This window comes from Acomys minous, assembly GCF_964271855.1.
Source record: "Acomys minous genome assembly, chromosome: 13".
NCBI lineage: Eukaryota > Metazoa > Chordata > Mammalia > Rodentia > Muridae > Acomys > Acomys minous.
In genome coordinates this window covers 79,769,080-79,912,543 of record NC_140495.1, presented here as the reverse complement: position 1 = coordinate 79,912,543, position 143,464 = coordinate 79,769,080, and the positions used below count along the sequence as shown (strand labels likewise).

General features: G+C 42.6%; 4 protein-coding genes and 1 long non-coding RNA gene across 11 annotated transcripts in view; 4 read left to right on the top strand and 1 right to left on the bottom strand.

Annotated features, from left to right (window-relative positions):
- BEND6 (BEN domain containing 6) overlaps positions 1 to 11,460 on the top strand; it is a 56,222-nt gene extending 44,762 nt beyond the window's left edge. Inside the window, exon 7 of the mRNA XM_084754663.1 lies at positions 10,039 to 11,460. The gene's annotated coding sequence lies outside the window, so the exon portion shown is untranslated. The remainder of the gene's footprint in view (positions 1 to 10,038) is intronic.
- Positions 11,461 to 33,191: 21,731 nt separating this feature from the next.
- LOC311580262 lies at positions 33,192 to 36,548 on the top strand. The gene is made up of 4 exons (XR_014773412.1): positions 33,192 to 33,263; positions 33,309 to 34,037; positions 34,460 to 35,401; positions 36,423 to 36,548. It is a non-coding gene; the product is annotated as an uncharacterized lncRNA (long non-coding RNA).
- A 3,261-nt stretch (positions 36,549 to 39,809) lies between these two features.
- Positions 39,810 to 97,801, top strand: ZNF451 (zinc finger protein 451). 3 transcript variants are annotated; one of them, XM_084754869.1, is made up of 15 exons: positions 40,493 to 40,762; positions 41,333 to 41,416; positions 50,770 to 50,850; positions 66,948 to 67,073; positions 67,869 to 67,980; positions 69,230 to 69,380; positions 70,066 to 70,192; positions 73,308 to 73,461; positions 74,067 to 74,214; positions 75,410 to 76,995; positions 80,004 to 80,144; positions 82,387 to 82,517; positions 84,838 to 85,024; positions 90,706 to 90,771; positions 97,110 to 97,801. In XM_084754869.1, the coding sequence occupies exons 1-15, from the start codon at positions 40,742 to 40,744 to the stop codon at positions 97,154 to 97,156; spliced, it is 3,162 nt and encodes a 1,053-aa protein (XP_084610995.1). In that variant the 5' UTR covers positions 40,493 to 40,741; the 3' UTR covers positions 97,157 to 97,801. The 3 variants fall into 3 exon arrangements, with proteins under 3 accessions (XP_084610997.1, XP_084610995.1, XP_084610996.1); XM_084754870.1 differs by lacking the exons at positions 40,493 to 40,762; positions 41,333 to 41,416; positions 50,770 to 50,850; positions 66,948 to 67,073; positions 67,869 to 67,980 and adding an exon at positions 67,987 to 68,738; XM_084754871.1 differs by lacking the exons at positions 66,948 to 67,073; positions 67,869 to 67,980; positions 69,230 to 69,380; ... (7 more) ...; positions 90,706 to 90,771; positions 97,110 to 97,801 and adding an exon at positions 52,609 to 63,320 and having other exon boundaries at positions 39,810 to 40,762.
- Positions 97,802 to 102,426: 4,625 nt separating this feature from the next.
- Positions 102,427 to 113,017, top strand: BAG2 (BAG cochaperone 2). Its single transcript, XM_084753505.1, has 3 exons — positions 102,427 to 102,919; positions 110,622 to 110,731; positions 111,618 to 113,017. Exons 1-3 carry the CDS (start codon positions 102,807 to 102,809, stop codon positions 112,025 to 112,027), a joined length of 633 nt encoding a protein of 210 aa, XP_084609631.1. The 5' UTR covers positions 102,427 to 102,806; the 3' UTR covers positions 112,028 to 113,017.
- A 1,835-nt stretch (positions 113,018 to 114,852) lies between these two features.
- RAB23 (RAB23, member RAS oncogene family) lies at positions 114,853 to 138,859 on the bottom strand. 5 transcript variants are annotated; one of them, XM_084753500.1, is made up of 8 exons: positions 137,433 to 138,859; positions 136,149 to 136,235; positions 134,122 to 134,341; positions 129,968 to 130,053; positions 122,721 to 122,877; positions 120,191 to 120,273; positions 119,130 to 119,222; positions 114,853 to 118,237 (listed from the first exon to the last, which is right to left on the bottom strand). In XM_084753500.1, the coding sequence occupies exons 3-8, from the start codon at positions 134,274 to 134,276 to the stop codon at positions 118,098 to 118,100; spliced, it is 714 nt and encodes a 237-aa protein (XP_084609626.1). In that variant the 5' UTR covers positions 134,277 to 134,341; positions 136,149 to 136,235; positions 137,433 to 138,859; the 3' UTR covers positions 114,853 to 118,097. The 5 variants fall into 5 exon arrangements, with proteins under 5 accessions (XP_084609626.1, XP_084609627.1, XP_084609629.1 ...); XM_084753501.1 differs by having other exon boundaries at positions 137,619 to 138,859; XM_084753503.1 differs by having other exon boundaries at positions 137,632 to 138,859.
- Positions 138,860 to 143,464: the final 4,605 nt, after the last annotated feature.

Below are 143,464 nucleotides of genomic sequence, written 5' to 3'. Positions count from 1 at the left end.
AGGTGCTACTAGGTGCCCCTGTGGGTATGAGAAGGACTGAGGAGGGATGTAAAGTTGAGAAGTGCTGAGCTCTGTCGTCAAGGTGTCTCTTTCTCAGACAGAACCTCTCAGATACTGGGTTGGGTGCTGGTAGATCTTAAAATCACTTATTATAGTTTAGTAAGGTTGTTTGTTTGTTTGTTTGTTTGTTTGTTTTCTTTCAAAAGTCAGGCATTACCCTGTGCAAATATGTGAAGTGGAATTTTGGTCGTTTCAGCTTTGCAGTGGCTCTCTGTGCTATAATTTATATTCAGTGTGCCTTCAAAGGCCCATGGGTTAGGAGCCTCGTCTCCTGCTTGCTGGTTTTGAGAGCTGTTAGGAGCTCTGGGAGTCTGGGCCTTAATGGAAGCTTTTCTGATTACTGGGGCCTTTGATGGAGACTGAGGGATGTTGATCTTTCTCTTACCTTTTCGTGCCTTCCTTCCATAAGGTGCCCCACCACACACCACAGGCCCAGGTGACCCACAACAGGGCCAATCAATCATGGACTAGAATGTCCACACCAAGAGATAAAATGGACCTTTTCTCCCCATAAAACGACTGTCCTGGATATTTGTCACAGTGTCTGAAAGCTAACTAAATACATCCTCCTCTCCACTGTTTTCATGGAAAAAATTGTGAGAAAAAAAAAAAGATATGCTTGTACTATTGATGTTTTTGTTGGCTCATGGAGTTAGGTAGAACCAACATTATAGTAAAGTTCATTTCACGTATTAAAATTTCTCCATTTTGGTTTTTTTACATGTATTTAGTGTATGAGCACACATGCACACATATGCACACACACACACACACACATGCACATGTGCCCCCATACACCCATTTACCCACCACAAAGCAGCAGTAAAGATCAGAAGACAGCTTATGGGGGCTCGTACTCATCTCCCACAGTATGGGTTCTGTGGGTTGAAGTCAGGCCATTTGGTTTGGCGGCAAGCCGAACCCACTGACTCCTCTTGCCGTCCTAGCACACCCCGCCTCCCTCTTTAACCCTCTATTTTCGTTTTAGGCTGTTCTGAGGCGAAACTCGGTCCCTGCATGTGCCAAGCATGTGCTCTACCTCCGGCTTCATCCTTGACTTGTCTTCTTTGACATCTCCTTTTCCTGTTCTCTGCCTAAACGTAGCCACCTTTTATTCAACTTTATACAGTTTTACTCACCTTCATTCCTTGTGCCTGGATTCCACATGGGATATGGAACCCTCTGTACTGCAGTAACCTATTCCACCCCCTGCCGTGGCTGTTATCACCCTCATCATTTTTGAAGGTCCTGTTCTGCTTTGTTACACAGTAAGGCCAGCTCTGGTAACAGTAAGATAAGCATCTCTCCCTAAAAATAGACCAGGAAGGAAGGAAGGAAGGATGGAAGGCCTACAGATAATAGCAGCAATGGGTTCTGTCTCTTGGCTCACACACACTAGTAGATTATCTTGAGGAGTTATAGCAAGTAAAGATATTTGGGTGTTCGTTTGTTTTTTGTTTTTCAAGACAGGGTCTCTCTGTGTAGCCTTGGCTGCCCTGGACTCCCTTTTTTTACCAGGCTGGCCTCGAACTCACAGAGATCCTCCTGCCTCTGCCTCCCTAGGGCTGGGATTAAAGGCGTGCGCCACCACGGCCAGCAAGATATTTGTCTCCCTTTTATCCATTGAGTGTTTATAACTTTCAGCAAGTATAAGCAAAACTGATCTAGAAATATTTTAATGCTCATCACTTTGGTGGCTGACACAGATGTCCGTTATGCTCTACAGTGCAAGGTGTTAAGATGGTGTTGAGTGGGGGCATTTAATGCTTTATGAAATTCTGAAATATAATAATGTGCTCCAAAAGACAGCCTTCTGAACTCACAGAGCTGGGTATATAGCACTTAGAAAAAAGGTGGTCATTATACACCACGTGCATGTCAAAATGAGACCAGGACACCCATACCCAATAATCTTGCAGTTAGGAAGATATAAAATTCATGAAGTCCCATTTACTAATTGTTGCTCCTAGTGCCTGTGCCAACAGTGTTCTGTTGTTTGCTAGAGAGTTTCAAGGCCACTCACCAATCTCTCTTCTCTCAGGTTCAGTGTGTCTGGTTTTATGTTGAGACCTTTGATCCACTTGGACTTGAGTTGTATTCAGGGTGATAAATGTGGACCTATTTGGATGCTTCTACATGCAGACATCCAGTTAGACCAGGACCATTTGTTGCAGATGCTGTCTTTTAGCCAGTGTGTATTTCTGGCTTTATCAAAATCAGGTGTCCGTAGGTGTGTGAACTGATTTCTGGTTCTTCAGTTCTATGCTATTGATCAACGTGTCTGTCTTTACGCCAACACTGTGCTCTTTTTATTACTACAGCCATGTACTAAAGACCGGGGTGGTCTTCAGTACACCTGAAGCAGTTCTTTTGTCATTTAGGATTGTTTTAGCTATCGTGTGTGTGTGTGTGTGTGTGTGTGTGTGTGTGTGTTTATATATGAAGCTGAAAATCGTTCTTTCAAGTCCTGCAAAGAATTGTGTTGGAATTTTGGTGGAGATTGCATTGAATCTGTAGATTGCTTTAGGTCAGGTGGCCATTTTCACAATATTAATCCTAGTGATCCATGAGCATGGAAGATATTTCCATCTTCTGGTATCTTCTTCAATTTCTTTTTTCAATGACTTACAGTTTTTATCATACAAGACTTTTGTAGGTTCAATTTTCGTATCAATTATATTTTATTATGAACTTATTAAACGAGCCTACCTCCGTAACAACCCGACTAACCCAAACAATCAGAAAAGGATATTTTAAAAACTCTACAATGAAACTTTTTGTTGTTGTTGTTTTGTTTTGTTTTTCAAGACAGAGTCTTTCTGTGTAGCCATGGCTGTCCTTGACTCATTTTTGTAGACCAGGCTGGCCTCGAACTCACAACGATCCACCTGCCTCTGCCTCCCGAGGGCTGGGAATGAAATCTTAAGGATATCAGTTCCTGGCGTAGTCAGCAGGATTTCAGCAGACCAGCAACTCCACCAAAGTTGCTGCTGGAACCTGGAGCAGCAGCTGAAACCCGGAGCCTCAGCTGGAGCCCAAAGCCTTGAAACTTTCCCTGGAGCAGTTCTCTTTAGGGGCCTCTTGAAGTGTAGGGATGAACAGCCAAACACCAAGTCCCAACCAAAAAGCCCCTTCTCCTGGTGTGTGTGTGTGTGTGTGTGTGTGTGTGTGTGTGTGTGTGTGTGTGTGTGTGTGTGTGTGTGTGTACACACACATCTCATACACATCTCAGTCTGTTCAAAGGTGTTTTTCACCAAGCTCCCCCACAAAGTAGTTCAACTTCTATGTGGAAAAACATCCTGCTCTCTCACATCTAAGTGGTAAACATCCTGCTCTCTTCTCCATCCCACACTTGGGATCAAAATAGAAACAGGTTCATCTCCCCTTCAGACTTTCACTCGCTTGATTAAAGTCACCCCACGATATTCTGTATTTTTATTTGTTTTTGTTTTGTTTTGTTTTGTTTTTGAGACAGGGTTTCTCTGTGTAGCCTTGGCTGTCCTGGACTAACTTTGTAAACCAGGCTGGCCTCGAACTCACAGCAATCCGCCTGCCTCTGCCTCTCGAGTGCTAGGATTAAAGGCGTGCACCACCACACGCCTTTGTGCACCCGGCTCTGTATTTTTAAAAGACTATTGTGAAAGGTATTGTTTCTCTGATTTCTTTCTCAGTCCATTTGTCATTTGTACAAAGGACAGCTACTGGTGTGTGTGTGTGTGTGTGTGTGTGTGTGTGTGTGTGTGTGTGTGTGTGTGTGTGTATTTTGGTTGGTTGATTGGTTTTTGAGACAAGGCTTCTCTGTGTAGCCCTGGATGTCCTCAAACTTGTTCTGTAGCCAAGCTGGTCTCAGACTCACAGAGATCCACCTGCCTCTGCCTCTGAAGTTCTGGGATTAAAAGAAAGTGCCACCTCCTCCTGACATGTGTGTTAATTTTATATCCTGCTACTTTACTGAAAATATTTATCATCAGGTTTTGGAGTTTCCTGGTGGAATTTTTTAGGGTCACGTAGGTATACTATCATCATCTGTGAATAAAGATATTTTGATTTTTTTTCCTTACCTATCTGTATCCTCTTGATCTTCTTCAGTTATCTTATTGCTGTAGCTAAGACTCCAGGACTATATGGAATAGGTATGGAGAGAGGAAAACCTTGCTTTGTTCCTGATTTTAGTGGAACTGCTTTGAGTTTCTCTCCATTTAAGCTGTTTTTTTGTTATGGGCTTGCTGTAAATGTCCTTTATTATGTTGGGGTATGTCCTTTGTGTCCCTAGTTCCTCCAGGACTTTTATCATGAATAGGTGCAGGATTGTGTCAAAGGCGTCTTCTGCATCTAAATGACATGTTCATGTGGGTTTTGTTTGTCAGTTTGTATCCCCTTGATAGTAGATTATGGTTTTTTATTTTGATTTATGCAGATTCATCTGCATCTCTCAGATGAAGCCTACTTGTTCATGGTGGGTGCTCTTGAATTTGGTTTGCAAGTATTTTATCAAGAATTGTGTGTCTACATTCATAAGGGAAATTGGTTTGTAATTCTCTTTTTTGTTGGGTCTTTATGTGGTTTAGGTATCAGAATATTTGTGACCTCATAAAAAGAATCAGGCAATGTTCCTTCTGTGTCTGCTTTGTGGAATAATTTGAGGAATATTGGGTTTAACTCTTCTTTTTTTATTTTTTATTAATTTATTCTTGTTACATCTCAATGGTTATCCCATCCCTTGTATCCTCCCATTCTTCCCTCCCTCCCATTTTCCCCTTATTCCCCTCCCCTATGACTGTTCCTGAGGGGGATTACCTCCCCCTGTACAAGTAGAACATTATGGTAGGCAGATTTGGGCCCAGGGGTCCCGCTCAAACTAAGGCACCAGCCAAAGACAATACAGGCGGTAAACTTTAAACCCCTACCCAGATCTAGCCAATGGGCAGAACATTCTCCACAGTAGAGTGGAGAGTGGGATATTACTTTCTCACGTACTCTGGTGCCTCACATTTGAACATATCCCCTGGAGGGGGAGACCTGGTGGCACTCAGAGGAAGGACAGCAGGTTACCAAGAAGAGACTTGATACCCTATGGGGTTAACTCTTCTTTAAAAGCCTGGTAGAATTCTGCACTAAAATGATCTGGTTCTGAGGTTTGGTTGGTTGGTTGGTTTTTGGTTTTTGGTGGGGTTTTTTTTGTTTGTTTGTTTTGTTTTGTTTTGTTTTGGTTTGGTTGGGTTGGGAGACTTTAATAACTGCTTTTATTTCCCCAGAGGTTATAGATCTGTTTAAGATGATTGTCTGATCTTGATTTAACTTTGATAGGTAGAATAGCAAAAAAATTATCCATTTCTTTTAGATTTTCAAATTTGGTGGAATATAGACTTCTAAAGTGTGTCCTTTTGATTCTCTGGATTTCCTTTGGGTTTGCTGTTATGTTCCCCCTTTTTGTCTCTAATTTTATTAATTCGGATCTTATTTCTCTATCGAAGTTCAGCTTCAACATCAACTGGGGAAAACTGAGGTGGGACGTGAATCCTGTGGCTAGCTGCCTGGTGACCCTGTAGGCTTTCTCTGAGGGCAACCTTCCAGGCCAGACTGATTGGTGCCGGCAATAGCTTCCACTGATGGCTCCTGGCAGAGCCTAGGGCTGACAGCTCCTAGTGGGGGCTAGAGCTGATGGTGGCAAACGTCTAAAAAAGAAAGGGAAAGAAGGAGAAGAAAGAGCCACGCACACACTTGGGAGGCAGAGGCAGGTGGATCTTTGTGAGTTCGAGGCCAGCCTGGTCTACAAAGCGAGTCCAGGACAGCCAAGACTACACAGAGAAACCCTGTCTTGGAAAGAAGGAAAAAAAAAGAACCACAGACACACACACACACACACACACACACACACACACACACACACACTTGATGATGAAGTAAGCCAGACTCCAGCAAACAGATTTAAACAAGCTTCTTCTATTTCTTACTTTACAGTTCATATACATACATACATACAGTTCATATACATACATACATACAGTTCATATACATACATACATACATACATACATACATACATACATACATACACACACACACACATCTTGGTGGATGGAAAAGATTCCAACCCAACCTTTTTTTTTCATTTTTTAAAATTAATTTATTCAGATTACATCTCAATTGTTATCCCCTCACTTGTATCTTCCCATTCCTCCCTCGCTCCTTCTTTCACCCTGTTCCCTTCCCTTAGGTCTGTGACAGAAGGGGACCTCCTCCCCCACCATATGGTCACAGCCTATCAAGTCTCATCTTGGTGGCCTGCTTATCCTTTCTCTGAGTGCCACCAGGCCTCCCCACCAAGGGGAAGTGGTCAAATATGCCAACCCACCCTTATACAGATACACACATCTTTGTGGATGGAAAACGATTCTAACAACTTTCTTGTTTCTCCCACAGCTTATATATCCCAGCAAGATCTTTCAAGCAGAACAAAAATCACAATGTGTTTATATTGTATTTCTCTATAAATAAATTAATACAATGAATATGCATAAGAAAATCATGTTCCCCAATACCTTCACATGATCAAATGTCTTACATATTATGGGGAGAAGCAAACATGAATAACAAGTTATTTCCAAGAGCCCACATACATTTGTACCTAAGCAATTTGTTACATATTAACAGAGTATAACCAAGCAAGGTGATTTCTCAGCCAGCTTTTCTTTACTGGCAGGCTGCAATTTGCAGTTACAAAGGATTCAATTATTTTAAGAAGCAGTCTTATAAAGACCTTAAAAGAATTACAAGTCTAAACGCCTATGTAAAAATGATCAGCCATTTCTACTTTAAGTCCTAAAGGTGCTCATCTACTCATTAATATGTTTTATTAAAGCATTTCAGGAAGCTGAGGGCAGAAAAATAGAATAAGGAAATCAGTCATCATCTTAGTCACCAGGCCAGCTTGAAAGAGTCATGTCAGCCAATGGTGCTATGGGCCACTGTTCTTGCTTTGCCAACCTCAAAGAGTCCCTAGCCTTACTAATAAGACTGGACTTTCTCTCAACTTCAATTGTCCCCTAAGATTTCCTGCATCAGGGCCAATAGCAAAAACATCTTTACCTCACTTTGCTAAACTATTTTTCCCTAAGACTTTCTACATCAGAGCCACTAACAAAAACAGCTAACCTTGTTGAACAATCTATTTTTTCCAGATTCTTCCTAAGGGTAGTGATCATTGTTAACAATCTACATCTGCAGGTTGTTTTCAGAGATGGTGGCTAAATCATTAATCTGCTCCAACAGCAATGCCTGAAAGAGATCAAGCATTGTTATTGCTTATGTCAATGATACTGCCCAGTGAGGGGCTGGAAGCTCCCTTTATAGAACTCACACAATTCACATGTTGAAGGGATTGTAAGGACCACAAAGGTAACAAGCAGAGCTGTGCTCCATAACAGCACAAAGTCCTCAGGACACGTAGTTCTCAGGGCTAGGCCTCGCCGAGGCCCACCCATCGTGGGTTTGCTAACCTGTGGGCTGTAGTCCATGAGTGCTAGAGCTGTTTTGCTGTTCCTCCTGCATGGCCCCAAACATTTCTCCACCTTTTAATTTGAATAAGGGTTTGTCAAATATATTGATTTTCTCAAATAACCAACTCTATGTGTCATTGATTCTTCTAAGTTTTTCTATTATATTGATTTCATCCCTGACTTTGACTATCTCTTGCTGTCTACTCCTCTTGGGTGTGATTCCTCCTTTTTGTCCTGGAGCTTTCAGGTGCACTGTTAAGCTGCTAGTATGAGATCTCCCCACCTTTTTAGCGTAGGCACTTAGTGCAATGACCGGGCCTCTAGATCCGCCTTCATTGTGCCCCGAAAGTTTGGGTATGTTGTGTTTTCATTTACATTCGATTCTAGAAAGCTCTAAAAAATGTTTTTGTAATTTCTGTCTTGACCCATTTTTCCATTCAGATGAGAGTTGTTCGGTTTCCGTGAGTCTGTAAGGGTTCTGTTCCATTATCACTCAGCTTTAATTCAGTGATGGTCAGATTGGATGCGGGATGTTATTTCAGTTGTCTTGTATCTGCTGAGACTTGCTTTGTGTCAGGTATATGGCCAGTTTTGGAGAAAGTTCCATGAGCTGCCGAGAAGAAGGTATATTGTTGTTTTTTTTTTTTTTGTTGGGTGAAATGTTCTGTAAGTGTCCGTTAGGTCCATTTATTTGGTTCATGTAGTCAGTTAGCTCAAGCATTTCTGTTTGGTTTTTGTCTGCGTGACCTGTTTGTTTACTAGTGTGAGAGGCATATTGAAGTCTCCTGCTCTCGCCATGTGAGGGTCAATATTGTTTCTTTTTATGAACATGGGTCCCCTTGTGTTTGGAGCACAGATGTTAAAAATTACGTTCTGGAGTCAGGCGGTGGTGGCACACGCCTTTAATCCCAGCACTGGGGAGGTGCAGGTGGGTTGATGTGAGTTCAAGGCCAGCGTGGCCTACAAAGTGAGTCTAGGACAGCCAGGGTTACACACAGAGAAACCCTGTCTCGAAAAACCAAAAAATAAAGAATTTCATTCTCTGAGTAGATCTTTCCTTTGATGAGCATGTAGTGTCCATCTCTTCTGATTAGTTTTGGCTTGAAGTCTGTTTTGTTACATATTCAAATGGCTACACCAACTTGCCTCTTGCGTTCATTTGCTTGGAATATCTTTTTCCAACCTGAACCCTGAGATAATGTCTATCCTTGACATTAAGGCATATTTCTCTTGGATGAGGAAGAAAAATGAATCCTGTTTCATATCCATTCTGTTATTCTGTGTTTGTGTGTTTGTTTGTTTGTTGAGGAATTGAGACTGTTGATATCAAGAGGTATCAGTGACCAATGGTTGTTGACTTCCTGTTGTTTATCCAAGCTATTTTAATGTCTTTTTCTTGTGCTTCAGCTATAGGATGTAATGTTCAGGCCCTGCTGCGGTAGGGTTGCTGGGCTGTAGTGGAGACATATTGTCCTGGCTGTAATTGATTGTGTTTTTACACTGGAGTTTAGGTATCTGGGTTTGGGATGCTTGTGATTCTAGGTACTGCTATCTGGTCTTGACTTTCTTGGGTGGGTGTTCTGTTCCTGGGTTTCTGTTGCTGCCCTTTCAGGTTCTTAGGAGAGTGTGGTGACTGTGGGTTGCCTGGTAAGGGAATGCTTGAGATCCCACCCGCCCGGTGTCACCTCTAGAGGCTCTGCTTAGGGACAGATGTAATCTCTTCCTGGTGCAGGAGCAGCCAGGCCCCATCCCTGAGAACTTCCAAAGGCCCCAAGCCCAGGACTTGAAACTCCGCCGACCCCACCCTCCCATCCCTCCCCACTCCCGGAAACACGGCATCCAGGAAACCCTACATAAGCTAGGAATTAGACTTGGGGTCTGGATGGAGGAGAGTAGAGATCTGCAGTTAGTCTACCCACTTCCCTGGCAGAGGCCAGCGGGTCCCCAGGGAAGGCATGAGGGAGCTGGAGGGTGACACAGAGGGGTGGAGTGGTGAGAGAACCTGTGTGATCTGCTGGAGATGGGGGAAGAGGGGAAGGGCGGCCACAGCAGATGGCCTGCTGCGGAGCTGGAGGTGAGCCTGGAGGATTGGATTTGGAGGAACGGAGGGGAAGTGAAGGTCTGAGATCACCTGCCTGCTTCCCCCTCTTCGGGGGCTCTGAATCAGGTAAACCTGGTTTGGGGAACTGCTAGCCAATAAGCACCCAATAGGCCTTACTGAGGACTATTATACAGAATTGTTGATGATTTTTTTTTTTAATGCTTGATTGGTATAGGGGGTTCATTTTACCTCGTTTTAAAATACAGCTAATAAAATTTAACCATTACAAATAAAAATTTAATATCAAATGTTTTAACTGTTTTCTGTGCTGGGATTCCTCTAAACTATGAAAGAGCTCACAAGGCATCTCAATAACAGTCATTCTTTTCTTTAATACAAGTGGGCATCTCTTTGAACCTTGCTCTTTTATTACTACAGGCATCTTAAAATAAAGCATGTTTGGTTTTATGTCAAACACTGGATTTTGCTGGAGCATCTGAGACGCGTCAAGGACTGGCTGCATGGCATCTGCAGTAGCCTTGGCTTTCCTGGAGGAGCAACAGACTGGCTGAAGAAGCTGCATGCAGAGCTCATACTAATTACTAGTGATGCATCAAACCAGAGAATGTCTGCCAAACAAGCATGCGATATGGTTCCTTTGGAAATATGCATTTTTCACAGCCCTAAATACTTCCCTGTAGAACTAAGTTAAAAATAATATCAGCTCTTATCACAGCAACAAAAACATCAGCCCTCCAGATCAGTCGCTGTCCCCCACAAACATTGTGCATTATTACTATCAGTGACTCCCCATTATGTATTTGGGGGAGAGGGGATTTGGCAAGCACATGTTTGGTAAAAATACAATTGAGATAATAGAAATACAATACAAAATACAAATACAAAAGGAATAAAGTGAGCCTAACTGATGATAACCATGCCTAGCCAACTAATGATGACTTAACATTAAAGCGACGAGGCTAGTCTGTGACCTAAAAATGTGTGAAATAGGATCATGGAAAATACAAAAACATAAAAGTCATTTCAATGTTAAACTATCCCTGCATAGTCCTAAAAGCCTAAAAGTCCATTTTTGTTTGTTAATTCGATGCTCATATTTTTATAATAGTCTCTTAGTTTATGAAGAAGACATACCTCTCAATATCCATTGCCCAAAGCATACCGGATTCAGATGTGTAATGTTAAACACATTGCCTAAAGTGCATGTAGGGCATAATATCAAGTTTGATCAGCTGTGATGCTAAACTGCTTAATTTTAACACATTTATTCCCACTGTAGCAGAAGAAAAATTAATTGAAAAAATTAGTACTTGTTTTAAAATGGCACAGAAAATGCCATTTTGTAAATCAACAAAAGAAAAAATATTTTTCAAAGACTTTTCACTTAATAAAAGATTACCTAACTACTTTGCAATGTGAAGCTATGTGCCCCCCCCCACCCCCCACCCCCCCGTCTGTCTCTCTCTCTCTCTCCCTCTCTCTCTCTCTCTCTCTCTCTCTCTCTCTCTCTGACAAAGTTTCTCTCTGTAGCCCTGGTTGTCCTGGAATAAACTCTGTAGACCAGGCTAGCCTCAATCTGAGAGATCTGCCTGCCTCTGCCTCCAAAGTGCTGGGATTAAAGGTGTGCACCACCATGCCCAGTGAAGCTGTGCTTTTTGAATGTGTAAAGTGGTGTTGAAGCTTGGAAAGGGAAAGTGCAGTGCCGTGGACCCAGGGAGTACTCTGTAAAGGTTGCTTGATATAACAATGCAGTTGTACAAAACAAATATTCTCAATGAAGTAAATTATGTAACATTTGCTACTTTCAATTAAATAAAATTTAACTCCATTGAAAACCAATGCATGCTCTTGTTGTTCTTTTTTTTTTTTTTTTCATAATGTATTATCTTCAGGGCAAAAGAAATTGTTTTTCTAGGCAGAAGACTGCTTCTTCAACACACTGAAGCACCAGCTTCCTTCCATGACACTGTGGACAACAGAGGAAACATTGAGTGACTATGTGAAGTCCTGAGTGAATGCTTGTTATTGACAAGGATCACTGCCTCAGAGCATGGGAATTGGCAAAACCTTCCTCTATCCCAGATGGGTTATTTAGGAACCATTACTGCAAACAAAACAAAACAATAAACGAAAACTAGGAACTGCAGCTTACTCTTCTCAGGTGACTGCAAACACACACACACACACACACACACACACACACACACACACACACACACTGACCCCAGCTTTTCTGTCTGTGTATCTGCCCTTTCTCCATTCCCTTTCACCCCAGTCAGGCTTGCAGGACCAACCCATGCTGGATGCAGTGATGAGTCCTTCATGCCTCAAAACCAGTACCACCTGGGAGATTCTTGCAGATTACCAAGTTTGGCTGCCAGAACAAGGCACAGTGTGTTTCTCCGTCTCCCCCAGTGGTGGCGGTAGCTGCAGCGAGGAAGTGAATTAGGAAGTTATAAACCCTGGGAAGTGAGAATGACTGTGTCTGATTTGCTAGGGCTGAAGGAGACAGGATACTCATTTGTATACCATGGTACCTTGCCTCCATAGCATGGTGCCTTTATCACCGGAAGACAATACTTAATTATCCTCTGTGTGAGAGGATGGTGTGCCAGGGTACAATTAGAGACCCATTTGTTAGAGGCTAAGATCTCAGCACAGAGTGGGGTACTTTCCGGAACTCCCTGTGACTGTTAGGAAAAGTCGGGCCTGCATTTTCTTTTCTTTCTTTTTCTTTTTCTTGGGGGGTGGGGGGGTTGTTCGAGTCAGGGTTTCTCTGTGTATCCTTGTATCCTTGGCTGTCCCAGACTCACATTGTATACCAGACTGGCCTCAAACTCATGCTGATCCACCTGCCTCTGCCTGCCGAGTGCTGGGATTAAAGGTGTGTGCCACCACCGCCCAGCAGGGCCTGCATTTTCTATGTGATGCTCCTTACAAAATTCTGGAGTCACCAGATCATGTAAGGTAAAGGGCCCTGCTGAGAAAGGGAATCCTGTTCTTCATAGTCCGAGTGCGAGGAATCAGCTGTCCAAAGAAGACCAGACTTCAATCTTAACCAGCAGAGCTCTACAGTACAGGGTTGGCCCCATTGGACCACAGCTTCTACGTACTGATACTGAGGAAATGAACTAATATTTGTGATCAGTGATGTTTGTGTCTTCTTAACCACCACTCATTTCTTAGCTCCAGCTAAGTGTTATGCCCAGACTGCGGGGGGTGGGGGGGTGGGGGGGATGGGGAGACCCCAAAGACCACTAGGAGTCTGAAGTCATATGCAAAAGCAAAGAGCCTTTATTCAAGCTCAAACTCAACTGTCCTTAGGCAGGGTTTTTATTGTGCTTACAGCAAGAAACCGGGAGTTTCCAGTTTTGCAGTTATGGGATTGGCTGACATTTAGCAAGGTTGGGTTGGCACTAGGGGATTGGTCGAACTTGACCTCAAAATGAGTGAGCAATCTATCAATAACATCTGGGTACATTAGGTACTTGATTGGTTCGAGCCTAGGGTGGTTCCTTCCTGCAGCAGTTTGTGGTTTCCCAGCAACAGAGGTGAACTTAAGGACATGTTCAAGGTGGTGCCTCCTGACAAAATGGAGTCACATTAGCTAGGGCTCTTCACTAAGCAGCATCAATCGTCCCCACAAAGCAAAGGTTTCAATTTGGTGGTTCTAGCCCTTCAATAATGTCACAAGCCAGGCCTCCATCATCCACAAGGTTCTCACTCTTATCTTCCAAGTTCCCATAGTAACCCATTTGAGCACTAGGAGGTTTTTCATCCCAAAGCTCTGAGGTCCTTCACTCCTCCCCTAAACATGGTTAGGCCCATAAGAGCAATTCTGTACTAACACAACACCAGTTTCTGTCTTAGGGTTACTACTGATGTGATAAAACACCACAACCAAAAACAACTTGAGGAGGGAAGGGTTTATGCCAGCTTCTAGCTGTAGTCCATGGTCAGAGCATGGTCCAGGAATGGAGCCATGAGACTTATGCGTGCTCGTGAGAAAACTCCAAGAAAACAAGATGGGAGACTCATAACCTCAGCTTCTTCAAACGTGGACTTGTTCTTGAAATGTGTTTTTGTGCTCCTCCCAAGGTGTAGCCCATAGGTGTGTGTTTACTTCATGTTCCTCAGTATTTCTTGCTGTGGTTATTCAATGAAATGTTTAACCCATCCTTTCTATGCCTCTGAGGAAAAACATCTTTCTGAGATGCAGCTTGTCTTTGTGATTGTCCACAGCTTGAGCCCGTGAAAACTTTACTCCTGTGAATCTTCTCAACCTTCAGCGTGTGAATTGTGTGAGGCTCCGAATAAAGCTGGCTACTGCATGAGACTTTGGTCTGCCTCATTTTATCAGCTCCATTCTCTCAGAGTATGCTTCTAGAGTAGTAAACAAGTGGCACCCAAACAGGGACCTGAGGTCGGTTACAAGATACAGCGTTGGGACCCCTACAGGAGGAGATGAGTGAGAACAGTGTCAGAAAGAAACCTGGAAAGCTTTGCCTTATGTCAGTTTTTGCGGGTTTTTTGTTTGTTTGTTTGTTTGCTTCAGAAAGGGACACAGGTATCAAAATCATCACTGTTAGGTTGTTCACTGGCTGTTTATATTTTTCCAGGAGAAGGAACTTGAGGTGAAGACGTACCGGGCAGAGTCCAAAAGAATATTGAAAAGACATGTAACAAGGGGGAAAGACACCGTTCAGTTCTGAGTCACCTGGGCATTAATTCAGACTTATTAAGATCCTTCAGGAAGATAAGAAGGACACTAATCATGAGGAAGAGATGACTAATCTCTTGAATACATATAAGCTGGATAATCAAGCTTAAAGATAGTAAAAGAAGTTTAAAAAGAAAAAAAGGAGAGTCTCCTCATTCAGGAAAGTCAGAAAGTGAGAACAGCAGCACCAACATGTACACTGGTCAGCTCCCCAGCTCCCTTACCAGCACCTCCTATAAAGAGTAGCCATTGCCCAGATCTAGCCGATGGACAGGACATTCTCCACCGTTGAGTGGAGAATGAGGTCTGACTTTCATGCAAACTCAGGTGCCCCATTTTTGACCATGTCCCTTAATGGGGAGACCTGAGGGCACTCAGAGGAAGGATAGCAGGTTACCAAGAAGAGACTTGATACCCTATGAGCATATACAGAGGGAGGAGGTCTCCCTCAGTCACCGTCATAGGGGAGGGGAGTAAGGGGGAAATGGGAGGGAGGGAGGAATGGGAGGATACAAGGGATGGGATAACAATTGAGATGTAATATGAATAAATTAATTAAAAAAAAAAAGAGTATCCATTGCCTGCAAAGGACCCAGAAGCATGGAATGAGGAAGCTGACAATCAATCTGATCTTCCATTCCTTCCACTTCCTGCTAAGGATTTAGGAGAGCCTATGAAATTGCTAAGTTTACAGTTTAGGCAAGCTAGCTTATGGCAGAGAAAAGAAACTTGTTAGCAATTTCTTTCCAGCCTTGTGAGCTGCGTTTTGGTATATCCAGGGCAATTTCAGAAAAATTAGACATGGATATAACAAAAGGTTTTTTGGTTTTTTGGTTTTTGTTTTGGAAGTGTGTGCCTCCTATGGACCTGCTGTTCCATGATGTTATAAATTTCTTTTTGGTTGGAGCAATAATGCACAATGGTTGCTGTGTGGTTTTTATATGATGATTGACACGGCTCTTGGCCCTTCCCAGTGTCTTCATTGGCAAGTGTGGCTTGCAGATGAAGCCCATGAAAGCGTTCAACAACTAGGACTGAGGGCGATCTTGGAAATGTCTCATATGAAATGCTGACAGGGACTGGTATATATGGCCATTAAGAAAACAGATCATCAGTTATATAATATCCCTGCATCTCTCCCATGTTAGGGACTTAGCTATAGCTGCTAAGAAGAAAACCGATAAGAGATCTGACTTCAGGTCTAGTTATATAAAAATTATGCAGGGACCCTCTGAGCCTTGTGCTGATTTCATAGGGAGATTCAAAGATGCTATTGAGCAACAACTAAAAGAGGAACAAATTCAAGAGTTATTATTAAAACAGCTGGATTTTGATAATGCCAATGAAGATTGCCAAGGAATAATCAGACTTCAGAGAGAGACAGGAAATTGTATGTATGGACTTTCCGAAGTTATGTAGGGACCTAGAAACACAGAGAAAATTTAGCTGCTTTTAAAACATATGCAGATGTTCAAAAGCAGATGTCAGCAAAATGTTTCAATTGCAGCTGGCCTGGCCAAATGTAAATTATCACTACAAAAATAAATTCTCAGAATCAAGGGGCTCCTGGCATATTCCCTAAATGCAAGAAAGAAAAACATTTGGCTGAGGAATGCTGATCTAAATATGATAAGGATGGCAATACATTGCCTAGCAACAATAACAATACCAGTCAACAATAGGGGATATGGGTCCAGTCCCTTCCTTTGCCCCTCCCCACCCAGAGGACCCAAAAAGAGTAACATTTGTGTCAGCTCCAGATTGTACTCAATCTATTCTTTCTTTACTCAGGGAAGTTTGGCGTCTGATATTCCTTTTCCTAAAGATGTTGCCATTTCAACCTCTAAAATATCCTTTTAAGTTACACGGGATATCGGGATCTATAGTGCCCGGGACAGTGGGCCTTTTATTGGGTCACAATAGTTTAGCCAAGAACTCAGAGTTCATACAGGACTCATTGGTAAATATTATACAGGGGGATCACAGCCATAATCGTAGTGCCTGCTGATTGGCAATTTAAAGCAGGAGGAAAAATGAAGTTATTATTATCGCCTTACACAGCACCTTCATCGAATAATGCACTTCATGAGGGAGGATTTGGCAGTATGGATAAAACTGTAGCTTTAAGCATCTTAGTGGAGGAGAATAATAAACCATTAATTGGATTTAAAAATAAGAGGAAAAACTTTTGTAGGAAAAAAACTGGTTCTGGACCCGAACTGATGCCCCCATTATAACCACAAAAGAATGGCCTGTTGTGGAGGTAAATTTAACCCTAATTGAGTTGGGAACTATGAGGTCTAATGAGATTAAACAAAGTGCTACAAAATTAACAATGCATAGGTCCAGAATGCATCCTGGAGCCTCGTATTACTCATGAGAGTGTCAACCACAAACTGCTTTGGAGATGTGTATTCCCACTGCTAATGCTATCCCTGCCTTACAAGCGTGATGGCTGATGGGGAGAATGGGATATCAGAAAAGGAACGGACTAGGAAAAGAGTTGCTAGCGATTATTAAATCTATATTTCCACAAGGACAAAAACATAAAGATGGATTAGGATTTTCACAAGGGCCATGGAAACCTATAAAAGTTACATGAAAATCTAGTGAGCCAGTCTGGACACCTCCATGGCCCCTCCATTTCTAAAGAGAAATTACAGACTCTTCACCAGGTAGTGAGAAAGCAGCTGCAGAATGGGCAAACCCATGGAATTCTCCTGGGTGTTTTTGTAATTAAGCAACCTGGTAAGTGGAGACTGTTGATTGACTTACAGGATGTCAGCGCCACCATGTGGACAACGGGAGCCTTACAGTCTGCTTTACCTATGCCCACAGCTATTCCTAGATTGGCCTTTAATAGCTTTTAGTTTTTAAAAATTGCTTTTATACTATATAGGTTGATCCTGATGGCAAGGTGCGTTTCCCTTTTCTGTTTCCTCACTCATCCATAAAGAACCTCAACTCTGTTATCAATGGGTTGCATCACCTCAAGGTGTGACAAACTGCCCTCCTCCGTGTCAATACCATCCAGGAAAGGCTTTAGAGCCTCTGAGGCTGGCCTTCCCTCAGGCTAACACTATTTGTTACACGGATGACGTTCTGTTAGCCACCTCCAAAGAAGAGCTACAATCCATACATGACATGACTTAGGATATGCTAAAAAAAAAAAAATGGGCTGATTATTGTACCTGAAAAAGTCCAAAGATCAGATACTTTGCAATATTTGGGACAACTAGTTACTAGAACAAATGTTAAACCACGCCAAAATAAAATGTCCATTAGACCAGACAATTTAAAAACACCTAGCGACATTTAGAATTTATTAGGGAGTCCTAATTGGCCGTGCCCTTCTTTAGGACTGCCTAATTATGTACTAGCCAGTCTATTTTAAGGTCTAGGAGAGACGGCACTGCATAGTCCTCACATACCATCTTGAGAGACAAGAAAAGAGCCTACCGCTATTTGACTCCAGGCTAAAAGAGACATTTGTGCACTGGGTAGATCCTTCGCTGCCTTTATTTTTTGATATCTTATTTAATTTTAATTTGTGTGTGTTGGTATGAGAGTGTGTCAGATCTTGGAGTTACAGACAGTTGTGAGCTGCCATGTGGGTGCTAGGGAATTGAACCCTGGTCCTTTGGAAGAACAGGCAGTGCTCTTAACTACTGAGCCATCTCTCCAGCCCCCTTTGCTGCCTTTAAATATACTTATTTTCTCCACTAAATTGTTTCCCCTCTAAAGGATAAACTTTTGGAATGGGTCTTTTTCCACTGTAAGGGCCAGAAAATACTAACTGCTTGCCCTTCCTGCTCAGTTAGTAAGTCAAGGGAGGACCCGATGTCAACGGGTCTATGGATTTGATCTTTGTTGTGTTCCCTTACCCTTTACTAAGAGTTGTTTTTTTTTTTTAAAGAGTGGTACAGAGCTCTATGTCTTTTCAAATTTCATTTGTGGATGGAAGGATAGGAAATCATTATCCATTTGGTAAGGTATGGGATTTCCTCTGTGCAAGCTGAATTTGCGATCACAAAAAGCATCCAACCTTCTCCCCTTCCACAGGCAAATATTCATTTCATCAGTGATCCATCTAAGGGTGTAGCAGGGCTTCGTGGTCCAGACATTCACTAAGCTACTGTTAGATCATTCCCCTTAGCCCAACAGATGGATCTGGCTGTTTTGACTTATCTATTATGGCTAATCCATAATTGTCTCGGGCTCGGCTTATGGTGCAGGAGTATTTCCAGCAACCGCTTTAATTTTATCTTCACATTCGGTCATGCTCACATTACTACAGGAACCACAACATCTGGTTAAACTCCACACACATCCTCTGATTATTACTCACCCTCTACGTTCTCTGGATTCATTGCAGAAGGAGCTAGGCAAGCTGACACAGTAGCCTGCCCTACTCGTACATCTCCAGAACAGCATCACCAGCACCTACGCACCAGGGCTGATAGACTTCGCGTACAACACCACATCCCACTTAGACAAGTGAGGCGAACTGTGCAGGAATGTCTTACCTGTGCTCCCTTACATTGTCCAAGTCGTATAGCTGGAGTCAATCCCATTAGTAAAAATACTAATGACTATGGCGACTGGGTGCCACTCATTTTGCGCGGGTCTTGGATGTTGTGTCTGCACATTTGCACTGATACATATAGAAATTTTCTCTGGTCTGTACCAGGTCCTCAGGGAATGTCTCTGCAGTGCGCTCTTCTCTTATACAAATATTTGCTGCTATGGGAATGCCTATTTCTATAAGCCCTGATAATGGACCAGCCTATAGCAGAATAAAAAATTAAGAATTTCTGTAAAGAATGGAATATTAATCATTTTATAGTCATTCCTTGTAATCCTCTGTTGGTTTTGGTTTTTTTAACGATCTTATTTTATTAGTAATTTATTAAAGGACTGTACCTCCCTTACAACCTGGCTAACCTAAACAGGAGGGCAAGGAGATTAAGGAAAACAAGAACGAAACCTTCTGGGTGTCAGTTTCATAGGGCCGCACCTCCGTCGACTGAACCTGGAGGAAACCACGGAGCTCACTGCCCGGAGCCAAATCCTCCAACTGCCATTGGACAGTAACCTCTGATCTCTCTCCCGGCAGAGTCGCCAGAGTCTGTCTTTTGTCTTGGGCTGAAACTTCCTCTCTCTGAGTCTATCTAAGATCCTTATCACTTTGGGGTTTTTGTTTGTTTGTTTTTGGTTTCTCTGTCTAACAGCTCTAGCTGCGCTGGAACTTGCTCTGTAGATCAGAGCTGGCTTTGAACTCACAGAGATCTGCCTGCCTCTGCCACCCAAGTGCTGGGATTAAAGGTGTGCGCCACCACCGCCCGGCTTCTTTTATCAGTTTGTAGAGGAAGGTCTCAGTCAGGGAAAGCCACCCAAGACTGCTTTCACCTTGGGCCCAGCCTAAGGCAAGGTTAGATTCTCTCCACAATCCTCAAGGACAGGGCATAATTAAAAGAGCACACAGAACATTGAAACAACAATTATTATTATTTTTTAATTGAAAAGAGGAAGCACCAAAGAATATTCCTGCACTTGTTAAAAAAGATTTATTTATTTATTATTATGTATACAGTGCTCTGCCTGCATGTACACCTGCACTCCAGAGGAGGGCATCAGATCTCATTATAGATGGTTGTGAGCCACCATATGGTTGCTGGGAATTGAACTCATGACCTCTGGAAGAGCAGTCAGTGCTCTTAACCTCTGAGCCATCTCTCCAGCCCCCTCCTGCACTTGCTCTTAATTTTTAAAATTTGCCTCAAAGTGATATATGTTCAAGACTATTTCTCTACAGAACATTTGGGACTGCCATTAGATATGTCTGTTTGGTTTAACCAATTTGAGATTTGGAAACCCGGCTGGCTGAAGAAAACTGGGAAGAGGTACATATGTGTCTGTTATACACCTGAATGGAATAGGAGATCTTGGTATCATGTTTGACCACGTGATACTTACCTTTCCTGTTATTTTTGCTGTTGGTCAGTCTGTGCTGTGCAAGGTCCAGCCATCAGCCAGGATAGTCTTCACTTTGATGTCTTTCTGTCCCTGACTACCAAATGCCTCTGCTGCTCACACTTGGCTTTGCTGCCTGGGTTCCCTCATCTGCTTGGGGAGTTTCCAAATTGTTCTCATGCTCTTTCTCGAAAGGATCTCCCAAATGTATTGAGAGCATGGGAAACGACCCAACGCCAAGACCCGTGTAGGCCAGTGCTTCTCAACCTTCCTAATGCTGTGACCCTTTAACACAGTTCCTCGTGTTGTGGTGACACCCGGATATAAAATAATTTTGTTGCTACGTCATAACTGTAATCCTGCTCCTGTTGTGAATTATAATGTAAATATCTGTGTTTTCCAATGGTGTTAGATGATCCTTGTGAAAAGATGTCTTGTAACTCATAGGTTGAGAATCATTGGTGTAGGCAGAGGCTCTGTGTTTGAACTTTTAAGACTTCCTAGGTTGGTCGGGTTTTGTTGTCTTGGCACAAACAAGAGTTACCTAAAGAGGGAACAACAACCGAGGATTTATTTCTACTAGACTGGCCCATAGGCATGCCTGTGTGGGATGTTCTTGATTAATTACTCACGGGACAAGGCCCCTCCCACCATGGGTGGTGCCAGTCCTGAGCTTGTAATCCTGAATTGTGTAAGAAAGCAGGCTGAGCAAGCCATAGAGGACAAAGCCAGTAGACAGCATTCTTGCAAAGCCTCTGTTTCGGGGTCCTGCCTTGGGCTTCTGCCCTGACTCCCTGAGGGGTAGATTGTGACCTCAGAGTTGTAAAATGAAATAAATTCTTTTCTCACTGAGTTGCTTTTGGTCGTGGTGTCTATCACGGCAACTGAGAGCAAACTAGAGCACTTCGTGATTACTGGTTCCCCCTGCAGGAAGAATGCAGCTGTGGGTACCAGGCAGTTTTTTAGAGCCTCAGAGTTCTATGTACTGCAGGAAAGAACAGATAGATGGCTCCAGAGTTTGCTCCTCAGTCTGACCTCAGGCTCAAAGGTATCAAACTTATGAGTTTTACAGCTGGGCGTGGTAGCACACATCTTTAACTCCAGCACTCAGGAGACAGAGGCAGGTGGATTGCTGTGAGTTCGAGGCCAGCCTGGTCTACAAAGTGAGTCCAGGACGGCCAAGGATACACAGAGAAATCCCATCTCGGAAAAAACAAAAACAAAAAACAAAAACAAACCCTTCAGAGTTTGCTCAGCCCAAGAGACCTGTTCCTGGTAACCCAGAACAGGCTATCTTTTCCTGCTCAGGTCTCTGCCAGAGATGAGCCTCTTGCTGAAAGGACTAGTTTGTCAGAGTCCGGCTCTCCTGCCTTCCACAACTCTGTACCTAGACTTTCAATCACCTACAGGCTGTGGCAGCGCACAGTGAAGTTCCCTGACATGTAAACTTGTTTCTTGTTGTTAGTGCCCCAGAGTAGCTCATCTTGTGACATTGGTTTATTCGTTTACAGTTCCATATATGCATATAATGCATTCTGGTCGCACTTTACTCTCTCACCCTCTTACTAACTCCACCAACTTTCCCCTTTCAGACCAAGTCCCAATTCCACTTTCCTGTCTTTTTGTTTTTGCTTCACGCCCTACTTGATTTCATGAGGACCACTCACATGGACATGAGTGTGACGCTACTCATTGGATGGCTCAGGGTTTTTTTTGTTTTGCTTTGTTTTGTTTTGTTTCAAGACAGGGTTTCTCTAGAAGTCCTGGCTGTCCTCGACTCGCTTTGTAGACCACGCTGCCAGGCTGGCTGCCACCGTGCCTAGCTAGGATGGCTCAGTTTTTAACCACAGATTTTTCCCTCAAGATGACCCTTGACCACTGTCCTCTGTGTTGCATAGGGTGACGACGGCCTTCTTCTCCACTGTAGTCCCAGTCATTATCTCACCAATTGTCCAGTTCCGTGTGGCTTACCTTTGGAAGCTGCTGTTCCTTGTTCCCTCACTTGGAAGCTCTTAAGCTAAGCTGCGTTTGGTTTACTGTAGTTACTGTCTTTCTTCTCCTTCATTTTTCCGACAGAGTCGTTTGTGCCTGTTAAATATAGGATCGTGCTTTCTTTGAATAGAGTTTATTTTATTTCTTCCTTCCCACTGTTATTGTTGTTGTTGTTGTTGTTGTTGTTGTTATTATTATTATTATTATTATTATTATTATTATTATTATTATTATTATAGACAGGTTTCTCTGTGTAGCCTTGGCTGTCCTGGACTCCCTTTGTAGCCCAGGCTGGCCTTGAACTCACAAAGATCCACCTGCTTCTGCCTCCCGAGTGCTGGGATTAAAGGTGTGCGCCACCACGCCTCGTGTCTTTCTTGCTCTGGCTAAGAGAACTCTATGCACTCTATGCTTTGAGAATGGGAGGAGTACATTTCTTGCCTTATTATTTTTGTTAGAGGAAATGCTTTTTGGTTTTTCTCACTTAGGGTAACATTAGCTATATGTTTGTCAGAAATGTTTTTTGGTATGTTGAGGTATGAGCTATTTGTAGCTTCTTCAGAGGAGTGTTGGACTTTGTTGGGGGATTTTCCTGCATCTTTTGAAATAATCGCTTCATTTTTGTTCATGTTTCTATTTCTAGCTGAATGGCAATTATTGGCTTCCCTATGGTCCAACATCAGCACATCCCTAGATTGAAACCAATGTGATTATGGTGTATTGTCTTTTTAATGTACTGTTTTGTTCACAAGAGTCTTATTCAGAATGTTTTTTTAAACTTATTATATTTATTTATTTAATTATTTTGTGCAGATGGAAAGTGTTGCAGGATATTTGAGCCCATTGTGAACCCTGAGATTGTCAACTGCAAAAACCTGTTTCTAGTTGTGGAGTGGCTCAGCCCTAACACACACCTTTAGCCCAAGAGTTTTCTGTCTGCTGTAAACAGGTACTTGCGGTGTGGCTCAGCCCTAACACACACCTTTAGCCCAAGAATTTTCTGTTTGCTGTAAAAAGGTACTTGCGGTGTGGCTCAGCCCTAGCACACACCTTTAATCTAAGAGGTAAATAAAGTCAACCCTAGGTCAAGAGGAGGAACAAGAAACCAGCTGACGGGGATTAAAGAGAAAGGATGGACATTGAGAGAGGGGTATTTAAGACAGCATGGAGAAGAAGAGCTTTTGGCTTTTTCTATCTGGGGCGTGAGCCAAGTAAGAAATGCTTTTTCCTCCGGGACATGAGCTGAATAGGAAGGTCAGCTGGGTGCTTTCTCTGCCTCTCTGAGCTAGTAGGCTTCCACCTCAGCATCTGGCTCCTGCGTCTTTATTGGTAAAATTGAATGATTGGGATTTTCTTTCTTTCTTTATAACATCAGGGAAGGGACCTTACAGAGCAAGTGTAGTGTGGAAGGCGGATAAACAGAAAGCTCTAGGATTAAAGGTGTGTGCTAGAGCTAAGTCACATTAAATGAGAAACAGGTTTTTACAGTTCATAATTTCAGGGTTCACAATGGGATCAAATATCCTGGAACATTTTTCTCCTGGGCTATCTCCCAGCCCTCCTATCCCATTTGCCTCTTTTTAAAAAATATTTATTATGTATACAATGTTCAGCCTGCATGTATACCTGCAGGCCAGAAGAGGGCACCAGATCTCATCATAGATAGTTATGAGCCACCCTGTGGTTGCTGGGAATTGAACTCAGGACCTCTGGATGAACAGTCAGTGCTCTTAACCTCTGAGCCATCTCTCCAGCCCCTATTTGCATCTTTTAATTGTTAAGACTGTTTGCAGTTGTGTTCATTATTGAAAGCTATGTACCAACTTATTCCTTTATTTTAGAGGTTTGCTTTAAAATGTCATTCCCTGCCCCCCTTAATTCTCATTAATCTATCCTTGCCTTCCCATTTGAACCATTCTTTCCCCACTACTGTGCTTGCCTACACTTTTGCTCTATGTGTGTGGTATTCCTTGATGTGTCTTCTGTGGTCCTGGCCTTGTGTTCCTATATGGCTTCGGTGTGTGCTTTCCATGGGAGTCATATTTTTCTTTCATTTGTAAAGGATTATTTTGATGTATATAGGGAATTTTGTTGCCGATTATTTTGTTTTAGGGTTTGAAGGTTATCTGGCCTTGAAGGGTTTCTGCTGAGACGCATACTATTGTGCCTGCTTCTTTTTGTGTTCACTCTGTAAGTTGGTGAGGTAAGCAGGCTGAACCTCCCACCGCCCCGCCCCGCTCCCCCAGCCTCCCCCCACCCCACCCCCCACCCCCACCCCGGCCTTGGCCAAGAGTGTGTTGCTAAGGTTGAGTTTCTCTTCTTTGCCTATGGGAAACTGACAGAGAGAGCTCTGCAGCCTGTGGGGCCAGGCAGGTTCCCCCTCGCTCTAGATGTGCTAGTGCAGCAAACGTCCAAAGCTAGAGGCGGCGTTTCCTGAGTGTAGCAGGGAGTGGGGAAAGCTAACTACACTAAGTTCTGAGCTGGGTGGAAGCAGTCATAAGAAACCAGCCTCTCCTGCCTGCAGATCTCAGTCAGCTTAGAGCCTGGCCCTCAGGAAACCACCCTACGGGAGGCGAGAGGCGGCAAAATTTGGATAGTCACAGTTCTTAGTCTCTTCGGAAACAGAGTGTAGGGAGGCAGCTCCGGATTCCAAGCCATCCGCTGGCCATGAGCTCACTGCTCACCACAGAAAACACCAGCGACCTGCACACCCTCCATAATGCGAGCTCTGTTGCTCAAACTTCTCAGCAAAGCTGCATCTGACCCTGCTGTCCTCCACAGCTGCCTGTTGTGGCTGTCCTCCCCCGCCCCCTCGCCCCGTCCCCCTGACAGTTTGCCTGACTTGATTGTTGGCTGTTTTGAGGTTCCCAGAATACGTTAGTGGCAAACAATAGGCTTTCTCTCAAAGCACTGCCCGGCTGCAGTACTCTGTGATCTCAGGAGTAACAAGTGAATTTCTTGAGAACAAAGCCACACACAGGATTCAAGTCTTTTGACAACCATGGCTTCCTAATATGGCTAGGAATTCCAGTCTGTTATCTCCAAGGCCGCCTGACTTATCAAACCGCTGCTGTTTCTGGTCCGATTTCCCAAGGGGAGTAGGATTTGGGCCTGCACGATACTGGCCCTCTTTGTGTCCTCTTCGTGATTCTTTGTGGGGGTAGGTAGGCCATCACCTCTCTCATGATCTCCGATGATCTTCTTTCTCAGAATATAGTCTCTCCTTTGTTAACCCGACTCTTCTCATTTGAGTCACACTAAAGAAACTTGGCGTCCACCAACTTCCTCAGAACTCCCATCATTTATGGTGGGTCTTGGATTTCTATAAAAATTTCCATTTTCAGCCGGGTGTGGTGGTGCACACCTTTAATCCCAGCACTCGGGAGGCAGAGGCAGGTGGATCCCTGTGAGTTCGAGGCCAGCCTGGTCTACAAAGTGAGTCCAGGACAGCCAAGGCTACACAGAGAAACCCTGTCACGAAAAGCAAGACAAAACAAAACAAAAAATCCCATTTTCTCTAATTTGTGTACAACCGTTTATTATTTATCCCTTAACAATAATGTTGGCAAGGGTGACATAACTGAACTTTGTTTCTTTCTGATCTTGTAATTTGAGTCTTCTGGTTTTGGATCAGTCTAGTTAAAGGTTTGTTGATTTTAAATTTTGATTTATTTTATTTTGTTGAGAACTTTATACACAGGTTCTACATCATTTTCCCCCACCCTTCCCTCCTCCAACTACTCCCCATGATCCTCCCACTCCCTTCCAAATTCATAGCCTCTTCTTTAATGCTTATTGTTAACACACACACATACATACACACACATATACATACACATACATATACACATACATGCATACATACATACACACACCCTACTGAATCCATTAGTGTTGCTCATTTGTACACGTTTGCAGAGCTGACCCCTTTGAGACTGGATTAACCTGTAGGGCAGCTCAAGCTTGCTCGTGAAGAAAACAAGTTCTCCCTTTCTTAGCAGCCATTGACTGCCTGAAGCTCTTCAGGTAATGGTGAGACCTGGGAAATTTCTCCTGACCACATTGCCATGTCAGCTTGTGCTGTTGTCATTTTATGGGTGCAGTTTTTCTGTCATGGTGAGAAGACACTATGTCGCAGCAGGCATCCTGGTCCTCTACCTCTTACAGTTTTTCCACCCCCTCTTCCATGATTTCCATGGTTGCTCTGCAGATGTTCCACCGTATGAGGAGCTCTGTACTAGTCTCCACCTGTTGTAAAACGAAGCTTCTGTGATGAGAGGTAAGAGAAACACACACGATGGCATTGGGATCACACGACTGGCATTTCTTTACTCTTTCCCTATATTCCTGCTCTATCTCCCAGTTATCTTGTTCTTTCTGTTTATTTTAGGTTTACCTTTGTTATTCAAAGAATTGGTTTGAGGTCCTTCGTGTTTCGTCACAAATATTTTATTTAAGAAAGTATTCGTGAAGTCTTCTCTGCCTCTTGGCTAGGATCAAGTGAAAGTATTCGTGGGGTATGCTTTGACATATTGGAACACGTGTGTTGTAGAGTGGCTAGCTGAAGCCAGCTCATACATTCACGGCCTTATATAGAAATGTCCATCTTTCTCTTTCAGATGCTACCATCAACTACGATGCATCACATCTCCTCATTCATCTTAAAGTATTTCTTGGACTACTCCTGCCTTTTTCTGATGTGACTGGTGTATGTGACTGATACGGTGACATTTATTGTCATTGTCCTATAGTCAGGCTTATATCTGAATTTATGGTTGTTGTTGCTATTTACAGATACGTCATGTCTTTGTTCTTCATTTCTTTCTTCCTTTCTTTTTATACTCAGGATTTTCTAATGTAGCATTTTAATTAAATGATCTTTTCACTCTTTTATTTTAAAATGTTTGCAATATGATTTGCCAAAAGAATCAGCTTCAGATTTTTTTGAGACAGAGTTTCTCTGTGTAACCTTGACTGTCCTAGACTCACTTTGTAGACCAGGCTGGCCTTGAACTCACAGCGGCCCACAGCCTCGAGAGTGCTGGGATTAAAGGCATGCACCACCACACCCAGCAAGCTTTAGATTTTTAATAGCCTATTTCCATTTGTATAAAGAACTGTTACTCAGACTGTTTCATTGCCTTTTTAAAAGTGTTACTGTTATGCATAATACACATTTACAAAACCAATAATATACTGTTGTAACAATAAACTTAATGCCAATTATTTCTTTAGCCCAATATAATTTTCTCCTAATTTTTTACTACTATTGGCAAATACATTACACATATATTACATATGTATATGTTACATGCATGTATGTGCATTGGATATGCATTTTATCAATTGGTTCTTAAATTAGCTCAGAGGAGGAAGCTATGCATTAAGCTATCATTGAAGTTATGGAGCTGGAGAGATCTCAGTGGGTAAGAGCACTTCCCCATCTTCCAGAGGACTGGAGTTCCCAGATTCTACATCACAGCTCACAACTTCCAGTAACTCCAGCTCCAGGGCATCTGGTACTATCTCCTGGTCTCTAACAGCACCTGCAAACATGTGACTGACACATTACTAAAAATAAATCTTTAAAGCCGGGCGTGGTGGCGCACGCCTGTAATCCCAGCACTTGGGAGGCAGAGGCAGGCAGATCGCTGTAAATTCGAGGCCAGCCTGGTCTACAAAGTGACTCCAGGACAGTCAAGGGTAACACAGAGAGACCTTGTCTCAAAAAACCAAAAAAATAAAATAAAATAAATAAATCTTTAAAAGATGAAAATTACATAGTTCTGTGGTAGGGATATGTTTTAGTAGGATATTCAATCCCAGGATCCACATGGTAGAAGGCAAGAACTGATTCCCACGGCTTGTCTTCAGGCCTCCATGTGTAGAACACATGTAGGCCCACACAAATAAGAAAAGAAAAATAAAATCACATAGGTACCTTTACAAGTGCTGTGGTTTTGTGTGTAGACTGAGCTGATATTCACCTTGACACTTTAACGTATACCAAGTTTGCTAGTAATGTATTGTATCTTTGTCTACATGAGAAATTTTGTATTTCTCTATGATTCCTGAAGGGGGTTTTGTCAGATGCGTGGTTTCGTTGTCATGTTTGTTTTTTGTTTGCTTTCAGTGGAGTCTCAAGCGGCCCAGGCTGGCTTTGAACTCATTTTTCCCCGCCTTCATCTCCAAAGGCTGGGATTGCTGCCATGTGCCACCATGCCTGGTTCAGGGTTTAGATATATAATTCTTATATATAAAAAAAGATGCATTTATTTTATGCATTTGAGTGTTTGTTTGCATGTGTGTATATACACTGTGTGAATGCCCAGTGTCTATGGAGACCACAAGAGCATGTCAGATCCCCTGAAACTGGAGTTACAGATGGTTAGAAACCACCGTGTGGATGCTGGGAACCAAACCCAGGCCCTCTACAAGAGCAACAAGTGCTCTCACCCCGAGGAGCCATCTCCCCAGCCCGAGACACACGATTCTTTGTTTGGCTTTTGTTTTACTTTCTAAAAACTATAAGTACGCCTATTTGTCAGGAACAAGAATGAAGTCGTGTGAGGGAAAGTCTGAGGGCTTGTGAGAAAACTACAAGACCAGAGTCTTGTGACTTGATTTTCTTGAAAATGCAGATTTGCCCTAGGAATGTGTTTTCCTGCTCCTCCCAGGTGTAGCGGATAGGAGTGAGTTTACTTGAGATTACTATCATTGCTTGCTGCAGCTGTTCAATTAAACGTTTCAGGTATCCTTTATATACCCATGGGGGAAAAGCATGCTCTTGCCAAGTAGTGCTTGTCCTTGTGATTGTACACAGCTTGAACTCATGAGAACTTTATTCATGTTATTCTTCTCAACCCACAGAGTGTAAATTGTCTGATGCTCTAAATAAAGTTGGGTACTGGGTGAGACTTCAGTCCACCTCATTCATTGGCCATTCTTCCGGGTCTCATTGCCTATAGAGAGGTAAACACATATTGTGCAGACTAACATGTTTTACTGCAATAGTTCTGTACTTGCATACATTGTGCTTTTAGCACAGCCTTCTTTCCAACCGCTTCCTTATCTCACCTCCTTCCCCCTCCAACCCCCATCTCTCCGTCTCTTGACTCCTTTATACTAGTCCCTCTACTGAATTAATTTAGTTCATTGCAATTTTTTTTTATTCTGGCTGTCACATGTCACACTTGCTTTTCTGCACCATAACGTATAGTTTCACCATTTCTTGCAAATGGCATGATTTCATTGTTCTTCCTGGCTGAATGATACTCCTCTTTAATATGTGCCACACTTCCTGCACTCACCTGTTGACGGTCACCTATGCTAATTCCATAGCTTGGTTGTTGTAAATAGTACCGCAGTAACCACTTATTTACATGCAAGCACCTTCACATATTATGACTTATTTTTTTTTATCATCTCTGAAGAGAAAAAGGATTAGAAAATAGAAAGGAATCCCACACTCATTCATTGGTAGAATTAATATTGTGAAAATGGCCATTCTACAGACACAAGACCCAGAGGGACCCAAGCTGGATCTGACTTGAAAGCCTCCTACCTGAGGATTAACTTGCATAGTACCAGGAGCTGTCATGCAAGCGTTCAAGGGAGGAAGACAACCAACAGCCCTGCAGTGCTGCATTGCCTTTCAACTAGAAAATGCCCAGCATGGCACAATAACTCAATTAACACAATAGTAGTGGCATGTCTATAAATAGACAACCAACAGTGTCTAATTAGACGTAAGGCCAGTTCAACAGTAGGGAAATAATGCTTAGTACTAGAAAGCTAGTCAACTACCTGGGAGAGTAAGGCCACAGATCTTAGAAGAGAACCTATTACTGACACTTTACTAAACCAGCACAATTCCCAACTGCATTCTAAATACTTATCCTTATACCCATAGTTAAACCTGTAAGTGTATCTCACACTCCTAATCAAAAAAGTTCTCTTTGCAACAGATGAAGGCCATTATAGAAAAAGCACTTGTCAAAAACATATAGAACAAGTGGGTTTGTATTGGCCAGTCCCAACTAAGACATCTAAAACACAACTCCTGCCCCTAAGGCTTAGGGAACATCATTGTGTGTGGGGTGGGGGGTGAGGGCAGTTGTAAGAGACAGGGATCCAGGAAACCTATGGGATTATGTCCATAGAAACAATAGGAAAGCTTCGCCCAAGCCTCACCAGCAATATGGCTGCTTAAACAAGCCGTGAAAACTCACACCACCAATAAGCATGCTAACGTGGGAGGGGAAATCTCGTGGAACCTCACCCATAGAAAAAGAGCTACCTTCAGTTAAGGAACTCTGAGTATGGGACAGACAGCTTTCTAGAAAGATGAGCCCCTTCGTTCATGATCCAATACCAAGTGGTCAGCCCTGCACTCATAGACACACAAGAAACGCTAAATGAGCTCAGCAGGTTGTATTTCTATATTTATCTGTACATGTAACAATAACAAGGAAAGAGACCATAATCTCAAGAGGGATCAAAGTGTGTGTGTGTGTGGGGGGTGTAGACAGGTGTATAGGAGGGATTAAGAGGAAGAAAGGAAAAAGGCGGAGTTAAAAATAAAATTTAAATTAAAAAAAATCATTAAAAAATTATTTGGGGAATGAAATAATGTCCAACCTGGTCTTATGGGGACCTCAGCACCATTTGGCTACAGGTCTCCATCTTCCTGTCTGACCCGTTTCAGATACATATGCTCTGGGTCCTACATGTCTACTCTGGCTCGAACATGAGCCTCTTGTGCCCCTCTGCTCTCCTCCACACTCTCTTTTCTCCTCTTTGACCCTCCTGTTCAAAACCAAATAACTGACTATCTCAGCCTTTCTTCTGAGCAGATGTCTTTTGGCTCTCTGTGTGTCTTATCTCTCTTCTGCTGATACACTTTTACTCTTCAAGGTTGCTGGAAGGCTTGTAATCTTCTTCAGCTCTTGCTGGGATTCTGCAGTCTGTAACTCCCCAAATCATGAGAAAACTCTGCAGAAAAGCCTTTTGAAAAAAATCCAAGCAACAATAAAAGGCTGTCCAGGCAACAGATATAATCTTGTAATTAATAACGTATGGCCAGGTAATCTTAATTTTGTCTGTATAGGTTACCAATGTAATTTGGACTCAATTTTATTTTAAATAATTTGAAAAAAATTTTAAGTTGTTTTTTTTTAATGATATTAAGGAAGAAAATAAAAGGGAAATAGCAAATAGGAGAACATATGAAGAAAAATTTAAGTATGGGGATATATATTTGAAAAGGAATATCACAAGGAAAGACTTCTAAAGATAAGAATTATGTGTGCCAAAATAAGGTCTTATCTTAGGGTTAAACGATTAGGTTTTTCCAAAATAGAAAAAGAAAGATGAAGGACAAATAAGGGTGCTTAAGCAGGTTGCAGAAAGTCCAAATAAGTCATATTTGTGGAGAATGAAGCTAAAGGTTATATACATATAAACATACACAATATATATGTATGTATGTATGTATGTATGTATGTATGTATATATGTGTGTGTATGTATGTGTGTATATAGATTTTTAAAATTAAAATTCCTAAAGTCCTGGGGCTTGGTAGTGCATGCTTTTAGTCCCAGCACTTGGGAGGCAGAGGCAGGTGGATCTCTGTGAGTTTGAGGCCAACCTGGTCTACAAAGTACGGAGAACAGAGAAACCCTGTCTCCAAAACCAAAACACACACGAGAAAAACCCAAAACCAAACAAGCAAAAATTCCTAAAGTCAAAATTCAGTTCACCGATATAAAAATAGCAAGGTTTACCATCCTGTACACATTGCTTCCTGGAAGCCTTAAGGTATCCTGTGAGTCAGCTCTCCAGTAGGAACCCCCGAAGAGCCAGGCTACCTACCTACCCACCAGTCTCCTACCCAACATACTGCCAAGAGACCATACAGCCTCCTGTGAACCAAACTTGAGGTAGAGATCCCCTCAGAGATGTTTAATCACCCACCAGCCACTGTCCTGCTGCCCGAGGACTGTGTACGGTCCTGTGAACCACATGCTGAGAAGAGGCTCCTAGAGCCAATAGAGTGTTCACCAGGACACCCTGCCCACATCTACCTAAGGATGCTATGGTGTCCTATGCCCCACCTCCAACCATCACTACCCACTCCCATTGTGACTCCAGGGCCTGTCACCCAAGGACCACCTTGTAGAAGTCAGGGAGCCCTCCACAGACTTCTAATGACAGAAAGCTCGTGCCTGAACTCAGAATTTACACCTATGCTTAGCTGATCCAAGAACACTTCTGAAATTCACACATCAACACAGAGCTGCCCCAAGACTGAACACTGAGTACAATTGAGATGGCCATTTAATTGACAAATAACAGGAAACAAAGATACAAACATCTACTCAAACAAGGTGAGACTAGATATCCATACCAAGGCACACCACCAACAACCCAACTCTAGATGCTTATAGGTCATATGGTTAGAACACAAATGACAAGAATAACTAAGACAGCATGTATCCTCCAACGACTAGTGACTCTTTGTAACATGCCATGAGAAAAGCAACTTAGTTGATGCACAAGACAGTGATTTCAAAATAGCAGTTCTACTTTCAAGGAACTCAGAGAGAAGGTGGGGAGGTTCCAGACTGAAGACCACAAGTCTATCAACAGTTGAATGAGATAAAGGAAGTAATTCAAGATGTGGAAAGAGATTTTTAACAAAGATACAGAATCTTTGACGATGGGCCAAACAAATACAATTCAAAATGAAAATCCAGGAAATCCAATATAAAGGTCAGAAAAGTCTCATCAATGGACTGGATCAAATGGAAGAGAAAATATCAGTTCTTGAAGGCAAGGTAGAGGAACTGGACCACCTCACCAAAAAAAAATAAAAAATTAAATCAAAAAACAAAAACAAAACACAGGACTGCAATGTACAAGAACTCTGGAACACTGTAAAACCTAAGAATCATAAGTTCTGAAGAAGAAGAAGAAGAAGAAGAAGAAGAAGAAGAAGAAGAAGAAGAAGAAGAAGAGGAGACCCAGGCTAAATACACAGAAAATATTTTCAGCAAAATTAGAAAAGAAAACTTCCCAAATTGAAGGAAAGGCACTGTCTATCAAGTTTAAAGAAGTAAACAGAACACCAAATAGACTAGACCAAAAAAGAAATTTACCACCTCACAAAATAATCAAAATGCCAATGTACAAAACAAAGAAAGGATGTTGAAAGTGTCAAGGAAGAAAGACTCCAGTCACATTTGGATGCAGGTTCTGTCAGAATAGCACCTGACTTCTTGAAGGAGACTTTCTAAACTGAAAGGGCACTGGTGTTTCCAAGTTCTTAAATGCCGGAGATAGTAGCCCAAACCATTGTACATGGCAAAACTATCAACAAGTAATTGAAGGAGGAAAAAAAAACAGATTTAAGAATGACTACTAAGCCAGCTCTACACAGGGTACTGGAAGAAATACTTCAGTCTGAACAGAAGTTTGAACACTCCTCAAGAGAGCACAGGAAATAAACAAAAATTGCAGAACAGTAATGCAAAAGAGGCATAAGAAAACACCACCACCACAACCAAAAAACAGTACAGTGGTTTGAATGAGAATTACCCCAATAGATTCATCTCTTAGAATGCTGGTACTACTGTTGGTGGAACTGTTTGAAAAGGATTAAGAGATGTGGCCTTAACTCTGGGCATGATGGCACACGCCTTTAATCCCAGCACTCTGGAGGCAGAGGCAAGTGGGTCTCTGAGTTTGGAGCCAGCCTGGTCTACAGAGTGAGTCCAGGACAGCCAAGGGCACACAGAAGAACCCTGTCTCAAAAAACCAAAGATCGGAGGAGAAAGGGAGGGAAAGAGGGAGGGAGGGAGGGAGGGAGGGAGGGAGGGAGAGAGCGGGGGAAGGGAGTGAGTCTTGTTTGAGATGTGTCACGGGGTGGGCTGCCATTCCAGTTTGCTCTCTGTCTTTTGGTTGTTGCGGCAACCTGTAAGTCCTTAGCTACTGCTCTAGGGCCATGGTTGCTTACTTTCTGCCATGACGGTCATGAATTCACCCTCTGAAACTGTAAGCAAGCCCCCCAATTAAATGCTTCTTCACCGCAATAGCAGAGTAACTAAGGCAATCAGTAATTAATACACACTGTTTGATAACCACATCCCTAAGGTTGATGTGGCTACAGAGGTGCCAGGTCTTCCAGCAGCAGTGACCAACATGGAGCCCCAGATACGGCACCATTCCCCAGGACAATCCACCAGAGACTTCATGGCAGGTGGTCTACATTGGCCCATCTCCTCCACAGAAAGGAAAACGCTTTATCCTTACTGGAGTAGATACTTTCTTCTTATGGATTTGCCTTTCCTGCCTGTAATGTTTCCGCCAAAACCATCTTCTGTGGACTTACAGAATGGCCTACCCACCATCATGGTGCTCCGCACAGCATTGCGTCTGACCAAGGAGCTCACATCACAGCAGAGAAGTGTGACAGTGGGGCCACAGCCATGGAATCCAACGTCTTACCGTGTTCCCACCACCCTGACACAGCTGGCCTGATAGAAAGATGGGATGGCCTTTTGAGGACACAGCTACAGTGCCACAGCAGCTTGGAGGCCTGAGCAGGGTTCTTCAGAAGACAATTATATACGTTGAATCCGTGTCCAATATATGGTATGGTTACTCTCATAGCCAGGATCTGTGGGTCCTCACTATTACCCTAGTGATCGATTTGGACAATTGTTGCTTTCTTTCCCACAAGCTCTGCTGGCCTACTAGGAGTTTTGGTTCCAGACGAAGAGAGCGCCTGCCAGGAGCCACAGCAAACGTTCCACTGAAATGGAAGCTCAGACTCCCTCCAGCTATGACTCTGGGTTTCTGATGCTCTTAAACCAACAGGCCAAGGAGGAGTTACCGTGCTTGAAGGGTGACTGATCCAGATTAACATGGGGAAATTGGATTGCTTCTCCACAATAGAGGCAAAAAAGATTATGTCTGGAGACCCTTTAGGGGAGTCTCTTGCTGCTACCATGTCCTGTGATTAAAGTCAATGGGAAACTACAACAGCCTAATGCAGGCAGGATGACAAAGGGCACAGACCCTTCAGGAACGCGGGTATGTGTAAGCTCAATTTTCCTAGCAACTATATTTTGTTATGAACTTATTAAATGAGCCTACCTCCCTTACAACCTGACTAACCCAAACAATAGGAAAAGGAAATTAACACAATAATGAAACCTTAAGGATATTCGTTCCAAGGAACGATTCTCCTGGCATAGTCAGCAGGACCTCAGCAGACCAGCAATCCCACCAAAGTTGCTGCAGGAACCTGGAGCAGCAGCTGGAACCTGAAGCCTCAGCTGGAGTCCAAAGCCTTGAAGCTTTCCTTGGAGCAGTTCTCTGCAGGAGCATCTCTTGAAGTGTTGATGAACAGCCAAAGCAATCCCAAGTCCTCTCTCCCAAGCCTCTTGTTTTGGGCTCTTACACACACACACACACACACATACATACATACATACACACACACACACACACACACACACACACACACACACACACACACACACACATATATATCCTCTCAGAGTCTCTACTAGGATGTTTTCAGATGGCAACATCCAAGCTCCCCCACAAAGTAGTTCGACTTCTAAGGGGATAAACATCCTGCTCTCTCACAAGTCTGTTCCCTATCCCACACTTGGGATCAACACAAAAAACCTGTTTTTCTCTCCTACATGTATGGGTCACTCCTCCAGGAAGAGAGCCAAGGCCTGGTGACAGGCTTGCTGAGGTCAGGAAATATAGAATGGGTAGTAGAGAAAAGTAGTTCTAGCAGCTAAGTTTCTGTAACCAGTCACAGTAATGAAGGACTATAATTGATATAAGTCTTCCTGTCATTTTAAGAATGTGTTCATACAGATTTGTGTTCTTTCCTTGACTTATATAATTAACATATAAGAATATTAGTAGTCATATTTAATTTTTGAGATACCAAAAGAATGCCCCTCAAGGGCTATTGCCACCTATTCTAAAATTTATAATGGGTTTGCAGTAATGTGAGGGAATGTTTGTTTAGCTAGCTGCATCACAGTGGTGTTCTGCAGTGAACAAATACTTCTGTTATTTCTACCAACAGGCTGCCATCCTCAACGTAACCAGCCTTGGTGACTCCACCAGCATACAAAGCAAGGACACTGGATCCATAAGGAGGGCTGCATTCTTTTTCAATCTGAAAAAGTTAGTAAAGAAAAAGATTTCTGGGTACTGTTGGGGGTTGGTCTGGTGCTGTGTATTCAAATACTATATATTGACCCCCAAAATCTGCTTGCCACTCAGACAGGTAAGTGCATTCTCACATACACTGGTCTTTGTTGTGTAAACCTTGCTCCCCGATATAAAGTTGGTTGGTTAATAAAAATAGCTAGAAGCCTGTAACTGGGCAGGAGAGAAGTAAGCAGAGTTTAGGTTCCCAGGCTTGGGATCAGATGGGGACCTTGAGAGGAAGCCAGTAAAAAGGAAGTTGCCATAGGGTAGTGTGGACCCTGAACACATGGCCATGAGGGCTGGCCTGATGGAACAGAGCAGCCCAGGCAGGAACAATTATGGCAAGTAACTTAGGGTGGGAATAGCAAAATAGCCTAGAGGGTTGATAGCTACCCAGTTATTGTGCCTTAAAGCTTTTATAAATCTAAAGGGTCTTTGTGTCATTTATTCAGGAACTTAACAGTCTGAATTGGGGTAGAAAACCCAAATAGACATTTAGGACATATTATTGCTATAGGGTACTTCTTCCTTATAGGATTATATTCCTTCCATTATGAGAGTTATTTTCCTCAACAGAGGTAGGTGGATCTTTGTGAGTTTGAGGCCAGCCTGGTCTACAAAGAAAGTCCAGACCAACCAAGGCTACACAGAGAAACCCTGTTTTAAAAAACAAAAAACAAACAACAACAACAACAACAAAAAGAAAAAAGAAAAGAAAAGAAAGATAGAAAGAAAGAAAAGAAAAGGATGATACTAACTAGGCAAGGAGTTAGATACAGCCTAAGCCTGGAATCTGTAACTGTGTTTCGGCAGCTTTGTCTCCTGATGTTCAGGATTTTAAACTTCTTTGAAGTCATAGTTACATTGTTCCCACTGTACCAGAGGCTGGAAGGCCAATGTACTTTTCCAACTGCCCACACATATGACCAGGGAAAGCCCTGTATCCTCAAAAGACCCTGACTCCATTTTAGCATCACTTACATTGGTTTTATTCCCAGCCTATTGTGGGCTTTTCTAGAGGATTGTGGGAAGAAATAGTGTAGCAGTGAGACTCAGTACACCATGACTTGGGAGGGGAAATATTCTCTTTACCCTATAACTATGTCACCCATCTCATAAATATTCATGAAAAAATTTTTAAAATTCTCCAATGCAGAATCTACTAGGCTGTTTTCCTTCCTTTGGGTTGGCCCATTTGATTTTTCTTTGCAATGTGTGCTTTGTTTTGGTAAATAAACTCCTGCTTAACTATTGACTGAGTTCTTTTTCTTTCAAGTAAATAAGAGTGGAGACCCTAGTAACAAAACTAATTTTCCACTCTCAGACAAGACTGGCTATAGAATCACCTGACCAAGACCTTCTTAATTCCCTCAAACAGGTTCCAAGTTTTGTCCATAATGTTTTCCTTTCTCGCTTGCCATAGCACGCTAAATAAAGCCAGCTTTGACTTAACCTTCTTCTGTTACGTAGCGTCAGAGAATGTTCTTATGCAACACAGCCCAGCTAGAAAAAAAAAATCACCATTAATATTGATGTAGGCTTTCTATTATGGACATGGTTTGTTAGGAAGTTTGGCATGGTTCTATTTATTCAATGTTTCTCATACTTTTTTGAAAAATAAATAGACAGAAATCATAGGTAAACATTTTCAACGGAGCAAAATTAATCTACAGCAGTGGTTCTCAACCTTCCTAATGCTTCGGCCTTTTATTATAGTTCCTCATGTGTGGTGACCCCAACCATAACCTTATTTCCTTGCTACTTCATAACTGTAATTTTGCTACAGTTTTGAATCATAATTTAAACATCTGATATGCAGGATATCTGATATATGTGATCTCCAAAGGGTCATGACCTACACAGGCTGAGAAGCACTGGTCAATAGCATTCCATTTGTGGAGGGTGTCACAGTTCAACCTCATCCTGATTTTGTCCCGCTGAGAGACCTGGCGCTTCTGAAGAGCTACATAATTGTCATTCACATGATGAACACCAGTCACTTTAAAAGAGGCATACTTCAGCGGGGCAGTGGTGGTGCACGCCTTTAACCGTAGCATTCAGGAGGAGGCAGAGGCAGGTGGATTGCTGTGAGTTCGAGGCCAGCCTGGTCTACAAAGTGAATCCATGGCAGCCAAGGCTGCACAGAGAAACCCTGTCTTGAAAAACCAAACCAAACCAACCAACCAACCAACCAAACAAACAAACAAACAAACAAAAAAAGCGGCATACTCCAATAGCTGACAAACTCCAAGAAATTACTGTGCTCTTCTATCTAGGATGAAACCCCATTTGGTTTTTTTTTTTTTTAAAGTAAAATGTAAGAGACTCAACCCTCAATCACTAGCCAAACATTTTTCAATGTTTTCTATTCTAAACAAATATGTGATGTAACCATAGGGTAAGTCATTGCAGCTATAGCAAACGAATGAGTGTTTTCTTGTTCTGGCCATAAATGCCTTATGTTTTCCATGAGTTTTACCTACCAATTCCTACCAGAAACCAGTTAAATGCTCTAGTGGACTTATCTTCTTACAGTCTGGCCTACACACCTGAGTTTAGAAATACTCAGTTTACATAAATACAGCTTTTGAAAAATACATAGGATGGCTCTCTGGTTCTTGGTTGGTCTGTATAAATCTCACACGTATTAGGTAGAAAGCAACAGATGCTATAAAGCACTCAGTAGTAATGCAGGTGATAACTATTAAACAGAAATTTCTATAGGTACAGGCAATTAGATGGCATCTTTGTATATAGACAGATAACACCAGGCACCACAGACTTAATTTTCTTTCTTAAATTTTTTTTTCAAAAATCTTCCTATCCACTGTTTACATATTTTTAAAAGGCTTTTTGTTCTAAGCCATTACTTGAAATAATATTAAATGCCACAGTTGTTTAGACTGATGCATGAGTCAACTTTTATTTTTATTAGTTCGGTTTTATTTTATAAGGCCTGAGGATATCTTGAAAAGGTACGTTATTAAGATGGGCGTGGTGGCACACGCCTTTAATCCCATCACTCTCGGGGAGGCAGAGGCAGAGGCAGAGGCAGAGGCAGGCGGATTGTTGTGAATTCCAGGCCAAAAAAAAAAAAAAGAAAAAAAAAAGGTTGCTTTTCTGTTTCCGTGGAATCCTGGATTCCAGCGCTATTCCTTTCTCCATCCTTTAGCAAAATTCAGTGCTTGCTAGCACTGGGAGATAGAAGATATGAGATAGCTTGAGTGCCTCACATTTTGGACTTCACCTAAACCTACCCATCCCATACATCAATCCAAAAAAGGAAAAGAAAGGGAGAAACGGAAACAAATTCGCTCTGGTCACCATCTTTTTGGCCCCAAACAAAGACCACCAAGCTTTGTTTTCAAGTAGCATGGCTACTAATGGTCTGAACGGGCTCACTGACATTACCAGGTCCGTTTTTCACTGGTCCCATTTTTGCCCACACCTCTGTGCCCCCACTCTCCAAGTAATTAACCAATCAACCCAGCTTAGCCTGAAAACAGCAAGGGAGAAACATGAAAGACTACCGGCAGCCCTGTGGGACCTAGCCTGTAATGCTTCTTTTAGTTTACGGGAGCCAAGGGCCGCCTGGAAACCTGTGGACAACAAGGAGGCCACTTTGACAGACTACCGCGAGAATTTGTGACCTCTCAGAAACGCCATATAAGTAAGCTCTTGCACCTGCCACCCTTGCCAAGATGTAAATGAGCGGATAAGGTCCTCCATTTTTTTCAATCTGCCTTGCTTGCTGGCTGCGGAGCTCTTTCCCTGTCAGTTGTTTCTCATGTTAAAGGCGGCAGCACAATGAGATTCTGCGTGGACTCAAAACTATGTCAGAACCCTCGTCACCCCCTCCCCATCTTCCCGAGCTGCAGGTGAGCGCCCAGCTCTAGGTCCACGGCAGCTTTCCCAGCCACGCGGTCCGCAGCCTCGAGGCCGGTGGGAACTACAACTCCCAGAATCCCGCGCGGGGCGGGAGCGTACAAAGCGGCGTTTGGAAGATAGCGGCTGCGAGGCCGCGCTTTGGGGTCCGGTGGCTCAGCGTCCCCGCGGCCTGAGGCGTCAGCTGCGTGGGCGCTCACGCAGGGCGGGTCGCGCGGCGCCGGCCGAGAGGGAAGTCGTGGCGGCGGCGTCGGGAACAGCAAGCGGCTGCTGCGGGAGCGTTGGTGCTGACAGGCCGTGGGAGAAATGGGAGACCCAGGGCCGGAGGTGAGTGGCGGCGGCCCGGGCCTTGGGCTCCGCCGAGCCCCGACCCTGAACGGTTTGTCTTCTCGGCTTCTGGCCTCTGATGGGCCGCGGCCTCGGGCCGGTCTGCATGGAGCCCTTAACAATGGCCGTCCGGCCGCCCCCCAGCCCCTTGGCCGCCCTAAGCTGCAGCGGCCGCAGCCTCGAGGGTGAGAACGGATTAAAGGGAAGCCGGGCCTCGTATATGTAGCCTGAAACACTGATCCCGGAGCTTTAGAGCCTGCATCCCTGCTCCTGGAGGAAGAGGAGGAGGAGGAGGAGGAGGAGGAGGAGGAGGAGGAGGAGGAGGAGGAGGGGGCGGGGAGGGGAATTGTGGCAACTCGCCTGGGAGCCTAGGTCTTCTGCAGCTCCTAAGACGCCCTTAGTAAAACCGGCCTCCTTCCGTGCAGTTCCGCGAGCCGGATTTGCGCGTGATCGTGCCGTTTTCCCTCAGGGGCTTTTGTCTTAATTCGTTCCTTTTGGGAAAAAAAAATTTTTTTTTTCCCTAGGAGCGTGTGACTGCATAGATGAGTGTGTTTTGGCTTTTGTTTATAGATAATAGAATCTGCCCCACCAGCCGGGCCTGAGGCATCTGAGTCAACAACGGATGAAAATGAAGATGACATTCAGTTTGTTAGTGTAAGTAGCGACTGGCGGTTGTCTGGAGTGAAAGAGGATGGTAAGCCATTGTGTGATTAAACCTCACCCGGAAGGCCAGGCATTCATCACTCAACAGATAGTCGTGGATGTGGAGTCGGCTGCCACACACTGGTGCGGGGGACTTTTAACCCAAGGAGTACCTGGATGTTTACCTGGAGGGAATTCCTGAACAATTGCAGTAGGCATCACAAAGTGGGTGGCCTCAAGAATTGTTAATGCGCTTAACGGCACCTCACAGACCTTTAGTTGCATGGGACACAGGACTAGTTAATGCCTCTTAGATAGGAAATAAGGGTTGAACAGAGCACAGCATCCTAGTGTGATGTGTCTTCTCACAGTTGAGGGCTCCGCTAACTTCCGAGGTCATCTTGCTACAGCACAGTACAATTGTTGGTCACAGTGAGGAGATTTATATCAACCTGGAGCAGTTGCTGTGTTATTTCTTAAGTTTATTTCTTCGAGGACAGTCGTTTTCCACCATTAAGTGCCACCTGGCAGATTCCTGGGCGCCCCCTCCCGATCTGTTGAGTCAGAAATTCAGTATGGAGCCCAGGTATTGTCATTTGGAAAACAATGCCAGACATCCTGGTCTCTTAGCACTTCATAAAGTGGTGGTTAGGGGAAGGCAAACAGCTTTGGGTGACTGTCACCTATGGTGGCTAAGTTTGTACATTGGTTCTTCTTAAAGTAGTAGCCAGCCAGAGAACGTCCCTGCTCTGTACAGGTCTCCTGAAGTGCTGTAGTTGACTGAGTTGGGTATTAAAGCTATGCGATTGATCACCTCATATGTATATGTAGAAGCTCTGGGCAACTGTGGAATAGTGGCTGTTCAAGACATCCTCCCCAGCACTGAGCCGCTGGGGCAGTCCACTTCCAGTGTGTATAGTGTTTCAGTGGGGCTGTGGGAGAGTCCCTCATGAAATTTTCTTGGTAGTTTTCCCATTGCACTCTGTCTTTTTTTTTCATTTTGTACTTTGAGGCCCTAGAGTGAGGCTTGGGGATACATTGTGTTTGTCCCTTTCTTCCTAATAGACAGAAGTATTTTGGAGAAAGGAGAAAGTTGGTACTACCCCTCCAACATACATGATGTGTTTGATAAAGGTTTTTTATGACTCCTTAAGACAAATATTTTGGATTGTTCCTGATTCACAGTGTACTGTGTAAAAACAGAATATTTATTTTGAAGTTTCATGCAAAAAATAGGAGTAACTTTTCATTATAAAATATGGTCTTTTGGGAAACTGATAGAAAGAGTAAGGTTCAAAAACAATTTCTTTTTATCTTTTATCTTGTGAAATAAAATACCATTATAGTTTGTTACTCGTTAATTCAGGAGTTAATTGATCTGAGGTTTTTTTGTTGTTGTTGTTTTTGCTCTTTTTGTTTTTGTTTTTCAAGACAGGGTTTCTCTGTAGGCTTGGCTGTCCTGGACTCACTTTGTAGACCGGCTGGCCTCGAACTCACAGCGATCCGCCTGCCTCTGCCTCCCGAGTGCTGGAATTAAAGGCATGCGCCACCACACCTGGCTATTGATCTGAGTTTTAAAAGTAAAATTAATAATAGCTTACTTTTAAAATACATTTTGAATCTTAGCACTGGGGAGGTCATGGTAGAAGGATTCTGAACTGGAAGGTAGTCTAAGCTGCTTATTTATAGGAAGTTCTAGACCTGCTGTGTGCTATATAGTAAAACCCTATTTAAAAAAACCAAAAGAACAACAGAAACCCAACACTGCTACTCCACTACAGCAAAAGCATCCAGAGACACACCCTTGAGCTATTTGTAACACAATTCTATTCCTCTGGTAGTTCTTACCTAGTAAAGATGAAAACCAAGTTTCTGCCTGAATCTACATTATAACCTCTTGATTTACTTGGTTCTGATTATTAGCTTATAATTTATAAAAAAATTATGCCATGCTTATATGTATAACACATTTGTACAAGAGTAAACTACCACTGAACTAGAGACTTTTCTGTGTCTCACAAATGTAGACTGCAACCAGAGCAGAGAATGCGGAAAGAAAGGAGAAATACAGATACTGAGATGCAAAAATGAATCCTTTTGTTAACTTTTGTTGACATATGCAGGGACCTACACAAGTCATAGGTGCCCTTGATATTTGCTAAGGTAATTTAAAAAATTTTTAAAAAGACTTATTTATTTCATGTGTGCGCCTGTCTTTCGTGTGCGTATATGTAGCACAACATGCTTGTGCCCATAGAGATCCCCTGGGAGCTAGAGTTATGGTTGGCTGTGAGCCGCAGTGAAGCACCAGGTGGTTGCTGGGAACACAGTCTAGGTTCTCTGTAAGAACAAGTGCTCTTCTCTCCAGACCTCTCCAGGCAGTACATTTTTATGAACGGTGCTTGCTGGGATGGCCTTCCCCCACATACTGTATCCAGCGGCTAGAGAGCCAACTGCGGGCACATCGTTTGGTGGTGTTCTCGCAATAACCTATTACCAGTTTTCTGTATATAAATGCTTGCCCTTCCTCACCTGCCTAAAAGCTGATTCTCTGAGGTTATCATGTTTTAAAGGAGGTCACATAGCCCTCATTTGGCCAAAGAGATGGCTTGAGCCTTGTCCTGCTGCTGATTGGTTCAGACTGGAATGTGGCTTTTTGTAGGTTAAAGTGCCAGTAGTGAGGGCAGGAAATGGAAGGCGGGACTACCTGGTATGGAGAAAGAGACTCTGGGAGGGAGAGAGGGTCTTCTCACCAGGAAAACACTAAACCTGAATTACCCAAGAGGAAGGATCCTTAACTGGGAAATTGCCTAGGTTGGACATGTCTGCAGGGCATTCCCATGACTGCTTGCTTGATGAGCCCACTCTGAGAATTCTGTCTCAAGGCAGAATAAAAAAGCTACTTTTGTGTGAGCCAGAGAGAGTGCCCTTGAACAAGGGTCAGGAAGCAGCATTCCTTCCCTTCCTGCTTTGAGGTTTCTGCCTGACTTCCCTCAGAGCTGGGCTGTGACCTGGAAGTATAAGATGAACTAAACCCTTTCCTCCCCAAGTTGGTTTTGGTTATGATATTTATCACAGTAACAGGAAAGCAAATTAGGACAGTGCCCAAATGAAGAAAGAGAATAACATAATATTAATAAGAACTTTTTGTTTCTGCCTTTTAATTACATTTTCTGTTTAGTAATATGCACCTTTATTCAACTTGTGTCTCATGTTTTCTTTTGAAATGGAGCATCTTTGAAATGTTTTTTATTTCCAAGATTTCTTGAGTTTAGTAATTGCTACCAGTATTGCTCACAGTGCCACTTTAGATATAAAGGCATACACACTGGTGGGAACCATCATAATCTTCATAATAACACATGAGATCCAGAATTTTAAAACATGGTTTCATAATTAACCTGAGCACCCAGGTTGAATATTAATATTTTTTGCTGTAATAGAAAGGATACATACAGAAAACATCATTAAAAAACAGGGTTGGAGAGATGGCTCAGCCCTTAAAGGCTAGGCTCACAACCAGAAATATAAAATAATATATTCAGTGTGTGGTGCATAACTTTGTAATGTGTATGGGTCAGAGAGCAGAAAAAGGTTGTTTGCACTCCTGGAACTAGGGTTGCACCTGGTACTGAGTCACCAACATGGGTTCTCTGGAAGAGCAGTATAAGTTCTTAACCTTTGAGCCATTTCGCCAGTTGACCAAAAGCATCTTTGGACTAGGTGTCTTAAACTACCTTTAAGTCAGTCATTAAGCAAAACAGTATTAAAGCTTATAATGTGTATTTAACATTATAAATGTTAGACCTGTATATTAGATTGAAATATATATCTAGCTTTAAGTGCCAGTGTTTTAGTGCAGCAAGATGATACAAGTTAAGAAAAAAAAATTTTTTTTGACACATGGTTCCAATAGAATTTTTTAAAAATAAAAAACAAAAAGTACTTAAAATAAATAAATGTTCCAGGGAAATTAATCTATCCTTGGAACCTACAATCCCAGCATATAAGAGGCAGCGACAGGTGGATTTCTGAGTTTGAATTCGAGGCCAGCCTGGTCTGGTCTAGGAGTAAGTTCCAGGGCAGCCAGGGCTACACAGAGAAATCCTGTCAAAAACAAAACAAAAGGTAAGTAAACAGGTGTGATGGCAAGCATCTGTAATCCTAAATTCACAGCCAACTAGAGTAGAGGAACCTGTGTAACAGCAGAAACAAGAGAGACCCTGCCTCAACAAAGGTGGAAGGTGTCCTCTGACTAACATGCCTTTAGCAGAACATGTACACAAGTGCACACACATAGCATACACATGCAACACACACACACACACACACACACACACACACACACACACACACACACACACACACCGAGAAGGCATAAGATTGTAGTTTATGGGGCTGGAGAGATGGTTCAGCGGTTAAGAGTACTGACTACTCTTCCAAAGGACCCAGGTTCAATTCTCAGCACCCACATACAGACATATATGCATGCATAACACCAATGCACATAAAATAAAAATAAATAAATTAAAAAAAAAGAAAGATTGTAGTTTATTAGTTTGGTATAGATAGTAGTTGGTTATTTGTACTGTCTTCTGGTTTTTGGGGGGGGGGTGTGATTTTTTTTTTTTTTTTTTTTTTTGTAGTAGGGATTGGCTTTAGGAGCTCCTACTTGCTAGTTGAGTGCTATATCCCCAGGTATTTTGAGTGTTTAAAATGGTATTCTGAGTAGAAAAAGAAAGGAAAGGTGTGAAATGTAAGTACAGCAGTATGTGTAATTTTGGAGATAGATGTGTTTTAAATTTCCTTTAGTTTTAAAGATGGGAGAAAGATGGACCGTGTGACACAGACCTTGAATGTGGTATATTTGAACCAGATAGTAGGCAGATGGAAACCATTTGAAAGTTTTGAACTAGGTAGTACTGCAGAAGTAGTCCTAACTTTTTTTTTCCTTGAAGTAAAACACTTGTGGGTGGTATTTTAATGTATTAACATCTTTTTCTAAATAGACTTTTAGAACTGGTATTTTAATTACAGGAATGAAAATGGTTTAACACATTAGAAGCATATATTTTAAAACTAAGAATATCACTCAGTGTTTCTAAGTGCATTCTACATGAGCCTCTGCTTCTAAATTGTAATGGCATTTTGAGTTGAATCCTTTGTTATTGGTACAAGAGGAGATAAGACTGATTTACTAGCTGGGCGCGGTGGCACACACCTTTAATCCCAGCACTCGGGAGGCAGAGGCAGTCGGATCACTGTGAGTTCGAGGCCAGCCTCGTCTACAAAGCAAGTTTAGGACAGCCAAGACTACACAGAGAAACCTTATCTTGAAAAAAAAAAAAAAGGGCTGATTTACTAATTAATAGTACAAGTTGAGATAAAATGCCTTGTAATTGAAGGACCATGTACATTTGTACTAAATACAGACATTGGTGGTTATTATAAATATTGTAGGTAGAAGATAATTCTTTTCTTCATATTTATATCATGAATATAAATATGGGGAATTAGTAACTTTCTTGATTGGGTAACATTGTGAAGTGTTTATAATATAGGCACTAGTGGGTTTTTTTGTTGTTTTGGATTTTTTGGTTTATTTTATTTTATTTTTTTATGAAGGAACATGTTAACTTGGAAAGTTAGGTAGTAAGTAACAGTTTTTAATTTTTTTGATCTACCTCTGAATTATGGGGGCTGCACAACCAATTAAGTGTATATAATTCAGTTTTATTTTCTGTAAAATAGGGTGATTTCTGTAATTGAGAGTCTGTAAAGCAGTTATGGAAGTTGAATGGTATAATTGGAAAGCTTAGTACAGAGCCTGGTATGGGGCTCAATAAATTTTATCAGTTAGAAGTGGAATAAGTGGAGTACTAAATGTTTTGGTTCCTCAAATTCAGTATGGAAAACAGAGTTTTAATTAATGATAAAAGGGAAGTTGGTCTTGATGAGTGCCTGAAATCCCAGCACTGGGGAGGTTTAGGGTAGTTATTGCTGTAAACAATAGACAGGGAATTCCTGGGCTGCTTGGGCATGGTAGGGAGTGAGATCCCATTGCAGGACAAAAACAAGCCAGGGTGTGGTGGTACACACCTGCAGTCAACACTCAGCAGGATGACTGTTACTTATCCAGTGTCTACAGTAAAAACAAGCCAGGGTGTGGTGGTACACACCTGCAGTCAACACTCAGCAGGATGACTATTGCTTATCCAGTGTCTACAGTAAAAACTAGGCAAGATGCTCTGCCTGTGTATAAATAGTTTTCTTTGGCTTGCTTATACTTTTGTTTTCTGTCTCTAATGTCTTCTGTATTAATTACTTTTTTCATTGCTGTAATCAAATATTTGACAATAAGCATCTTACAGAATGAAGGTTTTATTTTGGCTCACAACCCCATAGTAGAGAGGAAAACATGGTGACAGGAATGGAGAAACAACTGGTCATATGTTTACTGTCACCAGGCAAAGAGTGATAAAATTCCTTTTACCAGCCCATGGGGTGGTGCTGCTCCAAGTCAGGATGAGCTTTCTCAGTCCTGTCACGTAAAAACCAAAACTAATGTCCCATTCTTCTTGTATCATTCTATCACTTATAAATCAGTAAACTTTTCCTCCTGTTTTGTATTCTTTTGTCCTGGTTGTTTTTTCATTCTTTTGTCTTAATTACTATAAATCGAATAAGATTATCTTTTTAAGATTCAACAGCAGTTGCACATGAGTGAAACAGTTCAGTAGTAACATTTTGGTAGTCTTGCTTTATCTATCCTTATTTTTGGCCATCCTATGTATCTTAAACTGCATTTTCAAAAGTTTTTATAGTCTTTATATTTGGGAGACCATTTTGCCTAGGCTGGTCTTGGGAACTCTGGCCTCTGGCTCTTGAATGGTCTTTACTTCCCCTAGTACTGGGGTTGGCCCCAGGGCCTTGTGCATGTTAGGCACTCTACTACCAGGCTGCACCACCAGACCTTTGCACGCTGCTCTTTAGTCCTGCCTTGAACTTGTAACAGTTGTCCTGTATTACAGGCCTGCACTGCTCATGTCCAGTTGTTTGCCTTTAGTCAATTTTGTTTGTTTGTCTGATCTCTTGAGATAGTTCTACAGTGTTCAGCTGGCCTGCAACTACCTAAATATTGTAGCTCTGCTAGCCTAGAACTAACTATCCTACGTCTCCAGTGCTAGGATTATAGGTGTATGCCAAGACCAACTTCCATTTTCATTACTCAGGGTATGGATCCTCTGCCCCTGCGTCAGTATTTCTGGTTACCCGGGAGAGTTTGTTGGTTTACTATTTCTGTATATAGTATTAAGTTCCTAAAAGCCAGGCCTGCTGGCACACAGCTATAATTCCTATGATCCCCATACTTTGTAGGCTAAGGAGGACTGTGAATTTGAAGCCAGAATGGGCTGCATAAGTAAACATCGGGCCAGGCCTATATTTTCTAATATAGACCCTATATTAGAAAAAAAACCAAACCAACAAAGTGAAATATGATAATACATTTCAACAAGTTCCTAAGTAAGAGTGCTTGAAGAGTCCACACTATGATTACTCCAATGAGAAAAGCAGTTACTTCTTCATCTTTTCTGCTTCCTTGTTGACTGTGTGATTGGACAATGTCAGTATCAAGGGTAGGCTTTAGTCCAAAGTAGATGATGACCACGTGAGTTGTGCTATTTTTCTTTCTTTTCTTTTTTCCTCATGAACTTTCATCTTAACAGCTTGAGCAAAATCCTGGTTCCTTTCTTACATTGCATGGTCTCAGAGCTTTGCTCGCTGGTTTTGTCTTGATGTCTGGCTCACTATCCAGAAGGATGGTAGTTTCTGGTTTGTTAAGACCTAAGAGAGAAACAGACTATCTGGAAGGAGAGAACATGAACTGGGTGATCTCCTTCTGTCTCTAGTAAGCATCTTTCTCTATTATAAGAAACCTCAACATCAGTGGTGTTTTCTCCTGAATTTCTCCCCCACTTTTTGTCCCAACGTACTGGATTTTTAAATTCTGAGACAAGTTCTCAACTTCGGAGCCCAGCCTGGCTTTGACTTCTTTGCTAACCCCCACTTCTGACAACACAGGCATATACCAGTCATAGCTTAGATTTTGCAGGGGTTAGTTTTGTCCTACATTTGGCTTTTACTTGGCGCTTTCTTGGCCTTTATTACTGTATGGTTTATGTGTTCACTGCTTCATTTAGTGTTTCTCTTTCAAAAACCATTATAGACTGTACTTGTTAAGTTTACTTTGTGATCTTGGTGCTCAGTTTTTGCCCTCGTGCAGCACTAATGACTTTTCATTGGTCTGTGATCATTTCGGTTATTGAGAGTTTAGTAGTCTTCTGCCTGGGCAGCATTGGGCTGAGGTGGGGGCCTGGGGCTGGGGGTGGTGTCAGCTCTCAAACCTCACTCCCAAATGTCCATACCCATGTATTACAGGCCTGCCTGTCTAGTTGTTGACCAGGCATCTTTAAATACCACTGGTTCTTTGTGCGGTGCTGCCTTTAGTATATTTCTAGTCACTTGAATGTCTCTGATTCTGTGGTTGTTTGTTTTGGTTCTTTGGAATAAGGTTTCTCATGTATTTTTCCATTGTGCCCAGATGCTTTTAGGTGCACTTTACTCTTCTTCCCATCACCAGTGTTAGCTGGACATTCTTATGGATTTGTTCTCACTAGTGATCTTTTCCCCCCAATTTTTATAATCTTTTGTGATATTCCTATATTAATACGATATTCCTGTTCTTACACTGTTATTTATTAATTCCCTTTTGCCTATAGAGTGAGGTCTGAGCTTTTAACCCTGGCATAAAAATAGGAAGATAATTGGAGAAGAATCTGGGTTTGATGTTTTGCTCTCTTAAATTTTGAGAGTTGAAGCTAAGTTATTGGTCAAAGATCTCCATGTTTTGAGCTATATATACTGTGGTGTTCACAAACTTGGATATCTTAAACTGTTGATATTTGTCGTCTCTGAAATGCAATGGGCCCTAGTATCTGTGTTCCTAGGGGTTAGGCTCTAACTTTTAGGTGCGTTTTTTCTTTTTTAAAGATTGTGTCTCACTTTGTAGACCAAGGAAGTCTGGTATTTGCTGTGCAGTAGCCTAGCTGGTCTTGAACGTGTAGTCTTCTTGTCCCAGCTCCTCAACAGCTAAGCACTATAGGCATGTACCACCATGCCTGACTCAGTCAGCGTCTTTAAAAAATATGTACTTTGAATAGTTTACTTTTGTTTGTTGTTGTTGTTGTTGTTTTCCTGCCATTTGTATGTCTTCTCAGATCTAATCCCAACAGAAATCATTGTTTACAATGCTGGTTTGGTTTTAATGATGCTCATGATACAACCTTCCTCAATTTCTCTTATAGGAAGGACCATTAAGACCTGTTCTTGAATATATTGATCTGGTCAGCAGTGATGATGAAGAGCCTAGCACCTCTCATAGCGAAGTAAGTACATTACATTTGCCTTAATATTTTTCACTGTGTCAGTCAAGAGGCATTCTGTTTGTTTTTCTGAAGAGTGAGGAGAGCAGGAGCTCTGTGTTTAGGAGCATATTGCTCTAGGGAAAGCTCATTTCTCTCAGGACGGGCCAGCTTAGTAGTTCAAGGAGTCTGTGCTTCTAGCAGCTCTTAAACTTTCTGGAAAATAGAAACGCTGCAGAGGTAATAACTGATAAAAGGGAAACACAATAAAAACTGCCAGCTTTTTGCTTTCCCCCACCTTCCTTCTTTCCTATAACTCTCATCTTAATACCTACAGAACTGATTTTACTTGTTGAACTATGTGGCCACAGAACATTTATCTTGGGAGAAAGTGTGTGAAGATCCTTTAGGAAATGGACTGTGGGGACTTAGGGCTGATGGACGAGTCCAGTCTTCTCTCCTAGCCTTTCTCTCCTCATTCTCAGAACCAGTACCTGTGGCTTGTTACTTGTAGGCTTGACTTGTACACCAATGCCTTCCTCTGAGAGTAGAATTCCTTGAGCCGTTCGTGGCATTGTTGGCGTCCATTTGTTACTGACTTAACCCAAATTTCTGCTAATGAGCTTTTCTTGATGGATTAGAGAATTCCTGGCTCTTATGGTAGCCAGCTACCTTCTTGTTACAGGATACAGAGACCTGAGACTTGGATATATGAGCAGAATGCCTCGGTTTCAGACTCAGCCCTCACTTGTGTCTTAGCCTTAGGGGTGTGTTGCTTTATTTTAGTTTTTCAGTTCAAATGAGAGTAAGTCCTACCTCACAGGGTTGTTGTGAGGACGAAATAAAGTAATAAATATGTAAGTTCCTTAAAACTACAAACTGTAAAGCAGGAATGTACAACTGGGAGATTATGCATGGAGAGTTAATAACAATTTTTAAAGAGATTTAAAATAGCCCCAATTGGGAGAGTTTTAAAAGGGTTTGTGTTTTGTTTTGATTTGTTTTGTTTTCAGTAGGACCTTGTTCAAGTTTTCTCTGCCATCATTATCTTCCACTTACTGCCCTTCATGTATTGAATAGGTTTTTTTTTTCTTTCTTTTAATTGTTATTCCAGTAGTCTCACCACGGCATCTTACTTTAGCTTAGGATCAAGCAGCAGACTAGGGTAGCACTTCTTTGAATTGAGGTTTGTTGGTTTGTGTGGCGCATTTGTGTGAGCATGTTTGTATGGATACATGCAATTTATGTGCCAGTGACCATGTGAAGATCAGAGGCTGTCATCAAGGGTTTCCTTCACTAGTTGTCTCCTTATTTTATTTTTGAGGACCTCTCAATGAACCTGGAGCTCACTGATGGCTGGGCTGTCTGGCCAGTGAATTTTGGGATCTGCCTGTGTCCCATCTCCTCAATGCTAGAAAGGATGACAGACTTTTATGTGGGTACTAAGATCTAAACTCAGGTCCTATTTGCGCGACAAGCATTTTACATACTGAACCATCTCCCAGCCCCCAAAAGATCTTATTTTTAACCATTTTTTTTAATAGACAGAGTCCAGGATCAATGCCTATGTTTTTTTTTCTGGGGTTGAGGGTTATAAATCCTGTACATTTGACTTCTTTTATCTTTTGCCGTCCTATAGTGGATTGTTTCTGTCATTCTTATGTTATAATAATATAAAATTTGAATTCTACTTACTGGACATGCGTCTCTGCACTTGAAAGTTAACATATTAAAAGCATTTTTTTTTCTTCCTTGGTTTCCTTGTTCATGTGGATAACCCAGAGAATGCCTGAATCTAAGGTGCCATCCTCTGAGACTCATCGCCCAGAAATGTGCTCTAGCTGCAGTGTTCCTCTTCCCATTGGAGACAGCAGCTCCTCCTCTGGGAGTTGTGCCAACAGTCCACAAAGAATAGTTTCTCAACCTTCTTCTGTTGAGAACACAGTGGAGAACCAGAAAAATGATCAAAATAACTCAGATATTAATATCTCTGAAACAGAGACACCTAAATCACAAAATTATCAGACTCAGCCTTCATCATCACTTCTGGTCCCCCAAGAGTCTTTGGCTTTTTCTGAGGTCAAAGAGGATTTACCTATCACGATGTCTTCAGCTTCACAGAATGGGCAGGATGCCATCCTGTATCTCCAGACACAAGTAGCTGAGATGTCTCGAGTTATACGTGATCTGCAGTCCAGAAGTTGTTTTAGATTTCATCATTCTAGACCAAGTGAGAATTCAACAGTTCCGTGGGATATCTCCACCTCCAAGGAGGATGGTTTATCCACAGCTGAAGAAGAGGGTGATTGCAAATCTCCATCAGCTGATGACAAAGGACAACCACCTGACCCCATGCAATCTAGTTTCACAGGTCTTTTGAAGAGAATGGAACAAAGAGGTGTTATAAAGAGAGTGACATTACAGTCTGAAGCCGAAACATGTGAGGGGAAGCCTGATTGGATGACCTCTAAAAAACGTTTGGTTCCTCCGTTGCATCCACTTTTGAGAATTGCCACCACTGAAGTTTTTAAAGACCCTGCTGATTGTCACCCTTCTTCCTTCATGGGACACAGGGTATATCCTGTGGCCAAGGACACATCTCCTTTCCAGCCAAATCCACCAGCTGAGGGACCCATTATAGATGTACTAGAACATAGCAAAAGAGGAAATGGGACGTCTCCTTTAGACTCTACCTCAAAAGAAATGGAGGTCATGGGTTGCAGGTTCTACCATGCTGCTTCCATTGCAGCCCGAGCTGCTAGCTACATGGCCTATATGACTCAGTATCAACGTAAACTCTGGGAAGACATGGAAGATCTGGTCCATGACCCAGAGTTTGATCGTGGAAAGGCGAGGTGCATAATATCTGATGGCATGGATGCAGGGCTTTGGCAGCTCTGCACCACGAGGGACATAATGGACTCTGTAGTCAGAGTCATGGCCATGGCAGTGGACTATAGAAGACAGGCCTGGCTCCGACTTACATCTCTCAGTAAGAAAACCCAGGAGAAGATCCTACACTTGCCCTTTGATGGTACTTCTCTTTTTGGACAAGATGTGAATGCTGTTGTTGCAGAAGACAGTAGTATTAAAGAAAATGAATATAAGGATCACAATAAATACTATACTCAGCATCGGTACTTTTATAGTCATGATCAGAAAGCACATTATCACAACAGAGGGTACTCCAAAGGGGATTGGTACAAACCCCGGAATCACCCCTATAGGTATCGAAAAAAGGGAGACTCTCCAGAACGACATGGGTATAAAAATTAATAATCTGGATGTTTATCAGACTAGCCTTCCAAAATCCTAGTTTACCTGTTCTTCCCCAGGTTGGAGGCCATCTCAAAAAAAAAAAAAAGAAAAAAAAAGTGCATGTCCGGAATAATCACAGCTGATGTTTAATTCTAGACTTTTAGAATGAAGTATATATATAAAAGACTAAGCTTTATTGGCCAAATGGAGACTGCTCTAAGGAGTTTTGGACAGAGGTTTACCCATTATTTTGGTCCAAAATAAGTCCAGAGAAGGGTACTCAGGAAACTGAATCTTCTGGAATTAAAAGAAAATGTGTAGATTCATGCCTCAGGAAAATCTTGCTGGTAAACTGAGGACAACAGATTTTTGGATCTGGAAACAATTTGCTACTAGATCAGTGTTTACTAAGACTGAAATGTAAAACCTTCATTTTTAGGTCATCAGTGCTTCTGGAACTTGAGGCTTCTACTTGATGGGCCGTCAAATGACAGCTCTGTTACTGTCCCTATGTTAAGATGGTCACTCACCATAGTTCATACTATTATCAAGCTCTGTGCAATTTCAGAGTTAGCCATGAAGCTATGTGTCTGCTGGAATTCATTAAAAATTTTGCCAAATCCAGTTTGCTTGTAACTGGGATGACTATGTATCACAGGTCTACTTTTGGATTCAATATGGAAAGAATATTTACCTACCTGTAACGTCACTCTAGAAAAGTTAAACTATTTTCATCCTGACTCTGATGGGCTACCACACCATCACTACTCATAACGCTGCATGTGAGATAGCTTTCATTGACATCAGACCTACTAGACTCCCAAGCTCTCAAATTAACCACCTGTGAGACTCAGGCATCGAAGTCTCTCTAATGTGGGCCTTTCAATGAGATGGCCTTCTTAACCTGTCTTCTAAACAGTTGGTTCTTTTGAGCTTGATAGTGCTTTGTATTTTCAGTACAATAGAGAAATGCATCTTGGCCCTGGAAATACAGGATATTCTTTCCATCATCCAGGCATGCAAATCTGAACTCTTTAAGAGCAAGAATTCCAAACATGCCTGACAATCTGGTCTCTCTTGAAATAACAAGGGATGCCATTAGTTTAGACTTGGTTGAGAAATCCTTGAGATGTAAAATGTGACTAGGTGTTTTCAAGAACACAACTGTTCGTGGATATTTAGAGGATATACTTTTTATTGACTTCTTGAAAGGCTGGAATCAAGACTTCAATGACATATTCTTGGTTAATTGATTAATTTGTCATGTAATCCAGTCGGACTCACTCTGCTGGTAGCAGATACCTCAGCTATATTAGTGTCCCACAGTATCATCTCTTTAGTCTCAAGGCAATGGCTGTGTGATACACCAGCCCCTACGTCCTTGTCTTCACAGCATGACCTAAAGTAGAGAAAATGTCAAGTTTGAGGAGGTCTGAACACTTCACCTCCAATGTAACTTGGCAGCCAAAACTAACTTTTACAAATGTAATTCTGTGACCTCTTGGTTGTTTAAACATCTGTTTTGTTTCTTTTAAAAATTTTTTAATCTGTTTGATTGAAATGTTTTAGACATACTATTAATGGAACATAGCACTGTCTTAAGGGTTTATGTGGTTTCTTTTTCTTACGATTCTTGCATCATAGTAGTTGACATTTTTTGTGTTGTTCACTTTTCTGTTACTCATTAGAAAACTCTTCCTACTTTCTTACCCATATTTAGCACCCTACTTAATCTACATTTCTTTCTCTTGTTTGTTTTTGAGACAGGGTCTCACTACAAAGACTTGGCAGGCCTGGAACTTGATATATAGACTAGCTGGCCTTGGACCCATAGAGATCTGCTTGCCTCTGCCCCCTGAGTGCTGGAAATAAAAGCGGGCCCGGCTGCTGCTTTTCTTTTGTGCCATATAGATTGAAGGCATGAATTTCCCAACTTGGAAGGAGTACTTTGTACTGTATTGGTCTTATTTGTTTTATTTGTAGACTAAACCCGAACTAGTTTATCAAGATCATTTAGCAAATTTAACTGCCTTGTCTCTATAGTTAATATTTACTTTATTTTTCTGTACTGTCCACAAAGCTTTACCTTCACTTGCTTAGGTTTGTACCAGGGCTCTATAATGTCTGTCAGACGAACTCCAGAAAAACAACCTTTTGTAGCTTATAATGAGTGCTATACAAAGAGGTAGACTTAATTAACCCTGTAACTGTAGCAGTGTAGCTTTCTTGTGTGACATGAGTAGCCACCCAGACGTCCTTGGAGAAAGGTTGCATGTGGCTTTGTGAGGTATTTCTGACTAGTTAAGGCTGCTTCAGATTGTTCTTTTGCGTTTTGCCCTGAGTTAGATGCTACATATCACATATGATTTGTGAGATACTCTTGTTCAGAAACAAAACAAAAATAAATAGTGCTTGAAGATGCATTCTTAGAAACTGTTTTGGCATTCCCACCTAATTTATTTGTACCAATCCCTGCTTGAAATTATAGTAAACAGCAACAAAAAAGCACATAAAGTTTAGCACTTTAATAATTTTGACATTGTATAGCTCTTAGATATTTTCAAGACAGCACTACTCTCGTCTTAGATGGTTTTGTTGTTCATTAATGAAGTGAAAGTAACACTGCCTGACCACTAATTGATAAGCCCAAGCACTCCAAAGAATCCAGTTTTCTCAAAAGTGAAAAGTCTCAGGACATCACCAAATTGGTGATCAGACCTAATACAAGAATTTGGCATTTGGGTCATTTATGGACAGAGTGTGGTAGGGTGGGAACACTTGACTCAGAAAGAATAGTGGTCCAGTGTCTTTCACCTGTTTATCTCTCTTTTTAATCTGGTATACTTGAATGATGATGGTGGTGTTATAAAAGTAAAAGCTGGTACTTAGTCTTAGTAAGACAACCCCAATAGACAGCCCCAGTAGAAGATAGCATTTAGATTCAACCAGATAAATATTTAGATTGTGTCTGCCATGTGCAGAATTTCCTGTTACGCTGACTTCTGAGTGAGAATACCACTAGCTTTTTTAGACACCTTGGAATAGTTAGAAGTTTAATGATTGGGTTTTTCTCAAAAAGGACGTTTTTAGTGATCCTTTCATTCAAAATGTCATTTCTTGACTAGACATAAGATGTATTTGGAGGCAGTAAGTTTTTTTTGTAGTTACTATGTATAGAGAAATACTATTTCCATTTATTGTTATATAAAGTGCCTTTTTAAATTTCACTCTTATGTTTAAGACCTAACCTTTGACGTGGTATTTATGTGACTTCTGTACAGTGAGTTACTCTTAGTTTATCTTTATTATGTGTACAATTGCACTATTTATAAATGTACTCCTTCTGAATGCTATTGTTTTCTTTATAGCACTGTTACTAATTTCAGAAGGTTATAGAATAAATTTCCCTCTTTATTTAATTAACATCACAGAAGTTCTTTTTAGATTTTAGTGCTTAGCTCTGTTTTCTAGACATAAAATAGCTCTTTTTTTCTTTGCACGTTCTAGATTTTCTGATTGAGTCATCTGTCTCATATCTAACCTTATTCATAGCCATAGTAACACAACTTATATTTGCTAAATGGATGTGTTTACTGGGGTAGAAGAAGCAAGGACATTAAAACAGTAAAGTTGATGACACTATATATTTATAAATAGTACTCTGTGGCAGCTTCCTTATCAGTATAATTACTTTTTCCCCCGTTTTAAACTGGCAGCTTCTTTATGAGTATAATTGTGTTTATTTACTTAGCCTTCAAGATACCATTTTGAGGGCAGCATATACACTTTCAGGCTACTTTACTGCATTATACCTAAGTGACCTGACTGATAATGTCCTTAAGGGCCTGATACATCCAGGATATATACCTCTCAGGTATTGTAAGCGAGGAGGTTGAAAAGACAAAGTCCAGAATTCCCTCTCACTACAGAATTGGATACTGATAAGGGTGAACATAGAGGTTAGTAGCACATTCATCAGTTTTGAAGTTTATTGGGATTCTGCTGAAGGCTGAAATTATGGGTTAGATCTTTTTAGAAGTAGATGATTGCAATAACAAAAAACTTTTCCTTTATCGTGAGGCATATTTTGCCCCAGTCTTGCACTGTCTAGTTCCTGGTTTTGAAATTTACCCTTATGTATTCATGTTGATGGCTAGACCAATAACTGATTGTCACTGTGGATACATCTTATGCATGTCATTCACTTGGTCAGATTGCTTCTGTATGGTTTTTAGTGGACATACAAACTAGTCAGTTCTTTTCACTTAAAATTTAAAGGAGGACGTTACCAGTAAGTAAATGTTAATTACTGTATTGAATGGAAAACTTTTTTTTCATATTTAACAAGTTTTATAAACCATTAAAATGTATGGTGTTTCCCTTCCTGAATGATTGATGAGAATGCTGTTTTATTAAATTCTTTTTCTCTTATTAGTGGAGTCCCATTTTTGTACTCCTGTGTCATTATTTATTTGCCTTTATTATAATGCACTTTTATAATGCTTAGAACATTGAGATCTTACAAGTGGAGTTTGTATTCACTTCCTTTAGAATGTAGAGGTGGTCACAGTTCAGTTGTCTTGAGAGGAGCGTTAGCTAGCTGCCCCAAACATGAGTTTTCTGTCTTCCCCTCCTGGAGGCAGGGTCTTTAAAGAGTGTGGCACCATGCTGGACTTTTAGTCATGTCCTCTTGGTGAGGGTTTTTGATACTGATCTGTCTTTTCTCAGAACCTCTTTCCAAAAGGAAGTCTGGTTTTCCCCGTAATCTCTTTGATGTTGATGTTTTTAATTGTACCATTATATAATTACCAGAAATGTGTGCGCACATGAGGTATTTGCCTGTGTATGGTGAGTGGACATAGCATGTGGTGATCAGACATTAATGTCAGGTGTCTTCCTTATTTACTTTGCACTTTTTGGGGGGTAGAGTTTAAGATAGGGTCTTTTACTGAACCATGAATTCATAGAGCTGGCTGGACTGCCTAGCCAAGGAGGTCCAGGAAATTCCTACTGCATTCCCTCCTCACACCGGATTACAGATGGATGCCACTGTGCCCAGCATTTTACATGGGTACTAGGGTATTTGGGTCCTCATAATTATGTGGCAAATACTTTATTCCCCACCTCTTCCTTGCTTGTTCAAGTTTCCTTCTCCCTCTCCCCTCCTTCATCCCTCCTCTCTTCATTTTCCTTCCCAACCACCCCCTAATTTATTTCACGTTCATACGTGCTGGAAAATTACAAGTGTGAACCATTATGTCCTACTAGCCAAGCGTTTGCTGTTAATTTATATACTTAAATGCCTTTTAATTTGTATCTTTGTCATAAACATTGTGATAAGAATGTATTTAGTTTCCCCTAAAATCCTTAAAAAATACAGGGCCTGGGAATATAGCTCAGTGGGTATATATTACTTGCCTCATGTGCAGAAAGCCCCAGTGCTGCATAAACCAGTTGTGGTGGTATATGTATGCAAACCCAGCACTTAGGATGTAGGCACAGGAGGATCAAAATTTCAAGGTCATCCCTAGCTATGTATTGAGTTTATGACCCTCATGATCTACATGAGACCCTGTCTCAGAAAGAAAAAGAATCGGGAGCTAGTCCAGTCTTAGATGTGCCCCTTGACTATTAAACTTTCTGTTTATTTTTTATGGTACCAATGTAAAACTTTCTATTTATTTTTAATATCTCTTGTTTAATGGCATTTTCTGAGTTCAAATGTAATTTTCTTTTTGTTATTGTTGCTGCTGTTGGTCTTGTCTTGTTCTTTTTTGTTTTGTTGGCTTTTTTTCAGGCAGGGTTTCTCTATGTTGGTCTTGTCTTTTGATAGAGTGTCTCTGTAGTGTAGGTTGGCACTGAATTCAAGACAATTCCGCCTCACTTTTCCACGAACTGGGATTGTAGAAGTGAGCCATCATGTATTCTTCACAGATGCGTTCTGTACATAGTGTTAATGGCTCGATTTATCACCATAAGATAAGTTTATAGCATAGCTCTGATATGTTGTATTTCAAAGTTAACCAATTTTTGGGTTTTAAGGGCTTTACTAGTTTTATTAAGGGAACCATTGCAGATTGTATATTGGATTTTTTTTTTTTTTTTTTTTTTTTTTTTTTTTTTTTTTTTTTAGGTCAGAGTTCTCAGTTTTCTTTTAAAACTTTGAAGACCTCACCTTTTGTTTTCAGGTATTATAGTGTATCTATATCCTTGACTCTTCTCTTTGGCATGTGTATTGTGAGTAGTTAGATCACCTTGATCTTGAATATTTTGGGTTTAATTGTCAGCTTCCTGTCTGGGAAGAAAGGCAAGGAGAGAATGTGTATTCTGTGCATGCTAAGCATTCTTTAGCTAGACTGCCATCTCTGCAGATGTGCACATGAAACTTAATAGTCATTAAGCGATTTATTCAAAAGTGATGAGCCTCCACTTGGATACAGACTCCCTCAGGCCTTGGGTTACAAGCTGCCATGCCTTTCATGGACAAATCCTTTTCTGTTTATGGTTATACATGCACTCCTGTTACTTGGCACTCATTTCTAGTTACTTCACTTGCCAGATGAACCACAGTCTGCCTTGTTCTTCATTTGAGGTATCCTTGTTCTTACAGCACTCACGGCTTCTGTTCAACATGTACTTGTAGTCCATTCCCTCTAGCACTCATGGTTTTGGTCATAATTCTTATTGCTTGCTTTTTTTTTTTTTTTTTTTTTTGGTACCATTTTTGTTTAATGAAACAAAGGTGGAACCGTGCAAAGGATTGATTTTTAAAACACTAAAGGTTTTGACTTCAGTGTTAGCAAGTCACGTACTGTCTCAGCCTCAGTTTCCCTTCTTTAAGGTACTAGCAGGGTGTAGAGGCACACACCTTTACATGGCAGCACTGGGAGGCAGAGACAAGCTGGTTTACCCAGGACAGCCAGGGCTACATAAGAAGACTGCCAAATGAATGAAGCAGTGAACCAGTGAACCAGTGAATCAATCAATGGTGGTAACTGGAAATACTTTGAAAAAGACTGAAGTCCAATGCAGATTTAATTTTATAACTAACTTTGGTATTTTACATTCTTAGATTTACTATGAGTGGGATGATACTGGGTATAAATGGAAGTATACTTTTTAAAAAAAATTTTTTTTGAAGATTTCATATATGTAAACCATGTATCTTGATCCTATTCACCCCTACTCCCTTCTGCTTTTCTGGGCCTCCCTAAACACATCTCCCAACTTAATGGCTCTCTTTAAAAAAAAAAAAAAAAAGAAAGTCCCACAGCCTTTATTTAGTGCTGCCCGTATGTATGGGGTATGGGGTCTGTATCCACTGGGCATGGATAGCACCCTTCAGTACCCACTGTGTGCAGCAAGGACTGAGAAGTTATGGGCACAGTGAGGGGTGGGATCCTGTCTCAAAACAAAAACCAAGAGAGAACCAAATGCCAGTACATGGTAGTAACTGCTTCAGAGGCATGCCTGTGGGGATGTTGGAGTGAGAAGGCCAGCTAGAGACTTGAGAAAGCTTTTCTACCAGCTCTTTTATCTCAGCTGAGCGTTGAGGATGTTAGTGTAGTTAGTCTGCTGGAAAAACAGCCATTCATTCAGGTGGAAGAGGTTATTCAAGGGAAGGTGAGACTGCCATAAAGTGTGTCTGGCTTCAGGATTTAAAGAACAACCTTTAGGGGACAGAAATGAAGGAAGTTAACCTGCAGAAAGGCTAAGTTATGCATGAAAATGTGTTGGTTCCTATGACTCAAAGTGTTTGTGTGGACATTACCTGAAGGTTATGGAAGTAGTCCATACTTTGTCTGCTATGGAGATCTTCAACAATTTAAGCTCAGAGAAAGACCTTAGCATTGCATTTCTAGCCTGGGGCGGCTTAAACAGGGAGCTAATTCAGGACTAGTGGAAAGCACTGAAGACTAAACTATGCGGTGTTGCTACAACTGCATAGGGTCCCTTCAGCCAGCATCTTCTTTGGAGCAGCTAGATGTGGCTAGAATCTCTTAGTGAAGCTTCCAGGTAGACTTGAAAAAGATGAACTTTGCTATTGTTGTTTGGTTTTATTTTTCCAGACAGGGTTTCTCTGTGTAGCTTTGGCTATCCTGGACTCACTTTGTAGACCAGGCTGGTCTTGAATTCATAGAGATAATGCCTGCCTCTGCCTCTCAAGTGCTGAGATTACAGGCATGCACCACCACGCCTGGCTAAGAAGATGGACATTTATAAGAATGTTGTAATTGACATCTGTAGGTGTTTTGTAAGAACTGTAAACTTGGTGCTAGTGGTAATTAAGTAGCCTCCAACCACTCTTTATCAACCTCCAGTTGTTTCTCTTTCTCCTCCTCCTTCTCTTCTTCCTCCTCCTCCTCCTCCTCATCTACTATTTTCTGAGACAGGCTTTCCTGTAGCTCAGGCTACTGTATAGCTGAGGATGAGCCAGAACTTTTAATCCTCTTGCCTCCACCTCTTGAGTGCTAGGACAAGACATGAGAAACCTTGCTTGGTTAATGCTGTGCTGAAGTTCAAGCCTAGGGTTTTGTTGATGGTAAGTGAGCACCTTACCAGTTCACACATTCCAAGCCCTCTTTCCTTTATGAGACAGGGTCCACTCTATAGCCCAGGCTAACCCTCAGATCTGCTTCAGCCTCCTGAGTGGGAATCACTGGCGTGAGCCACTGTGCTCAGTCCTGCCTACTCTGCCTTTCTTGTTCTCCCTGACTTGTTTCCACCTCTTCCCTTCTTTTTCTCTGTCAGAGGTATCACAGTGGCACTCAGGGTTAAAAAGTACATTTCCTTTATCACAATTTTACATATTCAAAGTTACTTAGAAATTTCTCCTTAGATTCCAAAGTTGTATAAACTCCTGTGAGCATGCACATATGTGTTTTCTGTGCTGAGGGTCTGTCATTAGGAGAAAAAAATGTAGAAAGATACTAGCAGTGTACTCAAAAGACATGACAGGTAGAATTTTATTGAACAGATTTGGTGGTTCCAGCTTTCTCTGTGGTATAAAGTACAGAATGGGGTATATCCGCATGTTTGCTCCTTAACTTTGTTTATATAAAGCAGATAATCTGTGTACTTTGTATTTGTGAACAATAAACTGGAGTGGGAAGGCTTTGTAAAAAGGGTTTCTTGGTTTCAAAAGTACTGCTGGGGGTTGGTGAATATATATTGTACTGCATTGTGTTCATCTCCTGCTTTATCTGTATTTGATATAAAATTCTTGAGAAAACTTGCTGTCTTTCAAACCGTTTTTTTGTTTTGTTTGATGTTTGTTTGTTTTTTGTTGTTGCTAGTTTTTGGATAAGACTTGAATCATAAATTGGGCAAAGGGGGCTTCTGGTCTCCAGAACTTTGGGGTTATAAATTGCAGACCAACCTTGGAGCTTTGGAATGGTGGTGACAAAAGGCTTTGAATTTGTTAACGCATTTGTTTCAGGAATTCTTCCCAACTGCATGTGCTAGTCAGATGGTTAGTGCGTCATGCTTTTGCATTTGTCGCCTTTTGGCTTTTTTTTTTTTTTAAACTTGGGCCCCTTATATAGAAGTTAAGGGAAATGAAACTCAACCTTTACCTTAGGTCATTCTCTGTGCGCCCCTTTTACTATTCAAACTCCTACAGTCTACAAATAGTAGCTTTGTCAAAAGCCAGAAAGTGCTTTTTGAGTCCGATAGGAAAAGTGGGTTGTTGTGAGCACTTGTTTAGATGATTTTTGTTTGTTTTTGTTTTTCAAGACAGGGTTTCTGTGTAGCCTTGGCTGTCCTGGACTTGCTTTGTAGACCAGGCTGGCCTTGAACTCACATCGATCCACCTGCCTCTGCCTCCCAAGTGTTGGGATTAAGGGCGTGGGCTACCATGCCCAGCTTAGATGGTGTTTTTTACAGAATGCTTTTCTCAAGTTCTGTTACCCTGTGAAGTTGGTAGAGTAGTTACTCCATCTTACAGAGTTAACTAATTACACTAGTACTTTAGTTGGAACATGAATATTGCTTATTCATGTTTCGGTTAAAGTAATTGTAGGAAATACAAAATTTAAAACTGCTGTTAAAAATCTTCTTTGTAGAGATGAGTAATGACTTAAGAATTTAACTCATTTTTTAAATTTGTGATTTCATTCATAAAGCCCATGGTTTTCAACATCTGTTTCTAGAACTTGTCAAAGCAGACTCCTTTTTTATTTTTTGTTTTTTTTGAGACAGTTTCTCTGTGTATAGCACTGGCTGTCCTGGAACTCTGTAGACCAGGCTAGCCTTGAAGTCACATCGATCCGCCTGCCTCTGCCTCCCAAGTGCTGGGAGTAAAGGCATGTGCTACCACGCCCAGTCAGACTCACTTTGACCTTGTGTTTTCATTGAGTTAACCTTGGCAAATATTTCTGAACAACTGATTTAGCTAGTTAAGGGGCGGGTTTGGGTTCAACTTGTGAAAGTTGTATGTATACACCTAGAACCACCCCCCCCAACCCTCCAAAAAACAAGCAAACAAAAAAAGCAAATCATGGTAGCTCACACCTATAATCCTAGTATATGGTAAGTCGAGGCAGGAGCAATGTCCAGTGTAAGCCTGGACCACACAAAATGAGACTCTTGTCTCCAAAATAGAGGAGCATGGGAGCTAAAAAAAGTTCTATGTAACGTTTTAGATAGTGCCACACCAGCCTCTAATCTGTTCCTACCTCCCCACTGCTGAGATTACAGGCATGGTGCCATCACACCCGACCGAGATATTCATGCCTGTAATCCCAGCCTTTTAAGTGGCAGAGGCAGGGTGATTTCAACTTTGAGGCTAGCCTGGGCCTCAAAACTAAGGAAGAATCAAACAGGGCTTAGATGCACTGTTCTCAGCATTCAGTGTCAAGGGTGGTTCTTAATTACCAGGGGAGAGTTGGCAAATCTATGGCACTTAGTAGCTTGCTGAGCCATATAAATGCTTTTCAGAATTGAGAATGCAGTGTTCTGAGAATGAGGCATTTGTAAATAAATTTTAAGGGAACATTTATCTGTTAATCATTTATGTAGGCATTCATTAGAGATTAGTCAGGTAGAAGTTTAACTTTTTGTTTTAAGTTTAACTTCTAATAAGAATTTCTAGGCTGGGTGTGGTGGTGAACGCCTTAAATCTCAGCACTTGGGAGGCAGAGGCAGGCAGATCACTGAGTTCGAGGCCAACCTGGTTTACAAAGTGAGTCCCGAACAGCCAAGGCCACACATAGAAACCCTGATTTGGAAAAAAAAATTTTTTTTCCTGGTTATAATCAGCTTCATTTTAAACAGCTTTCTGTTACTGACAGATGAAAGTGGATACTAAGTCAGATAAGAAAATACTTTAAACATTTAGCTTTTACTTTGGTATATGGGGGCTGGAGAGATGGCTTATCCAGAGGACCATGGTTCAATTCCCAGCACCCACATGGCAATTCACAACTGTCAGCAATTCCAGTTCCAGGAGATCTGACACGCTCATACAAATATACATGCAAGCAAAACACCAATTCACGTAAAAACAAAATAAATAAAAAGATCATCAAAGAAAATTTAAAAATGCTTTGGTTATTTTTACTTCTCATATTTAAAATACAAAGTTAGTTCATATGCTTTTGGGTGTTTTCAGGAAGCACATGTGAGCTGGGCATGGTGTTTCAGTGTTGTCATCCCCCCAACTTGATAAGCTCAAATGAGTCTGTCCTGGAGCCCAAGAGTTAGAGACTTAACTTGGGGAACATAGTGGGAATCAGTCTCTTTAAAAATATGTGTTTACTAGAAAGGCACATACATAAGTACACAGAAATAATACTAATTTGTTTTAGCCAAATAGTTTTTTTTGCTTTAAAATGACCTCTGCTTCTGGGGATTGAGATCTTGTGCATGCTGGGTAAGTACTGTACAGCTGAGCTAAATCCCTAGCGCTTAGCAAATAATGTGCCTCTTCATTCTTTGCTTTTAATTTGCATGTGTTTCTATATTTAAAGGAAGATTCCTTATAAACAACATATAATTCATATAATTAGATCTTTCAAATTTTAAAAAATTTTAACATGTACTTATTTTGTGTGCATGTGTACCTGTATATATGAGTGTGTTCGTGCTCTGGTGTGAGTGTGGAGGTTACAGGACAACTTGTGTGGTCAGTTCTTTATTTCCACCATGTGGGTTCTGGGTAAAATTAGATTGTCAAGCTTGGTACCAAGAACATTTACCCACTGAGCCATCCCACGGGACGTTTTTTTTTTTAAGTGAATCTTTTAATTGGTGTATTCAGACTATTGCCATGCAGAGTGATTGACATAGTTGTGTTAATACCATATTTATCTTTTTAAAAACCTGTTTATTGGCTGCCTTCCTTTTATCTTTCTTTATGTTTATTGCCGGTGTGTTTTCTTCCCATTTGTAGCTTTAATTTAGTGGCGTATTTACATGTGTGTATGAGTGCATTTTGTTTTTACTTTATGTATATTGATGTTTTGCCTGCTTGTAGCATTCCTGATGCCTTTAGAGGTCAGAAGAGGGCATCAGATTACCTGCACCTGGAGTTCAAGTTAGTTGTGAGCCACCATGTGATACTGGGAATCAAACCAGATTCTCTGGAAAGCAGCCAGTGCTCTTAATCACTTGTAATATCTCCAGTCCCATAATTGTTTTATTTGATTTCATTTTTCCCTTGTTAGCATATCAATTACAAACTATCACACTGAAATACAAGATATACTCAGACAAAGGCAGACCCCACACACACACAAGATTGTTTAAAGAACTGACGTGTAAATTGTTCTTGAGTACAGTGACTGTTTGGTAAGGGAATGTTTATTGTCTACGGATTAATTTTGTATTAAATGGAATGAAAATTGTTTTTGTTTGTACTATAGGCGAACTTTAAACACAAAGACTATATAGACCACCAGAAAGATAAAGTTGCTTTAACATTGGCTCGCCTTGCCCGCCATGTTGAAGTGGAAAAACAACAAAAAGAAGAGAAGAACAGGGCATTCAGGGTATGTGTTTATTTTAATTGGAGTTTATTAATATAGCGAATTATTTATGATAAAGATGTAAAAAATGATAAATAGAAGCTTTGAAGAATTTGAGTGATTATTCTACCTAAAAACACAGAAAATGCCCGATGCCAAAGATGTTTGTTATCCACTCCTTTCTGAAATGTATGCCAACCCCCAGGGTCTGTGACAACAGACACTTTGTACAGCCATGTAGTAAATGCTATTGAGTGCCAAATATCAACATTTTTCATTGAAGTATTCACTAAGCTCTTTTGTATATAAAATCTTAGAAAAATTTAAGTATCTAAATTTTAAAGATGAAAATAATCCTTTATAGTTCCATCACAATATTGCCTTAATTTTGTCTAAATATTGTTTTTAGCCTTTTTGAAAACTTCTTCAGATATAGTTTATATAATTTGAGATGGCTCCTTTATTTTGTCAATATTTAACACCATTTCATGACCTCCAAATGTATGTTATCACAGCATGAAAAAATGTTTGGTCATGTTTATTGACTTGCATCAAATGTGCTATAATTTACCTACCTTCCTATTCTTGGAGATGTAAGTATGTAGCAAACTTAGAGCAAATAACTGTAGGCTCCACATCTTAGTGCAGTACATAAGACTTTATTTTGATATATGTATAATCTTTGATATAGATTTCTAGATGTGGAGTTCTTAGGATAAAGAATATTCAATATTTCTATTCATTGGTGTATCAAAAATCTTTTCATCCAAGAAACAGTAGTCATCATAAATCAACTGGATTTTTTCTTATTATATCTAGGAACAAATTGATTTTCATCATGCTCATGGCTTACAAGAATTGGAATTTATTCAAGGACATTCAGAAACAGAAGCAGCAAGACAGTGCGTGGACCAGTGGCTAAAAATGTCAGGTATTCCTTAGAGATCACATTTCAGTTTCTGAGCAGGCTTGGAAGCCTTAAGGTAGAAAGTGTGGGTTTGATTACACTACTAGTGAGCATAGATGGTAGAGAAATTTAGTGTTAATGGGATGGAGTGGTAGTCAGGTACAAGCATCAATGACCTCAGTGATCCCTGGAGTCCACATCAAAAATGCCAGCAGGTGCTTGTAGCCCCAGTGCTATGGAGACAGGCAGGAGAATCCTTGGCTCACTGGCCAGTTGGCCAGCCTACTCGTGAGTTCAGGCAATGGAGAGACCCTGCTTCCAGAAAGATGGACAGCACCCAAGAAGTGACACTTAGAGGACACCCAAGGTGGGTGGCCTCCACATGTGATGTGTGTGTGCCTGCACACACACACACACACACACACACTCACTCACTTACTCACTCATACACACTCTCACACCATTTAGTTTTAGTTATACTAGTACCGCTCTACAACAGCCTGTTTTACAGTGGCCTGTTTTGCTGTTAACTTTCTTTGGCCCCTGAGTGCTTTAGGTATTTATTAGCTATTGTGTAAAGTAGTCTCTGGAGGGGCGTGTAACTGTTAGGATTTAAAGTTAGATCTGGCAGATTTGTCTTTGCTTATTCATCAGTGCAGCCTGTGCTGATACTTTGTACTCAAGTGTTTCCATGAGACTGTTTTAAAGCTTGGCTAGCTTTTTGTTGTTGTTGCTTTCTTTGAGTTTCCTGGAAGGACCACTGTGGAACAGTTTTTCTCTAGGTAAGTAATCTGGAATTTTCAAGAGCTCGTAGCAGAACCCTACTTTTCATGTTAGTTCTGTCACAGTAATTTTCTAGATGTTAGTTCAACCAGTTGAAGTGTTTAGGTTAAAGGGAAAATAATTCAAGGGAAGCTGGGCTCTGTGGCACATGCCTGTAATCCCAGCACTCAGGCAGGTGGATCTCTGAGTTGAGGCCAGCCTGATCTACAAAGGGAGTGCAGGACAGCCAGGCCTCTGTGTAACAGATAAACCCTGTCTTGAAAAACAACAACAAAAGAATTCAAGGGAAAGGGCTTTTACAATGTATATAAAGGAGGGAACTTGATTGTGTCCCAATAGCTAATTTCCTTTAAAGTGATTTTCTAAGAAAAACTGAACACCTCTTAGCTGTAAGTAGGCCACCCGCTTGATGCTGGGCTCCATTGCTTTGTCGTTATTTTGATGTACTACCTGAAATAGTAACCTAAGAATTTATGTTATGATGACATAGGACTCAAAGCAAGTGCAGTTAATTCTGGAACAAAAAATTCATTCCGAAGTGGAGGCAGAATGCGGCGGTCTGAGAAGTCAATTTTGTGTCCTATAATGCACTGTAACAAGGAATTTGACAATGGGCACCTTCTGTTAGGACATTTAAAAAGGTAAGTAGGATACACTGATGCAGAGATTAAAGGCTAGACCTCTAGGGGTGGAGGGCGTTTTTGTTTCCTGTAGTGAGAGCAAACAGCTCTCAAAATGGTTTTGTTAAATGAAGTGTGATATATTTTTACCAGTATAGTCTCAGCTTAATATTGGAAACTCAGTTTGTTTTGTGCTATTTTGGTGTGTTACTTGTATTTATATTTGGGTTTTCTAGAAAGCTGGATAAGGTTTTAGATTGTTTTCTAGCATTATAGTGCAGATGAAATAATTGTAGAGAAAAAATAAATAAATTAAAAAAAAAAAAGAAATAGTTGTAGAGAAATCCAGCCTATAAATATGAATTGCAGAAGACAGGACTTACAGATATTTTATCTATCCTACATAGTCTAATACAGCATTCCAAAGTAACTAATATAAGTCAACATTTACAATTAAATACTCTGCTGTGGCCCATTTTATTGACTTGCTGAGCTTCTTTCTAGAAGATCATGAGAAAGCAGAGGGTTTTGTTGTTGCTGTCTCCTTGTCAGAAATCTGAAAGATGGAGAATTGGGAGTTTGGGCCTTCTAGCCATTTTTCTTCACAGATGTCTCAAGGAGAAATGCAGAAGGCGTCCTGAGCTGTGTGTGTTGGTGTAGATCAGGTTCACTGAACAGATTGATATCACTTCTTTTGGTTGTGTAGGTTTGATCACTCCCCATGTGATCCAACAATTACACTGCGTGGACCTCTCGCCAATTCCTTTGCGTGTGCGGTTTGCTATGAGCACTTTGTTACGCAACAGCAGTATAGGGATCACCTTCCCACTAAGGTAAGAGCATGTACTAAGAGTAGACATTTTTTTTTCTAGATAACTGTAGAGTTGGGATGTTTTTGTTTTTGTTTTCATGTTGCTCTTAATCTTGCAAGCAGTAATGATGCACATAAATAAAATATTTAAATAGTAAAAAAAATGACTTGGGGTACAAGGTTACTGTGGACACTTGAGATTTGTTGGTTTTTTGTGGGTTTGTTGTTGTTGTTGTTTTTGTTTTTTTTTGAGACAGGTCTCTCTGTGTTAGCCTTGGCTGTCCTGGACTCTTTGTAGACCAGGCTGGCCTCAAACTCACAGTGAACTGTACCTCCCAAGTTCAGGGATTAAAGGCATCCACCACTACGCCCGGCCTGACACTTAAGCTTAATAGATAAATTCCAGCAGTCCTAGAGAGAAATTCTTCTATGGCATTGATATTTGAAATTACCTTACTCAACGTGCTCTGTGATTTTGGTTACCTGATAGGAAATTGCATCTTCTTTTTAAAAAGGTTTTGTGTGTGTGTGTGTGTGTGTGTGTGTGTGTGTGTGTGTGTGCGCGCGCGCGCGCACATGTGTATGTACACGTACATATGCATGCCTGCATATGCTCACAGAATTCAGAGAAAAGCTTTTGGATCTCTGGACCTGGAGCTACTGGTAGTTGTGAGCTGCCCACTGTGGGTGCTGGAAATGAATTTGGGGCCTCTGTAAGAGCAAGGCATTCTCTTTTTTTATTTTAAGATTTTATTTATTTATTACATATACAGTTTTCTGCCTGCAAGTATGCCTGCAGGCCAATAGAGGACATTAGATCACATTGTAGATGGTTATGAGCCACCATGTGGTTGCTGGGAATTGAACTCAGGACCTCTGGAAGAGCAGACAGTGCTCTTAACCTCTGAGCCATCTCTCCAGTCCGCATTGCATTCTCTTAACCACTGAGCTGTCTCCACCCCTCAGATTTGATTGGTTTTCTCCTTTCAGCTTTACAAGGCTTCCAGAGTTCACACTTCTGTCTCCAGATTTGTGTGGCCAAGCACCTTTGCCCAGTGAGCCATGCACTGTCCCTTGTATGGTATCTTATTTTAATATGGCAGAAATACGATAAAAGGGGGTTTTTCTAGCTTAAGTTACTGGATATTCTAGTTTCTATTCCTTCCAATTTCTAGATGATTTCTGCAAAAATGCAATTCTTTTGTAGTAGATACAATATAATAAAATTTTATATAGAATTCCATTTTGATTCTATTGAGAATCTTTTTAACAGTTTTCACTTTGGATCTGCTTATAACCTGGAGTTGAATTTATAATGGCTTATTTACTTAAGACTCTTAAATTAGGAGAAACTTGTAGGTTGATAGTAAATGTCTATATTGTTCTGACCATGTAGTTCAGAATGTCCTCCTAAATTTTTCTTCTCTGGGGCATTAATCAAGTTAAAACACAGTCAAGGGATCTCAGGGACTCTTGAAAAGAGCACGGAACCAGAGCCAGAAGTGCAAAGCTGGCTTTAAGTCTCTGATTATGAGATGGTGGTAGCAGTGATGATAATAGAAAAACCAAAAATGATGCCTCATGGGCTTACTATAAGGGTGGTCTGCTAAACAAATTCAGAACCTCATGTGGTCTTGACATGTCCTCAGTATACATGTGAATTTCCTGTCCTTCTCTTGTCTTGTGAATTACTTTAAGAAGGTCAGTAGTAAGGTGAACATACAGCAACCACACATACCTATTCATACAAATGTACAATTTTTAATTTAATTTTAAAATAGAGGGCGCTCCAAAGGTTGGAAACATAGATGCTACAAGACTCATCTAGCCAGACGTGATCGTGCTTACCTATGTGCTCTGCATCAGTCCTGGGAGATGACAGCAAGAATATTTCTTGAGTCCCTGGGAGTTTGAGATAAGCAATGTAGTAGGACTGTGTCTCAGAAAACAAAAGTTCTACCTACTTGACTATCTAACACTGTTAAAGTACTCATAAGCAAACACTGATAGATGTTTGGGGAAATACTTCCACAATAAAGAATGAGTGAAAGAAGTAATTGCAGTAACAAGGTACTGTTAAAGGAGGAGAAAATAATGCCACTGTAAAGGATATGTATGAGAAGGTCATGGAACAACATCCACATTACCTAAAAGGTGTATAAATACATGTTCAAACTTGGCGATAGGCAGGGAGTGCAAGTTAAAATAGTCGTGGTGTGAACCTGCTTGGCTGAGAAAAACAAGAGAGATCCCTGATCGCTATTGCTGCCAGGTTCATTCAGTGCTAGGGGCACATACACTGATAGATCCTTTTTGAAAAGCAACCATACAATACCTTTCAGTGTTCAAATATGCGTGCCTTCTTGCTATATAGAGCTACTCCAAATAACATGGACAAATGGGAGTATATTTATAAGGAGTTTGACATTATTTACAATGTGGGGGAGGGTTGGACCCCAAACCACTGAAAATTAGAATGAATGGTTGACTGATTCAGAATAGATCTTCACCGTTGAGTGGTTTGCAGCCAGTAAGAAGTACAGATTCAAGGGGTGCCAGTAGAGTTTTGGAATTTGCTATTATTTATTATGGATGAAAGTTTATAAGATGATAGCATTTGACAAAACAGTAACATTCTCCTTTTTAAATTTTTCTGTATAGTTGTAAATGATTAAACAGAGAAGGTTATTGAGAAATATATATTTATAGTCATCAGTTAAATAAATCCAGAGTAGAGAGAAAAACAAAACATTAGAAAGTGTGTACTATGGGCACATTTATGTATACATGACTGTATATCAGAAATGATAAGAGTATAGGAAATAAGTGCCCTTTAGTATAGAAGAAATATGCCCATAATTTGATTTTGAGGGAAAATTTAAATTTTACCTGTGGTATCATGCTCATGGTAAAAGTTGCATAATTCATACTCAGAAAAGTCCAAAGTTGGTATGAAATTTTTCAAATAAAATGAGAAGCTTTAAAACTTAATTTTAAAAAGTGTATTAAATATTCATTTTAGCTGTAACATTGGCATGGAATTTTCCAAATAAATTGGAAATTTTAAAGTTACTTTTTTGACTGTATTAATTTATATGCTGATCTTAGCTGTGACGTGGTTCTCCCTTTTGTTTTAGGCAGCTGCAGCCGATGGACACAGCAGTGGCCTTCTTCCTCAGATTATTCAATGCTTTGCTTGTCCTCATTGCTTCCTTCTGTTCAGCACCAAGGATGAGTGCCTGAAACATATGTCTGCAAAGAATCATTTCCATCAGATCTTTAAACTGGGTGGTATGTTACTGTATTACTGATAAGTTGTCTAAATGAATTATATCTTTGCAAATGTATCATACCTTCCACAATCTTTTTCTAAGTTAGCTATGCTTATCAGTTTAGAACCATAAAAGTGAGATTGTTTTTATTTAAAGTCATAATTTTTCAAAAAGATTTATTTGTATCTGTATGCTTTAATCCCCCCCCCCCCCTTTTTTTTAAACAGGGTACTTCTTTGTATCCCTGTCTGGTGTCGAACTCACAATTATCTGTCTGCCTCTACCTCCTGAGTGCTGGTATCAGAGGCATGCGCCGCCGCCACCCAGCTATGTCTTACCTATTGGAGGGATGAAAGAAACTTGGAAAGAAAACACATATTCAGGATTGTGTTTTTTGTTACATCTGGGAGGTCTGAGAAATTGGATCTTCCTTTGTATTTAAGACTGCTTTTATGGATAAAGCACTCTTTTTGTTTAAGTATAAAAAATGGTCTCCTTTACATTATTACTACATAACTAACTTCTTTTACTTAACTGATGGATACTCAGAAAGGGAAAGTAGAAAAAGGTTGGGTTAGTCTTGGTTCAGATTACTTTGCAATTTATACTTTATTGCTCTTTCAGATAATAAGGGAACAGCTCGTCCAATATCATTTCCATCTTTTGCAAAGAAACTTTTGATCTCTCTGTGCAAAGATGTTCCATTTCAAGTTAAGTGTGTGGCCTGCCACCAGACTCTGCGTTCCCACATGGAGCTCACTGCCCATTTCAGGTTTGTGCAGGTCTAGTCTTAGGCTGTAAGGCAATCCTGCTGAGTTCTTCAGTAGTGAAAGGTTCAGAAGGTCTTTCTGTCCCATGTATCTCTCCTATAAAATAAGGTTGTATGAATCTGGCATAACGAGAGGAGTGAGAGATGTGGGGAGAGGTGTGGTTGGGAAGCATGGGGATGCAGGAGGGTAGCCAAAAGGCAAGGGGCTCTTCCACGTGAGTCCATGTGCTCAGGCTGGCCAGCCTCGCACTACCTAGTTCTTTGTGATTCTTGTTCCTTAGCAGAAGAGCAAATACAGATGGAACATTCCTGATATAAGTGAATCAGTTCTTACCAGGTAGAGCTGGGAGTTGTGGTATGTGCCTGGCACTGGGGAGACTGAGGAAGAAAGGTCACAAGTTCAAGGCCAGCATTGGTGACATTCTATCCAAAGGAGGAACAAAACAAAACAGGGCTGGAGAGATGGATCAGTGATTAAGAGCATGTTGTGCGTGCTCTTCCGGAAAGCCTGGGCTTAATTCCCAGTACCCACATGGCAACTCACAATTGTAACTCCATTCACAGGGGCTAGGTGCCTCTGAGAACATGAGACGCACAAGAAGTAACCAGACATGAAGACAAAACACCCATCCATGTTAAATACATCCATACATGCAGTTAAAGAAATCAATCAAAACAGCCACACGTGTCAAATAAATACATTCCTACAGTTAAGTAAATCAATCAAAACACCCTTACATGTTAAATAAATACATACACATAGTTAAATCAATCAGAACACTCATACATGTTAAATAAATACATACACAGAATTCAATAAACCAATCAAAATACCTTCAATGAAGCCAGAAAACAGCAAGAAAAAAGTGGAATATTGTCTGAAATTCTATAGTGTTCATTTGTGTATTTTAATGACCTTGTGAATTTAATTTGCTTCGAGGTCCTTTATCAGTGCATTTGATACTGGTTGAGGTTTTCTAAAGCTTACCTTAGTGTTTTAAATATTGATTCTACTTTTAACCCCTTGTATATAAATTAGAAAGATAAAATAGAGGGAATATAAAAGTATTTATGATGGTAGAGTAACCGCGCTACTGAAAAAAATATCTTTTATTGTTTATTTCTATTGTTATTTTAAAGTTCTTGTTACATAAGACAGAGAAAACTTACACTTTTTTATTTTTTAAATCGAAATTAGGGTTCGTTGTCGAAATGCTGGACCTGTAGCTATAGCTGAGAAAAGCATTACTCAGGTTGCAGAAGAATTCATAGTAAGAGGTTATTGTTCAGATTGCAACCAGGTCTTTGTGGATGAAACCAGCACCCAAAGGCACAAGAATTCAGGACACAAAATGACACTTGCTAACACAGTGGAAGAGGCTGTCTTACTTTATTGCCACATCAGTGAAGGGAGTAAGACTCCATGTGATTCAAATTTATTCAATCAACCAAAAATTTCATCACTTAAACGAATTATGTCCATGAAAGAGTCCAGCGCAGAGCATTGTATCATTCCTAAAAAGAAGATGAACTTAGGAGTTGAAAGCCGTGGAGGTGCACCTTGTGTGCAGAGGCAGAGCTCAACAGTTACAGCCTGGTTTTGTGAATGCAGCCGGCGGTTTCCAAGTGAAGATGCAGTAGAAAAGCATGTCTTCTCAGCAAACACAATGTGTTACAAGTGTGTAGTTTGTGGAAAGGTTTGTGAAGATTCGGGAGTCATGCGCTTACACATGAGCCGGTTTCATGGAGGGGCACATTTAAATAACTTTCTTTTTTGGTGTCGGACATGCAAAAAGGAGTTAATAAAGAAAGATGCCATCATGGCACATGTTACTGAGTTTCATAATGGGCATAGATATTTTTATGAGATGGATGAGGTAGAAGATGAGGCCTTGCCTTCCTCCTCTGTGGCGAGTCATTCGGATGCTGACAAACCACCTTCACCCATTACTGTTGTTGATCATTGCCTGACAAACAGTCCTCCGAGGGGCAGGTGGCAGTGCCGAATTTGTGAAGATATGTTTGAGTCCCAGGAATGTGTAAAGCAGCACTGCATGTCCTTGACAAGCCACCAGTTCCATCGATACAGCTGTGCCCATTGCCGGAAGACTTTCCATAAAGTAGAAACACTGTACCGACACTGCCAAGACGAGCACAACAATGAGATCAAGGTCAAGTACTTCTGTGGGCTCTGTGAACTTCTGTTCAACAAGGAAGAAGCCTTTTTGAGTCATTATAAGGAGTGCCACAGCATCGATTATGTGTTTGTATCAGAAAAAACTAAAGCCTCAATTAAAACTGAAGATGATTTTAAAATAATAGAAACCAGTAATCTGTTAAGCTGTGGTTGTCATGAGAGTTACATCTGTAAAGTCAACAGAAAGGAAGATTACGATAGATGCCTGCAAATCATGCTAGAGAAAGGTAAACTGTGGTTTCGCTGCAGATCATGTTCAGCGACAGCACAGACTTTAGCGGACATTAATACTCATGTCCATCGAGTGCACAGAAAAGAAGAAAGTCACGAGGAACAGCAGTATGTGATCAAGTGTGGCACCTGCACCAAAGCTTTTCCTAACCCCGAGAGTGCTCAGCAGCACTTCCACAGAAGGCATGGTACCTTCCAGAAACCTGATGTGACTCATGTTGGACCTGACAGAGGAAGCACGTGCACGTTTGCTGCTAGTGTCTCACATACCGAGAAACAACTGAAGCAAGTGAACTATAAGAAACATGCAGATGTGGAAAAGGGACCTGAGCGTGACATAAACTGCCAGAATATAGGTACGGCTTCACAGAGCAGGGCGAGTGTCACACTCACACTGGAACTTACATGTATGTACCCACCAGTAAAAGCTGAGTGAGTGCTGCCATCAGAAGCACCTACCGATGACTGCAGCCAGTGTGCACCTGTCACGGATCTGTGCTTGTGCTGTCTTTACATGATAGAGTAGATCTCCTGTATACAGAAAAGAGTTTTGAGAAATGGTGGTACTCTTTCTAAAAGATTTGGGAATTATTCTGAACCTTAAAAATAATACTTTTCTTAAAATATGAAGGTTCACTAAAAAACAAATTTTGTTTTCCTTTGTGTGTGACTGTGTGTGTATCTTTGTCTTGTACTTGCTAAGCACATGCTATATCACTGAGCTACATCACCAGCCCTAGATGAATCTTTTATATCTTGTTCATATTTGTTTTTTTTTTTAATTTTAAAAAAAATTGGGGCTGAAAAGATGACTCAGTGGATAAAAGCACTGACTGCTCTGCCAAGAGGGTGCTGGCCCAAGTTTCAGCACTCACTTGGCAGCTTACTCCAGTTCCAGGGGACCCAACACCTTCACACAGACAACATGATGGCAAAATACCAATACACATAAAATAAAAATATAAACATTATTTAAAAATTTAAATCTTTATTTACCTTGGTTTTGTTTTTTAAGACTAGAACTCACATACTAGCCTAGGTTGCCCTGGAGCTTACTTTGTAGCTAGGATGGTCTAGAAATTGTGCCAGGTCTTCTGCCTCCTAAGTGCTGTCATGACAGTCACAACCTGTCATGCCCAGCTAAAATAGTGACTAGGTGTAAAGCTAAAAGTGTGATTGCTTGACATGAGAGTGGGGAGCTGGGATGTGAATTCCTCTATAGTCCTTTGAACTTTGCCTCCATATGATTGGATTAAGTAAACACAATAGGTCTTTATTTAAAAGTTTAATTATTTTTAGCTAGATACAGTAAGTCGATAGACTTGAATATTAGCCTGGTGAACTGTAAAACGTAGAGTAGAAACCAAATTTTGGCTGATAGAATAAAATATCTGTAGTTCATGTTTTCTTATTAACATTATTTACGTTTATTATAAAGTAGTATTTTAGTACTATTTCAAGTAATAGTTTACAACATTTGTCACAGTCTGTCTACCTGATGTAAGGCCTCTGTACTAAGAAAAGGAGGGGCCTGCAAAGCCCTCTGCACTAGGCCCATACCTAGAGTTTCCTGAGGTTCTTGCCCCTGCTGCAGCTTCTGTTGGGCCAAGAGGTAGCCTAGGCTCAGAATTGGCTGGTGGCATGTGTGGAGGGTTAGGGTTAGGGTTAGGGTTAGGGTTAGGGTTAGGGTTACAAGGGTTAGGGTTAGGGTGGCCCTTGGGACTCTGGTTATACTTTTATTACTCACCATCAATCTATTTTTTGACAATGGTGTCTTACACTCTTAGTAAGACCATTCTCATTCTCTTGGGTTCAAGTGGCCTTCCTGTCTCAGCTTCTGTGCTATTGGACTGTAGGTGTGCACCACCACACCTAGCTATAGAGCATTGGCTTTCCACAGGTTTGCTTTGTAGGGCACATAGGTCTGATATTTAGTTTTCAGTGAGAAGGCATTAAGTCTTTCATGGCCTAGTTCTAGTTCAAAAAAGTAAAACGGTAACCACTCCATTTTATGTTCTCTTGTGCTTTTCTTTTCTCATTGCTGGAATGCATGTTTGTTGCTTTGATAGATGACTTGTAGCATCTAAATCTAAGATTTCTAAGAACCTGAAGATGTAAGATGGCTTGGAAACAGGAGAGGGTGGTAGAGATACATTGAAGAGGCCTCTGTTATTCCTAGTAGAAACCACTCATTTAAAAATACTCCAGGGCTTACGTGAATACCATTGGGTGCTCTAAGGCCTTGTTGTGGTGGAGAAGCTTGAACGTGGGCAGGGTAAGAACTGATGGCCGGGAGATGAGAGGAGAGCCTGAGAGAAGCAAGAAGGAGGCGCTAACTTGCACTGGCACCCTTGGGATCCGTCCTTGAAGCTTCCTTATTTAGGCTCCTTGGGGTGTTTATTCCTCAAGTCAGAGGGCGCTGAGAAATCAGTCTAGATTAACAAAAGCAAATTCAGCCGGGCAGTGGTGGCGCACGCCTATAATTCCAGCACTCGGGAGGCAGAGGCAGGCAGATCGCTGTGAGTTTGAGGCCAGCCTGGTCCACAAAGTGAGTCCAGGACAGCCAAGGCTACACACAGAGAGACCCTGTCTCAGAAAACCAAAAAGAAAAGAAAAGCAAATTCTTGTGACAAAAGCATTCTTGATAAGTAACCTTGAAAATTTTGTTTATGGGGTTTTATCGGGTTCCCCAGGCTGTCTTCAGACCCTGGTTTTCCTTCCTGCCTCGGCAATGTTGGGTTGAAGGCGTGTGCCCCTAACTTGTGCTTCTGCTTTATTTATTTTACACGTCCCTTTGAGCCTTCCTAGTTAGAACGTTAGGATTTCATTTGAATGTTGATACTCTGCATTCTATTAGATTATTTTATAAGTCCATGAATATTTTTCACGCACACCGAGTATGTATGGATAAAGAAATTCTGCAAGTCTTAAATTTTAAACTTCTATTTGACCTAGTACATTAATTTGTTAAAAGTAACTTTATTTTCAATAATTTAAAAAACATTTCTAATACAAATGACTCTTTAGAAAGAAAGCCTTAGCCAGTCATAGCAGTACATGCTTGTAGTCTTAGCACTTGGAGTTTGAAGGCAGAATAATCAGAAGTTCAAGGCCAGTCTTGATACCATAGTGAGTTTGAGTCCATTCTGTCTCAAATCAAAACAAAAGCACCAAGACCTTACAGTGAGGAGGTAGTTTAAGAAAGACACGATCAAGTGTGAAACATCCTAAATATTACCTGGCTTAAGTGTAAAATGCTATATAATAGGAACAGTTAACATTAGACTTGAGGGATTAGGATATTTATGAATGATTCTTACTGAATTAATGTTAATTTTTTTGTTTTGTTTTGTTTTTTTCTTAGAGGAGGAAGTTGAACTTCCAGATGTGGACTACCTGCGAACCATGACTCATATAGTCTTTGTAGATTTCGATAACTGGTCAAACTTTTTTGGACATCTACCTGGGCATCTTAATCAAGGAACGTTTATTTGGGGCTTTCAAGGTATGGTTAAGAAGGAAAGCATTAGAGGCACCTCTTCCGAGAATGGTTTATTTGGAAAGGTTCCTTTGAGCCTCCCTGAATAGAATATGAGAACACAGTTTGAGTATTATTACTCTACTGCATTACTTGTTTACATTTATTTTACTTACGTATGTTTATATGTGTGTGGAGGTCAGAGGACAATTCGTGGGATTTGATTGTCTTCCTATGTTATGTGGGTTCCAAGGATGATTCTTACTGAGGTCATCATTGTTGGTGACAAGCACATTTACCGACCGAGTTTTCTGAACGGCTGGCCCTAGATTTTGCTGTTGTTAACATATTTTTATGGTAAGTATTAGCTGTTTGTCAAACCAAAATTCATGTGTCTTGATACACATTGAAGAGAGATTCGTTCTTCAACATCTGTCATGTGTCAGGCTTTCAAAATACAAGAACATAAACTGTGAGGATTGTATCTGACTAGTTGTGTGTGTTGTTTAACATTATAAAGCTAACTTACAGTTTGCTCCAGTCTTCTAGAAAGCAGAGTTCTCTTGAGCTGTGCTCTCCTAGTTATGGGACTGTTGTGATTTTCAACATGTCATAGTTGGCCTCTTGAGTTCATTGTTGCTGTTTATGAAGAACCACTTCACTAGATACCTCTATGAACCACCGGCCAGGCCTGTGGGAAAGAATTCTCTGATTCACTGAGGTTAGTGTAGTGAGTATCTGATACAGTTCATTATCAGAGGAAATAGCATACAAAGGGAAGGATTAGCATTAAAAAATAGAAAGATACTGATCTGGATAAATTAGCCAATTCAATGTTTTATTACCTCTAGTTCTGCTGATTGCTGTATACTTCTTAATTTTTAAAAATCCTTGATACTTTCATGCAAATGTGTATATATACATACATACATACATACATACATACATACATACATACATACATGTGTTGTGTGTTTATGTGCGTGTGTGTGTGTGTGTGTGTGTGTGTGTGTGTGTAGACATTTTCACCTCCATTACTGTCTCACATTTCACTTCTACTCCCACTGAACCTTTTCTTCGCTATACGTGCTCTTTGTACTTTCATGTCTGATTTTTTGCTGGTATAAATATGGGTGGGAGGAGTGTGGGCAGTGTAATAGTGACTGACTGCCTCCGCCAGGAGCTCCTCCCCAGTCTGTTTTGGAATGCTGGCAAGCCACCCTGTGCAGGTTATCACAGCCGCTCTCAGCTCACAATCGTGGTAGTTGCGCCATGTACAGAAGATGGTGTTTGAGAGCACTCCTCCATCCACTGCCTCTTCCTTCTTTGTGCCCCCTCTTTCACTGTGTCTCTTGGGCGTTGAAGGGAGTTAGGGCTGAGCATTCAACTGTCAGTTCTCTCAGCACTTTGACTAGTCAAGAGTCTCTGATTTAACTTTCCTTACACAAGAGAAGCCTCTCGGAGGAAGACAGAGTAAGAGCAGCACTAGCGTACTAAACAGAAATATAGTGAATGCTTATGTATTGCTTCTGATCTAGTGACTTTGGCACATTTGTAAAACCCACCAAAATTTGAATTTATATAGAATGATATCACTCAAAGAATGTTAACATTGGTTTTTGTTTTGTTTTTTTACTGTACTCACTATCCATATGAACTTCCAAGAAAAGTTATTTTTTTATGTGTATGGGTGTTTTGCCTATTTGTATGTCTGCACACCACACAGTCTAGTGCTCGTGGAGACTAAAAGAGGATGTTAAACTTCCCTGGAACTAGCGTTTCAGACAGTGAGGAGCTACTGTGGGTACTGGGACTCAAACCCCAACCCCCAGTGCTCTTAACCTCAGAGACATCTCACCAGGCCCCACCCCTTGAGCTTTCACATGTGTAGACAGATAAAAGGAAGTCAGTCTCCATTCTCAAGGCTGTAAAGCAACAAGATGGTGATGCCTCTGATTGGACAGAGACAGCATCTCATAGAGCTTTGGGCTGGCCTCAGCCTGCTCTGTAGCTGAAGCTTGCCTTGAACTCCTGGTCATCCTGTCTCCACCCACGTGAGTGTGCACCACCACCTGGTTTTATGTGGTGCTGGAGGTCAAACCCAAGACTTTGTGTGTTCTAGGTGTGCACTCTAATAACTTGAGTTCTCTCACAGTGTAATTTAGGACTTTCAAGAAGGAAAATACAGGTTGTATTTTATCTCGATAAAGTTCTCAGGCTTGTTTTTCCCTGCTTGACTATCATTTTGTGTCTTTTCTAAAATTAATAGGAGGAAACACCAATTGGAAGCCTCCACTCAGCTGTCAGGTCTATAATTATTTGAACAGGATTGGATGCTTCTTTCTTCATCCTCGCTGTAGTAAAAGAAAAGATGCTGCTGATTTTGCCATATGCATGCATGTAAGTAGGTGTTATATTAAAAACCAGATGTCAATCTAGGATCCATTTGGATTTTTCCCATGTGAACTATAATGGTAGCATAAATCATTTCCGTGCTGATTTTATATAAAACTGCATCAGTTCTCCTTACTACTGTATGGTCTGACAAGGGCCCACCACATTATTTATTTACTGCTTATGTCAGTTTTCTAGTAGATCTTCATCTATATGTAGCAGACTTTTAGTTACTTATGGAATAATTAGCCAAGATGATATTTTACTTACTGTATACTAATATCCTTTTATATTTTAATATCTGAAATTGAGAGGCACTATATTAATCATTGTTGTCCTGGATAGAATTTGCATTTACATCTGCCTCTGCCAGATAAGATTGATACTAAAATGAAGGTGTAAAATATTACTGTGTTAATGTTAAGTGGCTACAAGGAAAAAATTATGGAAAAAGGAAGGTAAGCTGAGCCTATAGGGTCAAATCCACATTCATATGTGTTTGCTTTTCTGTATATACATTAGTTTGGGGAAATCAGAACGTGACGGAAATGAGGAGACTGCATAGGGCAATGCTGATAACAATGACTGCAAATAAGTTACTTACTTTCTTCTTGGGGTTTACCATATCTAACGGATCAGAAGTCAGTTGTACTACTTACATTCAGCAGATATGAACCTCACCAGTAGATAGACACATACAGGAAAAGTCAGCTGACACTACAGAATGCCATATCATGCTGCTGCCTCAAAGTCAAAGTGATGTGTTGATTTGAGTGAAATTACAAGGAAACCATGAAATCTTGTTGCTCTAAGGAGTGTTGACCCATAATTCCATCTGAGATAGAAAATGAAGTTTTGAAGTATTCTGAGGCTTACAGAATGCTGATGTAAAGGCCAAGTATGATTGTAATTAATAAGGCCTGATCTATATGATTTTATTTTTCCTTCTACTAGAGTGTGATGGGCTCTTTTGCTTGAGACTCCTGATGCTAATAAAACTGATGTTTTACATAGGGGTACTTCTAGTGGATTTAAGGGTATAATTCCTGTAGGTGGTCAGCAGCCTCCTAGCTGCTGTCCTATATGTGGGGACAAAGCTAGAGTGATAAAAGGCTCAGAAGAAACCTGTAAAGAAAAATACTTCAGATACAATAAATAAAACTATTCCATAACGAAGGCCTTTTTGTACAATAGGAGTGTGATGCCTGATAAGTTCCTTCACATCCCATTATCATTGATACATGGAGTATTTGCTAAGAGGCCTGTTGAAAATCATATTACTAGGCCAGAGGTTAAAAGTAGGGCAGGAAAAAAAAAAAAAAGTAGGGCGGAAGAAGCTCTGTTTAGGCGACATGGGCTTGGATTAACTATATGATATGCATGTGTTTGGTGGGTCATTATGTATCATCATGTAAGTAAAGGCTAACTAAGAGAGTAAATACATAGGCTTGGATCAAGACTACGGCAAGTTCAAGTGTAGTAAGACAAGAATAATAAATGTAATTGCAGCTATTGGTGGGCTGATGCTTATTATACTGGAGTAGCTCTGCCAGTTGAATGTATTAGTAGGTGGCCTGCACTGATGTTGGCTGTGAGACAGACTGTTAAGGCTATAGGTTGATAAATTAGCTGGTAGTTTCGATAATAAGTATAGGACTAGGTGAGATAGAGCAGCCCTGGGGAAGAAAATGGGCTAATGGACTTTTTATCTTATGCTGGAAGCCTAGGGTCACTGCTCCTGCTCGTAGTGGCATGGCCATGCTTAAATGTATGGAGAGTTGAGAGGTTGGTGTAAATATATATGGAAGAAGGCCTAGGAGAATTGTTAACCCAAAAAATATAATAATAAGAGAAATAATTATTAAGGATCATGTTTATCCTTTTGGAGTGTGGGTTAATATTCTATTTTATATGGGTTTGATTAATCATTGTTGAAGTGAATGAAGGCAGTTGTTAATTAAGTGAAACTACTGAGCCAGGACTCACTTTATATTAAGTCCTCTGCTTGGATGTTTTAGTATCACTTAGATAACGTGCATGAATGCTTTTGCAAACGCGTCACTTGCTCTTCAACCTCAGGAGATTCCTTCTTTTGATTGAGTCATAGAATTTACCTTCTGTCTGTTTCTCCAGTAAAGGTTTATTTGCCTTTCCTTTGAGTAGATGGCCGTTTAGGTCCCCCCCCCCCACCATGCAGGTACCTCCTTTGTGCATGTAGTTTAGCTGTAACATACTTTCCTAGATATGTGCTCATTGTGAACTAGGTGTTACTTGATTTGAAACTCGTGCAGATTTTTAACAACCTGTGCTGTTTATTCCAACTTAGGCCGGCCGTCTAGATGAGCAACTGCCCAAGCAGATTCCTTTCACCATCCTCTCGGGAGACCAAGGTTTTCTGGAGCTAGAGAACCAATTTAAGAAGACTCAGAGGCCAGCTCACATACTAAACCCTCACCACTTAGAGGGAGACATGATGTGTGCCTTGTTAAATAGCATATCTGATACTACCAAAGGTATGCAGCTGCCGTCACAGTGCAAACCACCCAAGAAGAAGAGATTCCACTGCTGAGAAAAACAATAAACTGCTGTCTGCTAGTGAACTGTTGTCTGCTTCTAAACCTTTGTGCTTTCATACGTCTATCTTTTTGGTCCTTTCTTATGTACTTACATTCTTGTTTGTTTCAGCAGGATTTCTTATAGCCAGGCTAGCCTTAAACTTCTGTCTAGTAGAGGCTGATGTAGCAGAGGCTAGCCTTGAACTCTTAATCTTCCTGTCTCTTCTTCCTCCAAGTGCTGAACTTACAGGCCTATGCCATCATGCCTGACATTATTACTTTCATTTTTTAGTGTTTCAGAGTGAGGGTAATTTACAGTAATTTTCCACAGCCTTTTAAAAATTTTAATAGATAAAATCAATATCCACTTGTCTAAAATATATATTAATGTCTTAAAACATTAAAACTCAGAATTCAGATGTTCACTTTATTTCCAGAATTGCAACTTTATCTTCAGAATTTAGAAAGCAAAGTATAGTTTGCCACCTGAGTGCATCCAAATTTGCCAGAAAACAGTGTTATTAGATAAACAAGAAAGCAAAAAATATAGCAATACCTAGAAAAGTTAAGAGAATGAGACTCTGCTCTGATGCAGTGAAGTGCTGATGAGCTATACGTCCTTGGAGGGTGGGTGTCTTCTACTTCATTGCTGTGGTTGGTAGTTTTCCAGCCTTCTCTGAGTTTGTCCATGGGTAGGTGTACTGACGTTCAATTTCACCACCCAGTACTTTAAAAAGAAAGTAGCTACAGGGATTCTAAAGTTTCTTTTTCCTAATTTCTGACATAAATATGAAAGGAGAGAATACAAGAATAGTATTTAAATGTTGTAGTAGAGAGCTGTGGTGATCCACACGTGGTGCTTCTAGCTGGTCAGAGACTGGAACAGGAGGCTAGCTGTGAGCACAGAACAGCAAGGGCTTGGGTTACAAAGTGAGACTCTGTTTCTAATATTAACAACCTCCAAAATGCTCTAATACATGAGCCCTGTCTCAAAAAAAAAAAAAGATTTGAAGTTTTTGGTGAATGGCCTCAGTGAAAGAAAACTGGCTACTTCTTCGGAGTGTTGTTGTATGCTTTAACATTCTCTGTCTCCATTTTCTTGTAATCTGTTTGAATTTCTATTTAATGAAGAGTGTTATTCTAACCAGCAATTGCAGTGGATCAATTAAATTACACAAAGTATGATTTTACTTACCCCCCCTTTTTTTTATTTTTTATTTTTAAAATGGTCTCATATCTCTTGCTTTTTTTGTATTTTAATTTTTTTTTTACATATTTTATTTAGTTTTAATCTATGTGCATTTTTTGTGTGAAAGTGTCAGATCTTGGAGTTACAGACAGTTATGAGCTGCCATGTGGGTGCTGGGAATTGAACCCGGGTCCTTTGGAAGAGCAGGCAGTGCTCTTAACCACTGAGCCATCTCTCCAGCCCCTGGTCTCTCATATCTCACATTGGCTTTCAGCTCCAGATCCTCTTGCCTCCACCTCTTAAGTGCAGGGACTAAAGGTGTGGGCCACCATGCTTAGCACTCAGCTATACTTGTGAGTCAGTAATGAGGCAGGGTGCCCTTAGAGAGGCTGAGCCAAAAAGAATTGGGACTTCATGACCACCTTCAGCTAATGTGTACACTAAAAGTCACAGTACTGATGCACTATTGTAAAGCAAAGTGAACTCTTTTATATTTATACCATGCTGCAGTTCTGAATATTAGCTTCCTATTTTGTGATTTTTATTTTTATCCACTTAATTTTTCTCTCTGGGGCTTCTTTTAAAAACAAAACCAAATCAAATAAAAAAAGTTGTATCCTCTCCTCAGCAACCTACACTTTTGCCTGTGCCACACTGGTCAACCTCATTTTTTTTTTTTCTCTGTGGTACAGTTTTGGGACTGTTTCCTGTAGGGTTTAGAATGGGAGGCCTGTTGTGAATCTGCCTGTGTTGCTGTTGTTTGGCGTGAGTGGGTCTGTGTGTGTGCACGAGGTTGGAGGTAAGAAGGGTTGAGCCCATCTCATGAGTGCTCTCTGTGGCCCTCGGAATTCATTTGAACTCACTGCTTTGTGAAGTGAAAGATTGTGCCCACAGAAGGAAGGGCACAGGCTTTGATCAAAGGCTAACTTTGTAGCTTCCTAGCTGAGTGAGCTCAGACAAGTTACTCAACCTCTTTTCTGAACATTAATCTGTATTAGATTGTAAGAATTGGGGTTTATATAAATATGTCTAGCACAATATATAAAATGCTTTAGGTGCTTAGGGAATCATACTGTTTTTATTAGTCCTGTCCAAAAAAAAAAAACCTCAAATATTGCTATCTATTGCTTTTATAGTAATAAAAGTAACAGGGATCTTCGCAGAGGAGCTGGCAGGAAGAGTGTTGGAGTGAGTGATGGTGGATGACTGTAAGGAAGCAGTGTCTTCCGGTACAGCAGGGCAGCTGCACATGTGATCATCTCACACCTGCTGTGTGGCAGACGCACAGAGCCTGCACAAGCTCAAGCCAGACCAAAGCTCAGCATGCACAAGGGAGGTCAGCATGAAGCCTCACTGGCTGAGGAGCTGTCAGCAGTTGACAGCTGCTGTGGGGGTGTTCTTATCCATAGATTTCATGGCCATTTTCTTAAGACTGTTGTTTTGGGGTAGGAGGATTCAGTAGAGCTTCTTGAGAATTGAGAATCGGTTGAAAGCTTTTTCTCAAATATAAGTGTACAGTATTACGTGAACCTTCTGGATTTTTGTCTGTATTCGAGGCTCTGCCCAGCAAACAGAATGTTCATTTTTAGGATAAAGTAGAAGTGCCTTTGCCTTCTGTTTCCGTTGCTGGGACTTGAAGCTCTCATTGCGGGTGTACTGTCTTACAACCAATATGCTATCATTTTTATAGTCAACTTGTTTAAACATTTAGGCTTCAGATACATTTAAATAGCTTCTTAATGTTTTTCAATCCCTCTCCCCTTTTTTGTATGCTGTGAGTTAGATGTATCAGATTGTAAGTCTTTAGAGGTAAGGAAGCAGTGATTTAGAAAGCTTAAATTACCAACCTGTAGTTTCTACCTTTCATCAGTATCATATGCTATGGGTGTGACTTTGTTTGGTTACAAGCCAATTCCATGAGGTAGAGGATCACCTATTGGCTCTAGCCATGTGCTTTAAGATTGAAGAGGAGATGCATTTTGCTATAGAGCAATAATGCTGCATTTTACATAAATATGTATCAAATTTTCTCTTTTTAAAACTATATAGAAATTTTTATTCTTTGTCAGAAGATAGAAATTTGTTGTGAGTGCTGGCACCTCAAAACATAAAGTAGATTTGATGATAAGCAGTCAAGAAAAGCAGTCCATATTGTAAATGCCCTAGGATCTGTGATGAGCTATTGAACTAATCTCCCTATCTTTTAGGCCCCTCAGGTTGTATGTACTTGGCCTGCAGCTCTAAGAAGTACAGTGGCAACCCTGGCCAGCTGTCCATCCACCTTACCGTTACTCTGTGTTTGGACCAGTGTCCTCTCGAGAATGAGAAGCAGTGGGAAAGACTTTGCCACAGTTAATTGCAAACGGTCTGCTATATGGACCTAAGGCTTTGTTGTATGCATTTGGTTGTGGCTTTACTTTAAATGAGTAATATTAAAGTAGTAGGTGTAATACAGACTTTGAAATCCATTTTTAAAAAGTGGATATAGCCAGGTGTGGTGGTACATGCCTTTAATCCCAGCACTTGGGAGGCAGAGGCAGGTGGATCACTGAGTTCAAGGCCAGCCTGGTCTACAAAATGAGTTCAGGATAGCCAAAATAACACAGAGAAACCCTATCTCAAAAAACAAACGAGCGAAGTGGGTATAAAACTTCACCTGTGCTGTGAACATGTAGACAATTGAAGCAGTACCGTAGCCTGTAGAACAGGCATTATGTTTTGAATTAAGTCAAAAGGCCAATCTGCCTGTTGCTTCCCTAGTCTTTATGGTACAATTAATTCTGTATAAGGGACTGAAAATAGAAGAATGTTAATGATTTTCTCAATTCTGTGGATGAGTTGATTGAGGCAAAAGAACCTGTTTTAAGTCTTGCAGCCCTGTGTAATCTGCACGTGATTCAAACTGACAGTTTTAATTTTTAGGACTTCCACGAAGAGGTGAAGCACTGGCATCGGTTTGGGCATGTTCCTTTGGCTGACCTAGACTTTGCACTGTTGGGACAGAAACCTATTAACACTTTCTTTTATATTCTTTGTAGGTCTTGGTTCATTGGCTTTTTATTTTTTTCTCTCCCTTTGTTCTTTTTAAAAATAGACTTTTACATTTATTTGCTTATATATTTACACTTGTGGAGGTTACAGAGCAGCACGCAGGAGTTGGCCCTCCTCTTTTTAAAAAATTTTTATTTAATTTATTCAGATTATATCTCAATTGTTATCCCCTCACTTGTATCATCCTGTTCCTCCCGCCTGCCCTCTTTCACCCTGTTCCTTTCCCCTAGGTCTGTGACAGAAGGGGACTTCCTCCCCCACCGTATGGTCACAGACAGCCTATCAAGTCTCATCCTGGTAGCCTGCTTATCCTTCCTCTGAGTGCCGCCAGAGCTCCCTACCAAGGGGAAGTGGTCAAATACGGGGTACCAGAGTCCATGTCTCTGTGGAGAATGGTCCCAGGAATCAAACTCAAGTAGTGAGCCTTGGTGGCATGTACTTTCAGCAGCTTAGCCATCTCACCTGATCTTTCTCTCTTTGTTTTTAATGTTTAGACTCTAGAGGCTGGATTTTGTTTTTAAAACTAAATACAATGTTTCTCTAAGACACTGCTTGAAATATTTGAAGCAGTTTGCTTAAAAACAAAATTTCTGCAATAAAAGCATATAATGAAATACAAGAACTTAATTTTTACTCATGGGCAATTGTGACCTTTTAATTTTTAGTGTTTTTCTGTGTTTTTGCAGAAGCACGTACTAATTATATTTAGTTATTTTGAGTTTGATTCAGTCTCTGATATATGATATATTCATGTGCATGTCTTCTTACATATAATAGTATGTTGATATGTTGACATATGTTCATTTAGCTGGGCTGGAGAGATGGCTCAGTGGTAAGAGCACTGTCTGCTCTTCCAGAGGTCCTGAGTTCAATTCCTAAACACCCACATGATGGCTCACAACCATCTATAATTTGATCTAATGCCTTCTTCTGGCGTGCAAGTGTATATGCAGAAAGAAAGTGATTAGCCAAATAAATAGCAAGGGCACCGATTATGCCAGAGGTGATTTTTTTTCCAATACCTGGTCTACCATAACAGTTTATAGACATCTGAGGTTCATTAGAAAGCCTGTATGGCATTGGGTAAGTTGGTGCCATGTATTGCCATTGCCAGTTAAGACTTTTTGTTACCTTTATAGAGATGAGTGCCTCTGGTTGGAAACTATAGTGACTTGGTCAGTTTTTAGTATTACTGGGTAAGCATTAACAGCAAGCCCTGCTGGGCTAACTAACAGTGGGGCACTAGGGAGTAAGCTTGGTGAGAGAAACTGAAAATACTACTGTTCAGCTAAGCATGGTGGTTCATGCCTGCGGCAGGAGAATTGGTGTGAATTTGAAGCCAAATATGAAATGTAGGACACAAATTTTTCAGAAATGTATTTGCACTTATTTCTTACAGAGTGTGACAGTGATGACAACACCGGTGTAAAAGGTACTCCCGTAAAGGAGCTCAGATCCACAGAGGGTAAGAGATCATCCTTGCCACACTTGAGTGCGTCTTGTTATCATCTTTAATTTCTTAAGCCTTACTTCAATTTTCCTCCTTTAAATTTTTTTTTTTTTTGTACATAAAATGATTGAAAAGTAAACCTGCAGGGTGGTGGTGGTACAGGCTTTTAATCCCAGCACTTGGGAGGCAGAGGCAGGTGGATCTCTGTGAGTTTGAGCTCAGCCTGTCTACAAAGAGAGTTCCAGGACAGCCAGGGCTACATAGAGAAACCCTGTGTCAAAAAGCCAAACAAACAAACAAACCCAAAACCAAACCAAAACAAAAGCGGGATGGAGGAAGGAAACCTACATGTAGAAGCCAGAACACAGTAGCACATTGCTATTTGGCCAAATCCAGTCCAATACCTAGTTGAAAGGTAGGAGCACACCTTTCTTCCTCCTTCCATGAAAAGCTCTTCCTCCCACAGGCTAGGGAGGGGCTTTGGTGTGAGTTGGCATTGTGTTACTTTTTGTCTAACCATTTTTTAGTTTTTATGTAATAGACTGCATTTTGTAATGATCGGGGAAGAATATTAAGTCGATCTTAAAAAAGATCTTAAAAAAGAATATTAAGATTGACTTAAAAAACACTTCAAGTTTCACTGACAAAGTTGGAAGTGTGTCTGTTAATAGAGGGAAAATAGTATTCATTTACCCTGCATTACAGCATTGGGTCCCTAAGGAGTTCTGTGGATGAAGCCGTCTCATTGATGTATCTCTGGTGCATGTGATGAGTCCTCAAGAGCACACTATAGATGTGTGCTGGAGGGCTTTGGGAATGGGAGCTTGGCAGTGGAATTCATTCTTTTTTCTTTTTCTTTTTAATAAACTTGAACTGTGATCTTTTTCTCTTATAGCCAAAAGTCACAGGATAACGAAGTTGGCAGAAAAATCTACAACCTAATTAGAAGCTTGCTCAACAGGCTTTCCCAGCATGATCTTTAAGGTCTAAGTCTGTGCTCAGCAGTCATAATGATGAGTTAGGCAGAGAAAGAGCTTTAGTTGAGTTTAAACAAAAAGTACCAAGCAAGTTGCTTGTCCTGGAAGATAAACACCACTGAGCAGCAGTTTAGATTTTTCTAACCTTTATTCAAAAACCTATGACTAATTCCAGGAGAATGCTAGTCAAAATTATAAGTTTTAAGTCCCCACATGTTGGGATTTTTGAGTCTTGTGAGTCTCTGGCTGCCCTGGTGAATGTGCATGTGTACATCTGGGTGTACTTGAGAACCCTCCCCAAGCTGTCAGTTTTTAATGTTTTTATGGTTCTTAGTTTAGGGAAAGAGTTAGTGTTAAAAGTCCCAGGTAACATGCTGGGGCATAGCTCAGTTGGTAGAGGAATTGCCCGTGTGCCACAGAAGAGCAGATGTGGAGGCACGTGCTCATAATGTGTCGTTGGACGGACATAAACAGGAGAGTCAGACGCTTAAGGCCAACCTTGGCTAGCTAGTGGTTTGGAAGCAACAGGCTGCATGAGATCCTGTCTCTAAAATCTAACAAGTCAGAATCCAGAAGAGGACAACCTACACTTGTCATTAGTTAGTAATGCCAGCATCATGTCCACTCCTAGAAAAGCAAAAGGTGTGACAGTGTGATTTGTTCATTTCCTGATGATGCCTTCTATACTGTATTTAACCCACAGTGATCCCTGCCAAGGAAAGGATATGATCTCCCTCCATTTTCCTCTAATTGCCTTTTTTTTCTTTTCCTCTACACCAGTTGTTAACCTTCCTAACACCATGACCCTTTAATACAGTTCTTCATGTGTGGTGACCCCCCACCATAAAATTATTTTCACTGCAACTTCATGACTGTAATTCTACTATTGTTATGAATCATAGTGTAAATATTTGTGCTTTCAGATGGTCTTAGGTGACCCCTGTGAAAGGGTTGTTTGACCCCCAAAAGGGTCATGACCCCACAGGTTGAGAACTGCTACACTATACAATAAGTAACTCAGATGTCATTTCTGGTTGATTTTCTGGTTTTTGTTTTGTTTTGTTTTGTTTTGCTGAGATGGGGTCTTATATACTGTTTAAGCAGCCTTGAACTAATAATCCTCCTGTCTCAGCCTGCCTAGCAGGCTGATATTCCAGGCTTATACCACACACACAGCTGAAGTTCTCTGGCTTTGGACAGAGCTATACAACTCTCCGTAGGAAGATGCAGCCGTACCATCCAAGGGTACTTGAAATAGTTCTGTTTGCACTTTTGTCTCTGCCAAGCTCCTTGGTGAGTTAGGGTCATGCTTATTTCTTTCCTTCATCAGAACCCAGCATAGTCTGAGCATTAACTGATTGCTGTTGAGTAGGTGAAGTTCTTAGTAAGAACATAAAAGTGTTAGTTCCACCAGGGCCTGTCTTCCTGCTACTAGATAATTGACACAACCCGTTTGAGAGAAACTTAGAAAAGTTTATGTCTCTTTCACTTTCCCAACACTGTAAATGTTTGACAAATGGGGACAGAAGACAGGATAAATTTACTTGTATCTTTGCTTTTGCTTTGTTGGGGCAAGCTGTTCCCTCCTATGATGGTTGCTTTCAGTGAACCAGTATCAAACTCTGACCACCCAGGCCAGTTAGCAGTCTATAAGCCTGTTTGTGTACTCCATCAGGGAAACTGAAGTCATCCAACATGGTGATGACATGTGCAGACACTGAATCCAGTTGTGGGCCTTAGAGGTTGTGTAGTATGGGCAAGTCCTTCACCTTCAGACTCTCTTACTTACATTCTTCTTGCTGTTGAAAATGGTACTAGAATGTTACAATGATAATTCTGGAAATCAAATTCTACTCTTCTGTTCTTCATATAAACAGACTAAGCAGTTAGTCACTACTTTTGGAAAACCTGTATTCCTTACTAAATGTGATCATTGGGTGCTTTTTGGGTTTTTTTTGGCTTATTTTTGACAGATTTTCCTGAATTCTGGGAACTAAACAAAGCCCATCTCTCCTTGTCTTTGCAGACTACTCTGTGCTAGAGCCCCTACAGCCAGGCGTGTGTCAGACCTGTAGATGAGTTAGTGGTGAGATCCCATCACATAGTGTCTAAGTTGGCCTGCTGCCCAGGCACACATGCCGTTCTAAACCTTCCTTGTGCCAGGCACTTTTGGGTGCCCTAACTCCACAGTCTCTTCCTGAGTTTTTCCTTCCAGGGTTTTGTGGTTGATTGTATGAGCAAAAACCGTATTTTGCTCCAGTCTGTGATGGGTTATTTTGTCTGGCTTACAGCACCTCCCAACTCCCCACCCCCTACTCCCACAGTGCTACCTTTTTCCTATCCAGAGAGGGTTCTAAGTTAGGGGAAATAGATGACTGGGTACCTTTTACTAGCTTTCAGGTAGTTACAGATTAAAATAGACCAGCAGTGGTCTGTAAAGTTTCCTGTGCTCTTTCTAAGATCTAGGCCCAGGATCCCATATTGAGAGCAGAGGCTGCTGTCTACTTAGGGCAACTGCCAGTCAGGGCAAAGGTGATGAGGAACAGTAAAATTCTCACAGTGCTCTCCTGTTTTTATGCTGTCATCTTTCCTTCCTCCTTATCCCATAGTCAGTTCTTACATCCTTCAAATTTCTCTCTGTGGTTTGCCCTGACAATATTAGTGTGTGTGTTGGGGGGTGGGATTGCATCACTGCATGCATGTGGCAGTCAGAGGACACCTGCAGCAATCAGTTCTCCCTACCCTGTGGACTCCAGAAGTCAAAACCCAAGCCATCAAGTGTTAAGTGCTTGTGAGCCATCATGTAGCTATTGGGAATCATGACCAGGTCCTCTGCAAGAGTAACAAAAGCTCCTAACCACTGAGCCACCTCACCAGCCTGTTTGTTTTTGAGAAGACTGCACTGTACTATTCAGGTTGATGTCCAACTCTCAAGCTCTGGTCACCCTACTATCCTGTCCTTTGGAGTACTGTGCTGCCTTTTGATTGATAAAAGACATTTTAATTCAGTTCTGCTATTGACCTCTCATGATCTTGTGAATTTTCCTTACATCATTAATATATTTTCTTGCATTGTTTCTTTTACTATTATTTATATAGTATATTAAGAAATTATTTTCCCCCCATAAGATAAAGATTGATCTCTATTTTCCTACATGCTCTATTAGTTGATTTTCCTCCATTTACTGAAAAGAGCATATGTTCCTAGGTCACCTTGGGGTGATCAGGTACCCATAATGTACAGTTGTGTCTGAGGTAGCTCTTCTCTTCTTTTGCTCTGTGTCAGTGGTATCACATCTTCAATCACTAAGTTTACTTTTAAGGCTGAATAGTCTGTGTTTTGCTAAGTGTCACAGCTTTTTTGTGTATGTTCAGTTTACTTCTTTGAGTTCATCTGGGGTACCTCACGACCCCTAGAGTAAAGCTAGAATATAACTTAATGCACAGTTTAGGCTAGCTTTTAGCATTTTAAATTGCAGACAACATAACAAACCAGCTCCTGCTAAGGAAAATGCAGCTCAGGAAAATCCTTAGAGGAGTCATAAGTGCCTGTACAGTGAGTAGGGCACATGAGAAAAGACATTGGTATAAGAAGTAGTAACAGCCAGTGGTAATCCACCCTCCTTGGTTTTAGCCTCAGTCCTAGTGGGGCATAGAGACCTGTGACCCGGTGATGCTTGCCCTGTTCACAGTTGTCTATGTCCCACCCCCTTCTCTTTTCTCTCCCTCCCTTTCCTTTCCTCTCCTTCCTTCCTTCCCCCTCTTTTGTGTGTGTGTGTGTGTGTGTGTGTGTGTGTGTGTGTGTATTGTGTGTGTATATACAGGTGTGTGTACTGTGAGTGCATATATGGAAGCCAAAGGTTAATATTCCACCTTCTTTGGCTTTTGTTGTTGTTGTTTGGGTTTTGGTTTGTTTTTGTTTTTGTTTTTTTGAGACAGGGTCTCTCTGTGTAGCCTTGGCTGTCCTAGATTCACTTTGTAGACCAGGCTGGCCTCAAACTCACAGCGATCCGCCTGCCTCTGCCTCCCAAGTACTGGGATTAAGGCATGTGCCACCATGCCTGGCTTTGTTTTTGTTTTTTGAGATAGAGTATCTCACTGACTCTGAACTGGAGCTTGCCGTTTTGGCTGCACTGTCATTCTGTCTCTGCATTCCCATTGCTGGGTCTACAAGCTCATCCCACTATGCCTGAGTTTTATATGGGCTATAGGGGGGGCATTCTCATGCGTAGGTAACAGGAACATTACCCACTGAGTCATCTTTCTCCAGTACGTTATTCTTGTTCCTGGTATATGGTATGCATTTTAAAAATATTTGCGACAGATGCCCGCATGTGCACACACAAGCATACACACTCACACTCAAACACTTACATACTTCTTAGATGCCATGTAGCTGAGAGCTTCCTTTTGCCTTGGATGCTACAAACCTAAGCTAATTTCCCCCAAGCCTTATTGAACTATAATTGACAAATAGAAAGTAAATGTAATAGTCATTTCATAGTATTTCCTTGCTGTTTCTGTCTTCCTCCCTCCTTCCCTCTTTTCGTCCTTTCACCACCTCCACCCCACTTTTTTTTTTTTTTAAATCAGAACCTCACTGTAACCTTGGCTAGCCTGGGACTTGCTGTGTAGACCATACTGACCCTAAACGCAGACATCTACTTATTTTTACAGGCTCTTTGTCATTGTGCCCCTTCCCCCTCCCCACACACACCAGGTGAGAGGAATCTCACCACCGTAGCCCTTACTGCTGGTCACACAGAGCACCTTCTGTCTCTGCCTCTCAGGTGCTTGTATTAAAGGCTATGCCACCACATGTAGACTCTAGTTCTTTAAAGTTGCGTTTTCTTTAGTGTGTGTGTGTGTGTGTGTGTGTGTGTGTGTGTGTGTGTGCGTGTGCGTGTATGCGCATGCGTGCACGCCGGAGGACAGTTTGGGGCAGTTGCTTCTGTCCTGCCATGTGGGTTCAGGGAGTTGAACTCTGATCATCAGGCTTTGTGGCAAATGCCTTTACCCTAACCTCCCTTTCCTGTCCCCAGCCATCCTGTCAACAGGCTGTTTCCATTTCTTGTATGTATCATCTTGAATCTTTTAGGAACTAAATGCTACTTGTTCAGTGATGAGGTAAGTGACATGTCAGTGCCACTAAAGTCTGCTGAGTTTCTGTATCTCTGAATGGAAATAACATACACATCTCCTGGCATACTAAATGCATGTGTAAAGTTGACTTGGGTCAGATCCAAATTCTCTCCAATGCAGTGTAAGTTCATCCTCTGCGACTCTGCTTCTTGGAAAGAAATGTGTTAATAACCTGTCACAGACAGCACACGATTAGTTGTCTGCCCTGTTTTAAAATTCTGTTTTTTAATGCAGATGTGGAATTAGAAGAAGCTATTAGAAGAAGTCTTGAGGAAATGTAATTAAAGGTGTTACCACACAGCATCAAGTGGCCTTGAAGAGACTCAGGAAAATGAATTCTTGACTTTGTTTTCTAAAGGAGACCAGAAATCTACTAGGATAAATGAATCTAAAAATGTGTTTTATTCTTTCCTATATTCATCTCGTATTTGCTTTGTATTTTGTGCTGTTGTGTAAAAATAAATGGAAGGAACAGAATACATGCCAATGGAAACATAAATCATAATAATGAGTATCACGTTTTTTCCAGCTAACTTAGAATTCATGCATTAGGTTAAAATCATTTTTTAAAAGGGAAAACATGTGTTAAGCTCTTGACTGTTGAATGTTTTCCCTATAGCATTACATCTTTAGTTTATTTGTACTGTGCAAATGACTCTTATTTTTTTAGGAATCAAAATGAATATAAATAAAAGGTGCCATTAACTCAGTTTTTTTTCTAGAAGTTCTGTTATGTGAGCCTAATGTATAATACACCTTTGAGATGATTGTTTATGATGACTGGAAGAGGGTAATGGAAACTGATCCTAGAAACAGACTAAAGTCACCAAGGTTCTGTGTGCTGTCTGCAGTTGTATGCTTGCTCTGACTAGAGTTGCACATTGCTACAATAAAAACATCTTTAAAACAACTAAAATTAAACTTTCTATCCTCTTCAGCCTTTTGTATGACTTGGAATATCAAACTATATACATAGGATTCAACTTATTTAATATTAGTCCTTTTATGTATTCATGCAAACTTTTAATTGTTTTCTATTTTTTGGAAATATACTTTTCAAGAAATAATGTTGAAAGTCTAGTTTACTCAAAAATAATCCTTAACTTTTTTTTCTTTTTGTTTTTTCTGTGTAGCCCTGGGTGTCCTGGATTTACTCTGTAGACCAAGCTGGCCTCAAATTCACAGAGATCCACCTGCCTCTGCCTCTTTGAATGCTGGGATTACAGGCGTGCACTACCGAGACTGGCTAATCCTTAACTTTGAAAAAGTTCAGTTTCATATGGACTGTCCTTATTTTAGTTATTCATTGAGTTACATCTGACATGATATATTTAGTTCTTAAGGGTTGAAGCTCCATTGTGAGTAAAAACCTTACATCAGTGGAAGAATAAGCATCTGATATTATCTAGGTATTTATCTTTCATGTTATTTGTGCAGAAGTGTCGTAGACAATTTTTAAAGTGTAATTTGTAAATATTAAAAATATTTCTACAGCTGGACCTACCTGCAACTCCAGCATTCAGAAGGTCTGAGGCAGGAGGATTATCCTATGGTGAGGACCTGTCCCCAAAACAAGAAAACAGATTTCTCAATTAGAAGCTTTTATTTTTGGTTAAGACAGAAAGATATGGCTTGAATTTTGTCCTTTCTGTGCAACACTGGTAGTTTAGTATGAAATAGAATTTCTGGCCTTTTTGATTCATACTAGAAGTCTTTTTTTTTTTTATGTCACTTTTTGAGGTGTGTATATATATATATTGGTGGTAAAGTCCTTGCCTAGGATACTTGAGGGCAGATCTTCAATCCCAGGTGCTGCTTTAAAAGCAATGCTGCTCTCCGCCTGCATGCTTCAGTTTGTCCGTCTGCTTTCTTTTTTTCCAGAATATCTTACTATGTTCCTTGGGCTGTTTTGGAGGAGCTAGAGAGCGCCTAGAATGGTCTCCAACTATCATTGTCCTCACAGCTTCCTGAAAATGGGGCCTCCAGGGGTTTGCCACCACCCTGAGCTCTGCTTAGATTTTTTTAAATAGATATTATAACTTGAGATTTTGTTACTCATATTGCAAATTCAACCAGACTGTGGTTTATTTTTATTCTTCTTTTGTGTTGTTGTTGTTGTTTTGTTTTGTTTTTTGGAAGACAAAAATATTTCATTTGTTGTTTATAATGGCTAAAAGAAAAGATTCAAACAATATAATTTCCATAACTTTTTTGTGTTCACATCTTTTAAAAAAATATTTATCTTTTTTTATTTATTCAATTTACGTCCTGGTCGTAGCTCCATCCCTCCTCACCTACATGCTCAGTCTTAGTCCTGTTTTTGTTTTTAAGATGGTGTCACTTTGCATCCCAGGGTGTTTTGACATTTTATGTTAAAGTGTCAAGCAAGGCTATAAAAGGTAGTCCTTACACTTGATCTTAAACACATTTCCAGGAGCTTGCAGCTAGGCAGATGTGGATCAAGAACCACTCACATTTTTTAAAAAAAGATTTCTTTATCATGTTACAATGTTTTGCCTGCATGTATTCCCAGTAGAAGGCACCACATCTCATTACAGATGGTTGTGAGCCACCGTATGGTTGCTGGGGATTGAACTCAGAACCTCTGGAAGAGCAGTCAGTACACTTAACCTCTAAGCCATCTCTCCAGCCCTTGTATTTTTTATTTTATGTGCATTGTTGTTTTGTCTGTGTGAGAGTGTCAGATCAGCTGTGAGCTGTGATGTATTTGCTAGGATTTGAACCTGCGTCCTCCAGAAGGGCAGTCAGTGCTCTTCACAACTGAGCCATCTCTCCAGCCCCCACTGACTAATTCTACTCACTAAATGACTTAAAATATAAAACTGCTTCATAACTTCAGTTTAGACAGCAATCATTAATAACAATTATAGATTATTATCAAGTATTTTTAATATTGATAACTTTTTTATTCCATCACTAATTCAGTTGTTCACAAACTATTATGTATCTACCAAGTGTCAGTAACTGCTTGAAGTACATGATATGTGACAATAATCATAAGTGCTTCTGTCCCGCTACTGCTCAGACATGCAGAATGGCTATGTGGATAGTATTAGGTAATAAGCAAGCACATTACTTATTAGGGACAATGTGGTAAGTGAAGAAGGGGAGGAACTAGGCTTACCTGCAGTACTGGGGATCAGAAAACCTGGTGCAGTGCACTTTTGAGCCAGCGCCTTGCTGTGTAGCTTAGGTTAGCCTCCAATTTGCGGTCCTCTTGCCTCAGCCTTCTGCTTGCTGCTTACAGATGTGCACTCACTGTGCTCAGCTCAGACGGTGTTCTTAACAACATTCAGAGGACATTTCACTGATAAGTGAACTTAAACAAAAATTTGAAGAAGGCGAAGGAATGAGTCATGCAAAAAAACATGCAAGGTGGTCCCTGACTTGTAGTTTGGTTTATAATTTTGCGAAAATCGCACACCCTCAAGAGAAACGGTGTTTGCTTTGTTTGCTCTGTGATAAGCCACTGCAGGTTTTGGCAGGTTTACGTCAGTCTTGTGTGTGTGAATGCTGTTTTGAGGGCACGCGGGAGGCAGCGTAGGTGCACGGGGAGCGGATGGGGCTCTGCAGTCATCCAGGTGAAGATGACCAGGTGATGGTGAGATTGGACAAGTCATGATGTATTGTCATGGTAGAACTGGGACTTAGTAATCTAGGATAGGACAGTGAAAGCGTCCAGGTGATTATAGTCTAGGTGCCTGAGAATTATCACACGAAGCACAGCCAAGATGAAGATGACAAAAGATTTGCAGCTGGGGCCGGGGGGGGGGGGGGGGGCGTCGCTGTAGAGATGGTTCAGATGTTAAGAGCTCCTCTGCTGTCTGCTCTTCCAGAGGTCCTGAGTTCAATTCCCAGCAACCACATGGTGGCTCATAACCATCTATAATGAGATCTGGTGCACTCTTCTGGTGTGCAGGCATACATGCAGGCAGAACACTATATATGTAAATCTTTTAAAAAATTTTGCAACCTGTATCAGGCAAGGGGGGGTGTTATTCAGGGAGCCTATACCTACTCATATAGGAACTTCCTACGCATGCTCAGATTAAGGTCATAATTTACAAAGTGAAGAGTAGATGCATTTTCCCCATTGTTAATCACTTCATAGACTGATCAAAGCCTCCTCCCAGTCCGACCCTCACTCCCTCTCCCCATTTCCCCTTCTCAGGGAAAGGATGGCCCCCATAGGTACCAACAACCCACCAAGGCACATCAAGTTGCAGCAGGGCTAAGTGCATCCTCTCCCACTGAGGCCAAATAAGGCAGCCCAGCCAGCTACAGGGGAAAGGATCCAAATGCAGGCAGCAGAGTCAGAGATAGTCCCTGCTCCCATTGTTAGGGGACCCAGATGATGGCCAAGCTACAAATGTGTAGGCGTCTAGGTTCAGCCCATGCATGCTCTTTGGTTGATGGTTCAGTCTCAGAGCCCCCATGGGCCCAGGTTAGTTTACAGTGTGGGTCTCCTTGGGGAGTAGAAACATTATGAGGCAGGAGCATAAACGTAGCAGATTAAAGTAGTCCGGCAATGCTTCTATGCATGCTCACTTGTGACACAACATTAAAGTGTTTCATCGGGCTTAGTTACAGAGGGTCTGAGTCCATGATGGCAGCAGACATCTCAAACCCAAGCAGGCCAGGTGGTGTCAACACCTTTAATCCCAGCACTCAGGAGGCACTGGCAAGTGGATCTCTGAGTTTGAGACCAGCCTGGTCTACAGAGTGAGTTCCAGAGTTCTAGGCTACACAGAAAAACTCAAAAAACCAAAATAGAAATAAAACCAAGCAGGAGGCAGGGAGACACTAGGAATAGTTTGAGTCTTTTGAAACCTGCCCACAATGATACGCTTCCTCCAGCAAGGCCACACCTAAGACCACCACATCTGTCTTGTTTAGTTGCTAACCAAGAACATAGAGGCAGATGCTGTACCACAGAGCTAGGTTGCAGCCCTCCCCACCCCCAGTGTGTGTGTGTGTGTGTGTGTGTGTGTGTGTTTTAAACTAAGACAGGTGCTTACAAAAGCTACCCAGCCTAGCCTTCCTTAAATTCACTCTGACCCAAGTAACATAATCCAATAAGAGCTGGCATTACACTTGAGACCTGCCCAAACTTAGACTTTGAAGAAAATGTTCAAATTTAACGTTTGTGTGGTAAACGACAGTGTTTAATGATGCCAGATAACCCACTGTTCACTAGTATTTAAAATGGTTAGACTAGAAGCCAGCCGTACGTAAGGGTCCAGCTGTCTAATGGCTTTGAGTTCTGAGCAAAAGCTGTAAATGAACTTGTTTCCCATTTTCTGTGCCCTGTGCATTTAGAGGACAACACATCTTCACATAGACACAGCTTTAAATTTCAGCCCTACTCCATCCCTTACTGACCTCTACAGCTTCTGACATAGGAGCCTGTTAAATATTATTCACAGAGGACTTAAATAAGTTGAGCGTGAAAGTAATAATCCTTTAACTGGGAAGGCTAGATAGAATCATCGCACTTGGCTTCTCCTTATTTGGAGCACCGCGTTGTCCAGGCTTTCCCAGAACACTCCAGAGCCCGCCTGGTAACCGGACAGGTCGGACTAGCAAAGACTGCCCGTAGGCATACTGAATTGTTTTCTCCAAAGGAGCCCTCTTCTCCCCACACCACCGGCTGCACTGATTCAGTCCTTGCTGTGAATCGTGGGTGCTGGGAGAATTAGCAGAAGCTGGTGCTGGACAGGCTGCAGGCGCCGGGGCAGGGTCCCCCACCCGCGTGCAGGCGGCTGCGCCAGCGCTTGCCCTTGTTTGGCCGCGCGGCCTCCGGGGGGTGGGGGTGGGGGCGGTGCCGTCCGCGTCAGCGGCGCCCGCGGTGACGGTGACGTGCGGCCCGCGCCACTGCTGCCCGCGGACGCGCGCGGACCCCCGGTGCTCATGGCCCAAGCGAAGATCAGCGCCAAGGCCCACGAGGGCCGCTTCTGCCGCTCTTCGTCCATGGCGGACCGCTCCAGCCGCCTGCTGGAGAGCCTGGACCAGCTGGAGCTCCGGTGAGGGCGCCCGGGCGTGGGGCGCGGGGCGCGGGGCGCGGGGCACGCTTAAGGTGGGCTCTCCTCCCCCGCCTGGGTGAGCGCGGCCTGCAGAACTTCCAGGACCTTCCGCGTGCTCCGCGCTGCCTTTAACTTTCTTGGTTCCAGTAACGCTACTGGGAGGGATAGGTTGGGGCAGGGAGGGGGGCGGGGAGGCGGCAGTTTGCCGCGTGCCCCCACCCCATTGTAATAAGTTTTTTTGCCCCAAACCAACACAAGAGTCAGAAGGAGATCCAAAGCTGCCCCTCTCGCTGCCAGCGAGAATTAGACTCACGGAGGGGCAGTGGAAGGGCCGAAGTTGGATACGGTCCTTCATTCTCCTAACCACGTGCAATGCCCTCCGCAGCCTGTCCGTATTTGTTGTGCATTTAGAAGACACTGGTGACACCTTGGAAGTGCCAGGTCACAGGACAGAAAACAGGAAAGGCAGGAGCCACACTGCCTGCCTATGATTCACAGGATCAGCCTTGTAGTAAAATTTCTAAATAGTAAATACTAGCGAATGCTGCGAATTCTTTGTTGCCTCTAACACTGTGAGACCTTATGTATCTGATGGAAACGCTAAAGTCCCCAGAGTTGTGCAAGTTTTGTTTGTGCATAGGTGTTGTTCGATGAACATCTTAGCAAGACATCCCGAGTCTCCTGAAACTGCGAACACTGTGTTCCCTAGTTTTCTCCAGGTTCAGCATAAGTAAAAGAATATGAGCCAAAGAGCCTTGTGTGGGTCTGCCTCCCTCCATTCATCCACCAAACACGCAGAAGTGTGTTTGCTCAGAAAAATGCAAGCAGTATTTGTCACAAGTGAGACACTCAGTATTGTTACTATTAAGAGAACAAACAGAAGGTGAGAAAATTTTCACAGCCTCCTGAGTAGCGACTAGAGAAGCCAGAACCCTCTGAGACCTCTGGGACGTCTGAGAAGGGATTCTTCCCTCCGTGAAGTAGGCTCTGACTTTTGACAGGATAGTCTCAACTGCTCAGATTTTTGCCCCATGAAAGGGTTCAGGAAGTTGGTACACTTCTTCAAGCTGAGTCATTGTCCTGAAACCTGAATTAACCCCTCGGTGTGCTCGGTACTCCCTCCCCGCCTGGAGGTCTCTTGAAAGTCCGGGGTTTATTGTCTGATCAATGTAAAAGGAATTCTGACTACTGCACAGAAGGGACTGAATAGTTACTTAAATAACAGTTGTGCTGCCGGGGACTCCGTTTAATGGTTCAAGGCCTTTACCAGTAACTACAGATTTCCGTAAGTTTTGTTCCTCCCTGAAAAATGTAATGCACACTCAACAACTAAGTGTGTCAGAAGGTGTGAAGGAATAGAGCGAGGTGCAGAGCTGCCTGAAGGTCTGGGGGGCTCTTCTCAGAAGCCACCTGAACAGTGCCACAGAGCACTATTACAAGTTAGACTTTTAAAATGTAGATACATGAAAGAGGTGATATTGAAAAGTTGGTGTGATTTCCCTGTCCTAGCTTCCTTAGTGTGTGTACATCTGTGAGTAAAGCAGCGAGTGCAGGGGCAAAACAAAACACTGCTCTGAAGCTGGTTCCCATGTTCCACTCGATTGTGTGGATTTACTTGTCCCTCGTGCATCTGAAACCACACCCAAGGCTTTATGTCCGGAGCATGAACCGACCTCTGGGATGTCTGAAGTACTTTAAAATGTCCAGCACTGTTTTACAAGCTGTTAAAGGATTGCCATTTTCTTCTAATAGCGTATAGCATAAACTAAACTATCTTACATTAAAAAACAAAAACAAAAAGCCTACATCCCCTCTTCTTTGGTGCTTCCTCTTAAGAGAGAATCCTATCCTTTCTTAACGTTTCATGACCGGTTCTATGGGGATTCTGCACTCGCCATGGTTAGATACCTTACTTATTATTACTTTTTAGTGGTTAGCCTAGTCTACAAATAATGCATGTTAGCGTCTATCTGTATTCTAGGCCTTGTGGCTCTTTAGGAGTTACAGATGAAAAATTGAAGCTCAGATATACACAACATGCCTCAAGCTGCAGTGTAGAGCGGTGGACTTCACATATGATCATATGATCACAGGAAGACTGGCCGCTCAGATTCACACCACGTGTCCTAGCGTTGAACATCACCTCTCAAACTGTCCTGTTGACGTATGAATGAATATGATTTTACTAAAAGGGAAGAGAATCAATTTAACACTTAATTCAGTAAATATATGAAATATTGAGTAGCTTCTAGAAGCTGTGAGTGATAAAGAAGCTGTTCAGCCTGGCATGGTGCTGCTCGCCCTTAATCCCAGCACCCCAGGAGGCCGAGGCAGGGCGATCCCTGTGAGTTCAAGGCCAGCCTGGTCTACAAAGCGAGTTCCAGGACAGCCAAACACAGCCAGCACAGACAAACCCTGCTTTTAAAATTAAAAAAAAAATTTTTTTTTTAAATAAAATAAAATAAAAGCTTTTCAAGGGCTTTGGAGCTAGGCAGAGGAAGAAGGAAGGTAGGATTCGGAGACAGGCTGTTCACGCAGCATTTCCCAAAACTGATGGACAGTGATTAGAACTTTTCCAGTCCACTCAGCCAGCGAGGGGCCAGGGCAACGAGCCGTTCCCTTGCTGAAGGTTCCTGCTAGGATGCGCCAGTGTTCCGGGACTCACAAAGCAAGTTTAGTTTGCAGTAACAGTCTGTAATTTAAAAGAACACTTTTCATGTACACTGTGCTTTGAGTCTCATAAAACCCTTGAGAGAGAAGTGCGCTATTATCTTTGGGTAATGAGAGCGCTGGGCTGTGTTGCTAGGGTTTTTGTCTGGCATGTTCAAAGCCCTAGGCTTGATCTCCAGCTTCAGAAAGCCAACATGGTGGTGCATGCCTGTAACCAAATCCTAGAGACAAGAGGATCACAAGTTCAAAGCCATCCTGGGCTACATAGTGAGTTCTGGGCCAGTCTGCAGTACATGAGACCTGGTTTTGGGGGTTGGGGGGGAACTGAGGGACTAGGGGCCTTGTCTTAGTCTTACGCTCTGCTGAGTGGTTCTGAACACTGACAGTGAGTGAAAAGTAACATTTTGGTGACTGGGAAAACTAATTCCTGACAATATTAGCAATTGCAGCAGATGCCAGGGTCTCCACATGCAGCCTGCTCTGTGAGTTTACGAACATGTTTTAGAAAAAGTCCTTTTCACATAAGCCCACCGAGAGGAGCATTTGCCGTTTCCCTGTTTATGAAAGCACACGTTTTTATTGTTAACAAATGAGCTCGTGTTCGTGAAAGTTAAGTATAGAATAACTGCCCTGAAACCAGCGTGCGCTGACATCATGCGTATCGGTTGACTCATGCTGAATTTCTCAGCTGCCAGTCACCGTGTTAAACTCTGCTCCTGCTTTGTTCGGCCGCAGCTGGGGTCTCTTTATCATTGGTGTCTCAGGTGAGGATATTTCAGCGAAGTCAGCCATAGCTCCTCACACAGCAAGTGGGTGGTGGCTCCCAGAGTTTTCAGCTTTGTAAACTGCTGTTTAGGGACAGCTGCTGGCACCCGCCCTCCTTCTTCCATTTTAGAGCCTTCCACCACCGCGGCAGGCTCATGAGATGCTTGAGTGCTGGGGACCAGGTGAGGATGCTCCAGTTTTTTGTTTTTCTTCTTCTTCTTCTTCTTCTTCTTCTTCTTCTTCTTCTTCTTCTTCTTCTTCTTCTTCTTCTTCTTCTTCTTTTCCTCCTCCTCCTCCTCCTCCTCCTCTTCTTCTTCTTCTTCTTTCTTCTTCTTCATCACAGGGTTTCTATGTCAGGGTGCTCCAGTTTTATTCTTACGAAAATTCTTACTACACTGTCTTTGCCAAACCCTTCTTAGGGTGATGTGACGTTTTCTAGAAGCTCCTCCACACCTAGTCAGCTGTGTTGTCGGGAATGTGTTCTTTCCCAATTTGGACATGTAACTAATTGTTCCTTGGACCCCAGTCCACACAGAACTGCCCCTTGCCAACAAGAGAAAAGTTGTCACAGGGATTTATTAAGATTGTGTGTTTATATATGTCTAGCCCAGCTTCGTAAGAAATGAAGAGAAAAGGAGGCAGGCAGTATTCACTTAAGGCTCAGTCACTAATCTCAACCCAGTGGGAGAGCCATATAGACCAAGTCCTGGGAGTTGAGTTAAAGTAGAGCAATATTGTTGCAAATGTAATTTAGGCAAGCTAGACAATGAAGCATCCTGGCTTCGTGCACATGAAGGCCTGGTTTTTATCCCCAGTACTGATGACCCAGGATGGTATGTGTCTGTAATCCCAGCATGCAGGAGGATCAGAGGTTCAAGTGTGTTCCAAGTCAGTCTGAGATACATGGGGGTCCTATCTCAAAAAGAAGGGAGTGAGGGAGGGGAGGCCGGCTGTAAAACAAAAGAGCAGTGCTGCCCTGGCTAGTTTTAAAGTAAACTTGGAAAGAGGGACTCTCAATCAAGCTGTAGGCAAGAAAGCCTTTAGAGCTGCGGTTCTCAGCCTTCCTAATGCTGCCACCATGTAAGACAGTTCTTCATGTTGTGGTGACTCCCAACAATAGAACTGTAATTTTGCTACTGTTGTGATTTCTAATGCAAATACCTGTTTGTTTGGTTTTTTTTTCTGTTGGCTGACCCAAGAAAGGGTTGTTTGATCCCCAAAGGGGTCATGACCCACAGGTTGAGAACAGCTGCCTCAGGGCTTTCAGTGATTCAGGTGAAAGAAGCCATCCCACTGAGGATGGTGCCATGCCTAGGCTGCCGGTCCTGGCTTCTATATGATAGCAGGCTGAGCAAGCCGTGGGGGAGCAAGGCAGTAGAGCAACACTCTTGTGGCCTCTGTATCAGCTCCTGCCTCCAGGTTCCTGCCCTGCTTGAGTACCCGGTCTGTGTCAGGAAGAATGTTTTACAAAGCAAGAACAGCAAATGAAAGGCCCATGATAAATATATAATTATAGATAGATATGTATATTGCTCTGGCATCTTCTATTATGTAAAGGGAACTCTCAAAAAAAAAAAAAAAAAGCTCCCCCACCCCACAATCAGTCTGTCTTTCTCTACTGGAGATCAAACTCAAGGCTTTACAAATCTAAGCACATTCTATCAGGCAAAGCTACATCCCAATCTCAAAATAGCGTTTTTTAAATACACAGATAAAAGGTGTTTTTTTTTCCCTTAGGATGTTTCCTTTTTAATCTGTTTTATTAACTCCACAAACTTACTGCCATAACTGATTACTGTAAACGAACCCTTTTTAGAACAGCATTCAAGTGCTGGAACATAATCTGGTCTTTCAGCATCTGTGCATCGTTTCTCTAAACACTGGAGTCATAATTAGAGTTTCTAATTATAAACATTTCACATTAGTGCCAGCTGGGCCTCTTTCTTACCTACCGAGTGCATTTATCTGTCGGAGGACACTGCTGTAGAACAATGGCGCTGGAAGAAGCCTCCCCTCCCCTCCCCCCCATCCCCCCACCCCCACGCTTTAATGCTGTTTGTTTTCAGCCAGGTTTGTACATACAGTTCTTGCCTGTTTTTACTGGCTCTTAGAGACATGCAGTATGTCACACCTACTAGCTACATGCTATTTTGGGGTTTGACAGGTGGGGGACATGCGGATAGGATGAGAATGGGAAGGCATGGGACTGAGGAGTGTAATAAAAGGTTGGTGAAACTGTCCTCTCCCTGGCCGCTTCCACTAGTGATCTGGGTTAGAAGGCCTGCCCATGGCCTCATGTTCTGCGGCCATCTGTCACTGTTTCTCTACAAATGCTGGAAATGTGGTCACTGTAACTTGTTAAGAAACGCGTGTCAAGCCAGTAATAATTGACTAGAGAGCCAGGTGTTGTGGTGCACGCCTGTAATCCCAGCACTCAGGGAGGCAGAGGCAGGCGGATCTCTGTGAGTTTGAGGCCAGCCTGATCTACAAAGCGAGTCCAGGACAGCCAAGGCTACACAGAGAAACCCTGTCTCAAAAGTAAACCAAAACCAAACAAAGACTACATAAAGCTGAAATAAATGAAATTAAATTACATTGTCAAAAAGGATGTCAAATCCCCTCCCCATTTTTAAAAAAAAATCAAACATACAGTTTATATGAAGGAATAAATGTAAATAAATATCTACATTATCTTTACAAAAGATTTTGGGGGAGACTTTTCTACCAATTATTGCATGGTGCAAAGCCTATGATTCTGTCAAACAGGCATGGGTGAGGGCAGCGAGCACACTGACGGGAGAGGTTTCAAAGGCACAGGGTAGTTAACACAGCATTCAGGGTAAAGAATTTTAAGGAAAATGGCTGATTGGTTATTCCCTAATGTCAGAGTGTATTCTAGTGGACTGGAGAACTAAATACCAGCAAGGTAAAACTGCAAATAGAATAGAATACAGGAAAATATTATGACCAGAATGTGAGAAAAGCAGTTTAAAACCTCAATACTATAAGCCACAAGGCAAAGCCACAATAAATTGGGACCTCTTCCTATCCTTCGGGAACCAGGGTCAGGAAGGCCAGCCTGTGTTACACTGTGAAACCCTGTCTTGATCTTGAGAGATGGCTCAGTGGTTAAGAGCACTGGCTGCTGCTGTGGAGGACCTGGTTCGGTTCCCAGCACCCATCATAACCATCTCTACCTCCAGCCCCAGGGGACTCAATGCCCAATTCTGTCCTCCGCTGTCACGTATATAGTGCACTTATGCTCATGTAGCTACAACTCTCAGGCACTTACAATAATTTTTAATAAAGTAAACAAGACATTAATAAAGTAAGGCAAGGCTCTCATATGGGTAGGCCAACAAATGCAGGTGTTCTCAGAGGTTTGAGGCTGAAGCAGAGCACAGGGCACCCTGGGTAACTTAGTTAAGAGGGTATCTGTTCAGTGAGGCCTTCCTGAACAAAGCTCCCAGGACACAGTTGTCCTGTCTGGCCAGGAAGGAGGTAATGTCGTGAACATGGAGTTGAGTTGAGGTCTCTGAGTGGCGAGAGTGAAGAGAATTAGACAGAGCTACACTTGGCACAGAGTGCAGCACTCACTAGCCGCAGCGGTGGCTCTGGGGAGTAAGCTGGAAAGAGAGACAGAGGCAGGTGCAAATTTAAAATGCAGATGTCCAAATACAGATTTCTAAAGAAGAAGTGCACATAGATGTACATGGACTTTAACACTGCCTTGTGAAGGAAAGGAAACAGCTCAGCAAACAGAGGAGCCAGAGGGAGTGGCTCATGCTTGCTGCCCATCACTGAGTCAGGAGGATTGCTGCAAGTTCTAGGCCTGCCTTTGACGAAACAGAAACACCTCGGGAAGCTTTTGTTGTTGTTGTTTCGAGACAGGGTCTCTCTGTGTAGCCTTGGCTGTCCTGGACTCACTTTGTAGACCAGGCTGGCCTCGAACTCACAGCGATCCACCTGCCTCTGCCTCCTGAGTGCTGGGATTAAAGGCGTGAGCCACTGTTTGTTTAAAGTAATGCCTTTTATTTTCTTCCTGAGACCGGGTTTCTCTGTACATCCCTGCCTGGCCGGGAATTCACTCTGCAGACAGGGCTGGCCCAAAACTCAGAGAGATTAAAGGCGTGAATCACCTCACCTGGCAACTAAGTAATTTCTTACCTGTCCTTTAAACGCGAGCTGATTGAAATGGCAGCTGAGGAAAATGTATAGGCTGGACACTGTCCCCATAACGGCTGTTTTGTTTTGCCGATTCACACAGGGTTGAAGCTTTGAGAGACGCGGCTACTGCTGTTGAACAAGAAAAAGAAATCCTTCTGGAGATGATCCACAGTATCCAGAACAGCCAGGACATGAGGCAAATTAGTGACGGTGAGTACTGTCCCGGGGCGCCTTCCCCAGCGACTCGGCAGGCAGGCAGGCAGGTGCTTGCCTGGCTTTGGATGTAGTACAGCTGCCCCTGTCCTGTCCTGTCCTGTCCTGTCCTATCCTGTCCGGCTGCTGTGGTGGTCACTGTCTCAGGATGCTCCCCACCCCCATACCGGCAAATGCAGGGCCGTGGTCATCGGAGAAGTACAGCAGCCCTGGGAGGAAGGGGCCGCTGACCGTGGTGGGTCACAGAGCTGTGCACATAAGCAGCTGAACTCTGAGACCCAAAGTGCTTGTCCACCCACAGTGGGTCTCTTTGTCACTGTGGCAAAGGACCAGTGATTGGGGGCATTCTGGACCAGGAAAAGAAAGGAGTTGGCAATGGTTTTGTGTAAATCTCACGGCCACCACAGCTTCCACCATGCTGGCAATGGCCTCGCCCCGGGCCAGCCTGCTAGCTGGGGAGCCCACTGGTCTTCCATTTCCAAACACTGCTACTTCCTAGTTGAAAGTGGGTGGAGTGTGTTCTGAGAGACTGGTACATTCTATACGCAGCAGGGAGCCTCCACTGTCCCCCCCATCTTGAGCCCTAGCCATCCTCCTAGGTAAACTCTGCTTGCTCTCAACTTGATTTCCTTCCCAGCTCTAGATGCTTCTGCCTTGTATGGACGTACAGACTCGGGATGCTAGCCAGCCAGTGTGAAGACCCCCCCAGGGCAAGGCATTCTCTGTGACCCACTTTCACAGTTCTTCTTGTATGCTGTAGTTTGGCTTTTACCTTTAAACAACTCACAGAAGTGCTTGTAGAAAATAAAGGGAGCCACAAGTGCATGCCGTGGCACTGCTGACTGGGAGGTTCGCCTCGTACTGACTGGCGTTTTGTGTTTAGGAGAGAGAGAGGAATTAAACCTCACTGCAAACCGTCTGATGGGACGAACCCTCACCGTTGAGGTCTCGGTGGAAACAATTCGAAACCCGCAGCAGGAGGAATCCTTAAAGCACGCCACGAAGATTATAGACGAGGTGGTCAGCAAGTTCCTGGATGACCTGGGAAACGCCAAGAGCCACCTCATGTCACTCTACAGCGCGTGTTCGTCTGAGGTGCCAGCTGGGCCAGTTGACCAAAAATTTCAATCGATAGTAATTGGCTGCGCTCTTGAAGATCAGAAGAAAATCAAGAGACGATTAGAGACCCTGCTGAGGAACATTGACAACTCTGACAAGGCCATTAGACTGTTAGAGCACTCCAAAGGAGCCGGGGCCAAAAACCTGCAGAATGCTGACGGCAAGTTCAACTAGTCTTCAAATCCATAGGCCCTTACAAAAGATGCGGAAAAAGAACTACCATTTTAAACAACTAGGGCTGTATGTTAGGCATAACCCCTTACTTGACGCTGACAGTTATTTCAGATGACAAATTATTCCAGTGACGACAGATGCACAAAGTAACACTTAAAACCAGAAATATTTCAGTCCCCTACTTTGAAGTTTTGGACAGTATTCCCATCTTGAATTGGACTCTAGCACTGTGTATTTAACTTCTGAAGATGCATAGAGTGTGTGGGGAAAAATTTTAAAACGGATAAAAAGTACCACTGCTTTTTCCTTGACTTCAGCACAGATGCACCTCGCTCACACTAGTGTGAACAGATTACCCAGACCCCAGGGCAGTGCAGTGTCCCACCACAGTGTGAACTCAGCGCCTAGCACCTGGAGCAGTGCACTCACACCACAGTGTGAATGAAGCCTCCCAACCCCTGGGGCAGTGCACTCACACCAGTGTGAATGAAGCCCAGCCCCTGGGACAGTGTACTCACACCACACAGTGTGCCTAGAAGGATACAAGGAAACACATCAGGACTCCACCGTGCATGTTCTCCATCTTTGGGGGCATCTGTTTCTTTATCCATCTCATGACACGTATTTCTAGGTGTGTGGACGCATGACAAAATGTGAGGAGGCCGCCTTCATGTTACCGCTGAGAAGCTTCATGCCCACCTAGCTGCAGAGACATTTCTCCAGGGTCACTGCCTTCTCTGTGTCCTGCCTTGAAGTCCCATGTGCAGCGGGAGCACAGTGTGCTCACCCAACCACTCCTCCGTGGACGGTTGGGTGGTTTCAGCTTGTTGCTATGACTACAACACATTTATGTCCATAGAGTTTTATTCTGTTCTTGGTCTTCTTTGTATACAGTTCCATTAATGGGTTCATGGCCTAGAAACATATTTCTAAATTTTTATAAGTTACGTCAATTTGTACTGCCTTCAGTAATTAAAAGAATCCATCTCACTGAGCTGTCTAGAATTGGCATTCTTTTTCTACCATTAGACACAGAGCCCTTCATTTGATCCCTCTCTTGTTCCTTAAGGCTGGCCTGTGATCATCTTCCTGTAACAGAATATGTTCTAAGTAAGACGAAATGGTGCTGATGGGGCACTAAGTCCACATCTATTTTGAAACGAACCATTCGGGACTCTGTTTTTATTAGGGTGTAGACATTTTCCTTACCAAAGACAATGATCTATATGGATTGTTACCTCAGCAGAGGCATTATTGAGCTGAGCTTCCTGTACTGAAATGCTAGTCTCTATAGCGTGCAGTCCCCACCTGAGGCAAAGCTTCCTGCCAGCAGACTTGATGCCTGTCACTAGGCTCCCTGTTAACGGTATTTCCTGTCACCTCACTCATTACCAGCTTCTTAAATATAAAAAGTGCACAAAGTCTCCTTAGGTTCTCAATGTTGTCGGCCCCTGATTCCTTTCCATTCTGGGGGGGGGGGGCGTGCGGGGGGCAGGGGAGAGAGGAGAGAGAGAAGTGATCAACTCTTGCAAAGTTCCATTTTATTTCATTAAAAAAATTATTATTTTATGTGCCTGTGTGTTTTGCCTAAACATAGGCCTGTGTCTTTGGAGAGCACTGGATCACTGGATCCCCTGGGACTGATGGTACAGACAGTTGTACGCCGCCATGTGGAGTCTGGGGATCGACCAGGGTCCTCTGCAAGAGCCAACAGTATGCTTAACCAATGAACCATCTCTGCAGCCCGAGTTCCATTTTGAAACTGGAAAATAGGGAAGAATTTACTAACCAATGGAAGCAATAGAATATGATGAGCTGCAAAACCCAGCAGGACTTGGATGCCATGCCATACACTTGCCATTTTAAATGACCAATCCTGACAAACGGCTGTACCTCTCAAGCCCATCTATCTGATGATGATGACAGTTTGAAAGCTCACAGCACAAGTAGCTAAGGACACAAAATAAGGTGAAAACAGCTGCAAAATTGGGAGGAGCAACAGGGACATGAGTGAGTTTAAACTTTGCTGTTCTACTTGTGTATGTTCCCTACTTGGGTTTTTTTGCTTTGGTTTTCCAGGCAGGGTTTCTCTGTGTAGCCCTGACTATCCTAGACTCACTCTGTAGACCAGGCTGGAACTCCCAGAGATCCACCTGCCTCTGCCTCCCTGAGTGCTGGGAATAAATGTGTGCACCACCACACCCGGCCAGCTTCTACTTGTTTCCTCAAAGAAATGAGATGAAATGGACACAGCAGGACAGGTCTGCAGAAGCAACGGTGTCAGCAGCCAATCCACCCTTTGGCCAGCAGAGGGTGCTGCAGGACGGATGCATCATTAATGGTAGAGCGCCTGCCCTCCTGTCTATAAACACAAGGTGATGATGATTTGAGTGAGGGAGTGTAAATAACAGTGGCTAAGTCCGGTGGCTGACACAGTGAATCAGACTACATGGTTATTTTACACCAGAAAGTAGGATAATGGTGTTTGAGGCCCAAAGCCTCAAAACAAGAAAATACCTTTTCTTTAAAAAGTTAGTAGTGATTACAGAAAAAAAGTTAGCTTCTAGAGAAAGCCATTTAAAGCACGAGGCTATCAGGTTACACTAAATAGCCACACCCAGACTGTGAGCTTATTAGTGTACAGAGGAGCTAAGTGTGAAATATTTTTAGGTTATTTGATGTTTAAGGCAGCTGCAGCTGCTTGCTTGCCTTTATTTATTTATTTATTTATTTATTTATTTATTTATTTATGAGGAATAAAACACTCATGCTGGTGAACTCACAGTGTAGCCAAGAACAGCCTTGCACCACCACCACACAGGAGTCCTTTTAGCATCCCACGCAATGGTGGTCTACATCACACACACCACACGCCATTCTAGCTTTGAAACGTTTTAATTTTTTTGGTTATTGGAATTCATCTTTGTTGACGTTTTAATCAAGTAGTGCACTTTTAAATTAACCCCAAAGGCATAAGCACCACCCTATATAAATACATACAAGTAGTGTCCCGTTCAGATTTACAAAAGCATTATTTATTAGTAACAAAAATATAGAAGGGGTTAGGTTTTTCCTTTGATCCAAAGATTTTATTTTTTAAAATACCATTTATCAACATCCTACTGTAGATATTTCAAGAGGCAACAGAGAAGGAATTGTAACAAAGAATGAGTCTTGGGGCCAAATCATTCTTTCTGGGCGTTTGGTGCCTTGGGCATCAGAGCGCACTGTGGTTTGTTGCGTGGGCATCAGAGCGCACACTGTGGTTTTATCTACCTGTGTGCACATGACTTCGTTTGTATGACAGATTTTTAAGTTTCATATGTAAAAACTCGTAAGAGTAACAGGATGTCCATAGCAACTCTTAGGGCTCACGGAGGCTGTGGCAGCGGAAGGTTTTACCCTGTGGGCTCCCTGCAGCCAGTCAGCGAGCAATGCCCTATGAGGTATTCCCATAGCACCCCAGGGCCACCAGAATCCCTCCAAAGGCAACAACTCAGCTAACAAGAGCACAGCACTCCAGGGCGCGGCATCAGGCTCTATGGCCAACTCTTCATCCCAAATCTGAAAAGACCCCTAGTGGCAGGCACAGTGGGGCCCACACTCCTGAGTTGTTCTCAGTACTGTCTGCACAAGTGTGACGTGACACCCCCCGCCCCCGCCCCCAGGGAAAGGGCCATACATCCTCTTTGTGGTAGTGTTAGCTTTGATTTGAACACTACACATGTACTGTCACTTTGAGTGAAGAAACAGTTCAACCTGCTTTTATTTGAACTGCCTTATGTGGTGGTTTTATATACTATTTATCTCATAGGCAGAGCCTGGAAGATGGAAGCCTGAGCAACTCTTACGTATGACGATCACTCTACAGCTGTGTGCCTGATGCTAAAAGCTGGTGGCAATGCACCAGAGTTAACCAGAGCACAGATGAACAAGGGCCGGGTCCTGGACGTGCTTCGCATGTGCATCGGGCAAAGGGGTCTCACTAGAATTTCATGTTCTTAAGAGTTATAGTCACAGAAGAAAACAGTAATGTGGCCTTTGAAGATTTCAGGATTGAATATATTGGTGCAATATATTCAATACTTGTGGCTGATTTTAGACCTTTGAGTTAGGTATAAAATATAGCAAATGCAAAGTAAAAATCTGAATGTGTAACAAAGACTTCCGCAGATAAGACAAAGCATGTAAACTTGTTACAAACATTAAGGAAACTGCAGGCCTTCTGTATACAGAAGTACCAACCTTTGGACCACACACCCAGTGACTATGAACAAAGCTACAATGTTCTATAATGAATGAATTTTCTACCTATTAAAAATGACAATTTAAGATTATTTGCCACCAAATATTCTTTGTGTAAAAACTAGAGACTGTATTAGAAGAAAGTGCATGACTCGCAGCCGCACCCACTGTTGGGAAGCAGGTCCCTCCACCTTGCCCCGCTGCAGCACTGAGAGCTTTAACAACTGATAACACAAAGTAAACGTCTTTCCTACAGGGGGTGGATGGTGCTGGCCTGTGCCACTGCTGTGAAAAGCAGGCGATCTGGGAGGAACTCGGTGACTTTATGCTCTCAACAGTAATCTGGTCAAGATGAGGGTGGTATAATAAGGGAAAACTTTTAAAAAAAAAGTACAAAAGAAATATTTATATATTTTAGAAAAAAAACCAGAAATGACTGCATAGCACATTTTTCAAGAAAAAACATTTTTATATATTTTGAAGTCACATAAAAACCAGGAATATGGAAAGGGGCTATTGATAATTTAAAAACCAAATTACTGAGAACGGATGGTGAGTTTTTAATAGAATTCATTAAATTCTCTCTCTTTGGCAGGCTAGTTTTCCACCTTCATTTACATTCTGGGTCATTTCCTTACAGATGTGACAGTTCTTGATAAGGTGCCATGTAAACCAAAGGCCACAGAAAAATCTAAGCAAATAATCATAAAATGCTATGTGAAGTACGTAAACAAAAAGATGCTTTAAAGTTGCAAGGCTTCAGAAAATCTGTAACCCTGATCAGGACCAAAGATCATCTTTTGTGTTTTCTGAAAAAGTGGTTCCCTTCATCTCTGAAGTTGAGGGTTTGGTCTCAGTCAGCAGCCAAGAAGCTAGTGTGCATTGGTGTGCGCACTGCACAGGGCCTTCCGGGTGGCTGCAGGCTGCTGTGTGTACCTGGCATGTGGCTGTGGACAGCACAAGCTCGCCATGTTACAGTGGCCACAGAGAAGACTCTGCGAGAGCCCCTGTAGGAAGAGGCCCGAGCACTCAGATGTTTACAGTCCCTTCACCTACACTGTTGGCAAGGAAACTGCCCTAGACGATACCATAAATACAAACCTATTAGTAAAGCACTGTAAAAATTAGGAGTAGTGTTTTGGCACATGGCACATTTGAGTCCAAGTTCGTTTTGTAAAATATGTCTAGAAGTTCTCATGTGAGACCAGAAACATACACAATGTATAAATGGTTGTATGAGCAAACTAATTAGAATCTACACACCCTTTCCTAGGGCACACACCTCCACTCGCTTGAGCCAGGCGTCTGCATGCATACTCCCACAACCCACGCTGCACAGATATTGCACAAGAACCATTTGACAACACACACACTGCTGCAGTCGGACAAAAGTCCAAGTTTTTCCTTCAGTACTTTCTTTAAGCGTTCTGGCTGAACATTCCAGATAAACTAGACGACCAGTTTCTAGAAAAGGATGCTTGCCATCTCTCCTTGGTCCGTAAGAGTCAACTGGTACCAGAATTAGTCATTTCATCTTTGTTTTCAGCATTTAAAATTCAGCAAAACCTGTTTTTGACATTTCCCGTGGTGTCCCTTCAAAAACAGGAGAAGCTTCGTCTAATGTAAAAATCTAGAGTGAGTCCACAGGGCAGTAATTTTCCAGCAGAGGGCTCTGTCTACATTGTGAGAAGCGCAGCAGAGCAACATTACAATGTCAGCTTCAGATTGCGGTGCGAGGCGTGCCAACACACTCGGGACACCTGACGAGGTGCCCTTCTCAGTGAACTGCAGGGTGCCATTCAGCCTTTCTCCTCCTCACAACAACTTAGGGTATACTACAACTGCTGAACGGATTTCTGGTTTTCTTGGTCCTTTGTTTGTTAGGTCTAAGATTGATGACATCTCCACCGTTCAGGGAACTTGAATTCTGACCCAAGTGACTTCCAACGGACGTACTAAAGACACCTGTATAAATTGGGGGGGAAAACAGAATGACTGATCCACCTCAAAGTCACCTGTCATATACGTATTAGTTATTAGTAAAATCATATATATAATCAAGGACCTCTAGTTGTCATTTTCTATTGTACTGGAACAGGAACATTTTAAGCTAGCAACACAGCTTTTGTACTCTCGGGGCTGCACGGCCACTACCCATTTCCACTAACTCTTTTCACCCTGAGGCTAAAACATCACAATCAAATTGGTCCACAGGTGCAGTGGCAAGCGAGAAGCTAGGTATCTCCACTTTGAAATGTGCTATGCACAGAACGGAACCTCTAACCTATGAGCTGCCGAGTATCTAGACACACGCAACTCTGGGCATAGACACCATCAAGGAAACGGCGTCCGAGACCAGTTGCTGCCAATGGGAAGCTGCAGTCTAATAGGTGATACACAATGTACAGGTAAGTAATCTCTATGACAATTACCATCTTGTTGTTCTTGTTTCTGGAGACGGCATCTTTTTATGTAGCTCTGTCTGATCCTGCTATCACCATGTCCAAGCAAGACATACTCTGTTCAATGCCAGCAAGTAAACATGGACCCGGTGTGGTTCAAAGGAAAGCCTAACTGCACAGTTCCTACGAAAGGAAGAACTGTGCACAGGAGGTGGTGGGGGGGGATACCTCCCTATCGTGTGCAGCAAGCCGCTGAGGCTGAAGACTGCGATGAACAAGGTCACTGCAGTGGGAAGCGAAAACTCAGTAGTAACACAACCCTTCAACAAGAGAGCTGATACAGACAGGGCTCAGGCACCATCATTCCAAAGGTTCTAACTCAGCTTTCTTAAAGAAGCGAGCGCACTGCATACTTAAAAAGTAAACACACGGGCGGGAGTTTCCCAAGCACTTACCGATTTTGTTACTACTTGAGTGCGTCTGTTCTGGATCTTCGGTTATTTGTTGTTTGAGTTTTTGTAGGTGTTTCTCAGCCAAATATTTAAAAACTAGAATAAACACACACAGCCAGTATGACTATGCAAGGAAATCTATTTCCATACTGCAAATTTTATACTTACTGTGTAAGTTTAAAATTGCATTAAATGCGTATGATTTAAAGATTCGACGTTTAGAGATCATTTGAGCAGAATCTCAGACGAGATCGAGTGTGCCTTGTCCACACCAGCTTTGCCATAACCTGACTCATCCTTTTGTTTTTGTTGTGAGACAAGGCCGTGGCTGTCCTGGACTCACTCTGTAGACCAGGCTAGACTCACTCTGTAGACCAGGCTGGCCTCGAACTCACAGCGAGCCGCCTGCCTCTGCCTCCCGAGCGCTGGGACTGCAGGCGTGCGCCACCACACCCAACAACCTTACTTCTTTAAACTAGAAAATACTGAAGAAACGTTGATGCCTGATGGAATCTCTACTGTGGTGGAATAATAAAACAACTCAGCACCTTCTAGAAGTCATGCATACACACACAGAAGTACATAGCTGTGTATATTCATATTCACACTTACACCTCCTACTTTTTAAATAGCTTTTGTTTCAGTTATTCACTCTGTGTGGCACAGGTGTGTGTGTGGGGGGGAGTTGGTCATCTCTCTCCTCCCACTCTGTGTCCCAGGGCTTCGACACTGTCACAACTAGCAGTGAGCACCTTCACTGCTGGGTATATTTTAGAATTTTAAGAGATATGAAAAAGCAAAACAAAACAAAAAAACCTGTTTTAAAAACCCACTGCAATCTCAGGAGTTTCTAGAAGAGTCAGTATCAGTAATCAGGAATATAACGTGAATGATTATCTTCATTCATTGGAACAGAATTATCTTCACAATTAATGTGATGTAGTAAGAAGAAAAGTTTGTTCTCAGGCCGTTTTGAAGTATAATTTCTAACTAAGCACAATAGAAATAACATTTTAAAAGCCTCACACGTGTCTTGTTACAATGTCTGTAAAGATGCAGTTTACCTTCACTCACGTTTAGGTCTTCCTTCACAGACGTCCTGTAGAATCTCAGCCTCAGCCTTTTGGCCAGCCCCTCAGCCTCCTCACTGCAAGTCAGGTAAAACACGCACAGCAGTAAGGTTCCTGCTGAGAGGCTCCCAGCAACTTACTGTTCAGAAGTGTCTGGTGAGTGACACTGGAGAGGGGGAGGGTGTTGGAGGTTGGGGGGGGGGGAATGTACTGTCTTCTCTGAAGAAGTCTGACTTTGCTCCCCCTAACTAAAACCAAAGAAAGTTGGGTCTTCAATGCTTGAGCAGAACGCCCATCTTCACTTGTGGGATGACCTCTAATCATCAGCCATAATTGTGAATAATGTGCCATCACTTCTGTAAAGTCACAAAACAACTAGACATTCCTTCTCTTTAGAGAATATCTTAATGTGAGTCTGCAGCCGTAGCTGTTGGGAGAGTGCTCACATAACGTCACAGGCCTGCAAATTCCAGCACTTCAGAAGTAGAAAGGTCAAAATTTCAAGGTCATCCTCAGTTTCGAGAACTGGAGGCCAGTCTGGATAGACGTGACCATGTTAACAACTTATTTATTTCTAACACCACTTGAATTTATTAACCCCAAGTCACAAAAACATGTGAGCACATCAGGGCCCACACTGGTAAGAGGAGACAAGTTTCTCGAGGACTCTGTCTGTAGATTTACTGGGACTTTGGTAGTCCTACTCCAAAACGGCTCCCTGGGGCCCCAGACTCCTGATTTGCATTCCCTGTTTAGCTCTCCCTGCCCTGTAACGTAGGCTGGTGGCGGTGTCCAATGAAACATTTCTGAGAGGTCATCGAGGTCATTATGGTCCTCTTGAGGAAACGGCTGCCATGTTGTGAAAAATATGGAGAACCCTCAAGTAGCCCTGAGGAAAAAACCTCCATGTGAGAAAGCCACCTGAAAGCAGACCTCCACCAGGTGTGCAGGACAAGAATCCAGCCGCAGCATGCACGGGGCTGAGGCCTGATGAGTCTGCGTTCACCCGCAGTTTTATTCAGGATCCTGGACTACCGGAGTGACCCCGGGAAAAGCTCCCACAGAACCTTTATAGTGTGCCTGGTCCTATCAGAGACTGCCATGTTGTCACTCCTGGTTGGTGTGTTCAGATCACGCCACCACCACCTCACGCTATGCCTTGTTCAGATCACGCCACCTCACGCCATGCCTTCAGGCATGCGCATAAGGGGGGGGGCTTTACTCACTGTGCATGCGCAAAAGGGGCGCATTGCGCCGGGGAAGCAGCAGGGGGCGCTGCTATCTGTGGCTCTCCACACTGAGCCACCCAGCCTGGGCCACAGAGCCAGACACTCTCAAAAGGCAAAGCAGGAAAGAGAGCAAGAGAAAGAAAAGTAAAAAATAAAACAAGTGGGCTGGGTGTGGTGGTGCACGGCTTTAATCCCAGCACTTGGGAAGCAGAGGCAGGTGGATTGCTATGAGTTTGAGGACAGCCTGGTCTATAAAGCAAGTCCAAGACAGCCAAGGCTACACAGAGAAAACTTGTCTGGGGTGGGGGTGGGGGGGAAGCAAGTGTTTAAAAGCTAGCATAATGGACAGATGAAAATTTGGATGGTAACTCCGTTAAAAATGTTGAGGAAATGGAGACGTGGCTCCATGGTTAAAAAGAGCTCACTGCACAAAAGTGAGGACTAGAGTTCAGATCCAAGCACCAGCTAAGAAGCTGCGTGTAGTCTCTTCACACCTGAAACTCCAGAGCTGGTGTGGAGACGGGAGCCTCACTGGGGCCTGCTAACTAAAGGCTGGAAGTGGCTCCATGCTGATGGAGAGACTCTGCCTCAAATAATGTGAGTGCCCCCCACACATGCGTGTTCACATGCAGCCTTGCTCTCTCACACACACACATTTAAAACTTTCTTTAATTGAGCTAACAGTTCTGAACATACAGAACAACATGGAGCCAGACTTCCCTAAACCTACCCATATAGAGATCTACTTACTATAAACATTAAACACCTAGAGAAGCTTTGCTCTCTGCCTTCCCTTTTTAAAAATAATTTTTATTTAGTTTTATTTTATGTGCATTGGTATGTAGGTACCAGATCCATTGCAACTGGAGTTACAGACAGTTGTGAGCTGCCATGTGGGTGTGGGGCTTGAACCCAGGTCCTTTGGAAGAGCAGCCCATGCTCTTAACCACTGAGCCACTGGGCCTTCTTGTGTAGCCCAGGCTGGCCTGGAACTTGGGCCAGTGCCTCAGCCCCCAATGTGCCGGAGTGTAGGTGAGCACCATGTGGGAGAAGCATGTCAGCCTACCTACTATCGCCTGCCCGCGGCTCCTGTAGAGCTCTTTTCAGGTGAGTGGCAGGTCTCTATTTCCACCACAGAAAGGAAGAATTTCGGAACAAGTCAGTATGAGACCCGTTTAATACAGTTAGGCCAGGGGAGCGGGGTTGGGGTGGGGGTGAGGTTGGACACAGAAGACACAGAGAACAGAAAAGAGATGGGGGGGGGGGAGGGGGAGAAGGACTGGAAGTCATCTTACTTTTTGATACACGAATCATCCAGCAGATCAATCTTGTTTTGCACCAGCACAGTTGGGATATCTCCAACTTCTGCTACTACTTTTTCCCTCCAGCTGGAAATTGCTTCAAAAGATTCCCTGTCTGTTGTAGAAAATACGAGCACACAAGCTTGGGCTCCTGCAAGGTCACAAAAGAAAACTGTCACCATGTTAGCAAGGCACCTGTGTGCACGGCACGGGCAACTGCTACTTCCTCAGAGCGATTTGCACTGGGCCAATGCTGAACACACATTTTAACAATCTGCTTCTGCTTCGGTGGCCTTTCACATTAAGAAGCCCAGGCTGCTATGAAGAATGAATGGTTCAAGTGTCAAAGTAAACTCAAACAGGACACGGTACAGCTAACTATTACACAGTACAGCTAGGAGTCAGGAAGGACAGGGAAGTGGGAATGACATGCTCTTGCCTTGTTCAAGCTTCACGGTAAAACCTGTAATCTGCTCATAGCCCAGATCTCAGAAAAGCTAACTGTTGAGAATTGAAGGTCCAAAGAAAACACGGCCTCCCTGCAGCTGTTAGGTACGTGACAGAACCGGCAGAGACCAAGGGAATGTCAGAACAGAGGAAGATGTAATGTTGATGCAACTGTTGAAATGACCTGGGAATAATTAAGCAACTGGCGGACACTGGGCCAGGCGGACACTGGGCCAGGCACAGCCTCTACCTGTGTCCCCCTCCCTGTGGGGCAGTTGCAGAGGCCTGTTCTGTGCCAGTTACTGGTTTACCACCATCTCCGGCAGGTTCCTCTTTTTGTGCGTCAAGGGATTTTTGTTTTTATTTGTGTTTTCTTGTTTCTGCAGTGCCTTGGGTTTCTTAGGGCATTCCCAAGAGGACCTGGTAAATACTTAGCCTCCTGAGGCAGCGACAGGTTCTTTAAAGGACTGGACCTAAGTTTCCTACAATAATAATTAGTCCTATGTTCAATACAGTAACCTCAGGCTATTGAAGCCCCCTCGTCCCCAGCAAACCCTCCCCGCTTCTACTTCTTTCTAGTGTCACACAAATAAGTCACTGAGTCTGGGGATGGCACTTAAGGAGAAGACTATGTACAGAGCCATAGGAGAAAACTGGAGTCACCCAGTGTGAAAAAGCAAAGTAGGCCGGAACACAAAACTCCCCACAAACACACCAGTAAAAGCAGGACCACCAACACTGACTCTGAATAACAAAACCTTAAAACCATCCCAGTCTCTGGAAAGAGAGCAGTAAGCTGGGCTCCATGCAGAGCAGTTCCCCTGACAGGGAGCCTGACAGACCAGACAAGTCATCTAGCCTGATCTCTCTGGGACAGGGACAACCTACCCTGAAGGACAGTGGCGGGCTTCCTCCCTCAGGAGCCCCTCTGCCAGGGTGGGGCATCAGGCCCCTGCCTCAGCCATGCTGGGATTTTAACTGGCTTGATGTAGTACAGGCTTGAGCAGGTGAGCAAGGCTGCTGTGAGCTGAGTACAACCACCATGCCAAGCCCAGAAGTCAGAACCACACAGCTCTTTCCATCCTGCTAGCTCTTGGGGCACTCCCCACTCTGATGGGGTGGGGTGGGGTGGGGCGGGGCTGGGGGGTTGATACAGATGATTCTTCCACAGCTGAGCACTCACTTACTCAGCACTTGGTCCATCTGTGAATGTCTATATTAGCCACCAGCCAGAGAATATAAGCAGCTTCCAACTATGGTTGGGTGCAACACACATGCATAAGCAATCAGAAGGCAACCTATAGCACATCACTTAACAAGCCAACAGTAGGTTTCCCACCAAGGCCCTACATCTCCTCAGCCATGGCTTCTGGCCAGGTTTACAGTAGCAGGCATGCCTTGCCTCGTGAAGCAGCTCCATGCGCAATCACAAAGATGTTGGTTGCCCCCTAACTGTCCTGCCACTATTGTACCAGTGGGCACATGCTGCCAGGCATGACTGTCGTATTGTACATACAGGGCCAATGCTAAATGAGACCACTAATGTCATTTCTCCTCCAGGAGCCTGCACAGTGCCCCCAGCCCTACAAAGGTTAGCTCTCCGGGAGAGTTTCCTTGAGTGGTGGTTGATTCCTCTATGTTTTTTTATCCCAAGTGAGTGGAGTCTTCAGCAATAAGTTTTTACCAATTGGAAACAGTGGGAAACAATGAGAAATGGCAACCGCCTGTGCTGTTTTCGTACCTCTGGGGCTTCCCTGACCAGTATCTCATGAGAGGTCACTGAGATTTTTGTTAATAAAATCCCCCTGAGGACTTAGAGGACAAAGGGGATGCCTTCTTAAATTCTGTACTTATGGAAAAGCTGGAAGATTTGGCCACTTTGGTGAAATGGAATATAGCATGGGCCTCACTTGCCACCTTAACAGATCAACTTTCAAGAACTATTATGAGTGGAAAAAGACATCACAGCCTAATCAGGAGCTTGTAATTAAAATTGTTCCGCCTCCTACTAGCTCCTCTATCTTGAGACGAGGCCTCTAGTAACTACTGTAAAAGGCCTAGACATTTCCAAACTCTAAGAAACTGAAGTTGATGTTCTCCTCAGGAGAGCAACGCGCTGCTGTGAGACCTGGAAAGAAAGCATCAGCCTGGAATGCGGCTACTCTGTGGAAATGCAGAGTTGTTCCTTTTCTCCTAGTAATACCCTGGGAGAAACAGAGATCATTATCAACCAAGAGGAAGCAAAGTCCTGCTAGACACCAGAGCTGCTCTAAGTCCCTCCATGTTCAAAAGCCTGTCCCTCAGCCTCCCCTTGGCTCTTCCAAGACAAACCTGTTGAGCTTCAGCTGGAGAAGCTGTAGGGTATCAAGTCTCCTATCAGCGACCCGTGTCCCATCCACTGTTAGGACGGGACTTTTCAGAAACATAAAATGCTCCGAACTCCTTTCTCAAAAGGGAAAGATGATTTTAAACTTGGGGGACACTGGCCTCCACTGTTTCCACACCACCTATGAAGGAGTCGGAAGATCTCTGTAAGAGGAAACTGGCAGCCTTCTTTGGTAAGTAAGTACCATGGGAATTGTGGACAAAATCCTCAACAGACGTAGGACAGATAAGGCCAGCTGCCCTGGCTGAGCTAACGACAGGTAAAAGCAGACCCTGACCGATACTGCTTGAGGAAAGAAGCCCCAGTGGGAATCCAGCCAGTCACAGAGGGAATCTGAGGAAAGGGTTTATAATGCTTGCACAGCCCTTGCAAAACTGCAGTACAACAAGGAAGCCAAAGGGAAGAGAGTGGAGGTTAGCGCAGGAGCAGAACTCCAAGCCACAGCTCAGTGGTGCCTTCTGCCCACATCTTGTTATCTACCGGTCTCTAAGAACAGCCTGTTTTCCCATGTCAGTCCGCTAGAGCACCTTTTTTTAGCATCCCTGTAGAATTGAACAACCAGTATTTGTCTGCCCTCACATGGGAGAATCAGCAATACACATGGTTTATATCATGGGGACACACTAAAAGTCACACACAATTTTCTCAAATTCTGAAGTCTGGTTTCACTGGGTGAAAGCACACGCAGGAAAGAATCCATCCAGCTCACGATGAGCACTCTATTTCTGAACTGAGTCCTTCAGACTCAACAGATGGCACCATGACAAAAAAGGGCACCAGGCAATAGAAGGGCCGCGGTCTCAGCTCCCAGGGCCTTCTGTGATTAGGTCTTCCAGCCAACTGGCATTTAACACCCATGACTTTACGGACACCAGAAAAAATGACCTCCTGGAGTATACAGCATTTCTGGAAGCCTGCCCCGACGATAGCTCACAATATACTTGAGATAATCTATTGGTCTCAAATACAACCTTGTGCGACACTTCATGGGGCTCAACTCATCTCTCTACCAAATGACCACTTGAAATGTGGCAATCAGCCTTCATCCAAGTGCCTCCAATACAAGAACATAAACATGTCTTAGAACTAGTCTTCATGTGGTCCCATTTGGCAGAAGCTTTCTTTTGCTGGAAAAGCCACTGCCTACCAGTAGGGGAAAAATTGTTATAGAGAATTACTCCTTGGGGCGTTCCTGCAGAACTGCATAGTGGCTATGGAATTCATTCTACTGTACAGGTTTTTAAATCTATCCGTAAAATTATACAAATGCTTTCATACTCAATCCTCTGGAGTGGCTGAGTGAACAAATGGCACTATAAAAGCCAACTGGCAAAGTTAAAGCTTTCTCTCTGTCCTTGGCCCAAACAGAGCTCTCCAATGAGTTCTCTTTTTGAAATAATCACTGGGCACCCTACAAAAGTGCATGAAGGGCTAAAAAGCTGTCTGTGCTGAAGGGAGACTTAGACACAATTGTAGCAGACTTATAAAAAGATAATTAAAAATTCGTAATTAATTACAAAATGTTTCCACCATGAGCTCCTGGGACATAAACAAGCAAGCAAGCAAGCAAGCCCTGAATGAACTAAGACTCCGACCTTTGGACACTACACCAAGGACCCCCTTCTGTCTCTTCAATTGCTTCTGACGCTGCAACCCTTCACGGTGAGCTGGGGTTCCTATTTCCACCTCAGACATGCAGCACCTCCTCATGATGTCACATCCGAACCCCAGAAAGGCTGGCTGATCCCTCCTTCTACTGCACCATCAAATAAAGGCCAGCGACAGGCCACAGAAGCCTAACTTGGGCCCTTTTAGAAATTCTCTGAGAATTTTAGGATATACTTTAGTATGTTCCCTTCAATGATAAAAAATAATGTGGCTACTGAGGACTTGAGTGATGCCCTGCTCTCTTTAGCCATGCTTCTAGTGTGCCCACTTCTTGCCCTAACCTTCCCATATTACATGAACCAAGTCTTTATGCTTGAAAAAAATCCTAACTTCTCACCTCCCCCAGGAAAGGGCTTTTTATTCAGTATAACTTGGATTTTTTTTTTAAGTTCCTATTGTAAATCTTATACCAAAGGGAATTCCCTTTTGAATATCTCTAGTTTCAACTCTTTTCTAAAGTCAGAGCTAGCCACTCCGCACAAGGTGAGCTACTGAGTCCCAGTGGATAGAAGGCTGGAATTACAGGATACTGAACTATTTCAAGTGTTCCAAACAGCAAACAAAATGATCCATGCAGCATCAGTGACTGCAGACATAGAAGACATATAATCAGATTTTCCTGGTTGGTTAGGATGCCTGCTTCCCCCATCTGCTACCTTCAGTTGATGATTCTACTATTCCATCATGTACAGTATCATGTCAGGTACAGAGGAGAAAATGCAACAAAACAAAAAGCAAGCAAACAAACAAACCAAAACCAAAAAAGCAGCTAGGATTTGAAGTGCCCCCCCCCCCACAAGGGATTCCTTCCTTAATGACTTTGCCTAGCATCCCTTTCTCTCTCTCTCTCTCTCTCTTTTCTTTCTTTTTTTTGTGTTTTGTTTTTTTGTTAGATTGTTTGAGACAGGGCCTCTCTATACATCCCTGGCTGCCCTGGAACTCACTATGTAGACCACACTGGCCTTGAACTCACAGAGATCTATCTGCTTCTGCCTCCAGAGTGCGGGACTAAAGGCATGCGCCACCAGGCCTGGCCATTCCCTTCTCTTACAGATTCTCTTTTGCCTTCTCAGCCTCATCTTGGTCAGATGCTGGGAATGAACATTCTAGTGATGAGAGACACTGAATAGTTAATAAAACGTTTGACACTTGCCTTGTGTATACTAGAGGGAAGAAACACAAAAAACAAACACTGGGTATATCAACCTTAATCCAGAGTAGACACCATTTTTCTTGGAGACAGGGTCTCTCTATTCTCTACATAGCCCTGGCTGTCCTGGAACTCACTACTTAGAGATATCTGCCTGTCTCAGCCTCCTGGGTGCTAGATTAAAGGCAGAATCCACACCCAGCTACAACGTTACAAATTAACAGCCAAAGGCTGGGCTACTCCCAGACTTCTCTAGTAATCAAAGTTATATACCTTCTTTGTGGCTTCAGCCAATTTGAAATTGCTTTTCTGTTTTCAGTGACCTTATGGAACCCCACGGAAACCACAAAGGGACGCCTCTACGTACTCCGGGCGCCTCTACGTACCTATGCTTACTCAAATGTAAATACAGGAGCTACTACTGTTCTTTGCTTACTTCAGTCTGTAGCCTGAAAAATGCTCGCCTTTGTAATTTACAAAAAGAAGCTCAAACAACCAAGTAACACCAGCTCCCCACTTCTTGACACGTTAATGTAATTGTATAAATAGTTACTTTATTGTGCTGAGCTTCTAACAGACATCTATCCATAAACTTCAGACCGCTTTAAGTTTAAACCATGTATTTACAGAACCCAACGCTATTTAGAGCGTTTTAATCCAAGGGAAACAGTAGAAAGTAGTTTAAGTATAGTGTTTGCAATGCAAGTAACAACATGACGGCTGCTTTTAGTTCTGGAGAGGAACAGACTTTACAGAGAAATGGTGTGGTCTGTGCTACGGCCTGTGCTTACCTAGTAAGTGCGAGACTAGCCAAGCTGAGTGGTTGAATGCTGTAATCTCCACCCAGGAGGCGGAGGCAGGAGACGCTAAGAGTTCACACCTAGCCAAGGCTGCAATGCTCAGCAGCACCAAAGCATAGAAGTAAAATAACAAAACCCAAGTCTTACACAATTATGGAGAAGAAAATAAGCCTGACGCCCACGCTATCTGGAAGGAGGCATCAAAAAAAACTGATGGGCCAGTTTCTAGCTGATTCTGTCTCCATGGACTATAGGTGTCACGTGACTTTAAGGTGGGATAACTGTCCACAGTTCAAAGCTTTGATTCTTTCCAGATCTCTAAAAGGTTGCTGAAGTAGACCTTTTAAAAATCCTCTAAAAATTAACCTCCTTCCCTCTCTGTCTCGCTCTGTTTCTTTCTATCTGTCTCTCTTTCTGTGTCTGTGTCTCTCTCTCTTGAGACAGGTAAACCAGGCTGGCCTCACATTTGCCATAATGCTCCTGCTTGCCTCCCTGTGCTGGGATGACAGGCACGTCATCTCTGGCCAACACTGCTTTGTTACTGCTGTTGCTATCCTGGTTCTGGGGCTGAAGCCGGGGCTGGGTGTGTCAGGCAAGCACTGTAACGAGGAAGCAGCCTTCCTCCACGGTCTGGGCTTCTGTGCTCCTGCCCCGACTTCCCGCTGATGCAGTGTGAGAGAAAATAAACCCTTTCCTCCTAAAGTTATGGTGCTTATCAGGGCAGCAGAAACTCTAAGCAAGACACCAAGTGTTCTTTTGTCTAGACAAACGGACAAGTTTCACATCTTACCTCGGTAGTAGGCCTTCGTTATCGCATCAAACTCCTCTTGACCTGCAGTGTCCCATAACATTAGCCTGACATCTTCATCATTAACTCTGAAACAAGAGATGCATTTATTCCATACAAAATGCAACAGATTTGTGTATATTTGTATTTTTTAAACCAAAAGTCTGAAAGCTCTATTGTTGGTTTCACTGAAAGTCAGAGCAAAATCATTTCAAATGATGAGATGCACCCCACAGCGGACGTGCAGCTCAAACATGACACTGTGTCTGCTGCTTTTCTCCACAACGACCATCTGAGACAGCGGCTCTAAGATCAGCAGAACTGGGAAGGAAGAATCCCTTGGAAAGATCATGTTCGCCTCTTACTACACCATTCTAAATGGGGTTTGGTGTCCTAGCAATGAGATGAGGATAGGGAAGGAAGTAGCCTGCTTGATAGACCTCTACAGGAAGGAGGAGGAGGAGGAGAGGAAGAGGAAGAAGTGGAGGAAGAAGAGGAGGAAGAAGAAAGAAGAGGAAGAGGAGGGGAGGAGCAGCAACAACTTGCCATGCAGTTGACTATCACTATGTGGCGCTGGAGATCAAAGCCAGGACTTGTGCGTGCTAGTCATGTGCTTTTCCCGCTGCTTTCCAATGTTATTGTGAATTTTAGAGTAGCGAACGCACAGCCACCCCACTCCTGGAGAATGGTCAGGCTCCAGAGCACCAGCATGCTGATCCACACCTGCAGTCCTAGCCCTCGATCCTGAGACAAGGCAACCTTGAATTCGTGCTGTGTTATAAGACATGGTCTCAAAGCAGAAAGAAGATGCTACTGGTTTTCCCATTAACTGATCAACATCTGACCTTGCTCTAAGTTTTTCTATTAAACAGAACTTGGTGAGCTCATGCCCACCTGCCGCAGAGTAAGAGCACTTTAACTGTTCTATGAACACTTCTCTAACACAGTGTTTTTCTCCCTGAGGCACACAAAGCCTCCTGCACTACAGCTGAAGCCATGTGAGACAGCCAAATCACCACCACAGTTAAGAGTGTAAAAATGTGGTACTACACAGAACACGACTGGAAGGACACATTTATTGTGTCAGGGCAAAACCAAGGAGGATAACACCTTATTTGACCACAGCTGGGAAAGCACATGTTGGACAACTTGGATGTTTTTGTCTATCCAATGTCTCTCCTCTATGTATCTAATAAGTGACCACAAAAACAATGACTCTGTTGTTACAGATATTTTTAGTAAGTAGGGGAATCTGCAAATACAGATTTGAGTAAGGGCAGGAGAGATGGTACAGTGGTTAAGAGCAGGCACATACTGCTCTTGCAGAGGCCCCAAGTGTTCTTCCTGAGTCCATATCAGGTGCTTCACAACAGCCTGTAACTAACTCCAGGGGATCTGTAGGCATCTGCACTCATGTGCACACGCACCCCCACCCCGCAACACTCATGTGCACATGCCCCCCACCTCTGCAACACTCATGTGCACACGCGCCCTCACCCCTGCAACACTCAGGTGCATATGTCCTCCACCCCTGCAACACTCATGTGCACACGCCTCCCACCCCTGCAACACTCATGTGCACACGCCTCCCACCCCTGCAACACTCATGTGCACACGCCTCCCACCCCTGCAACACTCATGTGCACACGCCTCCCACCCCTGCAACACTCATGTGCACACGTGCCCCCACCCCTGCAACACTCATGTGGACATGGCCCCCACCCCTGCAACACTCAGGTGCACACGCATCCCCACCCCTGCAACACTCAGGTGCACATGGCCCCCACCCCTGCAACACTCATGTGGACATGGCCCCCACCCCTGCAACACTCAGGTGCACACGCCCTCCCCACCCCTGCAACACTCAGGTGCACACGCCCTCCCCACCCCTGCAACACTCAGGTGCACACGCCCTCCCCACCCCTGCAACACTCATGTGCACACGCCCTCCCAACCCCTGCAACACTCATGTGCACACACCTCCCACCCCTGCAACACTCATGTGCACACGCCTCCCACCCCTGCAACACTCATGTGCACACGCCCTCCCAACCCCTGCAACACTCATGTGCACACGCCCTCCCAACCCCTGCAACACTCAGGTGCACACGCCTCCCACCCCTGCAACACTCAGGTGCACACGCCCTCCCACCCCTGCAACACTCATGTGCACACGCCCTCCCAACCCCTGCAACACTCAGGTGCACACGCCCTCCCCACCCCTGCAACACTCATGTGCACACGCCCTCCCAACCCCTGCAACACTCAGGTGCACACGCCTCCCACCCCTGCAACACTCAGGTGCACACGCCCTCCCACCCCTGCAACACTCATGTGCACACGCCCTCCCAACCCCTGCAACACTCAGGTGCACACGCCCTCCCCACCCCTGCAACACTCAGGTGCACACGCCCTCCCCACCCCTGCAACACTCAGGTGCACACGCCCTCCCAACCCCTGCAACACTCAGGTGCACACGCCTTCCCAACCCCTGCAACACTCAGGTGCACACGCCTCCCACCCCTGCAACACTCAGGTGCACACGCCCCCCCACCCCTGCAACACTCATGTGCACACGCCTCCCACCCCTGCAACACTCATGTGCACACGCCTCCCAACCCCTGCAACACTCATGTGCACACGCCTCCCACCCCTGCAACACTCATGTGCACACGCGCCCCCACCCCTGCAACACTCATGTGCACACGCCTCCCACCCCTGCAACACTCAGGTGCACACGCCCCCCCACCCCTGCAACACTCATGTGCACACGCCTCCCACCCCTGCAACACTCATGTGCACACGCCCCCCCACCCCTGCAACACTCATGTGCACACGCCTCCCACCCCTGCAACACTCAGGTGCACACGCCCCCCCACCCCTGCAACACACATCACTAAAAATGAAGCCTATAAATAATGAAAATCAACTAATATTCCAAATATTAAATTATGTTTCAGATCTGAGTACAAAATACAAATATCAAGACAAAATGAGTCCTTTTAAAGTATGCTTTAAGGAGGCAAACACAGACATAGCACAAAGATATACCAAGGCAAAGCAGAATCAAGACCACCATTATCTCTGTTGCAAGTTAGCAAGTGGCAGGTGAGTCAGGCACAGCATAAAGGAGCCTTGGAAGCTTGAATGACAAAAGGCATCACTCCCGAGTGTCTGAGCGTCCAATTGGATTTGCTGAAATAGGAGTTCCTTTCTGTGGGCAAATCTAATGCCCCTAAACCTATCCTCCCTTACTTCCTTAAGATAAAGGTACATAATTGAATCTCTGTGTTCTATGTAGTGTTGTTCAGTTTTTAAGGGAAACAACAGGTGTCAGGGAGAGCAAATGTAATTCTGGAAAATTAGAAGGTGGAGGCAGGAGGATCAGGCCTCAAGGCCACATTTACCTACATGAGACCCTGCCTCAAAAACATTTAGAAGAAAGAGGCATCCTAAACAAAAGGAGCCTCTAAGAAGAAAACTATAAGACAACTGGAATGTTCCTTCTAAATAACAGCAGGTAGAACTCGGTTGGGTCCGTTTGTGGTTCAAGTCCCCAAGGTGTTACTAACAAATACAAACCACACAGAAGTGAGATGGGAAGCAGAAAAGAGGAAAAGGAAACACATTAGGGGAAAGAAAAAAGAGAGGCAAAGATTAAAGTACACAATAAACCAAATAAACCACCAGCCACAGAACCCTGACAACCGCCTCAGGCGTGGCATGACGGCACACACCTATGATCTTGGCACTCAGGAGGCCAAAGAAGCTAAAGATAGCAGCTTGAGGCCAGCTTGGGCTACAAGAGAACCAGGCTCAAAAATATAAACATATGGGCATATGGGTCAGGTGCAGTAGCGGAAGCCTGTGTAATGCAAGCATCTGGGAGGTAGAAACAAGAAGATTGAGAGTTTAGGGTCGTCCTTGGTTACAGAGCAAGGTCAAGGCCAGCGTGGGCAACATAAGGCATTGTTTAAAAAACTGAACAACAACAACAACAACAACAAAAAACGAACAAAACAAAAACCAAGAAAACCCAAGAGCACTCACTCCTGCATGAGCCGCTGCCACTCGCCACCTGGCTTGGATGATGGCATGGCCATTTCTCTTAGATACTTTACAAATCAGAAGCAGAGGATGAAGCGCCAAATACGTACTGAATCTGTCGCTCCAAAAAGTCGACACCAATGGTCTTCTTGTAGTCTTTCGTAAAGATGCCTTTGCAGTATCTCTGAATCATACTGGACTTTCCAACTGCCCCATTTCCTACGACCACCATCTTGATGGCCACTTCCATATCTTCCTCCAACATTTTTGAAGCAGAAATGGGCTCTGGACCAGCTCTAATTTCAGGTGATCAGATCGTCTCTCTCAAACCTACAGTTAAAAAATAAAACTGTTTACATCAACAATCACGTAACATTGCAATAAGCTGTCTGTAAAACTGAGGCCCCCTTCCGTTCCACTTTCTCCTTTGTTAACTTCTGAAAGATAAAGACTTAGTCGCACAATTCTCTCTCATACAGACAAAGACTTGGCAGTGGAGCGGAAGAACTGAAGTTATTACTTAGCCTCTCCAAGATGTAATTTCCTGGCAATAACATCCATCTCACAGGGTTGGTGACCAAGGATGCACATAAAAACCTTAGCAGTGAGTAGGCTCCACATGCAAACATTCATTTTACATAACACAAAACCTGAGACCTGCCTGTCAATCTGAAAGATATCTCTTTTTTAAAAAGCGCCCCACAGAAAGGTTTTGTGGTCTGATGTACAGTCATGTGTTAGACTGAGCTCCTGGTGAACTGTTTCAGGATTTGAATTACAGCAAGTGCTGCACAAGTTACCTAAAGCAACAAACAAAGTCTTTGGTTTGAGACCAGTTATACTTTGTCAGACAATCAAAGTAATAGGATATGCATATGTTTAGAATATGCAAAGAATAGAGTATGTTTTATATTAAAAAGAGTGCAAAGACAATTTCCTATACTTCTTAAAACTACCAACCCACTTGGGTATAGTATTTTAACTCCCTTTATTGGAATCCCATCACTACACACAATGAAGCTAAAATGCAAGAATACTCCTAACCCTTTAAAGCTGTCCCAGGTACTTCATAAATTTGCATGGTCCTAAGAATCTTCTAGTAGTCCTTGTCAAAGAGGGCCTTCCGTGAAGAACTAACCATACATAACCAGAAACCTCAGAGCAGTACCCTTTGAATCTGTTCTGAAGAGAAGCACAGACTGGGTACGGCTGCGCAAACCTGCAATCCCAGCAGCACTCAGGAGGCAGAGGAAGGAGGATCACCACAAGTTTAAAGTCAGCCAGGTCTACCCTGAGATCGTGTCTCAAAAACACAGAACCAACCAAGAAAAACCAGGAAGCAAAAAAGAGTGCAACTTAGCCTTCTTTCCCAGAAAAATACCTGTACTGTCACCTCTGGCCTCCACTACTGCATCCATACTTTCCTAAGAGGGACAAGTACAGTGAGGCCAGCTGTGCTCTCTCTGGGGTTCCTCTGTGCATTGGGCTCTCCACCAGAGCGCTGCAGGCAGAATGTCCTTCCTCGAAATCCTCCTTTTGAAGGTGTCAAACAGCACTGCAGTCTTAACACCCTTCTCTTCAGCCGTCTCAGGAACTTCCCCCATAAACCTCTCACACTGCTAATTCCATCTTGGCATTTGCTTGGACACTCTCCCCCACGTGATTTTATAATCGAGTAAGTGTTAAGAGCGATGAGCCTGTGCCAGTAGTAACTGCGGCTGATGCTGGAATCTGAGAACTTCAAAGGGTGGTCATGATTGGATCCTGGGCTCTGAGAGTACGGTTTCCAGGTTCTAGGATGAAATCAAGACTTCAACTACCAGCCTCTTACTAACCAGAAGTTCAGGAGAGAATCTAAATCCTGCAGGTGTGGTAGCAAGTGCCGTTATTCCAACCCTCACCCTGTACTTCCAAACCACTGTGGGAGGGAGCTGGAGAGCTGTCTGCTTTCACTGAGTTTAATTCCCAGCAACCACAGGGTGGCTCACAACCATCTATAGTGGGACAGGTTGCCCTCTTCTGGCCTACAGGTGTACATGCAGATAGAGCACTCACACTAAAAACAAGCCACTGTGGGGGCACACAGTGAGCTGTCATCTCAGAGAACAAAAATAACAATGCAATCTGCAACTCTTACCAAGATCTGACCTTGTTCATCCAGCTGTATTTCACATTGGCTCACTTTCGGGAAGTCAACTTCCTTTCCTCTAAACAATTCTTCACCCTAGAAGTTGTGAAGTTCAGGAAAAAAAAATCAATAATAATATCAGGAACAAAATGAGCCACCTCTCTAGCCCTGTAACAACTCTATTCATAATCACTTAAAACTGAAAACTACCCAAATATCCTTTATTGGATGGATAATATAATTGCAGATATTTGGCACATTCACCTAATTATTTAGACATATATATAATGCTAAGTATTATATCTTTTATATAGCTATCAAAATAACCAACATGGCTGCATCTTGAATCTCAAAGGTGTTATATATTTAAGTCACTGAAGTAAGCAATTATTAACATCTCAAACTTACACTTAAATGACGTTCTGAAAACAGTAATTTCCAGGAAATCAGGGATAGGAGGTGTGATATAAAAAGACAGCCCGAGGTTTTAATAGATACTAGGGCTGGTTTTATATCCTGACTGTATTAGAAGCTACATGAATTAAAAACTCTCCAAATGGTTAATTTTTTTAATATGGAAGTTTAAAAAATAATAATAATATTTAAACAGAGATGTGAAAATTGATTGTAGCTCCTGGAATTACTGTAAAGATTCTCAGAAACTAGAGTAAAAACACTGCATCCCAGCACTGAAGAGGAAGAGGCAAGTGGATCTCTGAGTTTGAGGCCAACCTGCCTACAAAGCAAGCTCCAGGCCAGCGAAGGCATCATAATGACACCTTGTCCCAAATCACACACACACATATAATTTTTTTAAAAATGCATCAAAATAATTATGTTCTTAGAAAAGCACAATTCTAAGTTTAATTAAAAACTAGCAGTAATTATAAATATCCATCCCTCTCAATTTTAAATCACCTGGCAACCAATGCAATCTCTCGCGTCAGCAAAGGAAAGGAAGGGTTAACTTGCTAATGAAAGGGTAGCGGGTTTGCCTCTGATGTCGAGTAAACAGCCCGCACTTTAGAAAAAACACGGGAATTGTTCTACTCCGGAGTCCCGCAGCCCGGTGTGGACCGCGCCCGCGCCAAGTTCTCACACATTCGGGCTCCTTGCTCCTGGGAAACCACGGCGACGATCTGCGAGCTGTGGCACGGCACCGAGCGGTCCAGCCGTCCACGCGCGGGCAGTCCCCACGCCGACCGGGAGCGGAGCGCCGTCCCCGCCCACAAGCCCGGGAGCCCGCAGCCCCGAGCCGAGCGAGGCCGCGCAGGCCGCAGCCGCCGCACTCACCTCCTGCCCGCAGCCCGGAACTCTCGGCGCAGAGCCCGCAGCCCGGACCCTGGAATCCGCAGCACCGAACCCGGAACGCACAGCCCGCCGCACCGAGCCCGGCTCCTCCCCGCGGACGCCTCGCGCCCCCGCCGCTCTTTAAGAAAGATGATGGTTTCTAGAGAACTTTATTCGTATCCTGGTTACCTGAGCCACTAACCGAGGATTCCTGACTCCGGCGGGGATGGAGGGCGCGCCAGACTCCCGCCTGCCGCGCAGAAGAGCATGCGCCACGTCGTCTGCGCATGCTCCGCGCCAGCCCCGCCCTGCGCTGGCCAGGGAAGGCGCGGGTTGGGTTTGTATAGCCTCAGGCCTTGGTACCCAAGGAGACCCAGGTAAGCAGGATGTGCAAACCTACTGCAGGAGCTCCTTGTTTCCCTACGCAGTGCCAGGCTTCCAGGCACCTCAGAAATCTGCCACTAACTGGGACGCACCTGGTAGCACGCAAGGGATAAAGTGAGAAGAAAAAAAGAGTTGTTGAGTGAAGACAAATCGCATTCAGCTTGCAGGGTATGACTGGACAAAGCAGAAAAGTCTGAGATGGTTAACAATTCAGAGAATCGAGCCGCAAATGAGACGTTTCCGCAAAAAAGCAAAAAAAAAAAAAAAAAAAAAAAAAAGTTTTGCTTCAAAGGCGGTGTGGTTGCACGTGTCTGTAATCCTAATACCTGGAAAGATTGTGACTGGAAGATTCAAGGCCAGCTAGACCCTGTCTCAAAATAAACTTGCTCAGTTGCTTCTGTATACTTCAAAATAAAATAAAACAGAAAAAGATGATATGAAATACCAAGTGCAATAACTGAATTTGATTATGGTGCTGGAGCGCCTCCTTTGTAAAACAAGGACCGGGGCTGGAGAGATGGTTCGGCAGTGAAGAGCACTGACTGCTCTTGCGAAGGACCCGGGTTCAATTACCAGCATCTACATGGCCAGCTCACAACTGTCTGTGACTACAAGATCTGACACCCTCATACAGTCATACATGTGGGCAAAACGCCAATGCACATAAAATTTAAAAAAAGAAAAGAAAAGAAAAACAAGGACCATCTGTTACAAGTGTACACCGTTTGACCCCAGTTCCCCCGGCACGCAGCTGATAGGAACTGTACTCATAATGAAGAGGCAAACAGGTGTCAGAACACCCATGGCTGCATCTGTCCTAAATGTCCCCAGATAGAAATAACCCAAAAGACCATCAACAAACTAAGATACCTTTCCACTGTGTAATGGAACCACTGGCACAGAAAGCAAAGGACTCTTCGCACTGTAACCAACAGCACGGAAAACAACAGACACAGCTGAACATAAAATTCTAGATAAAAAAAAAAGTACGAGTCCGTTTTTTTCTTCCTTTCTGGTTTTGGACTGCTTTGTTTTGTTTGTGTTTCTGAGTCAGGGGGTGGCTATATAACCGAGGCTGGCCAAGAACGTGCCATGTAGCTAAGGTTGATGTTCAACTCACCACCGTCCCATGCCAACCTCTTTAGGCTGTGCCCTCATGCCAAGTGTTCGGTTCTCTGAACTTAAAGGGTTTGTGCAGCCATTACAGATGGGAAAAAAAGACCTGGTCCAGGAATGAGCCCTGTGTTTAGCAGCAGAGCTAGTCAAGAGCATCTTTAAATGAAATTTTGATAAAGAAAACATGCATTGTCCATAGCTAAGAGAGTCTATACGAACCACTTCTTGCTTCAACGCCATATTTTCTTTTTCTTTTTCTTTTTTTTCTGGTTTTTGCGAAACAAGGTTTTTCTGTATAGCATTGGCTGTCTTTGAACTCACTCTGTAGATCAGGCTGGGCTTGAACTCAGAGCTCTCTCTGCCTGCCTCTGCCTCCGGAGTGCTAGGATCAAAGGCCTGTACCACCACTGCCTGGCTTGCTTGAAGGCTATCTTAGACAGAATGCTGTGGGCATTGGAGTCCTAGAGTTTTGAGTCATGGTTTCAACTTTCATTCAGGAACGTGCAAGAGTCTTGGCTTGGTCCCATAGCAGTTGGCTGTTAACTTCCCTCGCTGCCACTTGCCCAGACCTGGGCCCACTCCATCCTCTGGTCTTTGTAATTAAATATAAGACATCCTGGAAATTTCACTATAAAGAACAAGATGGAAAGATTGAGATGCTGGAAGTCAAGGTAGTAGTTCTGTAATGTGAAAGGAATTGTGTTTGGGAGAAGGGGCTGGGAAGATCATCTCTGTTAGTCTTGCTGCTGGTAACATCGTGTATTTGTGAATGTTCAAACTGTACTTTCTCTAAACCCAGGGCGTCACCTGCGCTACCCAAGCATTCTTCCTTTATGCGATAGCTGCAGCTCAAGCTCTACTCTCATCCATATTTTTTTCTGTATGAGAATTATACTTCACATATAGGAAGTTTTAAATGAAAACTTTCAGGTTTAAAAACTAGATTACTTGTCCATGATAAAGATCATTTTTGAGACATCAATGCCATGTCACCAGTAAGTTTAGCTCCCGGATTTCGCTGGAAATTCTTACCTTTTGTATGAAGTAAGATTGGAATTTACTAAGAAAAAGGTTTAATATAAATGGGCATTGAGAGAGAGAGAGAGAGAGAGAGAGAGAGAGAGAGAGAGAGAGAGGCTGAAGGAAAGGACAGTGTGATTGTTGGTGTTAATTGTCAGAGTGACAGAACCTAATTGGGCCTCTGGGTGCATCTGTGAGGGATTATTTTGGTGCCATTAAAACCCCACCCACTGTGGGTGGCACTATTCCCCTGGCTGGAATTCTGGCCTATACAAATAGACAAAGGGAATGGAGCAGGACGTGGCGTTTTCTGCTCCGCATCCCAGATGGTTGATGCAATGCACCAGCTGCTTCAAGCTCCTGCCTTTGATTGAGACGCCACAACTGTGAGCCAAAAATAAACCTTATCGCCCTTAAGTTGCTTTTATCACAGCAACAGGAAAGAGACTAGAACCAGTATTGTCAGTCATGGTGACACACTCCTGTAATCCTAACTCTCAGGAGGCAGAGGCAGAGGCAGGAGGATTGCCTCAAATTTGAGGCCAACCTGGTCTATGTAATAAGTTCCAGGCCCAACAGGACTGGGCCTCAAAAAGTAAAATAGTAAAGAAGTAAGTAAATAATGAAAGAAAGCGATAACATTACATGTCCTAGAATAGTGACGGACTTTTCGAAATGGAGTCTTGAAGTTTTTGTGTGTCAGAAGAACAGGAATGTCTGATTTTGATGGCAGTGAAGTTGCATGGCTTAAATAATTTAAAGGATTGAGTTAAATGCTTGGGGGTTGGTTTAGGTTTTGTTGGTTTTTGTAAATGAAATCACAAGGTGGGTTCAGGGGTGCATTTGACAAGATTACAGGCTGATGAAACAGTGACAGGTTAAAGGGGGGGTCTAAGAAAACCCTACTATACCAGAAACAATGATCCTTACTTCATAATAAGAGCCCTGGAGACTCATAGCAGCATAAGCGTGAGAGTTTGTATCACAAATGTGCACGGCTGGGTGGGCATGCGCCTAGGACGGCAGGCACACTGTTGAGTGCTGGGAACAGGTTTTGAACACAAACAGATAACCCTCCCCCGTGCCCTCTCACTGAGCAAGCAGGAAGGTACTCATGAGGGCCCCGTCATTCCCTCCCATGTCTCTCCTTGCCTCAGGATGCTCTACCCTCTGAGGCACATGCCATTGCAGGCAAGCTTGGCTATTAGGAAGTTTCTAGTCTCTACTCCTAGTGTAAGCTGTGGGGAAGCCCGGATAGTAGCTCGATAGGGTTTGCAGTGCAGCAGAGCTAGACTAGGAGGCATCAAGGGTCATATGTCCTATGTTAATTTGGAGCTGGCTCCAGGCATGGCTCAAGGCAACTTTTTTCCCCCAAGACAGGATCTCACAGAGATCTACCTGCTTCTGATTCCCCAGTGCTGGGATTAACGGTGTGCACCACCATGCCTGGCTGGCTCAAGGCAACTTTGAAAACAAATTTTATTTTACACAAAGATATTAAGACACATTTTTGCTGTAAAGAAGGCTTGTGGTCTCGTTTGTAAAGTGTGGTTGATCCTCAGCTAGTTGGGGTGAGGGAGCCCTCTCCTGTCCCATGTCACATGAATTTTCCACTTTTCATCTTGCTTCAATTTCTTGTTAAAAGATTTTGATCCTTTGATCGCAAGGATTGATGAGAGCCAGCCTCCCATTTTCTAAAGCTTCTTCAGGCAGGATAGGAATGTAGACCTGTGGTGATTTGAATGAGAATGACCCCCCCGTAGGCTCATATGCTTTAATGCTTGGTCCCCAATTGGTAGAACTGTTTGGAAACAATTTGGAGGTGTGGCCTTGTTGGAGTGGGCGTGGCCTGGTTGAAATAGGCGTGGTCTGGTTGAAATGGGCGTGGCCTGGTTGGAGTGGGTGTGTCACTAAGGGTGGGCTTTAACATTTTAAAACACTAAGTGTCATTCTCAGGGTTCTTTCTATGCCTCCCATTTGCAGATGAAGATGTAAGCTCTCAGCTGTTCCTGCCACTATGCCTTTGCTCTCCCACCATGGACTCTTAACTCTGATACCATAATCTCACTTAAACAGTTTCTTTTGTATGTTGCCTTGGTCATGGTATTTTGTTGCATTTTCTAAATGCAACAAATTAAAAAAAATAACATAGAAAAGTAACTAAGATAATGCCCTATTCAGGGAGACATGGGAAGGTCTTAGCTTGGAAAGTGGAGGGTTGTGGGAGAAGGAAATCTGGAAGAAGGATGTCATTACTGAGGACTTCAAAGCGCATGAACACCAAAACATACAAAGGTTACTCTGTCAAACCCTCAGAGTAGCACCACACAGAAGACATTTCCTGCCATGAGCTTCCTGAAAGCTATGATGCCAGTTAATCAGTACACTTGGCACCACGGTGCCCGGATGCAGCTCTTCTTGTTCACAAGTCTCACCGAGCTCTTCCTAACCAAGTGTGACAAGCACAATACAGCTGAGGTGGAGAAATCGGAGCAGTCAGAATGGAAAAAGACAAAATGCAAGAGAAGCCTCTTCTGCCTTCACCATAAACGATGGAACAAGAGAGACCGGTGGGGGACTGTGGCAAGGAGGGGGCTCCAATGTGCACAACTGCCGTCTTCTTGTTCCTGACCTGCTGTCTAACTTTGTAAAACGTAAAGATCAAGTTTAAATGAGCATGCTGCCCTTTCACAACATCAGGAAGTGCAGATGATGAAGGTTACCCCTTGCCTCTCCCATCTGTATCTCTGTGTCAGAGAACATCCATGCGGGTGGAGGAAGAGCCTGGCTGGAAGTGACGACATCTGAAGTAAAATCTAAAATGCTTGAAGATGTCTTACCACAGTAGAGTATAGTTTTGGTGGTAAAATGCAGCTTACTCAGAGTGCAATTTTTTTTTTCAAATGATTTTAAATTTTGGAATGCTGAGATATTTTGTTTTCATTTTGGTTTTATCAAGGACAGTCTTGGCTGTCCTGGACTCACTTTGTAAACCAGGCTGGCCTCGAACTCCCAGTGATCCGCCTGCATCTGCCTCCCAAATACTGGGATTAAAGGCATGTGCCACCATCGCCAGGCTGGAGTGCAGAGATCTTAATAAGCAAAATTTAAAACCTGTTTTTTAAAAAAAGCTTAATACATAATCTAAGGACATAGTGCGTGAGTTCTCAGGTATATATGCACATTACTCTACTTTTGGGGTTTTAAATTTGTCTTTGTCTTTCTCTTGCATGACAAAATCTTTACTTTTAAAGGAAATCAGCAAACTAAATAATACCACGGATCTTATTGTATAATTGTGTTAAGTAATACTATTAACAGAAACCAACAGTCTAAGGGTGTACTCATGTTTGCTACTCTTGTCCTCAGCAGGAATATACCAGCTTTATACTGACTGCTGCCTCATGCAAGACAATACCTACTTCCGTTTCAGAAAGAATGTTCTTGGCTTTTAAGAAAGTATGGTGGTTAAAATTCATTGTCAACTTGGTGGGACATGGAAACAAGTCTCTGGG

What these genes read in the sequence shown, in the direction of transcription:
- RAB23 (XM_084753500.1), bottom strand. Translation starts at nt 134,276, where the DNA reads ATGTTGGAGGAAGATATGGAAGTGGCCATCAAGATGGTGGTCGTAGGA. An exon ending in GATGATTCGTGTATCAAAAA is followed by an intron (nt 120,274 to 122,720) that starts GTAAGATGACTT and finishes CCTGACTTGCAG; the next exon opens with TGAGGAGGCTGAGGGGCTGG. An exon ending in AGACCTAAACGTGAGTGAAG is followed by an intron (nt 119,223 to 120,190) that starts GTAAACTGCATC and finishes TGTTTATTCTAG; the next exon opens with TTTTTAAATATTTGGCTGAG.
- ZNF451 (XM_084754869.1), top strand. Translation starts at nt 40,742, where the DNA reads ATGGGAGACCCAGGGCCGGAG. An exon ending in GAGCTCACTGCCCATTTCAG is followed by an intron (nt 74,215 to 75,409) that starts GTTTGTGCAGGT and finishes AATCGAAATTAG; the next exon opens with GGTTCGTTGTCGAAATGCTG. An exon ending in CATATCTGATACTACCAAAG is followed by an intron (nt 85,025 to 90,705) that starts GTATGCAGCTGC and finishes TATTTCTTACAG; the next exon opens with AGTGTGACAGTGATGACAAC.
- BAG2 (XM_084753505.1), top strand. Translation starts at nt 102,807, where the DNA reads ATGGCCCAAGCGAAGATCAGCGCCAAGGCCCACGAGGGCCGCTTCTGC. An exon ending in CTGGACCAGCTGGAGCTCCG is followed by an intron (nt 102,920 to 110,621) that starts GTGAGGGCGCCC and finishes CGATTCACACAG; the next exon opens with GGTTGAAGCTTTGAGAGACG. An exon ending in CATGAGGCAAATTAGTGACG is followed by an intron (nt 110,732 to 111,617) that starts GTGAGTACTGTC and finishes TTTTGTGTTTAG; the next exon opens with GAGAGAGAGAGGAATTAAAC.